At 46.0% G+C, this 106,149-nt stretch overlaps 2 protein-coding genes across 3 annotated transcripts; one reads left to right on the forward strand and one right to left on the reverse strand.

The window, feature by feature from the left end:
* Positions 1 to 4,875: 4,875 nt before the first annotated feature.
* ZBTB33 (zinc finger and BTB domain containing 33) lies at positions 4,876 to 12,455 on the forward strand. Its single transcript, XM_027054238.2, has 2 exons — positions 4,876 to 5,015; positions 7,480 to 12,455. Exon 2 carries the CDS (start codon positions 7,482 to 7,484, stop codon positions 9,498 to 9,500), a length of 2,019 nt encoding a protein of 672 aa, XP_026910039.1. The 5' UTR covers positions 4,876 to 5,015; positions 7,480 to 7,481; the 3' UTR covers positions 9,501 to 12,455.
* An 853-nt stretch (positions 12,456 to 13,308) lies between these two features.
* On the reverse strand, positions 13,309 to 69,408 carry TMEM255A (transmembrane protein 255A). Of its 2 annotated transcripts, XM_027054240.2 has the most exons (10): positions 69,194 to 69,408; positions 62,415 to 62,557; positions 52,430 to 52,492; positions 49,988 to 50,077; positions 44,088 to 44,156; positions 42,729 to 42,800; positions 42,224 to 42,312; positions 32,558 to 32,720; positions 25,157 to 25,300; positions 13,309 to 15,697 (listed from the first exon to the last, which is right to left on the reverse strand). In XM_027054240.2, exons 1-10 carry the CDS (start codon positions 69,249 to 69,251, stop codon positions 15,539 to 15,541), a joined length of 1,050 nt encoding a protein of 349 aa, XP_026910041.1. In that variant the 5' UTR covers positions 69,252 to 69,408; the 3' UTR covers positions 13,309 to 15,538. The 2 variants fall into 2 exon arrangements, with proteins under 2 accessions (XP_026910041.1, XP_026910042.1); XM_027054241.2 differs by lacking the exon at positions 42,729 to 42,800.
* Positions 69,409 to 106,149: the final 36,741 nt, after the last annotated feature.

Raw genomic sequence — 106,149 nt, forward strand, 5'->3', positions numbered from 1 at the left:
TGATGAAGTGAGACAAAACAAAGCCAATTGATAATTTTGTCTAATCATAGCTAGAAAAGGTCACTGTGTCACTCAGAAAACACCAAACACCCCCCTCTCTTAGCCAAAATGGGTGACTGGTACTTTATCAATTACAGCTTTATTCCTGTTCTCTTCTGCCCTCCCTAGAGTTAAGATGTACTGAAGTGCCCAGTGGTACAATTGCCCCTGCATCCTGACAGCAACTGATCTAGAGTGAACTCCCTCTTCCTTAGAGCATCCCCCTAAGTCGCCCAAATAATACAATGGGTTCTTTCTAATGTCCTCTTACTGAAACACCCCACACTTGCCTATGGTGTGCCTTCTCCCTCCCTGCAAAGAATAATGAACTCAACTTGTCAGCTATGGGCATGTGCCCAGTGATCTTTGATTGAAGGGCATTGATGCGTTCCACTGCCTAGAATGTTCTTCCTCGGATATTTTCATAGCTCTTTCCCCTTAGTTCATTCTGTTGTTTGCTCATACATCATCTTTTCAGAGAAGTCTTCCCCGACCACACTATTTACAATAGCGCCCTCAAAGTTCTCCATCCCTTTATGCTGTTTATTTTTCCTCACATGTCACATTGCTATCTGATATTATACATTTAGATGATACAGACACAAACATCTATGGTATGTCTTTCCCATTAGAATCTAAGTTTCATGAAGACTGGGACTTCATCTTGAAGACTATATCCACACTGCCTACCACATTGCCTGGCACAGAGTGGGTATTAAATGATATGTATTGAACGAACATATGAACGAATGGATTTTTATTGTGTCAGGGTTTAGAACGGTTTCATTTTGTCACCTATTCATCATCAACCTTGTCGTTTGGTCTTAGTCCTCCGTTTACATTGGCTTGCTGCAAAATGTCTGTTCTTAATTTTTTTTATTTTGACACATGTCTTACTTGATTTGATTTCACGTTGCTGAGTAATTTTTCACAAAGAACTCATGGAGAGTATATTCCCTCAATTTTTTTTTTTTGTATTTGAAATATGCTACCTGGTGGTGGTGATGGTTGTTTTGTTTTGGTAGATTGTATTATTGTCAGCAATTGTCCACTTCCTCTTTCTGAGTAGGAGGGTTATCTATCCCTATCCAATTGACTTTAAGAGGTTTTAAGAAGAATGAGAGAACCAGCAGTATCAAACATGTCACTTAAAGAGAAAATTGTTAGGATTAAGCAGAAAAGGGGATACAGATGAACAAGCAAATGTATATTTAGCACTTACTGGGTACCTGACACTCCTTCATTCAACATTAAGTAGCCATATCTATCTACCATTTATTAGATCCAGGCCGGCTCCACAAGAAAGTTACTGCTTGAGTTGCATCTTTCTGGAAGACCAGGCACTTGCCAAATAACAGGAGAGGCAAAGTGTGTGGCTATGAAAGGGATGGTTACTCCAAGTGCAGGGTTCTAGGCACAGACATGGAAGCGGAGCGGTAAACAGCATGTCATATTTTGGAAACTGAAACTCAAAACAATTCTGTGGGAAGATATTATTATCTCTGTTTTACAGATGAATAATCAGGCTCAAGGTCACACAGCTATTGAGTGGCTGTATCAGAATCCTAACCCATTCACATCTGCTCCTCTAGCCTTCGTTTTCCTGCTCTACCTTACTGTGGTTTCTTCTACTTGTGCAGTGAGCTTTCTAACTCTGTGAAGCTAAGCAAACTCCAAGGAAAGGCTCTAGGACTTGATGAATGCCATTTTAAAAATCTTTTAGCATCATCAACAGAATATATATTAAGCACCCACAAGATTCTCAGCATTTTGACACAGGAGAGGACAGTTGCTGTCCTCATGGAATTCCTAATCAAGTTCAAACAAGGCAAACACTGACAATGTGGGTATACACCCTAACTGAGTCCATAATCAGCCAATCAAAAACCTTTCTGGAATGTGAAGCAGTTGATAACCTCCAAATCTGTTCTTTAAAATCTCCTGGGTCATTTCAAGCAGGATTAAGCCTGCAGATATAAAGGAAGTGAAAGGTGAAATAACTTGTCAAGAAACAGAAAATTAACTAAACTTTCCAATTACCTTGTCTGAAACGCAATTATTAAGGGCACTCAAATTTCTTGGTCTGCTCTGCTTTCCTACAAGGAACTTCCTTTCCTGATCATTGAAACCCCTTTAGTTATAGGTAGATTTTGTTTCGCTTTATTTTATTTTATTTTATTTTATTTTATTTTATTTTAAGAGAGAGTGCAGGAGGGGCAGAGAGAGAAGGAGAGAGACAGAATCCCAAGCAGGCTCTGCACTGTCAGCATAGAGCCCAATAAGGGGCTTGGGCTCACAAACCATGAGATCATGACCTGAGCTAACATCGGGCACCTAGCCGAGGTAGCCACCAAGTCACCCCAGTAGCTTTAAAATTTTAGTTTAGCTTTTTTTTCTGGGCTGGTGAGGGGTGTGTGGTGAGGGACACGGCCAGAAGAGAAGAGGTTTCCTATGTGGGCTCCACATTTTTAAAGCCCTTTCAGGAAAGGGGGAAAGGCAAGGCAGTTCTTCTGGTGGCCTTGGTGCTATAAATGCTGTTGCAAAAGAAACTATGTTGCATCTTCCAGTTTACTGAGAGGTAACCAACCACACTTGGTATGAAGACCGCAGCTACTGCCACAGTGATCCGTATTTCAAATATATGTCTCATTTTAGTTTTTTGTCAACTAAGCTACTGAAAGGTAAATAGGTCCTAAATTTTCAAGAAGTACTTTGTCCTAGTTCCTAAAAACATTTTTTTTTTTTTGCTACTGAATTTTGGGAGAGGATGACTCAGGAAAATGGTCATTAATCTGCTAACTAGTTTGTTAAATCTGCTAACTCATTTTGTTAAGTACTCAATTCCAGGAAAATACTACCTTCTGCTTTAGTTTCCTTTATAACAGTGGACTCCTATTTCCTGTGAAATGTCTTTATATTAAACAATGGAACTCATAATTTTAAGTCCTAATTAAAATAAAAAACCAATAATGCAGTAATTCTCACATTAGTTTCTCACATTTCAAAATCTGGAAGAGCGTAAGGAATTTCATGTGAATTTCTTGTTTCCATGCGAAAATACAACTCTAATACACCACTTAGGGTTTTTTTTTTTTTAACGTTTATTTATTTTTGAGACAGAGAGAGACAGAGCATGAACGGGGGAGGGGCAGAGAGAGAGGGAGACACAGAATCAGAAGCAGGCTCCAGGCTCTGAGCCGTCAGCCCAGAGCCCGACGCGGGGCTCGAACTCACGGACCGCAAGATCGTGACCCGGGCTGAAGTCGGACGCTTAACCGACTGAGCCACCCAGGGGCCCCTTAGGGGTTTTTTTTGATACACCACTTTTATATTTTACTATGTGGCTTTACTTTATTGAGGAGAATGTAGAATAGATTAGGGATGGATCGATGGTGACATTCTTGTCCAATTTCATGTTAAAGAAAATTAGATACAGTTAGATTTGTTTTCATCCTGGAATATGCTGACATTTTCAGCAAGACAATTTGTAGCAAGGAAGCACAGGGATTCTGACTGAAAGGTAAATAGGTGCAAATTCAAGTTTTGAGGAATGGTTACAATATTACCATATACATATATATATCCCTCAAAAATAAACATATATGGCTCCGCACCATCAGAGAGATCACCAACAGTGAGATCACGACCTGAGTCGAAGTTGGACTAACCGACTGAGCCACCCAGGCCCCCCTCTATAGCTATACATATTTTTTAAAAAAGAAAATGAAGGTAGTGAATGGCCTTAATTGTTGAAGCAAAAAGCCACTATTTTGGCTCCTTAGTTGGATACGATCAATAATCAGCCTAAAGGGAAATATTTTGCTCTACAAACACCCATTCTGTTTCTTCATTCATCATGGTACTCAGAAATGTATTACCGGAGAGTTTTAAAAAATTACAACTCATTCATCCATTTATTCATTAAACAATTATTGAACACCCGACTATGTGTCAGACACTAAAACCCTCTGAGGAGGAAATGCTATGGAAATAAAAATAATAAATTAACAATGCAAGTATTAATTTATTCGTCTTTCAAGATATACAGCTCAAACAGGAATATTTAGTTGCTGTTTCCTTCTCTGTGTTCTGTACGTTGCACAAATACTTCTGCCAATGTTTGTGTACCCATCTACTGAGCTCTTTGGAAAGGGAGACCTTGGCCTACTCATTTTTGTATTCCACGCAACCTGAGGTTTGGTATAGCTCAGACAGGTGGTCAGTAAACGATAGCTGAAACGAAGGAATTTAAGATAGTACTGCTTCATTTAGTAGTAAATTACGAAGACAGCCTGGGGTCCAAACACTAGATTTATTTCTTAAAAATAGTACTGTGATGTCGTTATCAACTTGTTATCCTAGAAACCTGAATCATCCATTTGATTTTATCATATTTATTCAGATTGTATTTCAAGGTGGCTTAGCATCCAAGAAACGGGCTGATCGAGCAGCTTCCAACTCGCAAACTCGTACCGTCTCTAAAAGTTTTTACGCCCTAGAGGCTGGCGCCGAATTTAGGTGAAAGCGACTCGCTTCCCTCCCATCCCACGCGGGTGCCGGCATGACCCCATCTTTCCCTTCCTTTTTTCCCACCCTTTCGCCCTCCGGAAAGGGCCGAACGCTCCCAGAGCTTCCCAGTCTCACTCCGCCCCCTGCGGAAGGAGCCGAAGGCAGAGCGGGACGCCGACGCGCGGCCGCCGAAGCGCGGCCGCCGGGAGCTCGGGCCCTTCCGGAAAGGCCCGAGCCGCGTTCGGAGGAGGAGGGCGCCGAAGTGGAAGGCGCCCCCGCGCTGTGCCCTCTGTCGGCGGCGTGGGGCAGCTGTAGCAGCGGTGGCGGCAGCCGCGTCGACGTCGACCAAGACTGGAGCGACGTTTGAAGAAGCAGCCGAATCGCCACGGAGTCCGGCTTCTGGTTGTTGGAGGGTTCCCACCCGTCCGCGCGGCCCGACGAGGAGAAGCGGCGGCGCCGGGAAGCAGGTGAGGACCCGGCCGGGCGCCGGGAGAGGAGAGGGAGCGCGCCCGCTGCCTCCGTCGCCGGGCCGCGCCTGCGTTTGCATTCTCCTCACTTGAACCAGGAAGCGGCGGAGTCGGAGGCTCCGCTCCTCCGGCCCTTTCTTTGTGTGGGCCCGGGAGTGAAGGAGGGGACGAGCCCGGAGGGCCGCGGCGCGGTCCCCTCCGCCGTCAGGGGCCGGGGGGCTGCCGGTTCCCCGGGTAGGCCCGGCGCGTGGGGAGCCCGCCGCGGGGACCCACTTGGCTTTTCCCTCGCCCTCCGCCTGGCTTTTTGTGCCTGCTTTTTCTCCTCCTAGCCCCTACTTTGATTTAGAGCTTTTCTGCCCGGCCCATCCTCCCCTTCCGTCCCCTTCCCGGGGCATAACAATGCCGCCCGCTTGGCCTCATCCCCTCCCAACACCCCACCCTCGCGTTCGCCACCTTCCACTTTCCCCGGCTCGCCGGAGGACCCCTGCCCTCGCCGTGCCGGTCGTAGCTCCTCCTGGATTTCCGGGACGCTGCCTTTTCGCGTGAATTGGGGTGAAAAACGTCGGTTGCAGCCGGCCGGGCGCAAATGGGGAAGAGGGGGTGGAGTAAGGAAGATGGGGTGCAGCTGCCGCAGGGAGCCGCGTGTCGGCTTGACTCCCTCGCGGATGGCGTTTCTCGCTTTTCCACCTTCACCTGCCCTCGGTCCGGGGTTTGCCTCACAGTGACGCGGAATGGCTTTTCCTTGGGCAGCTCGCAGCTCGTGGGGAGGGTTCAGAGCGATTTGTGCGGTTCCCGGGCCCACCCTGATGGGGAGAAGCGGGAGGAAAGCCACACAAAATGAAACCAGTCCCCAGTGTCACCTGGACACGTACGTTCGATGCATTACCCCGTTCCGGGAACCCGTTTGCAAACGACAAAAATCGGATTCCGAAAAACCTGTCTACCCACTTAGCAGCGACTTCTGTCGAAATCCCCATATTTCGGAAGCCCTGGTTGCTGGCTCGCTGTCCAAAGGTCACCCTCTCTGATGAATGCCTTTATGGTCACCTGGAAATCCTTGGTACTGTTAAACGAGCAACGCCTTATAACGGATGGTGTTTGAAATCCTCATTTCTAGGCTTTTTGCCTACTTTTTGTTTATGAGCTGTAATTTTGAAAATTTTGAAGAGGCTTGAGATGCCCTGCCCTCCACGTGTATATAACTTAAGCACTGTGATGACAGTGGTAGTGTTTTGGTAACTTTAAAGGGAAAGAATATTAGCAATAAAAGTGTGTGTGTGTGTGTGTGTGTGTGTGTGTGTACCTAAAGTACTTACCAGCTAATTGTACATACATAAAATATATGAAAGATAAATACATAAAAGCTACATAATATATTTAATACATGTATGCATTTTAAACAACTCCACATCCTTATTACCAGGAGTACGTTCTGGAACATGCAAAAAAAGAATGTTTGGGGGGTGGTACACAGCATTGCTCTTTACTGACATCCCGCTCCCTTTTTCTAGAGTAACCGTCCGCTCTGTTCCAGTAAGTTTATGTTTTCATTGTCACTAACACATCAGGTAGAAAAAAGTTCTCCTACCGCTGCCCATAATTCTTTACCAACAAATTGAAATGTTTTGTGTTTTCATGCAAATAAGCATTAAGAAATGGTGACTTGTCCTTAGTCTTATTTTTTCACAGAGGCATCTGTTGACTTCACTTGAAACTCTTTACAAGTCACCTCTGGAGATTGTAAGAGTAGAGAGGTGAGGGGAAGGGGCAAGGAGGATGAGGAGAGGGGAGAAGGTAAAAAAAAATAGTGTTTCATAGTTTATCTAGATGTGGCACTCCAATTTAAATAAGAACAGAAAAATAATGGGCAGTCTAGAGGTAATGATTGTCAGGGTTGATAAACACTAATTCGGTTTCTGGCTGCAGGGAGTAGCTTTTGAATATGTTCTTAAAGATGAGTTAAAATTTAGAAAGTATAGAATGGATATTGTACACACCAAGCTCCTCTGACACTGAAGTCATTCATTTACAGGTGAAATAACTTCTGTGTGTTCACGACGAAGACTTCATAAAGTTTTAAGACCGTTAAAAATGAACTCTTAACTCTTTCTTCTTGAGGACAAAACCCAAAAACTGGAACCAAGAAAATTCATTCTAATCTTAAGAAATTCTCAGTGGTGATGCATGTATCTGAGATTCAGAGGGAGAGATATTACTATTCAGATCTGTAGATCAGTTAAAAACTTGCTTGTCTCTTCTCGGGGGGAAGTCATGAGATTTGTTGCGTGGTCCAGAAACCAGCCTGCGTGAACAATTTATATACAAGCCAAAAAGTCAGGCCAACCTTCAGTTAAAACCTGATGCCCAGTGACGCCGTGCTGTAGCTTACATTCGGAATGATAAAGTACTTTTGTTTTTCTTTTCTAATCTTCTCCCACCCCCTCCTCCTCCCTTTCTCTTATAGGCATGGAGAGTAGAAAACTGATTTCGGCTACAGACATTCAATACTCTGGCAGTCTGCTGAACTCCTTGAATGAGCAGCGTGGCCGTGGACTCTTCTGTGATGTTACCGTCATCGTGGAAGACCGAAAATTCCGGGCCCACAGGAATATTCTCTCAGCTTCTAGTACTTACTTCCATCAGCTCTTCTCGGTTGCTGGGCAAGTTGTTGAACTGAGCTTTATAAGAGCAGAGATCTTTGCAGAAATTCTCAATTATATCTATAGTTCTAAAATCGTTCGTGTTAGATCAGATTTACTTGATGAGCTGATTAAATCAGGACAGTTGTTAGGGGTTAAATTTATAGCAGAGCTTGGTGTCCCATTGTCACAGGTTAAAAGCATCTCAGGTACAGCTCAGGATGGTAATGCAGAGACCTTACCACCTGGTTCTGGTGACAAGAACCTTGAAATGCCAAAATCAAAAGATGAAGCCCAAGATAACGGGGCCACTATAATGCCTATTATAACAGAGTCTTTTTCCTTATCTGCTGAAGATTATGAGACAAAAAAGATTATTGTTACCGATTCAGACGATGATGACGATGATGTCATTTTCTGCTCTGAGATTCTGCCCGCAAAGGAGACTTTGCCGAGTACCAATGCAGTGACACAGGTCCAGCCTAACCCAGGTTCCGTTGCTATTTCAGATGTTGCTCCCGGTGCTAGTAATAACTCTCCCCCTTTACCAAATGTCACACCTACTCAGAAACTTCCTACTGCTGTGAATCAGGCAACTCTGAGCCAGACACAAGGAAGTGAAAAATTGCTGGTGTCTTCAGCCCCGACACATCTGACTCCCAACATTATTCTGTTAAATCAGACACCACTTACTACACCACCAAATGTCAGTTCTTCACTTCCAAATCACATGTCTCCTTCGATCAATTTACTTGTGCAGAATCCACAGACACCAAACAGTGCTATTTTAACAGGAAGCAAGGCCAATGAAGAGGAGGAGGAGGAAATTATAGATGATGATGATGACACTATTAGCTCCAGTCCAGATTCGGCCGTCAGTAATACATCTTTGGTCCCACAGGCTGAAATCCCCCCGAATGCCACTTTTGATGGACCATTGATACAGAAGATGCAGGTTCCTACACTTCTGCAAGAGCCACTTTCTAATTCTTTAAAGATTTCAGATATAATTACCAGAAACACTAACGATGCAGGTTTAGGATCAAAGCATCTAATGGAGGGTCAGAAGATCATTACTTTAGATACAGCCACTGAGATTGAAGGCTTGTCAACGGGTTGCAAGGTTTATGCAAATATCGGTGAAGATACTTATGACATAGTGATCCCAGTCAAAGATGACCCTGATGAAGGGGAGGCCAGACTTGAGAATGAGATACCAAAAACATCTAGCGGTGAGACGGCAAACAAGCGTATGAAAGTAAAACACGATGATCACTATGAGTTAATAGTAGATGGGAGGGTCTATTATATCTGTATTGTGTGCAAGAGGTCCTATGTCTGTCTGACAAGCTTGCGGAGACATTTTAACATTCATTCTTGGGAGAAGAAGTATCCTTGCCGTTACTGTGAGAAGGTATTTCCTCTGGCAGAATATCGCACAAAACATGAAATCCATCACACGGGGGAGCGAAGGTATCAGTGTTTGGCCTGTGGCAAATCTTTCATCAACTATCAGTTTATGTCTTCACACATAAAGTCAGTTCATAGTCAGGACCCTTCCGGGGACGCAAAGCTTTATCGTTTACATCCGTGCAGGTCCTTACAGATCAGACAATATGCGTATCTTTCTGATAGGTCAGGCTCTATGCCTGTAATGAAGGATGATGGTATTGGGTATAAGGTTGATGATGGGAAAGAACCTGCCGTAGGGGCCGCATCTACTCCTCAGAACAAGCCAATGACCTGGGAAGATATTTTTATTCAGCAGGAAAATGATTCCATTTTTAAACAGAATGTAACAGATGGCAGTACTGAGTTTGAATTTATAATACCTGAATCTTACTGAATTTGGAAGTATCAGAAACTCTGGTTTGCATTAAGGGGCAAGGGTTTCAGAAAACCTGTAACACAAATTAAGGTGAAAACGAGTTAATTTGATCTGCCACGCCATCTGAAGGCAGTCTACTTGGATTATTTGTTGATAATTTTTAGAAGCAAATCGTTCCGAAAGTTTGAGTAGAGATTGAGAAGTTTCCCCCCCTCCCAAGTATCTGTTTATATAGTTCTCTTTCAGCTCATTTTTAAGAGGCAAACAACAAAAGCTTGGAGAGATAGTTTCCTGAATAGAATTTTGAAGCAGTCTGAATGTTCTTTAAAGATAACTGGAGTTATTAGCTTACCCTAGTATATCTTCCAACTTTCCCCTTCCATGTTAGCACTTTACTGCTGAATTCTCAATTTTGTTAATATTGAGACTATAAATGTGTGTTTTGGATATGGCATAAAAAGTAAACAAGAACTTCTAAAGTTGTTCTGGAAAATTTCAGAATAAGTCTCTGCTTGGTTGTGTATTCTGCTAGTCCAAATGGATAGCAACCTCCTGCCTCCCTCCCGCCATGAAGATGGCCATGCAGACAAGTGTCTCATCTGAAGAAAGAGTTTTTAGTTCATTAGAGTTAAGTTGTAAGTTTCACTTTTCTTGCCATTGTCTGGAAAGGACTTTGGTGGCTGGACTACTGTATATATATACCTTTGCAGTGTGGTCTCCGTGGGCGAAAGTGTTCACGGAAAACAAATCTCTGTATTGCAGACTGGAGGAGAGGAAGAGTTCTGTTGGTTTGTTTTGAATTCTGTTTTCTTACGTGATAGAGAGCGGAGGTGAATGGTGATTTCCTTTTTGTTCCTATGGTTAAAAATATTCCCTTGGGAAATTTCAAAGTTTGAATTTGAAAGCCACCAAATAAATCTTTCATTATGTATAAATCTTTATAAATGATAGATTCCATAAATGAGACTCCTACATATTTTAGGCGGGAGGCTACTGGTATATATTTTTAAATGTTCATATTACTTAGAATTTCTAATAGGAAGTTTTTGTTTCAAATAGTTGAATCCATGATCTAGTATTTTCCTTTCGGCAAGACCTTTTAGGTTGTTACCCCTTCTGAAGTTAAGTTCCATTCCATCTGCAAAGTGCTGCAATATTATAGCAATCAGAAACTGTATATGGAATGTTCTAGAGGCTTGTTGATTCCCATTTCTCTTGAGAACAATAAGTATACCTTTCTTCCTTTTAAAATGACGCCTATTTAAACACTTAGAAAATAAAGTCAAAACTCACTGAAGTGCTAGTACTAAAAGGAAGCAGGTTGGAACAAATGTATAGCCTAGCCTTTGTAACAGGATTAACTTGTTGAACTTCTGTAAATTACTTTTTGCAAAGGAAAAAAATTAATAGATACTAAAAAAGATTGTTGTGCATAGTTGTTAGTCATTTGTAACCTTGCTTAAATATTTCTTAATTCAACATAGATATTTTCTTCTCTTTAACCACGTATTTTTAAAAATAGTCTATTTCTTGACTCGGAACTTAAAGCTTTAATCATAATTTCTCATGTATGCATCATTCTTCTGATGGCGAGCTAGATTTGAAGATAATGGTTTCAGTGTTTCAGTTGGCAGTGGAGGGTCTCAGGCCTCCGTATTTGCAATAATACAAGAAGAAAGAAAAATATTATAATGGTTTGCTTACAGAGGGCTAGAGTGATGTGCATCTGACTGTTTCCTGTTCTGTGAGTCTAGACCTTCAAACGATTTTGTACGCTAATCCTTGGAAGATTTTTAAGTTACCTTACAATTTAAGACTGTGATCTCCGGAATCACAATATCTGTTTAATTTCTGTGTGGATATTGACAACATTACTCTTTGACTATACGGTGCACTCGGAAATATTTTCAGTGGAAATTTGTTTGAGTTTCATTAATGTTGTTTTACCAGTTAGACATAATTACTTCAGCAAGTGTGAATGATACCGATGCCAGCAGAACTTCCAGAACTTTCAAACTCAACTGCTAAGAAAACGAGTTGATCGTAACAAAACTTGAGAGTTTCTACAAGGCTATTGTGACAAACCAGTTCTGTAATGGAAAACTCTCCATTTTGAGTAATACGGATCTAACTATTTGCTGCTGCTGTGCTCTATGTAAATTCTGAATATAAAACTTAAACTCTGTGCCTAATGAAGGTATCTTCTAGAGTTTCTTGGGAGAAGGAAAACTGGAAAATTAACTTGTATTTTTGCCAGAAGACTCTTCCCTGCGATGTATGTCAGGGTCTTCAAGAAGTTTCTATATCCAAAGTTCAGAATTTGTGTGGCATACTCGTTCGGGGCTGAAACCATTCACCCCAAGGATTCATTGGGTTGGAAATCTGTAGCAAGATTCTGTTTAAAACTTAACATGGTGTTTTCCTATTTAATATTTAGTTTTCTGGCTATTAGATCCCTTCTTTTTTTCTTTTAAGTTGGCTTCAAGTTTGCTCCTGTGCTAAATTACCTGTAAATGTTCTGGATAGAAACTGTTTGAAATAGCATTTTGTTAAAAGAGATGATAGAAAATGAAATGCTCAAAGTAAGCAAAGATTTTAAAATGCCATAAGAATCTTGCAAGATTTACTTTAAAATGTATTTGAAATGATCATTATCATTTCGGTGGTAATGATCCCCCCATACAACTACTACAAGGAATTGATGTTGTATTTTTTCCATTGTACCAAAAAGATAAATGGTTAAAAATGGTCAAGGTATTTTGTATTGTCAAGGCATGCATATTCTAAAGGATTAAATGTTAATTCAACAGCACTGGCTTCCTCACCTGTCCATCATCTGACTCTACCCAATACTGTAATGTTCATACTTGTACAATCTTCCCTGTCATATGACTTTAAGTTCTTTTCATTAACCATTACCTGGTATTAGTTCATAGAGCTTCTTATGGCAAAAATAAAATGTTATAATTCTGATTTTTTTGAGCGTATTTTTTACGAGATTATCTTTCAGAAATTACGTGGACTTGGGGCGCCTGGCTGGCTTCAGTCGGTAGAGCATGCCGGGGGTCTTCAAGCCCCACATTGGCCATAGAGCTTACTTAAGAAAAGGAAATTGTATAGACTTTACTCTTCTGTTGTTTTTCAGTTTTTGTAGTAGGAGACTGGGGGTATTTCTGACGGCAGCATAACAAAACTACTAGGTTTGTAGGAGTGCTGACAATACCGACTCCATCTTTGGCTCTCCATCTTAGTCATGTCTGTGCGATGACCTCCCTTGGGGCTACATGGGCCAGGCCCCTTGGAGGTTAACGTATGTCTTGACCAGAATGCAGGAAGGCTTGTTTTGATCTTTCCTAAACTTGTTTAAACACCTAGCAGAGCTGACCATTTCTTCCCCTCCCCTCTGGCACACAGATGGCACCACTTTAGATAAAACTACACTTTGACCTCACCACCACGCTCTGTAAAATCTGTGGATTAAGGCCCGCACTTTGTGGAGAATAGCTTCTCGGCACCTGGGTTGTCGTCCGCTCCATCCCCCACCCCTGCCCCAGCCAGTAAGTTGCCCAGAGGGAAACTCTGGAAGCCAAGCCGAATGGAGTGGCTTGCTGCTTCCTGGTTTGGTCTCAAGATGCCTTCTCAGTCTGGATGACACTTTACTGCCACCCGCACCCCCCCCCCCCCCTTCTAACAGGTTTCGCTTGTGGGTTAATTGCATCCTTGTGGTATCTTGAGCCACATTAGTCCGAAGCGAGTAGGCTGTTGTCTGTCACTGGCTTTGGGGTGTCTGTGATACTTTTGTACGTTCCATGAAGACGCACGTAAGTGAATAAGGAGGAGGACGGTTTTATTAATCTGAAACATCACAAAAGCAGTCTGGGTTCCCAACATGGCAGTGATACAGATTTTAAGCAACATCCAGTTTATACAGGTTCTGGATTAATATTTTAATGTTTCATGCCCAGTTCAATACTTTAAAGCAGAATTAGGAATAAAGCAGTAAATATTACAAAATGCAGTCAAGGTCCATATTGGAAATAGAAATTCCTTCATTACAGCAAATGTATTGCAAAAGAGTAAAGCAGCAAATATTAATTTTTCTAAGGTAACATGCACTGTATAGAATTCAATGTAATAAAAAAAGAAGCTGCTCAAATTAAGTGTTACAAAATCTATTCTGTTTCAAGTTATTTTGTAAAGTAAGAAAAATACATAGAAATGAGTCAGAGTCTTAACACTTTAAGAAATGTGATAAATGTAGGATATACTGTGTACTGGTGCCTTTTAAAAAATCAAATACTCATACACGTTCAGTAAAGCAAAAGGTAAAGTGTAAATGGCAAAAAAATGTCATTGAGTATTACAAGTTGGTATTTGTATAGTAAGTCAATTGGCTACTAGTCCCTTTTTGAAATCCAATAGAATTTAATATGCTCAGAAGTGTAGAAAATAACAGTAATTCTACGTAACACAAAAGGATCATTTTCGTTTTCCCGATTTGAACTCTGGATGAGACATCATTCATGGTGCTGGAAGTTAAACCGAATGCTTTGCAAACATTGATTTGCGAACAACGGGTGCACTTGTCGTGCCTTGCTAATTCTCGATGGCTGGGTGTCTACAAGGTAGATGGGAGCACCAGCATTTGCCTGCTACCTCGAATCCATCAAGTCGGGAGGTAGCGAAATTGGCTGGAAAATTTTCCAGTATGTGTTCTGTGTTTGCAGAACTGTCTAATTAGGTACCCTCCTGTAGCCCCTGTATTTTTACATTATACAAGTGTAGGATTAGCAGCCTGCCTTTAAATCAGTCAATCCTCAGGTTCGCGTAAGATCGCAGTGAAAGTGTTCATTCTGAAGTTGAAGGCATGGGTGCCAGAGTGTTAAATTCGTCAGGTTGATGGTTTAAAGCTATGTGTAATTAAAAGAACTGTACAAACACCTACCACAATGTGCCAGATGGATTTTTAAATCTACGGTAACACTTAAGAATTTGTCAGGTTGGCGACTTTTGAGGTTTTGCAGACTTAAAGCGGCATTGTGACGCTTTCATAATCTTGAACACTGTCGTGATTGGTCTCCACACAAAAAAGGATGATTCTTTCGGGGTGGGGTGCAGGATACGTGCGGTCTGCTGGGATCGAAGCACAGTATTTGGAGATTAAATAGTCACAAAGATTAGTAACAATTCCTATCACCACCCAAGAACCTAATCTGGCATTTTTAACCGTCAGATTTCTATCTCCCGTAGCAAATGTCTTTTGTAGTACCGCGTCCTGCAGTGGAACCGCGGTCTCCTAAGTTACCGGATGTAGAACTGAGATCTACTCACAGCACTTTACATGTCGCTCTTTGTATTTCAGTGCTTCCTAAACAATCAACCCTGTTCCCACTAGTCGAGGGAATATTGCACTTTTCCCTTTGGGAGGTACTGATAACAAAAGCTTGAGCTGAATGATCACAACAGCCATTTTTACAATACTCACGGAGAAGAAAAGGAGTACAAGATACGGGCAGCGTTTTTCAACATCCAGACAAAAGCAAACAAAATCTTAGCCGGAACGCTCTGTGTTGGAACCACTGCGTAGCTCCATCATCTGGGAAATTTTCCTTAGGGACCGACGTTGGCGGTAGGGAAAGATAGGGCCCGTAAGCCAGGTGCTTCAACCAAGGTGCTAGGGTGGCAACCTACAAGCGTCCGAGGAGGCCCCTGCATTTACACAGAGTGAAACGGGCGGTGACCGCGCTTCTGCAGAGCGCAGACGCCAAGCCTGTGGGAAATGCAGGTCCGCGCGGGACACGCCTCTTGCTGGGACGGCTCCGCAGCCTTGCTTAAAGAGTGTGTTGCTGCCCTTCTTGGAAGCACTGGGTTCAGCCTAGCCACCCCTGCTCTGCACTGATGACGCAGAAGCTTCATCCCTATCTTTCCCTGGCTTGGCAAGCCTCTGTAAAACCGTATGCGTAAGAATCACACCTTAAACGTTGTACCCTACACACTTCCACTAAAGCAGAAATACAAAAGCCACAATAATCTCGATAGCCAACAGGCATTCCTCTTTAGGGGCTGTAAGGTGGTGGTTTTTCAAAAGGCGGGTAATAGGGTGGAGAGTAGCGGGGTGGTGCGCTCGAGGACCACATGTAGCTGGGCGAAGGCGAGGCGGACTGGGGCTCATCAGAAAGTCCGGAGGGAGGGGAGGACGGAAAGACACCCGAATGCTGTGTGATAAAAACAGAACATCAGGTTAGGCAGCCAGGTGGCAAGTCCTCCGAAGTGCATGTTATTTAAAAACGCATTTGGACCGCGTTTGCTTCTGTTTGGAAGCACAGAGCGCTCCCACACCTCGCAAACATCACGAGGGGCAGGGGCTGGTCCCACTCTCTCCCAGTCACGCTACAAAGCTCCCGCACAGACAGCACGGCATCCTCCTTCCCGGCCCCTTGAGCCCTGCATCCAGTTCCCGATTCTTGTCGCTCCTGCTTCTGTGTCGTCCCTCCAACCTGCCACTCCCTTTTCCACGTTCACAACCCAAGCCTTCGCTACCCCTCCCTCAAGCTATGGCAACAGCATCCCAGCTAAGTCTCCGAAACAAAGGTGCTCCGGGCCTTAAGCACATCTGAGGTGGGACGCCTGGGCGGCTCAGCCGGTTAAGCGTCCGACTCTTGATTTCGGCTCAGGTCACGATCTCAGTTCAAGCCCCGCATGGGGCTCTGCGATGACAGTGCAGAGCCTGCTTGGGATTCACTCTCTCTCCCTCTGCCCCTCCCATGCTCTCTCACTCTCTCAGAGATAATTTTAAAAATAAAGAAAACTTAAAAGAACATCTGAGGTTAAGCCAGTAATACCTGGGAAAGTCTTTGCTACCAGAATATATCACAGAGCCCATCTCGCAGACCAAAACCCAAAACAGAGACTAAGGTCAGAGAGGTTACATGGTGTCTTGGACCTGGGCTCTTTTAAGTCCAGCAATTTCTGTTTCATCTTACTCGTGGCCCACCACCTCCAAGTTCAGGGGAGGGCAGAGGAACACGGGCATGGAGGTGAGACTACCAATGGCAAGCACAAGGAGCGATCTGTCAGGTTGCAGAGACGCAGGATTCAATGTGACTTTGTGTTGTCTTTGGGAAGAGAGAGGATATAGATTTAAAAAAACAAACAAACACAGTGGGGCGCCTGGGTGGCTCAGCCGGTTGAGCGTCTGACTTCGGCTCAGGTCATGAGCTCGCAGTCTGTGAGTTCGAGCCCCACGTCGGGCTCTGGGCTGACTGCTCAGAGCCTGGAGCCTGCCTCGGATTCTGTGTCTCCCTCGCTCTCTGCCCCTCCCCTGCTCATGCTCTGTCTCTCTCATTCTCAAAAATGAATAAATGTTAAAAAACAAACAAACAGTGAATTAACTCATGAGGACTCATTTGCTACTTCTCTTTCCCTGGCCCATGTATATATAGACCCCTGACCCGAACGGTTTTCCTGCTCAAGGAGAGTTGGCCTGTTTTGTTCATTGCTGTATCCCCCAGAGCTGACAACAGTGCTTGGCAAGTAGCAGGTGCTCAATAAATGTTGAATGAGTGACTGTAACCTCAGGACTACAGAAGATGAACTTGGCATGTGTTTTAAAAATAAAATCCATTTTCAAGGAATACAGTCACATCTTGTAGGTATCGCCGCCTTGCTCCAGCGGCGGGACGTGGCTGAGGCGTGAAGGCCGGAGGGGGGTACGGGGATGGCGGGAGGCCAGAGGCCAGCTCTAGGCTCCCAGGAAGAGTGCACATGATAAACCGATGGACAGGGTGGAGAAGTGAAGTTTTCGGGCGCGGCTTAGCTCTAAGAAGCCCCACTTACACCAAAATTTCTCAAGAGTTCAAGTGCAGTTTGGGATGGTCGTTCCTTTACTTTGTTCACCTGGCCAGAGTCTGAGTGGATCATGTCATTTTTCCAGGCCTGGGGCAATCTAGAGTCAGCCTCCACATGAGATTTCTTTTTATTTATTTCTTTTTTAAAATTTTGTTGATGTTTATTCATTTTTGAGAGACAGACACAGAGCGTGAGTGGGGGAGGGGCAGAGAGCGAGGGAGACCCAGAATCCGAAGCCGGCTCCAGGCTCTGAGCGGTCAGCACAGGGCCCGACGCGGGGCTCAAACTCATGAACCACGAGATCACAACCTGAGCTGAAGTTGGATGCTCATCCGACCGAGCCACCCAGGCACCCCTCTTTTTCTTTTTTAAAGTTTATTTATTTATTTTGACAGCGAGCACAAGCAGGTGAGGGGCAGAGACATGGAGAGACAGAATCCCAAGCAGTCTCCGCACTCTCAGCGCAGAGCCTGATTCGGGGCTCGAACTGACGAACCGTGAGATCATGACCTGAGAGGAGATCAAGAGTCAGACGCTTAACCGACTGGGCCCCTGAGGCGCCCCGCTGACATGAGATATCTGGAGCCTGAGACCATCTGGGTGAGTCTCCTTATCCCCAGTCCTCACCCCTGCACTCCTTAGAAAGGGATGTCCAGGTTTCTAGGTGTTGCTTGAGACACCGAAATACCTGTCCACATAACGCTGGGACCGACAAGAGATGTAGGTGTCATTACTCCCTCCACCTCCCCCACCCCATCTATTATTTCACCCTGAGTGAAGGAACGTCAAAGGTCATAGAAACTGCAGAGCCTTTAAAGACAAAACAACTTGGGGCACCTGGGTGGCTCAGCTGGCTAAGCATCTATTTTTTTAAATTTTTTCTTCTTTTAATGTTTATTCATTTTTCGAGAGAGAGAGAGAGAGAGAGAGAGAGAGAGAGAGAGAGAGACAGCGCAAGCAGGGGGCAGAGAGAGAGGGGGACACAGAATCCGAAGCAGGCTCCAGGCTCTGAGCTGTCAGCACAGAGTCGGACACAGGGTTCGAACTCACAAACCGCGAGATCATGACCTGAGCCGAAGTCGGACGCTTAACGGACTGAGCCACCCAGGTGCCCCAAGGGCCTGACTCTTGATTTCAGCTCAGGTCATGATCTCACAGTTCGTGGGTTCGGAGCCCTGCGTCGGGCTCTGTGCTGAGCGTGGAGGCTGCCTGGGATGCTCTCTCTCTCCCTCTGTCTCTGCCCCTCTCCCACCCGTGTGCCCTGTCCCTCTTTCCAAACAAATAAACTTAAAAAAAAACCAAGACATTCGTATGGTGACTGCCTCGTCTTCCATTCTGCGCTACAAAACTCTCTCCTTTTCCCCCTCCCTCATCTTCAACCAAGAGCACTGTCCTCTCAGCCGGAGAGGAGGGCAAAACCCAGCAGGGACAAGAGTCCCCATGCGCGGGGACGCGGTCCTCTGCCCTTCTGGATGCCGCTACAGGCCGGTTTTAGGCGCTGCCAGTCCCAGGCGGGAGGCGCAAGCTCCCCACCGCGCGGCTAGGAGGCGGCTGTGTCCTGGGAGGTAGGCACAGGCCACCGCGGGCGGCAGTTGCACGCGGTGGTAGTAGAAGGGGGCGGCACGACAGCCTTTGGTTTTCACTTCTCACTTTCGCGGCTGGGAAGTATTCAAGCGGATGGGGGTGGGATGATTCTCGCTTGGCTTTGGCGGCGGCGCCGGGAGTCTTCTTAAGGATAACATGGGAGGACTGGGGAGCTAACTGGCTGCAGTCCACACACCCTTGGGGCTGGGGGTGGGGCCCACAGTACCAGCGCGTCGTTTCCTAGCAACAGGCAGGCACCTTGGGAAGGATTTGGCTCTGTTGCAGCTGGGGAGCTGGCCTGGTGCATTTGGGCTCCTGCCTAAGAGTCGACTCCACTAATGGGACGGGCAGCTCAGAAGAACAGAGCTCTGAGCCCTTGTAGCCACAAAGCATGAAAAGCATCTAAATAGCCTACTGCGGGGCCTACGTCGGTGCATTCAAGCTTCCCGAAGCAGGGGAGGTGAGGCACGGGCTGGTGGTGCTTCCAGAGGAGGGCCACCCTGTCAGGACACACACACGGCTCTCCTCTCCCACCCTAGCCTGCCCCCTGTCTGCCGGGCGGCGGACCCACACTCCCCAGGACGAGCGTGCCCTTCTGTCGCGCGTGCTTCTCTCTCTTCGGGAGCACTGGGAGGCAGTGACTCTGAAGAGAGCCCTGTACCCGGGCCAGGTGACCAAGGTCACAGCGGAAGATGCTGTGTCCCCAGGGTAAAATCCAGGCTTTCTTGATTCTTTACATGCCCCCTAGGTTTCTGTTGCTGCCCCAGAAAGCGAGGCCAGGAGAGATGGAGAGAAGAGTGGATAAAAGCAAGAGGAAGAAAAAAGGGGATGGGTCAGAAACAGAGAGAGAGAGAGAGAGAGAGAGAGAGAGGGGGGACAAAGTTGGTAGGAGAGGGGAAATAAAGAGAACACCTTCTGAGTGGCAGCCGCTACCACCTTCTGAGGCTCTCGGCCACCTGGGCCGTACACTGTCCCCCCTCCCCCCGGACCAAGCAATCCTTTCAGCAAATGGGCCTAGTTTTGGGGTGCCTGGGTGGCTCAGTCAGTTGAGTGTCTGACTCTTGATTTCAGCTCAGGTAGTGATGCTGGGGTTGTGGGATCGAGCCCCACATCGGGCTCCTCTCTGAGTGTGGAACCTGCTTAAGATTCTGTCTCTCTCTCTCTCTGTCTCTCTCTCTGTCTCTCTGTGTCTCTCCCCCCCCCCCCACACACACACTTGCACACTCTCTCTCTCTCTAAAAATAAAAAACTAAACGGGCCCAATTTCTAGTGGGTCAGTTTGGTGGCTGAGATGAAATCTCATGGACCCCCATGTGATTTCATAAAGAGCAGAAACAGAGGCATTTGCATTTTGCACAGGCTGAGACTTTTGTTTTGGGCTAAACTTGGCAACACACAAGTGGACGGGAGAGGAACCAGTCCACGGTTAGAGTGAAGCAGGGGGGCTGGCCCAGTAGGCCAGACTGGGAAGTATGGCTGGAATCCTTAAGGGTTTACATAAAGCTACGCTGGGTTGAATTTCCCAGCAGGAGTAGAAACTGATGCTTTACACCCTATGGAATGTGGACTACTTGGCTGAAACTGAGGTTACGCGTAGTAGGGAAATGAACTGGGGCGGGGGGTGGGGGCAGACAACAGAAGTGAGTATTGGGAAGATTAGCTAAGAGGCAAAGGTAGTCTCAACTTCTATCCTTCCTGCCTTGGGGGATGGGGAGTTCATTAGAAGCCAGGACAACTTAGGGGCGCCTGGGTGGCTCAGTCGGTTGAGTGTCCGACTTTGGCTCAGGTCATGATCTCAGGGTTCGTGAGTTTAAGCCCCTCATCAGACTCGCAACTGTCAGCACAGAGCCCGCTTTTGATCCTCTCTCTCCTTCTCTCTCCCTGCCCCTACCCTGCTCATGCTTTCTCTCTCTCTCTCTCTCTCTCTCTCTCTCTCTCTCTCAAAAAGAAGACGGAGGAGGAGGAGGAGGAGGAGGAGGAGGAGGAGGAGGAGGGGGAGAAGGAGGAAAGAAGCAGCAGCAAGGACACCTTGGAGGCCAATGTTTGCAAGAGTCCTGCTTCTGCAAGCTCAGCACTCACAGCATCCTCGGGGCCATCCGACCAGAGCGAAGTCATCTGACCACAAGGAATGTTTCCCAAGCTTTCTAACTGGACAGCCACCTCATAAGGGTATGACTTTGAGGGGTTAAAACAAAACCCTATGCGTCTCTTTCCTCTCCCTTCCATCAGCCTTGGGGTGAAAAGGAACAAACGCAAAGTCACATATAGTCCTATTTGGAAACGACCAGAATAGGGAAGTCATTCAGAAGAAATATCTAGAAAGTTCACTTTTCCTGCTGTACTCTGGGCCCTTTTCCAATCTGAGAAGATCAGAAGGGAGCTCTGGTTTTCTGGCGTGTGGTGGGGGGAGGGGCGGGTCCGTGCTGCTGATGGTTTTATCGTCAGAGACGGTGTGCGTTTTGCTGGCTGCTTTCTATTTATCTGGGAGCCCAAGCAGATGTTCCCCCATCCTCTTGGCCTTCCTGGGTAGAGACTGGTATTTCCTCCTATGAAACTATAAGGGAATTAAACTTGGTGAACAAAAGAAAACTCAATCCCAACACACCATTTAAGTTCTAGAGGGAGGGGCACCTGGGTGGCCCAGTAGGTTAAGCACCTGACTCCACCTCCGCTCAGGTCATGATCTCACGGTCATGAGATTGAGCCCGAAGTCGGGATATACGCTGACAGTGTGGAGCCTGCTTGGGATTCTCTCTCTCTGCCCCTCCCCTGCTCGCTCTCTTTCTTTCTTAAAATAAATAAATAAACATTTTAAAAATGTCTCCTTTTTTTTTGAGAGAGAGAGAGTGAGTAGAGGAGGGACAGAGAGAGAGGGAGACACAGAATCAGAAGCAGGCTCCAGGCTCTGAGCTGTCAGCACAGAACCCTATGCGGGACTTGAACCCATGAGCAGTGAGATCATGACCTGAGCCACAGTTGGACGCTTAATCAACTGAGCCACCCACGTGCCCCATCATTTTTTTAAAAAGTTCTAGAGGGAAACAAATCGCTTAAAAACACATCACTCAGAACCCACACCACACAACTCTACGGTCTCCAAAAAGGAAACACGAAGACAGCTTGAAACTAGAAAAAGAACCGAGAGAGGTGTAAGAGGTATTCCAGCAGCCCCTGGAGGGAGGAGCAATTTCATAATTAATCAGAGAGAGTTTACTCTTTAGAGACCCTTTCTGAGTCATGATTAGGAAGCCCATAATTTAAGTCAGTAAAAAATATAAATATCCTAAAATTAACCAGGGAAAAGATCTATGCTGTGCTCAGATATATAGCTTCTCCAAAGAATTCTTGAAGCCAATTGTAGAGTCAGACAGACTCCAAGGACAAGACACTGGTAATGACAAAAGTCTTTCCCTCAAAGGATTAAATAAGATGACCCTTGTAAAGCACTCAACACAATGCTTGGTGCATAACCAGTGCTCAATGAATAGGAGCTGCTACTAAAAAGCAGAGGCTTCGTGGGGCGCCCGGGTGGCTCAGTCGGTTAAGCATCCGACTCTTGGTTTCAGCTCAGGTCATGAGCTCACAGTGTGTGTGTTCGAGCCCCACATCAGGCTCCGTGCTGACAGTGTGGCGCCTGCTTGAAATTCCCTCTCTTCCTCTCTCTCTCTGCCCCTGCCCTGCTTGCTCTCTCTGTCTGTCAAAAATAAATAAATCAACTTTAAAAAATTAAAAATAAAAAAGCAGAGGCTTCCACAAATCCCTGACGTCTGTGCTATAAGCCCACGTGTAGGTTTGGCTTAGGTGGCTAGATTTGGATCCCTTCGCTGGGTTAGGGACCCTGTTTCTGGGTTTCCGTCGCACTCTGGGTAACAGTCTGTTTACATTTTTTGTCTCCACTGCTGTCCCCTGACCCCCCCATCAAGTCCCTAGACTGATCTCTTTTTTTTAAGATTAAAAAAAATGTTTATTTTATTTTTGAGAGCAAGGGAACATGAGCAGGGGAGGGGCAGAGAGAGAGGGAGACACAGAATGTGAAGCAGGCTCCAGCCTCCTCGATAGCAGCAAAGAGCCCGACACAGGGCTCGAACTCACGAACCCTGAGATCATGACCTGAGCTGAAGTCGAACGCCTAACAGACTGAGCCACCCAGGCGCCCCCCCCAAAAAAACTGATCTCTTAATGCAATCAATCTTTATATCCACAGCTCCTAGCACAGTGCCTGGCACATGGGAACACAGAGTAAACCCTGATTGAAATGAAGCCAACAGCCTGAGTCACCACTGGCATTGTCGATCTTGTTTTCATCCCTGGGGTAGTATTTGAATAAGGAAGGAGGGACAGAGAAATGTCTCCATACCCTAAAGAGAGTCTTCCCATCTCTCTCTCTCTCTCTCTCTCTCTCTCTCTCTCTCTCTCTCTCTCTTTGTTTTTTTGCAGCAACCATAACCAGGGAGATTAATGTTCCTACTTCAGGGGTACGTTATAAAGTGAAAATTCTTAAAGTCAATGTAATGAACATAATTTACCTCAATATAAAATAAATGGAGGCAGCCTCTTGGGCTGAACTTATGTGTCTGTGGCCCCTCTATGCCAGGATGACTTTTTTTTTTTAAAGTATGCTCTACGCCCAACGTGAGGCTTGAACTCACAACCTTGGGATCAAGACTTGCGCACTGTACCGACTGAGCAGCTGGGCACCCCCTGGGATGACTTTTTATTACTTTTTCTTCCTGCGTTAATGTCCACATCCCTGTATTCTCTTAAAAGACTCTTTTTGCCTCCATCACTACTGAAATGATCTATACCCTTAACATTTTTTTTAAGTTTATTTATTTTTGAGAGAGAGAGTGCAAGTGCACGCAAGCGGGGGAGGGGCAGAGAGAGAGGGAGACTGAAGGTCTGAAGCGGGCTCCGTGCTGACAGCAGAGAGCCCCATGCAGGGCTCAAACTCATGAACCTGGAGATCATGACCCGAGCGCAAGTTGGACGCTTAACTGACTTAGCCACCCAGGGGCCCCACTGCCCTTTCTGAACATATTTGTGTTTCCCAGTCTGTGTCCTATCTGGGTAACAAGTGCCCTCAGTTGTCTAACCTGTAAATACTGTAGGCTTTAGAACAAGTTCTAACATAATTTTTTTCGCAAGCTTTAAGGGACACCACCTTGTTCTGGTACCGTGTTTTGTAACAGCGAACACATCGAGGCTCACATTATCTATTACTATTGCAATAGAGTCCTAGACCCCCACGACAGTATCTAAACCAAACAAAAGTACACTTTATTCAACAAAATGGGGTTTTCTAGTTTCAATTATTTTGTTAATCGAAAGCTGAAATTAGGTTGCCCGAGGGCTTTGTATTTGCAAACTGGCTGCTTAATTGGAAGCACCCCCAAACATTCATGCTTTTATGTCCCCTTGGAGCATTCAGGGACCCTTAGTCAGTGGAAGCAAATTCATTACGAGCTTCTCTCCTTTCAAAGGTATTTCCTTTGGTCCTCAAATTTTTAATTAACCAGATTTCAATGTAATCCCCTTCTTCTATGGTCAAGGGTTTACAATCAATGTAAATGTTTAAAAGACCATTTTGCTTGTTTTCCTGAAGTGCCTAGTCCAGTGCTCAGCACATAATGAATTCCTTTTAATTAAGTGCCTTTCTTGGTTCTGTTTTTCTGTGCTTAGCCTCAGCTCAAATGGGAAAGGGGAAGGCGCAAATTTGGTAACTCTATTTCTGACCCATGTAATAACAAGGCAAAAAAGAGGCGAGGAGTGTTACTAAAACAACAACAACAACAACAACAAACCCCAAAACAAAACCTTTCTCTGTATAGTCCTAGTTAGGAAGTCTGGAGAAAAACAAGGAACTTCTTCCTCATTACAGATTTCATTCAATCCCTTGTGTGGCCAGAGTCCCTTGTGCTAAAGAACAGACTAGGTCTCTCTATCTGGCAGAGGAATGAGAAGAGCTATGTGCGGCTGGACCAGGGTCCATATGGACACATTAATGAGTATCATCTTCTCCTGGGTGCCGGTCAAGACAATCTGAGACACCTTGATCCCAGCTCCTCCTCTCCCCGTCTTCCCCATCTCACCTTGCCGCTGGTACCCCACAGGCTGCTGAAGGCCATCAGGGTCAGAGCCCGGCTACCTCGTACATATTAGGGAGCTTCCATAATTAGGGAGACCACAAGAAAGCATGAACGGTAGCAAGAATAATGGAGAGTTCTTTTTCTCTCCAAGCATACCTGAAAGTCATACGCAGAGTATGGTGGCAGGTGAGGAGGGCTATGGTAGTAGGTATTATATGATGCTACTTGAGGACGAGCATAGTAAGAAACAGTTGGATGGGCATTTTCAACAGAACAGTTCAGTGCTGGCAGAGTTGGGTTCTGTAGAAAAACACAAATTAGAAACAACATAAACGTTCGTTAGCAGGAGAGTGATTAAATAAACTGGCACATCTAGCCCGTGGAATAACATGCAGCTATTGATAAACAGACAATGATGTGGACCTATGTTTAGTGACAGAGAAAGTTGTCCAGGGTATATTGTTAAATTAAAAAAAAAAAAAAAAAAAAAACACTGGCGGGGCGGCTGAGTGGCTCAGTCGGTTAAGCTCGGGTCATGATCTCAAGGTTCATGGGTTCAAGCCCCGAGTCGGGCTCTGTGCTGACAGCTCAGAGCCTGAAGCCTGCTTCGGATTCTGTGTCTCCCTCTCTCCATGCCCCTCCCCCACTAGCGCGCGCGCGCGCGCGCGCGCGCGCGCGCGCTCTCTCTCTCTCTCAAAAATAAAAAATAAACATTAAAAAAAAAGTCACTGGCAGGGGCGCCTGGGTGGCTCAGTTGGTTAAGCCTCTGACTTTTGCTCAGGTCATGATCTCACAGTTAGTGAGTTCAAGCCCCACGTAGGGCTCTGTGCTGACAGCTCGGAGCCTGGAGCCTGCTTCGGATGCTGTGTCTCCCTCTCTCTCTGCCCCTCCCCCACTCGCACTCTGTCCTCTCAAAAATGAACAAACATCAAAAAAATTTTTTAAAAACTCACTGGCAAAACTAAGGTCACAGTAGGAAGATCAGTGGTTGCCAGGGGTTGTGGTTGGGGGGATGAATAGGCAGAGCACAGAGGATTTTTAGGGCAGTGAAGCCAGTCTATGATATTACAATTATGGATACATGTCATTATACGTATGTCCAAACCCATAGCATTACCACGCCAAGAGTGAACCCTAAGGGAAACTATGGGCTTTGGGTGATAATGACTTGTCAATGTAGGGAAGTTCGTCCTTGATAACAAATGTACCACTCTGCTGGGGATGTAGTTAATGGGGGAGGCTATGCGGGGGGTGGGGGCAGGGAGGACCTTCCTCTTAATTTTGTTGTGAACCTAAAACTGCTCAGAAAAAAACAAGTCTTCAAAAAGCCACTATTATATTAATATAGCATGATACCCAATTTATGTAAAAACAAAGACCCAAACAACTATGTACCTATGTGCATTTGTAAATGAAAAGAAATTCATCTGGAAAGATTCAAAATAGACTGTCAACTGTGGTTATCTCTGGGGAGGGGAGTAGTATCAGGAGGTATATGGGGACACTTCACTCTATTTGTTTTTGAGATTTTTAAAAATTTATTTATTTTGGGAGATAGTGCACCCCCTTGAGATCATGAGCAGGGGAGGGGCAGAGAGAGGGAGAGAGAATCCCAAGCAGGTTTTGGGAGCCAAGCAGGCTCACGAACCGTGAGATCATGACCTGAGCCGAAATCCAGAGTCGGGCACTTAACCGACTGGACCACCCAGGCACCCTTCTATTTTTTTTTTTTTTATAGTATATTACTTGTGTCATTCCCCCCCAATTTATTATTTTGAAACTTTCAAACCTATAGAAAAGTTGAAATCACTTATTTATGTGGTTTTCAAAAACCAAAAAGACAAAGACAAGAATAAGGCCCAAAATGCAACATGTCACATCGACAAGGCTGAGCAGGCTACTGCGCTTGCTGTGACGGAAATGTGACGAATCACAAAGGGTTTGTAAAAGTCGTGAGGATTCCTGCAGGTTGCAAGCTTGCTAAGGAGCTCTCATGCACACGTGAAGGGTACGTGTTTCTGTGTTTCTCACCGGCCCTGCCGGCAGAAGGCAACACCCTAGCAGTACAAAAACCCATGAAGGACCAAGCAGAGTATATCGATCCCCTTTTGTTTTTGGCACACAAAACGGCACTGAAAGAATTTAATGCCATTTTGATAACATGATGGTGCGTGTAGCCCTTCAAGGGTTAAAGCTGATCTTGTCCAGGATGGGGAGTTCCTGCTCTCAACAGGGCCGAAACACTGCTAAAGGAAGTCACAGCTCATTAGTGCCCAAGTAGGGTTGTCCCAAGCAGGACCTGACGTGCCGCATGGGTCAAGGCGCGGGGTAAATGTTTTGCCCGTGTTCCATGGCATTGACACGGCTTCCATTCGTGTGGATAGCCAAGGGCTGTCTGCAAAATCAGTGTCTTCGTTCTGGTACGTATCTACTCCACGTGAACGGAGAGCAGACGCTTCCTCTCAAGCAATGAAAATGTGTGGGCAGGCTTTGGCAGTGGCCACGGGCAGCCACGTTGGGGTGTTGGCAGAGGACTCTTCCCTTATAGCAAGTTTCAACACAGTTCTACTGCTCTCTTCCTTGGAGTGGGTTACTGTTTACATCTCTGGGAGCTTTGAAGAGCTACAAACCTCAGGCATCACAATGCAGCTCACGGACAAGCAGAGAGAAATGTCTGTCAGCCCCTCCCATGGGTGGGGGGGGGGCTGAGGTCCTTGACCAACTCCAAGGCCTGGCTCGCTTTCTAGAGAAAGAGTGCTCAGAAACGCCTTGACTTCGCCACCAGAATTCTAAGAAGAAATCTCATCCCTGAGGAGGTCCCAGAAGTCATGTTCCCTTGGCCTTCTGTTAGTTAAAAACACGCCCTCCAGCTCTCGCAAGATGAAATCAGTTCATCTATGCAAATAAACTAAGCCTAGCTATAGAGAAACAATCACGCAATGTAAACGTTATCTATAAAAATTGTTGTGTGCTCAGCGAGGCTGGGGGCCCAGGCTAATCTCTGAAAGGAAGTTCACTATTACAGAGAAAGCAACACAAGAGGAAGATTGAATAAGCCCAGGAAAGCCACAGAAGACAGGAGAGTCAAGGGTAGAGGGTGTAGAGAGAATGGTGTGTGTTTCCGTTAAAATTCTGGGGCTCCTGGTGCACCTGGGGGGCTCAGTCGGTTAAGCGACCCACTTCGCCTCAGGTCATGATCTCGCGGTTCGTGAGTTCCAGCCCTGCCTTGGGCTCCTCGCCGACCACGTGGAGTCTGCCTGGGATTCTCTCTCTCCCTCTCTCTCTCTGACCCTCCCCTACCTGTGTGTGCTCTCTCTCTCTCCCTCCCCTTTCTTTCTCAAAAATAAATAAACTTTAAAAAATAAATAAATAAAATTCTGGGGCTCGGAAGTTATGACACCCCCATTACTGATCAGTAACATTCTGAGCTCCAGGGAAACAAAAGGTTACTAGGAAGCACAGGAAATGGTGAAAGCAATCTTGCCTGGACAAAACTGACTTTATTCTGAGGCAATGATTGTGGACTTTTTAAAGAGGGCCACTTTCATTCCTCCCCACTTTACTCCAAACCATAGACACCAATTAGGAGAAAATGGCAAGATATAGTCACTTTTGAAAGACTCATCTCAAATTCTTATATCTTTGGTCAACAAACACTTCACCAAACATTTCTCAAAGCTCCTTTGCCCCAGGGCACCTGGGTGGCTCAGTCGGTTAAGCGTCCGACTTCTGCTCAGGTCATGATCTCGAGGCTCCTGGGTCCGAGCCCCATGTCGGGCTCTGTGCTGACAGCTCAGAGCCTGGAGCCTGCTTTGGATTCTGTGTGTGTGTCTCTCCCTCTGCCCCCCACCCCCACTTGTTCTCTCTCTCTCAAAAATAAATTAAAAACATTAAAAAAAAAAAAAAAAAAAGCTCCTTTGCCCCAAGCCTCCTCTGGTCAGGGAATGAAGACATCCTTGTTCCTCTCAAGGCACCACATTCTGCAAATGGCGGCTCCTGGCTAATCCCGTTGACAGCTGCCAGCTAGCCCTTGGCTCCTGTCCTCACTCCCTGGGAATGGCTTTCACCAGCCAGCACCCCTGGGCCTCCCTGCGGATCCCAGGGCATTCCACTCACGGGGGTGGGGGGGGGGGCACACCACAAGTCACCAACTGCGTTTGGACCCAGGTCGAGGATTTTATTGAGGTTCACCTGTTGATGTTCGAGGTTTGTCTACACCACGTCTCAGAGTGACTGAAGTGGGGCACCTGGGTGGCTCAGTCAGTTAAGCGGTTAAGCGTCCGACTCTTAATTTCAGCTTAGGTCATGATCTCCCTGAGCCCCGCATCAGGCTCTGCGATGACAGTGTGGAGCCTGCTTGAGCTTCTCTGTCTCCCCCTCTCTCTCTGCCCCTCCCCTGTTCTCTCTCAAAATAAAGAAATAAACTTAAAAAAAATAAAGCGATCGAAGTAATGGCTCCTTCTTGGCACCCCATCTGAACATTCCCACTTACTCTCCCATCTCATGAATCGGATGCCCTGCCCCTGATCTTTGCTTTCATCTTTCGTTTTCCCCATTGGTCCTCCATTTGAGTTCCCAGGCCCGGCATTTGTATTTCCCTTGCCCTCCTCCTCGTTTCCTCTTAAAGAAGCTCCGGACAGTTGGAAACAACTCGCTTTTAATTGTTCTAAATTAAAGCAACTAAACAAAGGAGGTAATGTGCGGTAAAACACTTGGAGAACCGGAAAGGGCTATCCAAATGTCGGTCCGGGCAGCTGGGACGCAGCAGAAAGAGCAAAGCTCTGGCATCTGACAAACCTGGGCTCCAGTCCCAGCTCTGCTATTTAGTTCTGGGCAAGTCACTTGACCTTTGTTGGCCTATTTCCTCATCTGTTAAATGGGGGCAGTAATACTTACCTCATAAGGTAGTAATAGCGGGGAGGAGCGAAGGAAGTTAATTGCGCAAAAGCCCTCTGTGGAAAGTAGAGGCTCGTGATTCTACCTGTCAGGACAGACCCTCAACAAACCCCCCTTTCCCCTAAAGATCAAAGGTCACAGTGAAGTGAAGAGTCCAAAAATAAACCTGTACATCAATGATCCACTGATTCCTTGCAGGAACCCACAGAGCCTACTGAGTAGTCGCCCACCACCCACTGCATTTGCGCATCAGGGTAGCTCGGCCCCCTGGGTCTGAAAGCACTAGGAACGATCCAGATAACACTTAACATCCATCCTGATGTGCGATCTCCTGAACCCCCGACCTCCGGAGCTTCCCTTCCAGCAAGAGCGGCTCCCATTCTACTCAGCGCCTCCACTTTCACCGGCCCCCTGGGGAAGGTCTCCAAGAACACAGAGCATCCTTTGTTCAACCCACAAACAGCTTTTCTGAAGCCCTCCCGCCCCAAAGTTCCCTCAGGCCCAAACCTACAGGGCCTCCTCCCTCTGAGGGTCGCACCTCTGCTGGTGTGCCCCCCACTCCTTAGTGCTTGGGCATTCCCCAGTGGGGGGCGGGGTGTGGGAATGAGAAATGCGTGTATGAGAGAGGGAGAGAAAAAAAGAGACAGACAGACAGACAGACTGGACGTGAGTAGGGATGGAATTCTCTTGACTTCCAGTCACCAGCGGGAACACTCAATAACTTCCTGTCAACCTGCTTCTGCTGCAGTGTTTTCTCCCCCCCCCCCCCCCCCCCCCCCCCCCCCCGTCTTACCCTACCTTTCCCTTTCCATTGTTTAGCCTTTTGACAGGCCAAGGTCAAATTACAAACTATCTTTCAGGTTCCCGTTCCTCAGGGACCCCAGAATGGGACAGAAACACCCAGGGGCTTAGGGGCTATCTGACTCATTTCTGGGGTCAAAGGAGAACCCTTTTAAGCACAAAATAATTCCCTAAACATATGTGGGACGCTTCTTTAAAGCGGAGGCACTCAATCCTGGCTGCAGAGCAGAACCACCTGTGGAATTTTTAAAAAATACTGAGGCCTGGGGCGCCTGGGCGGCTCAGTTAAGCCTCTGACTCTTGGTTTCAGCTCAGGGCATTACTTCATGGTTCATAAGTTCAAGCCCCACATCGGGCTCTGTGTGCTGATAGAGAGGAAACTGCTTGGGACCCCTCTCTCCCTCTTTTTCTACCCCTCTCTGGCTCACACTCTCTCTGTGTCTCAAAAATAAATACACATTAAAAAAATATATTGATGCTTGGGGCGCCTGGGTGGCTCAGTAAGTTGAGTGTCCGACTTCAGCTCAGGTCATGATCTCACGGTTTGTGGGTTCAAGCCCCGCATTGGACTCTGGGCTGACAGCTCAGAGCCCGGAGCCTGCTTCAGATTCTGTGTCTCCCTCTCTCTCTGCCCTTCCCCTGCCTGTGCGCTTTCTCTCAAAAATAAATAAACATTAACAAATTTTTAAAATATTGATGGCTGGGCTTCAATTTAGACCAATTAATTTAGAATCTTTGGTGGAGAGGTCCAGGCATCTAAGCTATTTTTTAAAGTTTTTTTTTTTTTTTAATTCTGAGAGAGATTGAGAGACAGAGAACAAGCAGGGGAAGGGCAGAGAGGAGAGACAGAATCTCAAGCAGGCTCCGTACCATCAACGCAGAGCCCGATGTGGGGCTTGAACCAACAAACTGTGAGATCATGACCTGAGCCGAGATCAAGAGTTTGACGTTTAACAAACTGAGCCACCCGGATGCACACAGGCACCCCCAGGCATCTGGGCTTCTTGAGCCCCTCAGGTGATTCTACTCTAAAAGGAAGCCAGGTTGACAACCATAGCTCTAAAACTATTCTCTCCATAATTAGAGATCAAAGTTTGTTAAAGAAGCAAATAAATGCTTAGTAATGCTTTAAAAGCAAAGAAGGGAGGAAGCCCACTCTTACAGGGAACTTACTGAGTGTTGAGTCCCCTGTGACTTGGCGCGTGCGTGCACGTGCACACACACGCACGCACACACACACAAACATGGAAAGGAGTTGAGAGGGAGGATAAGGAAGTTGGGGAGGCTGAGGTTGAGGACAAGACCTGGCAAGCAGCTTAGCCCAGGGGTGGCCCTTCAGATGGAGAGAGAAGAGCCCAGATGCTCTTTCTGGAGAAACTCCAGGATGAAATTCCTGGGGACGGGGAGACCAGCATTACTCTTACCTGAGCTAAAAACCTCTTTGCTTCTATTTCTCCCAAAGTCAGTTAGGGGAAAAACTGCCCAGAAAGGTTTCTACTAAAAGTGTGTGTTTGTGTGTGGGGCGGGGGGGGGGGGGGGGGGGGGGGGGCGGGGCGTGAGCATGAAAGGCTGTGTTTATATAACCAGCATGAACGGAAGAATTGAGGACACTGGCTCTTCATCCCCGCCCCCAGGATGTACCTCAAGAACACAGGCAACTCATGTTAACAAGAAATTTTTGCCCACTAATGACATCGCCTGTCTCCTTCAGTTTGAGATGTTTGAAGGCAACTATATCCTTGAAGCAATTGCTTTGGAGTCCTCCCTTTGAAACGTGGGTCCCCCTTGCCTCCAACCTCCTAGCCTCCACCCTGGCCCCTGACAGGGGCCTCTGGGATAAGAAGCCGCTTCCTTCCTTACCATGTCCTTAAAGCCTCCAAGAACAGCAGCAGTGATGATGCCCAGGAACAGGCCGACGATGTTGAGGATGGTGGCGGACCAGAGCAGGTGGTAGAGGTGGATGATGTCCTGGCAGCTGCTGACGTCGATGTATTCGTAGTACCCACCGGTGATCTCCACCCGGCTGGACAGGGAGAAGCACACACCCGTCAGTCTCCCGGGAGCAGGCTGTCCCCTAGGGCTTTGGCTACTATGCAGCTCAGCGAAAAGACAGGTGAATAGGTGGGGAGCTATGGTAAGGGACGTCATAGCCATGAACGCACTGGGGAGCAAGGCACCGTAATAAATCGAAGTGCGAGTGCTGCTTAGGCAAAAAATAAATTGAAAAACTCACCTCCTACCTACCAGACAAACACTTGTTGCCGTCACCGACACGAATCCTAGACAGCGCGCATTCACGTTTACTACGTGCCAGGCACAGCGCTAAGCATTTTACATACGTGAATTCATTAAATCTGTGCTGTCTAAGACGGTAGCTACTAGTCACTGTTGAAATGCAAATGAGTTAAAATTAAGTAAAACAAAAAATTCAGGGGCGCCCGGGGGCCTCAGTTGGTAAAGCGTCTGACTTCCGCTCAGGTCATGAGCTTACAGTTCGTGAGTCCAAGCCCCGCATGGGGCTCTGTGTTGATAGCTCAGAGCCCGGAGCCTGCTTCGGATTCTGTGTCTCCCTCTCTCTCTGCCCCTCCCCCGCTCAAGCTCTGTCTCTTTCTCTCTCAAAGATAAATAAACATGAAAAAAAAATTTAAAAATTCAGTTCTTCAGGCTCACCAGCCACATTTCAAGTGCTCAATAGCCACACTTCTTACAACGTTTTTTTAACGTTCATTTATTTAGTTCTGAGATGGAGGGAGGGGCAAAGAGACGGGGAGACAGGGAATCCCAAGTTGGCTCCTCGCTGTAGCGCAGAGCCCAATGCAGAGCTCGATCGCACAAACTTTGAGACCATGACCTGAGCCGAAATCAAGAGTCAGAGGCTTAACCGACTGAGCCGCCCAGGGGCCCCCTAGCTACACTTCTAAGAGCCACACTAGTGGCTGGCTACTGCTCTGGACAGAGCGGATTACATTTCTGTCACTGCAGAAGGTTCTATTAGACAGCACTGCAAACCCTTATGATATTCTATGAGGTAGGTACTATCACCATTCCCATTTTCCTGACGAACAAACTAAAGCAGAGAGAAGTCAGGAACTCGCCCGAGTCATAAGTGAAAAAGCTGGGATCTGAATTCAAGCTTCAAAGATTTCACCGTTTCTCCTCTTTCAAAACAAAACATCAACAAACACAAAACAATGTCCCAGTAAAGAACTAAAGCCAAGTTGCTGCACAAAACCTGAATCTCACCTCCTTGTGGAGGCCTTCCCTGACCACTCTGTCGAAAGACACCCCCGCTCAGCTCAGTCACTGTCTATCACATTAGTTGCTACAGACTGAAATGTATCCCCCTCCAAAATTCCTAAGTGGAACACCTAACTCCCAAAATGATTGTATTTGGACACAGGGCTTTTCGGAAGTAATTAAGGTTAAATGAAGTCAGAAGGGCAGAGCCTTAATCCGATAGGACTGATGGCTTTATAAAAAGGACGAGAGAGAGAGAGAGAGCAAGTTCTCTCCATCTGTAGGCGCTGAGGAAAGGCTGCGTGAGGACACAGTGAGAAGGTGGCCATCTGCAAGCCAGGAAGAGAGCCCCCACCAGAACCCGGCCATGCTGGCTCCCTGATCTCAGACCCCGAGCTTCCAGGTCTATGCGAGAGTGAATGTCTGTTGTTTAAGCCACCTAGTCTATGGTATTTTATGATGGCAGGCAGAGCTGACACGTTAGCCTTCTTGAGCTGCTCTCTAGCACTCACTCATTACTGTCTGTCTCTTCAACTTGAATGTGAGCTCCGTGATGGCAGGGACTCAGTTCCTTTTGTTTGCTGCTCTCCCTGACACCTAGTGGGTGCTACATAAATCTGTGTTGAATTGATTAAGTGAAAGTTCCTGTCTTCTGGGATGTTGCAGACTAGTTTACAACTTGGCCGCTGGGATCGCTAATGAATCTCCAACATTGTGGTTCTTAAAATCACAACTAAGTGCCCTGGCATCAGGATGGTTATTACGTGTGACTCCCCTGTTGTAAGAACACTGGATGTGAAAAAGGACAAAAATGAAAGGTTAACCTCCAAAGGCAATCAGGGAGGGATTATTCACACAAGAAAAGACTTTTAAACTTTACAGGTGATTTTATTTTATCTCAGGATCCTTTAAAATCAGTGTTTTTCTGAGGAACTGAAATCAGTGTGGTTACGGGACAGACTGCATTGGAACCATTGGTGTGTTTGTGTGTACATGTGCCTGCCTGTGTATCAGCGTGCTGTTTGCGTGTCTGTGTGCACATGTGTCTTTGAGAAACAGATGCTTAAACACACAGGTTGCTAGGCCCAGCCCCAGTCCCACAGAATCCGGCAGAAAATCTTAGGGTGAGCCTTGGGAATCTGTGTTCATGAGCTCGCTGATGTTTGAAAGCCACTGTTTTATTTATTTTTTATGTGTTAGGTAAACTCTGCCCCCAACGTGGGGCTCCAAGTCACAACCCTGAGACCAAGAGTCACATGCTCCACCCGACTGAGCCAGCCAGGCGCCGTGAAACCCACGGTTTTAAATAGTAAGCTTCCATACTGAAATTTTAAAGGTGTCTTAATTCGTCCGAATTTGAACCAGATTTCAGTATTTTCAAGACTATAACTGGAGACCACCCACAAGCAAGGCGGACACACAGAAAGCTTAATCCCACTACCAGTGGCTCTCTGCATACATCAGGGAACACAGTAACTCCCAAGTAATTATTACTCTTGGCAGGTAGAATATTTTCTTTCTGATATTAAGTAAGAATATGTATAGCTATCTACCATCATAGATGTAGGTCAAATCTGTGATTTTGAAAAACCAATGCAATTATAATAACAAAAAGTTCTATAGAGTACTTACTATTACCTGGTACTATTCTTTGTTTTTGAATTTATTTATTTATTTTGAGAGAGAAAGAGTGTGTGCATGCAAGCGGCAGAAGGCAGAGAGAGAGGGAGAGAGAATCTCAAGCAGGCTCCACACTGTCAGCACAGAGCCTGACCGGGGCTCGATCCCACCATGAGATCGTGACTTGAGCTGAAATCAAGAGACGGACGCTTAACCGATTGAGCCACCCAGACACCCCCACCTGGTACTATTCGAAGCAGTGTGCAAACACGAACTCACTTAATCTTTAGAATAACCCTATGTGGTAGGGGCTATTTTTATCCCTGTTACCTACAGATGAGAAAATCAAAGCAGAGAAAAAAATTAATTAAGTAGTGGAGGTGAGCTTTGAACCCAGACATGCTGGCCTTGAGTTTATACTTTACCATGACAATTTCCTGCCTCTCAAAATCAAAACGGAGCCCCACTAACATAAATCATTGTTGAATTCTGTTACTCTATCATTATGAATTATAATCGAAAAATCAGATTTATATTTCATGCTACATTTTTTCAGATTACTTGCACATATCTTTTATTCTTCACTGAACCTAGAAGAAAACCATGAACCATAACATTGGCACCCAGGATATTAGACACTGGATGAAGAAATGATCCATTAAAGAGGGATCAAGAAAGAAGACATATTTCATTATCCTTTAAAAAACATTCTCGCTTCGGATATAAAATATTAACATATCCCATGTTTATTGGGATTTTAAAGCATTACTCTCATCAGTATCATATATTAATAAAGAGATTTATGCAGTGAGAAGAAAGTTGCTTACTGCCACGAAAAGGCATAGCCGTACAAGAGCTGTAAAAAGGCAGGCCTGTGAGTAAGGGTGAGTGTGGGGTTGGAGGGCTTGACAGTGAGCTTCTGACTTTCCTGAATGATCTTTGTCTACCTCCCAACACAGGGAGGGCAGGCTGGGCTGGGAGTGCGCACAGACAGGCAGCCCTCTGGAGTCGAACTGCATCTGGGTCCCAGCTCTGTCCCTTATTTGCGGAGCGACTTTCTTAACCTGGGGGATTTCAGGAGACAATGCAAGAAAGCAGCACTCCAGCACATAACAAGAGCCCCCCACAAAACATGTAGCTTTGTTGTTGTTTTTCCCTTCTAAGAGCCAGCCTCTGGCAAGGAATCTTTGAATCTTGTTCTTTTTTTAAAAAAAGTCTTAAATGTTTTTCTCATTTTTGAGAGAGAGAGACACACACACACAGAGTGCAAGTGGGGGAGGGGCAGAGAGAGAGGGAGACCTGAAACCCAAAGCAAGCTCCAGGCTCTGAGCTGTCAGCACAGAGCCCGATGTGGGGCTCAAACTCACGGACCATGAGATCATGAGCGGAGCTGAAGTTGGACGCTTAACCGACTGAGCCACCCAGGCGCCCCTGAATCTTGTTCTTAAAAGCATTGACACCTTGGGGCGCCTGGATGGCTCAGTGGGTTAAGCGTCCGACTTCGGCTCAGGTCATGATCTCGCAGTTCATGGGTTCTGGGTTCAAGCCCCACGACAGGCTCTGTGCTGACAGTTCAGAGCCTGGAGCCTGCTTCGGATTCTGTGTCTCCCTCTCGCTCTTTGCCCCTCCCCCATACGCGCGTGCTCTCTCTCTGTCTCTCTGTCTCTCTCTCAAAAATAAGCTGTTTTTGAAAATGAAAAAAATAAAAGCATTGACACTTTAAAGGCACAGACCACACCATGGTGCGCAGGGTACCAGTCTGTTTAAAAATACTCAATTATTTTAGATACTATATGTTTGGTTCCAGTTTGAGCAGGTTCGGCAGCTATTGAATTTTTTTTTTTTTTTTTTTTTTTTACTTAACCATGAAGCAAAAGAACATTAATATTTAGGTCTGGTTCAGGGTTTAACAAATTCATGCGGTTTGTTGCTGTTGGAGATTCATGATTCCACTTGGTTCAGCGTCCATGCCTGCGAGGCCCGCCTACCAGACCCTACCACTGCTTCATTAAGCTTCCTCAAACATTCTTAAAACTAAATCATTCATTTAATCAAAATCCTCCCATGGCTCCCCATTACCTTCAGGAAGAAGGATCCAAATGCCTCAGTTGGCCACAATCCGGCTCCAAAATGGAGTCCAGTCTCCAGCTAGGCCAGAGCCCTGAGAAACCCCAAACTGGCCATACTGGGTACTTCTTCCGAACCTGTGCTCAGATCTGTCTCCCTGCACGGAAGGTACTGCCTTCTGTTCTCTGCCTGTCCTAGCCTTTCCCACTGCTCAAAGCTTCCACAGCCATGTCTCTAGTGTCTTCTTCAAGGACTCCGGTGCCCATTCATTCGCTTTTCCCCTGGACTCCCATAGCCTCAGACAGTCTGTTCCTCTTAGTTTGGCACTTTGCGTATGTCAATAATTCAGTTAGTCACTTCGTCTAATGTTTATTGACAGCCTACTCAGCGCCGAGTACGGTGCTGGGTGCTGAAGCTACAACCAAGGTAGACGTAGCGCCTCCGTCTCAATTGTAACCTCTTGAGGGCGAGGGGCATCTCTTATACTTCTTTTGCGTCTCCCTCGCTGTCTAGCACAGTGGCAGAAACACCGCAAGTCATCAATAAATGTCTGTGAATGAGTAACTGAGTTCAAAGCCTGATTGTGGCATTGATCATGAGGTTGATTGCCCAATATGGGCTTTCACCCTCTTGCTCTCAACTTGCTGGGTGTGCCTGGAGAAAAAGAGAACCTCTCTGTTTCCATCCCCATTTAACAAAGCAGGAGGCAACAGATCTTGGCTAAAGCAGAAGGGCCTCCTTCTGCTCTTCCATAGGCGCCTGGAACCATCCACCAACTCTCGGTGGACAGGCAATGCCAATGGACAAGCTTGTGCATCTCTCACTGCATGTATTCTGTGTATGGGTCTAAGCTGCCCTCCCCCCAGCCCCTCTGGTAAGCCGAGTTCCTGAAGGGTAAGATTATGCTTTCCCCATACCTATTCTTCTCGAACAGTCCCTGGCACATAGTAGGGGCTCAATACAACTTTGTTGAAGCGGGGGAATGAATGAAAGTAAGCTGTCTTCTTCCATGTTATTGCCAGCTGAAGCAGTTCACCAAACCACCCCCATTTCCTTCCATTTCCTTTAGGTTACACACTGAGAACCAGTGATATTGACTTGACCTCTCCAAAGCTGAGCGAAGTGCTCTGAAAGGCAGCTGCTGAAGAGCTGTGTCCTAGAGAAAACCACCTTCCTGCATAAGGCTAAATGGAATCATCTATGTTTGGTATTAAAACCTGACTGCCTTGACGTCAAAGAAGGTCTGTGGGTTTGAGGGGACAGTAGAAACTCTGTTTCCATAGCACTGTACAAATGACTGCCTGATGTTTTTGTTCCCACTTTTTTTTTTCTTGGCCTCCTTTCCAGGAAATGGACTGGAGGAGCTGGCAATTGATTAAAAATAGGTTTTGTGTGAGGAAAACAAATACAGGCTCTGCAAAATTAAAGTCCCCACATCTCTCCGAATGCTTGCTGCTAGCTATGTTTAGGCCTGGAGTTCAGGTCTCTTTGGCGCTGGCTGGAAAAAGCCTCAGGTCAAGGAAAACCTTTTCCCTCTATTGTAGGATCATTACCTCTTAAGTCTCGTGGCCCTGGTTTATGACCCTAGTGGGACTGTTTCCTGATGGAAAGTTCAGTAAAGTCTTTTCCTGGTGGCTTTGCCCTTGGAAATTTAGCACCACAGACAGGGCCTTGACTGATGCCCAGGGCTGGGGTCCGGGCCCCAGGTAGGCGAAAACCATTTCCAGGCTTAAGGACCACGTCCCCATGACCCCTTTTCGTTGCCTAGTTCAATATTTTATCTTCCTGGTGAAAAGGGCGTTCTTCTTTTTGGTACTTTCCAACAAATGTCACTCCTGTTTCATTAGGCCTTTACTCATGCCCGGTCCTGTGCCAGGGACCGGGGATAGAGATAAGATGAAGTCATGGTCCCTGCCTCCAGAGAACCCAGAGTTTAGCACCACTCCTCATAAAGTTCCTTGAGAGCCTTGAAGACAATACTGCATAACTTGCTTTAAGAAAGTAAGAAAGTCAGGGGCGCCTGGGTGGCTCAGTCCGTTAAGCATCTGACTTTGGCTCAGGTCACAATCTACTTACTCAGTTTGTGAGTTTGAGCCCCACGTCGGGCTCGCTGCTGTCAGCCCAGAGCCCGCTTCAGATCCTCTGTCCCCCCCACCTCTGCCCCTTCCCTGCTCAAGCTCTCTCTCTCTCTCTCTAACATAAAAGAAACATTTTCTTAAAAAAGTAAGAAAGTCAGTTAATATGAAGTTCAGATTGACAGGAAGATAAACTGGGCTTAGTCTCCACTTTTGAAAAAAAAAATGCACCTAAGGACTCAACTGAATGGAATTTAAAGTAGGATTTAGTTTATTCAAACCTTTTCCAGAAACACACCTAAATTCAGAGAGAAAGGCGCGCCTGCAAGGAATCACTTCGCAGCCTCCCAGGGGGCCTCGGCTCCTCTCCATCCTGGGCCCGCAGGTGTGAGCCTGCTCCCAGCACCCCCCACCAGGAGGCCAGGAAGTGAGAAAGGAGGGGGAGCAGGCCAGAGGAGGGAGGAGAGCAGCGAGCTGGGCGAGGGAGGGGGGAAAGGAGAAGGAAGGACAGCGGCAGGGAGGGGGGCATCAGGGGAGGCCAAAGGAAAGATAGCAAAATAACCCCAATTCCCCTAGGACCTATTTTACATTCCTTTGATCATTTTTGGAAGGATGAGCTCAGGAAGTATAATTATAGCCATCACTGCTGCTGAGGAGGGAAGTCCTTTACAAGTGTTAGTTATTATTACAACATGAATAATTGAACCTCCCAGATAATCCCCAAACCTCATTTGAGTCTTTAAGTTTCTCTTCCTCCGCCGCCAAACCTTTGAACGAAATGAGGCTGGTGCAAGGAAAGAAGGTAAAAGGCTGGTGCCAGTCTCCCCACCTCTCCGCCCTACCTCCAGTCAGTCAGGTCTTAATCCTCAAACCGCAGGAATGGGCCCCCCAATACCAAGAGTAGGGGGTGGGGGTCTGGAGGATGCTGCATCCATCTGACTCCTCTGGATCCAGCTCCCTCCGGGCCCCCTCTGCCAACTCCTCCCTTCCCCCTCTGTCTCCAGGCCCTCAGCACTCCATCTTTCATGCAATACCATTCAGTGGCTTATGGGGTCAAGTCCAAATTGCTTACAGGGTCAAGTCCAAAGTCACTCCTGTGGCCAGTGAGCCCTCCATGATCTGGCTTCTGACTACAGCTCCGCCCTTACCTCCTACCCCCTGTAGAACTCTCCCCACCCCCACAACTGCTGGGAATACCTTCCCTACCTCTACCCCCTTCTGGTTTCTTTCCCAACTCCTTCCCTCCCCTTTACATTTCAGCTCCCATGTCACCTCCTCCTTCACACTCCCCCAGAAGCTCTGACTTTCAGTCATTTGGGTCATCAGGGTCCCCAGTATATCCACTGGTCCCCACTGTACCTATCACACTCTGTTGTATGTAATCAATTGTTCTCATGTCTGTCTTCCCTATGAGTCTGTGAGTTCCTCAGAGGTATAGACTCTGTATTCCCACCACCTAAATATGTTTTTTTTACTTATTTTAATGTTTATTTATTTTTGAGAAAGAGAGAGAGAGAACGCAAGAGGGGGAGGGCAGAGAGAGAGGGAGACATAGAATCTGAAGCAGGCTCCAGGCCCTGAGCTGTTAGCACAGAGCCTGATGCAGGGCTAGAACTCGATGAACTGTGAGATCATGACCTGAGCTGATGTCAGATGCTCAACTGACCGAGCCACCCAGGCACCCCTAAATATGTTTTGAAAAAAAGAATAAGCGACGTTTTTGCAATTAGAGGGCAGAGAGCCGAGTGACAAAACAAGACTAGCACTGAGCCTGCTCCTGCCTCAGGGCCTTTGCACTTGCTGTTCTTGCTGCTTGAAAACACTCTTTCCCCAGGTATCTACTTGGGTTGCTCTCTCGCTTTGTTCCGGTCTCTGCACAAATGTCACCTCCTCAAAAAGACCTTCCCTGGCTCCTCTGTCTCACACAGCACCCTCACCCTCACCTACCTATCTACCTCTCCTGCTTCGTTTTTTTCTCAGAGCTCTGATCACCACCTGGCATATTTTATATCCATGTATTATTGACTGTCTTCCCTATTAAAATACAAGCTTCATAAGGGCAAGGACTTTTATTTTGTTTGCTGCTGAGTCAGCAGTGTCTAGAACAGGCCCAAGCCCAGAGAAAGTACTCAGTAACTATTTGTTGAATGTTGTTGAACTTGGACTTAAGACAGAACTGGGTTTGAACTCTACCTCTACTGTTTTCAAGTTCTGGGTGACCTTGGGCCAGGTGTCTGCCTCCTCTGAGCCTCACTCTCACCATCTGTAAAATGGAGAGAATAATCCTACATACATCACAGGTAAGAACAAAATGAGATCAAGTATTCCAAAGCACTTAGCGTGATGCCTGGCACGGATAAGGGAGGCAATGCTTACTAGCTGAAATCTGTTGACAGACCAACATCTTCCATTTCTCTGATCCCTACAGTGTGCCCTTGCGCTCCCCCCACCCCCCGCCCCGCCTCAGCCCTCCTAGTGCCCACTGTGGTCAAACCATCATTCCTGTGCCAGGGCACTCAGCACTTACTTGCCACAGTTGTAGAGATCACAGCAGAAGCAGGTGTTGCCCCGGATGCGAGGCGTGCAGAATCCACGGCTGAGGTGAGGGCAGTTCACCTGAGGGCACACAACAGTGAAGAGATGGGCTGGCACTGGATGGGAGGCAGGACCCTCTGGGACTGGAAATATGAGTTAGTGACTGATGGAGACGGTAAGGATGGCTGTGAAATGAACACACCAACGCAGGAGAGGGATGGGGCTGGGCACGGGGCTGGCTGACCTGTGCCTGACACAGCCACCGTGTAGCTGGGGTCCGTCCAGCCTCAGCCACAGCCCTCAGTGCCTCATCCCTGAAGGGCGGAGATGCAGAGGAGGAAGGACGGATGGAAGGACAGGCGGAAGAACAAATGACAGCAGGAAATGAAAGTAGGTGGGGAAGGGGAATGGCGGGGGGCGGGGGGGACAAGGGGCGGGGGATCAGATGGGGAGGAAGACAGAAAGGCTGTCACATGCACTTTGAAGTACAATAGTACCTCTCTAGCTGCCTGGGTAAGGTTCCTCAGAACCCTCGCGGAAGGAGAATTTTTGGTTGAGGAACTTATGACCTTATATAGGAAAAATAGGGTTAGGGGGACCAGGGTTACAAGTGAACCTATGGAAGTCATTAATATTTTTACAGTCACCAAGTTAACACAAGAAAGCGATCGCCACGAAATCAGAACAGCAATGACATTTCACATATCTCGAGTTTGCAAAACTTGTAAAAGATCCATTTCCATTTACCGTCTTCTGTTGGAAAGAAATATTCCAGACTCTCATCCTTTATGGATGCAAGGAAGTGCTTGCGAATGTGTTTCACTGTGTTATAGAGAATATTTGTAGTAAACAGGCACTTTTTCTATATCGGGTCCTCCATCCAAATGCTCACTGCCTTTCTGATAAGCTGTTGGCACGTGAACGTTTCTACTCCTCCCTTTGAACCCATGGGTAGTTAGAAAAACAGTAAATTTGGGATTGGGTGCAAAGTAGGGGGAGAAGTGAAAGGCAGAGCCACAATAGAAATATCTGCCCTGATGCGTTGGGAGGAGGGCCATCGCCCCGCCTAACTCCAAGGGCACCATTCACATTGTATTTTATGACGAATGGTAGTTTCATATCAAAGGAATCTCTGGGCTGGGGGGCAATTATTGTGCACACACACAAGCAGGCAGTGGGGTTGTGTTAATTTCTGAAAGTGGCCCGGAGTCGTGCTTCACCTCACTGCCCGCTGCCTCTAGTTCCGCGCAAGGCGGCATGGAACACGAGGAGAGCTGCGTAGGGCAAGCGAGAGAAGTCGTCGTGCATTAGCAGACTGGCCTCTTGGGGTGTCATGAGAGGGGCCAGGCCCACAGTCCAGGCCTTCTCAGAGCCTTAGAGTGGACCGGGCTTCTCGATTACCCTCGTTTGGCTTCCTGACCCCTCCTGCGTGTGAGACCCAGGCTCTGCCTCCCTGGTCCAGGCCCAGTGCTCTGGTGAGGCTCCTGCTTTCCCTCCAGCTGGGCACCGAGTCCGGGCGACCAAACCGCCATCCACAGAGCTGGGGGAGTGGCCTGCCCTGTGGCCTCTGTACTCATCTGTCCCTCTTGGGATCAAAGCCACACATGGAGAGGCTGCCTGCTGGGGTCAGAGGGGCAGCCTGTGGCCACAGAGCAAAGTAAATCTGATTAGGCCTCTTGAGGCTCCAACCTATGACCGTGGCCTCATTAGCACTGTGCTCTGACCCACTGAACAAATCAGCTACAGACACCTAACAGCAAGCCTTAGGCCCGTGAAAAGGAGTACAAGGAAGGGGGTTTCAGGCAGAACGGAAGACTTTCCCCAAAAGTAAGACATGCAGCCTCATTCTGGCTCACCTCCTCAGCCTCCTTCTGGGATGTCTTGGGGACATAGTGGCACCGGTTAGCATAGAGTGGTTTCAGATCCTGGAAAGGGAAACACCAAACCAAAGAAGTGTTGGTTTTGGAAAATAAAGCAGCAAGTGCTCTGATGGGTAGTAAAAGATTTGAACACACACACGCACACACACGCACACACACAGACACACACACACACACACACACACACAAACACACACGAGTAGGCAGTGGGTTGGGTTAATTTCTGAAAGCGGCCCCTCTATGGACCCTGAGAATCTGAGGATTAGATTAAGATGTTCTAATAACCGCTTTCTGTTGGGCCACTTGGTTAATGAGAAATTCGGAAACTGACTAAGAAATGGGTTTCTTGAAATTTCCTGTCTGGTTTTCTTTTATTTCCAGTCTTTGTCTTCTTCCAAAGAGTCCCCAGGGAACAAGATTCAAAATTCTTACAACACCATACTCTCAAAAGGAGGGAGCCCAACTCCATCAATGAGTTCTCATCATCACCTGAGGACAGGACACGGGCTGGCTGACATGTGCTCCCTGCTGTCATTGCCACAGCTTTTCCAGAAGGAAGAGCTCAGGAAGCAAGCCCCAGGGGGCTGAGCAGCTACTGAGACTACTGTAGATTTCTTTAAAAAAATTTTTTTTTAATGTTTATTTATTTTTGAGAGAGACAGAGGCAGAATGCGAGTGGGTTAGGGGCAGAGAGAGAGGGAGACACAGAATCCGAATCAGGCTCCAGGCTCTGGGCTCTCAGCACAGAGCCCGACACGGGGCTCAAACTCGCAGACCGTGAGATCGTGACCTGAGCCGAAGTCAGACACGCAACCGACTGAGCCACCCAGGTGGCCCTCTTTAAAAAATTCTTTAAGTTTATTTATTTATTTTGAGAGAGACAGAGAGAACATGAGTGGGGGAGGAGCAGAGAGAGAGGGAGACAGAGAATCCCATGCAGGGCCCTGCACTGTCAACACAGAGCCTGATGCAGGGCTTGAACTCACAAAACCATGAGATCATGACCTGAGCTGAAACCGAGAGCTGGACACTTAGCCGACTGAGCCACCCGGCTGTCCTGAGACTGCTGTAGAGTTTAACTCAACTACACTATGAGCCGTTTTCACTCAACTACACAGATACTAGGGATACTAGGTAAAGACAGTGAACTCCAAACACACAGCTAAAGCCCAGAAAACTAACATGGGGCTCAAGGGCAGCTGGTTTACCCTCCTGGCTTGGCCAGCTTCCTGCTGAGGGAACTCCCAGGCACGGGGGTTGGGGTAGAGCAGACAGGCACCATCCAGGGCTGCCTGGAAACTTGCAGGCAGGGGATGTTGTTCACTTCTGGGGTGATGCTAAACATCTCCTGAGTGGTGGTGGAGCTCTGGCCAAAAGCAGGTTAGGATGGGACAAGAAGTTCATGCAAACTGACCTGGGGGCGTGGCCAAGCACCTTCCCTCCTGCCCCCACTCGCCATTTTCAAATCCCAGTGGCTGCTTTTCCCACGGATGATTTAACATCTCCTGATCCTGACACCCCAGTGCCTCCTGCCTCCCAGCCCCATCGAACACCTAAGACTTCCCATCAGCTGCTTCTACAGGGACCTCTTGTTTGTTCACTGTTCTGAAAGTACATTGCCCTGTTGGCTGAGGCTGAAGTTAGGGGGGAAAGGAGCGAGGGTTCTCATGTTCACACGCAGCAGGGTTTATTTTCCGTGTTTGCACAATAGCAGAGACCACTATTATCTTGTGGAAAGGGAGGCTTGATACGCTGGTCACAGCCCTCCCGACCTCCTGGTTCTGCAAAAAGCATTCAGCCGCCAACTGCCCCAGATGAAGACAGACGTGTGTGACGGTTGCCCCTTTGCTGCCTCTGGCTGCTATTGTGCATTGAGACCCCGGAGAAGGAATAAGCCCTGGCAACTGGGAGGTAGGAAAAAGTCACTTCGTGAGGGCTCGGTGACCTTTCAAATCCGAAGGGCTTCCGACTCTGGAGCAAAGAGATGGAAATGGACATTGCTTTATGTTGAGTGCCTACTCTGTGCCAGGCCCAGTTTGCACCCATTACTTCATATCACACTCAGGTTGAGCCTGAGAGGTAGGTTACTCTTACATCCATTTGGAAGAGGGGGAAACTGTTACAAGAAGGCAAAATGACCTTCCCAGATGGTTAAAGGCCATGTTGGGGGCGGGGAAGGAAAGAACTAGGAGACGAGAGAGAAGGAAGAAGACATATTTAGAGGGGCGTGTAAGAAGGTAGGTCTTGAGAGGTAGCTCACACATTCCCAAGCCAAAGGACAGGGCAAGATAGTGCTGAGAGATTTCAACAACAAGAAAGGCTGGCTTTAGGGGCACCCGGCTGGCTCAGAGGAGCACGTGACTCTTAATCTCGAGGTTGTGACTTCGAGCCCCACGTTGGGTGTAGAGATGACTTAAATATAAAATCTTTTAAAAATTCATTGTTTATAAAAAGAAAGCCTAGCTTTAGCCCACCCAAGCAGTGCTAGGATCCAAAAGGGCCTTTCGTTAAACTAGCCAACGGATATTGCCATACATTAACAAAGCCTCCTTTCTCAAAACTCTCTGGGTGTCAGTGAGGGCTGGCAGATGTCTTAGGACAGGTGCAGTGTAAGCAGAAAGGTTTTCTAAAAGATTCATCCAGCCTTAACCCAAATCCATGACTCAAACACTTTGCTGCAGGCCACTAACTGTAGGAAGTACAGAGGGCCTGGAGTCAGAGACACGTAGGTGGTCGTTAGAGGAAACTTCCAGTAAGTATAACTTGGATTTTTCTCCATTGCCTTTGACAGAGGCCAGTGCTCAAAAACATTTAGGAGTGTCAAGGAAACGCAAATCAAAACCACACTGAGATACCACTTGATTCCCACTAGGATGGTTAGTGGGATACTAGAATCAAAAAGTCAGATCATAAGAGTCGGCAAGGATGCAGAGAAATTGGAACTCTCCTACATACACTTCTGGTGGGAATGGAAAATGGTGCGGCTCTTTTTGGAAACTGTCCAGTAGGTCCTCAAAAGGGTAAACGTGGTTACCATATAGCCAGGCAATTCCACTCCTAAGTATATACCCAAGGAAAACAAAAACACGGCCACATGGTACATGCATGTTTAGAGCAGCATTATTAATAAAAGCCACAAGCTGGAAACAACCCAAATGCCCATCGGCCACTGAATGGACAAACAACATGTGGTATATCCATACGGTGGAATATTATTAGGCCATGAAAAGCTATGAAGCCCTGAAGCTATGAAGCATGCTACGACATGGGTGAGCCCTGAGGATAGCACACTAAGTGAAAGAAGTCAGGTCTCAAAAGACCATGATATTCTATGATTCCATTAATATGAACGGTTAATTAGCATAGGGAAATCTATCAAGAAAAAAACAAGTAGACTAGTAGCTGCCTAGGGCTGAGGCGACTAGGGGTAAAGGGAGGTGAGAGTCAAGAGCATGGGCTTCTTTTGGGGGATGATGAAAATCTTCTAAAATTGATGTGGTGGTGGTTTCCACGTAACAGTGAGGATACTGAAAACCACTGAACTGTACACTTTAAGTGGGTGAATTATATGGGATGTGAACTACATCTCAATAAAGCTGTTAAAAACACACACACTAGGAGTGGGGGGAGGAGGGAAAAAGAGGAAGCCATTTTAGCTCATGATGCCATCAAAATCTACTGCAGGCTTCTTGGCCACTAGGCCTCTGTTACCATGGAGACTGCCTCAGAGTGAATACTGCTTGTCAAATGGGGATAATAATGCTTGCCCTACATATCTCACAGGATTGCTGTGGGTCTCCAATGAGACAATAGATGTGAAGGCACATTTAAAAGCTAAATACGCTACACAAAAACAAGGCATTATTGTTATTAAGATGGCTCCTGTTGAATACCAATAGCATGCATGCCATGATTGGCTGCAACCAGGCTACACACAGCCACACAACTGGGTGCTTACTCAGAGGGTCATATGCAAAAATGATAAGGATTGCTAAGTTAGGGTGGTGGGCTTGTGGATGTTACTAGTTCCCCCATGTATCACTGGCCTTTTTAAGAAGAAAAAGATGAAGAAGATGGTTGTTCTCATCTAAAATCAGAAGGGATGGGTCTGATAGAGGGGCCTACATTTAAATTCTCAGCCAGGAAAGAAAATCGGGTAAAGACCCTCTCTCTCTCACCCCTTACTCTGCCCTCTGCCCAGAAATCCTCTCCTGAGACACCAATTCGGAGACTGCTTGTGGGGAAGCACCAACCACATGAGTCCCTCCAATCTTGGCAAATGAAGGACTGACTCTTACTCCTGAGAGGAGGGTCCAAGAGCAAGTTGGAATTGAAATAATAATGTCACAGATCATCCTTCCCCAGATCCAACCATACCCATGAGGCTCCCTCAACATGACCTGCACTATTAGCCAGTGATTGAAATGGAATAAAGTGCCATTGATCCACAGAAGATTCTGGTAATACAATTTTGCTCCAATTCAGTTGTTTTGGAAAGCGAAACAGTTCCAACTAGTTCACGAGGTGTTTTCATTCTCCCTGCTGATTCAGTAGGAATGAAAGGAGTACTTGTGTTGGTTGTGGGGGCCCAGTAAGTTGCTGTGGCTCGCTTTTGATTTGGGTTTGTGGGCTGGATCAGGGCTATGTTACAGCCTCCCTGGGACCTAGGCACTTTTGCTTTTGTGGGTCCGTCTCCTCGTTAAAAAATATTGAAAATTATATTTTCTTTATTTTTTTTAAAGGTTTATTTTGAGAGAGAGAGCGCTAGTGGGGGAAGGGCAGAGAAAGAGGGAGAGAGAGAATCCCAAGCAGGCCCTGCACTGTCAGCATGGAGCCCGACACGGGGGTCAAGCTCACGAACTGTGAGATCATGACCTGAGCTGAATCAAGAGTCAAATGCTTAACTGACTGAGCCACCCAGGCGCCCCTTCTTTATTTTAATTATATCTAATGACTGCATTGGTATAAAGACAAATATATTTATATTATATGGGAAAACTTTTTCTTGACCTAAAAGCTTATCATGTTTCTACAGATTTGAAAAGAAATGCTAATATTTTACTGATACCCTGAAAGTCCTATGGGCCACAGGCGTTGTGCCTATTGTGCCTGATGGAGAAGTCAGCCCTAGCAGAATAGTCTGGAACACTATGGAATGGAAAGTACTGAAAGAGGGGTGAGGGCTCCTGTAGACAGCCACACAGGAATGCCCTGAATCCCAGGCTTCCTCAACCAAGAGCACAGGTTCGGGTTTCAGGAGTAAAATGGCCTTTCTCAAGGTGCAGCTTCTCCAGAGGAGGAAGGATTTGGCACCCGCACTCCAGGACTGGGCTCTGAGTGGAGGCTTCTAGCTCTGGGGCCTTCTCTGGAGCCCAATCCTATCACTAAACGCCAACCATGGTTGTAGGGACAGCAAAGTTCAGGTATCTGAGAAAAGGTGACTCTGTCCTCATGGTCTGTTCTTGTGGCTGCTGAAGCCTCCAAGGCTCTCAAGTCATCGGCCTCCCTGCTCTTCCCTGCCTCCTCGCTCCCAACGTCACCTCCGAGTCATTCCCCCGGCCCCAAAGCCCTTCCCTCTGCCTTTCCAAATCTCAGTTACGTGTCAAAGGCTTAGCTCCCACCACCACGGGGAAGCCTGTCCTGGCCACTGGAGTCCAGGATAAACCGCTCTGGTACTTAGAGTTTATACCCCCGGCTCAGCCCCTGTTCTCTAGATGACCGTGTGTCCCGTGGTGTCCTCGACTGTCGGCAACCTGAGACACGGATCTTGTTTTCTCCCTCTTCTGTACCCCTCACAGCACTCGGCACACATCTCAGCACACACTCAACTTTGCTGTATCGTACAATGGCTTGAACCCAGGACTGAAAGTACTCACAATGTGTCTCGCAGCAAAGACCCCGTCGACGATGGCACAACAGAAGGCCGCAATCACCCCAAAGCTGATAAAGACGATGGAGGCCACCAGCTGCGAGGGTGAGGGGGTAACAAAAGTGTCTGTTAGCCTTCCACTCTTGCTGCTTCTGGAGACTAGATGGTCCCCAAGAGAATGCCAGCCAATGCAGAACTCTGGCCGGCCACCCCATGAGGGTGCTTTCTTCAATCATCCAGGATGAGTGGGAGCCGAGGGAGGCAGGGAAGGGGCCACTGAAGCACGTTCCCCATGTTCAGGGCAAGCTAAGAAACTCATTCAGTGAGTCTGTCAGCACCAAATGAACATCCAGCCTATTGTCCAAGGAGGAACGCGTGTGGCTCTTCCAGGCTCAGACTCAGGAAGATGTCGGACCTTTGACATCATGTGGTCCAACCCCCTATTTTATTTACTGGTGGATTGGAGGCTCAAGGAGGGGAAGTGGTGTGCCCGGGGTCACCATCCGGTCTGGTGCCCACCAACTCCTAGTCCAGTGTTCTTCTCAACCCCTCGCAGGGGGCACTGATGAAGACAGGGATGGTTCTGAGGCCCCACACAACCCTACATGGCCTTCTGCATTGTTGAAGAAAGAACAGTCAACTTAGTAAGATGTAAATACCAAAGACAAATACCAAAGTAAATACCAAAGACATTTGACAAGGGTTGAAGTCTCTGGAACTGATCAACTAACTCTGTGTAATATATACAAAAAGTTTTCTTTTTTCTTTTTAGTATTTATTTTTTTTCTTAAAAATTTTTCAAATGCTTATTTCTTTTTGAGAGAGGGAGAGACAGAGTGCGAGAGGGGGAGGGGCAGGGAGAGAGAGGGAGACACAGAATCCGAAGTGGGCTCCAGGCTCTGGGCCGTCAGCACACAGCCCGACCCAGGGCTTGAATTCACAAATCTGGAGAGCATGACCTGAGCCAAAGTCGGACGCTGAACCGACTGAGCCACCCAGGCACCCCCCAAAATTTTTAAGTAAGAAAATGTTTGCTTGAACCAGACCGCCCTATACTCAACATGTTATATGACGAGCATATATGCATATGTATATGTGTATATATGTATATGAGTGTATATATAAATGTTATATCATGTTATATGATCATGTTAAATGACAAGTTTTCCTAATAATTCGTCTTCCACTACAAGGGTGATACTACAACTCAATGCGGGGGAAGGTGCTTACAGGGGCAGGGGCAGGCGCTGCCTAAGCCTACCGTCTGCCTGTGTTGACCCTCAGAACTAGATGGAATCAGTGTTTTGCTTTCTTCAGGTGTTTGGGGGCAAAAAGGGGGGAAATAGCATGGCATTAAACTGCTCTCCCGGGCAAAATCAAATCAAAGTCAAGGCCACCCTAAGGTTCTCCCTCCTCTACAGGCCAGGAGGAAATACTCATCTCCTTCAGGAGTTGTTCAGAAGCCTCTCCCCATAAATCTCACTTCACAGAGCTACAGAGAATTGGTAAATAATGGATGAACGATGTCATGAAATTGGCATTATCAGCTATGCTATGATCAGCTCTACAATTAAAACTCTCCCATTATTTTGAATAATGTAAGCCCCAAGTGCAAACACAACTGGCAGGGGAGGCGGGGAGTCCAGGTGAAATGGAAGAAGAGAACTATGAGCTCTCCCTTGAGGGCGATTCATATGAGAACATATGGTTAGAGTTCTCTGTCCCTGGAGCTATGACGTTATCTGATTAAACTTGCTGTTAAATAGACCCCATTATCAAAGTCTAGATGCCACAGAGGCTTGTACTAGGGGAGCCTAATCAGTCCACCATCTGACCACTCACCAGGCGTCTTGATTTACAAGCCAATAAAACTACAATATGCTTGCAATTCGGTCCATACCAGGAAACCCAACAGCTTGCCCTTGTGGCCCCTGTTAGGACATAGAACTTTCTAAGTTTTACCTCCTGTTACATGTTCCTTCTTCCTTTGAACATTACAACACACTTAGCTTTGAAGTATGAGTCGTGGGAATACTTTAGGTTGGCTTCATAATTTTGTCTTTTGTGTGCCCCAAGGGTGACTTGTCCTCTTGATCTAAGTCTCCTAGATTTTAATACCCTAAAAGGCAGGAGCCCTCTGCAAAAACCTTCCCCAAAGGTTATGCATCTGAGAGGGAGGAGGAGAGCAAAGGGCAAGATCCAGAATATTCTATCTCTTTCACTTAAGGAGACCAACTAGGGCACTGAGGGAGCATCGGGCAAGATGAGAACAAGTCCCATACCACAGGGTCACTTTCGAACAAGTTCCCTGGAGGCTGAGGAGAAAAGGCAAAGGAGCAGTTACTTTTGTGGCCCAATGTGGGCAACCTTAAGAAGTGTGTTATTTAATTCATAAATATATTCAGCTTTTTCAGACAAAGAGTGTAATTCTATAGCGATGCAGACTTACCATCTGCCGTTTGTTCTCGACAAGGTTTGATCCGATGATTCCAAGGAACGATCCAAAGCCGAGCTGAAAAGCAAGATGGCAAACATAGCATGTGGGAAGGTGGCCAGCCTGGCCACACAATCGTTGCAGCTCCTGGATATGATTCAGGACAACGGAAAAGAACTGGGATATAGATGCTAAAGCCACATGCAATTGTTACGCAGATACAAGGTGTTCAATAAAAGTGCTTCCCCCACTATTTGCAAATTTTTTCCTCATAGAAATAAATCATACCTAAAAGCTACGAGTAAAGGTCAACCAGAGCGTTTCAGAGCCTGCCTATCTCAATGTCAATATCCATTACCTAGCGCGTGACTGGTGAGTCAGTAAGAGACATGTAACGGTGAAAAGCACACATTATATTCTGATCTGAATCTTTTTTTTTTTTTTGAAAAGAGGCCTTCTACTCTGATGCATGGATTACAAAATGAAGATTTGAAATAGCAGTTTTCAATGCATCCGGCACACTAATCAAACCCAGGAAGTACTTTAGAAATCAGCAAGCACCTTAACCTAGACTTAAAAAAAAAAAAAAACCAACCCTATTTTTTGAAAGCTTGTATTTGTGGCTGACCCACTGCAATTTATGTTAGCACTTATTCACCTCTTCTTCCATCTCTGCTTCATTTATGGACAGAAAGCATTCATTAGAGGGTGAACAGAAATGGCAGCATAAAACCCTGCGAAACAATTTCCCTGTCTAAGTGGATAGGATGATGGCTCAGTGTAGCGGGTCCCACTTTCCTCTCACTTCTGCCATTAGCGGACTGAGGTGGCCCGTCTCAGCTGAACACGATCACTAATGAAGGCTGCCGATAGGGGTAAAAACGGAAGAAGTAAAGAGTGGTGAGCATGGGCCAATAAATCTTAACACAAGCTCAGCAATGTAGTTGCGAGTCTCTTAACCTCACTAATGGTCCCGGTTTCCATCTGCAGCCTTACCATGGCTAACAGGGGCATCTATTTCAGTCTGAGGCCCCCCCAAGCCTTACACCTGTGGTTGGAAATCTAATGGCCTGGAGGGCGAGGCAGGAATGTGGTGGGCTGCCTGGGGGGCTGGGTCGCTGTCTCAGAAACCCAAGGATGAAAGGGAATGAAGGGAAGGAATGAATACAAGTTTCCAAGGACTCATTCTTCAGGGCCACTCAGCCAGCAACCCCTCTTGGGAAATAGAAGCCTAAGTGTATGAAGAGTATATCATGTGCCATCCAAGACTCTACTGAGAACATCCTCACTCAACAGGTAAACTATGCCCATCTCCCACCTGTTCTTGTTTGTTTGTTTGTTTGTTTGTTTAGAGAGGGAGAGAGTGGGGGAGAGGCAGAGAGAGAAACTCTCAAGCAGGCTCCTCATGGTCAGCACAGAGCCCGATGCGGGGCTGGATCTCACAAACCACCGTGAGATCATGACCTGAGCCGAAATCAAAAGTTGGACGCTTAACTGACTGAGCCACCCAGGCGCCCCAACACCTGCTCTTAGTTTAAATGTAATTGAAATGTGTTGTTTTATACAGTATACTGATTAAAACCTGGTTCTCACACCAGCCTGGCTTCCTGCCCCAGCTCTTCCACCTTTGTTTGTGGGATCTTGAACAAACTGATTGGCTTCTCTAAACCTCAGTCTCCGAATCCGGAAAGTGGGGACTAGAGTGGTGGCTATCTCGTAGGGCTTTTGCAAGCACAAACCAGGATGATACATTGAAAGAACTTAGCACAGTGCTTGGCACACAGTAAGTACTCAGGAAATATTAATTATTGTTCTAGTGATTATTACCATTAAAAACTTTTTTTAATGTTTATTTATTTTTGAGAAAGAGAGAGAGACAGAGCACGAGCCAGGGAGGGAGAGAGAGGGAGACCTGGAATCCCAAGCAGGCTCCAGGCTCTGAGCTATCAGCACAGAGCCCAACACAGGGCTCCATCTCACGAGCTGTGAGATCATGACCTGAGTCGAAGTTGGACGCTTAACTGACTGAGCCACCCAGGCGCCCCTGATTAGTATCATTTTTGAAGACATTTAGTTTCTGAGCAACTCTAACCCAATTTGAGCTGGAAAATCTTATCATTGCTTGCTGTATTTCATCACAGCTTCATGTTTTCTCTTATCCACACCTCCAATATATTCCACAGCTTTTATTTTTTAGGAAGAATTCCATGAATAGTTTGTGTTCATGGCACTCTGGACCACTTGTGGAGACTGTGAGAAAATCAGAGGCAGTCTCTTACATGGAAAATAAGTCCTTTGAGCAGCTTATCAGTTTCCACAGATATTCACTTAATGGTCTCCTGGACCCCAACAGCAGTCTTGACCTTCAGACAGGAAGCAAAAAACCTCGTCATTCCTGGCACTCTCAAATAACTCTGATGGTAGTGGCCAGGAAGAGGTGGGCTGAAGCCTTATGGAATTGACTGGAAAGACAAGGCACCTGGGACCGAAGTCCCAGGTTAGACAGTTACTTTATCCAGTTCCCTCCTTTTCTTTCCATTCCATTCTAATCCACTCCGATTCATTCAACTTTCCAATATTCACTAGGCACTTGTGCCAGATAAACAGGATGTGGTCCCTGCCCTCCAGGGGCTCCTAGTCCAGTGAAGGAGAGACAAACTGTGGGTTAAGGACCGCAGGCAACATATAAACATAGTGCTACAGGAGAAGAGAATCATTCATTTTGTATTATATCCTTGGCTCTGCTATTTGTAAACTGTGTAACCTTGGGCTAGTCCCTTAACCACTCTGTGCTTCAGGTACCTCACTTATAAAATGCAAACCATGATGGTAACTACCACACAGGGCTGCTGTGAGAATTAAATGAGGTAAAGTATGTAGTGTGACTTCTAGTAGGTATATACCCAAAGAAAACAAAAACACTAATTCAAAAAGATACATGCACCCCTCCATTTATTGCAGCATTATTTACAATAGCCAAGATATGGAGGCAATCTAAGTGTCCCCTGATAGACGAAGAGATAAGGGAAGATGTGGTATGTATACGCAGCCATAAAAGGGTGAGATCTTGCCATTTGTGACAACCTGGACGGACCTGGAGGGTGTTATGCTAAGTGAAGTAAGTCAGAGAAAGACAGATACCATATGATTTCATCATATGCAAAATCTGAAAAACAGAACACATGAATAAACACACAAAAAGCAGGGTCAGACCTATAGATACAGAAAACAAACTGATGGTTCCCAGAGGGAAGGCGGGGGGGGGGGTGTGTGTGTGTGTGGAGGATGAGCAAAATAGGTGCAGGGGAGTGAGAGACACAGGCTTCCAGTTATGGAATGAATAAATCATGGGAACAAAATGCACAGCATAGGGAATACAGTCAATAATATTATAATAACGTTGTACGGTGACAGATGGTAGCTATCCTCGTGGTGAGCACAGCACAATGGTTGAATCACTATGTCATACACCTGAAACTAGCACGGCATTGTGTCAACTATACTCAAATAAAAGAAAACCTTTTTTAACAAAGTACGTGGTGTGACTTGCATGAGGTAGGATGCTAAATAAATGTTAAGTCTAAGATTTCACAGAGGAGGAGACATTTTAACATGGGGTCAAAGATAGGTAGAGATCACCAGGCAGGGAACTACTGTCTTTTGAGTCATGCTGGAAGAATTCACTCACCTGGATGACAGGCTGATGAACTCACCAGTGTTGCAAAAACTACCGTACATTTGAAAAGCACGTGAACTTAAAGCAACATGTGCCCTCCATTTTGGTCACAGTAACGCTATGGAGTTGGGTGGAGCTGATACGATTCCCATTTGATAGATAAGAAAATGGTGGCCTAGAGAATTGTATGGACTCATCCCCTCTTATAGCAAGTTACTGACAGGGCCAGGAGTCCACAGGTGCCCTGACCAACAGCTGGTGCTCTTTCAGCCACACTGTGTTGCATTTGTGGTGTGTCAGTAGAATAGTGACTTTCGTCACTTCCCCTCCCTCTCCAGGAAAGACGTTCCCTGCAAGGATGGAGTGAAAAATCCTATCTGAGGAAGAGCTGAGGGGTTGAAAATAAAAAGGGGAAAATCAACAGAATTTCCTGAAAGTGGGCAGCTACTTCTAATCGACTGTTTACTCTCCTGAGACCCCAGAAAGGTAAGCTCTTTGGCTATCCCTCGAGAACTGCAGGGAATCATGGCAAGTGTAGGCCTTTGGACCTACATCTTGATTCCCCATTACCTGAATAAATAACCAATTTGCTTTGATTTGGCTGCCCTCCACTCGTTGAAGGAAAACACAAATCGTTAGACATCAAAGTCAGATTTAACGGCTCTTTTTGGACTGGGCCGATTCCCATTCACTGCACCCAGGCTCAGAAGGATTAGTCATTCAATACATGTTAATTGGACATTACTCTGTGGCAGGCACCGTGCTATATCTGTGATTTGGAGGCCAGAAGTAGGGGCGGGGGATATGATACTACAACCAATGAGACTCACCCTCAAGGAGCTATAATTAGGTAAACTGGTCCACAATTCCTTCCCGTAATCCTGAAATCCACAAAGCTCTTAAAAACGAAAGGTTGTTTTTTTTTGTAACTAACTTGGTGGCAAAACCTTGAACTGATGTGAGATTATTTTACAATCTTTATCCACTTAGTATAAAAACTCAGTTTATTAGAGGAATATGAAAGTGCTTGATTATGGGGTTTTTCTCAACCCCCCTGGGATGTTAGATAATATAATATATGCACTGTATTATCCTTCTAAAATAAAAAAGAAATCTAGGGGCACCTGGATGGCTCAGTCCATTGAGCATCTGACTTCGGCTCAGGTCATGATCTCACGGTTCATGGGTTCGAGCCCCACATCGGACTCGCTGCTGTCAGCCTGTCAGTGCAAGGCCCGCTTCGGATCCTCTGTCCCCCTCTCTCTGCCCCTCCCTCACTTGTGCTCTCCATCGCCAAAAAATAAATATTAAAAAAAGAGGGGCGCCTGGGTGGCTCAGTCGGCTGAGCATCCGACTTCAGCTCAGGTCATGATCTCTCAGTCTGTGAGTTCGAGCCCCGCGTAGGGCTCTGTGCTGACGGCTCAGAGCCTGGAGCCTGCTTCAGATTCTGTCTCCCCCCCCCACCCCTCCCCTGCTCACGCTCTGTGTCTCTCTGTCTCTCAATAATAAATAAACGTTAAAATTTTTTTAAAAAATATTTAAAAAAAAGAAAGAAATCTAAATTCTCCAACACATCTGGCCCAAGGATTCAGATAAGGGATCGGGGACCTGTAAAAGCAAAACTAAATGAGAATATGGCCCTACAGATGCCATAAAGCAGGATGTATTTTCCAGGAACCATGAGTAGGAGAAATCTATGGTAGGGAGTTCAAAGATGGCAGACGCCACTGTGGACCCCCGCGGTTGAAAAATGTCCTGCCTTGTCTTTAAGTTGGGATAGAACAGAGCATTTGGATAAACAGAAAGGAAACGCAGGGAGGACATTCCAGACCGGGGGAACAATGAAAATGACAGCAGCAAGGCAGAAAAATCCAAGTTGCGTTCAGGGCCATGAACTGACAGTTTTGGCAAAAGAGGGGGGAATGGGAGACCAGACCAAAGGCATCTTTGGAGTGCTGTGAATGACAAAACTAAGGAGGGAACAGGGAGCCAATGAAGGTTAGAACTTTACGGCATTACAAGTCTTATTTAGCAAATCCAGATTCAAGACCCATCTTTGAAATGTACCTTAGGGGTAGGAACTTTATTTTAGAATGATTTTATATTTTAGAGACATTTTCAACAAGAGGTGGACAAATTTCTCCCTAATTCACAATAAACTACAAACTTCCACCATCCAGAGCTCAGTATGTTTCCTTAGCATGCTTTAGTCTAAACTTTGTTGGATTTATCAAGAGTCTTTACATATGAAGATGAAGCCACATCTGCCTAAAGAAAGTTTCTGGGCCATTATTTTGAATGATCCCTGCTGTCTCAGTTTCCTACTATCCCACGGTAACTCTGATATAATTTTTCCATTAACTCACACACACACACCCCCACCTTGTGAACGGGGCTGAAACTCCTATTTTTTTTCTCCTAAAGAAAACCCAGGCTGGCATGGGTCTTAGCAGTACAACAACTGGGGAGAGGGTACAAGAATGAAAGATTTCCATGCTGATCAGGTGGCCAACCCCATCTTGTGGGTTGCTTGGGAAACACATTTAAAGGCTTCATTCTCCCGGATCGAAGGTTAAAGTGTTACAGACAAGGAGCGCGCTCTCTCCCCTGCCCTTTTCAGCTTTATACAACAAGTGAGCCTCTTGCCTTTTTTAGGCCTCTGGTGTAGAAAGCTCACTGAACTCTTCTGGAATGGAATGTCTGGAACATTCGTGGATAGTAAAAATCCTAAACCAGTTTGTCTTTCTTCATCGGTTTTAAGTTTTTAAAAAAACTGCGCAGTTCCTCTTGGACAGATTAGCACCTTTAAAGATGCATGCATGCATGTGTGTCTTAGGATGCTGGCACCACATTCTAGCTCAGATCAAGTAGCTCATGACCTATTATAATGCACCTTGCTGTACAAGGGCACCTCGCTTGGCAAAATGAATATGCCCCAGAAAAGTTTCATGTGAGTTTGAGCTGTACAAATGTAATTATATTTTAAAATGCCCAAGTCTCTATATTTAAGTGAGTTGTATGTATAATAAGCCTTCTTTTAATGTAATAACTGCTCCCTAATTTGTCTGTTTTGAAATTTTGAATTCTCATTTATTGTTAAAGCATTTAACCAGCAGAGCTAACCCCAAAACATCAGAGTTCCAAGTAGCCTGAAATTTTTCACATTGCTATACACTGATCATTTATATTCAGAGTGACCAATTTGCCAGTATGGAATCTTAAAATGCCTGGGTTTAATGCTGAGCATATTTTATTTATTGGGTTTTAGTCCTCCAAGTGGTTGCCGGTTCATTTGAATTAGGCTCCCCTGGGGTATTTAGTAAAATGCAGATTCAATTTGTATTACTTTTCCAATCAAAATTAGCTCATCAAAAGGAAATTCAGGTTCCTGGGCCATACCGAACCTACCAAACCAGAATGTCTGGGGGTAGGGACCTCAGGTCTGCATTTCCCACAGCTTCATCTGGTCATTCTTCTGCACACCAAAGTAGGGAAACCACTGGCTTAGAGTTTATACAGTACCTACCTCTCTAATAACCAAACGGGTCAATGAGCGAAAGCATCCCACTCCCGGATAAATCTGGATTGTCAGGCACACGCTGTTTCAGAGGCCTGAGTCGTCACTGTATTTGTTACAACATGATTTGACCTCTAAACCCAAATGGATTTTTCTGCCTTTCAATCTGCAATCTTCCCCATTCACTTTCTATAATTAAAACCCATTTTAAAGAAACAAATCTACAGGAACTCTAAGAGCACATTTTTAAACGGTAAACCATGGGGCACACTGTCTGTTAGGGATGGTTCTCCTCTTAACATTTCCATATTAGCTTTTAGTGAAACACACACACACACGCACACACACACACACACACACACACACACACACACACAGAGGCACGCACCCCTTCAACTTCCCGAGCTTGCTGAACATCAAGTACTCGAATACCAACAATCATGCGCCCTCCTTCCTTTGTTAATGCATTCCAACCTAGCCACCCACAGGCAGCTATTCTACAGAGCAGGTTCATAGCCACTGTTCTAGAATAGGAGTTCCTACTCTTAAATGACAGGGAAAATACCTTTTCCTCACCCATGGGGAGTCTGACTCTTGGCTTTGAGCATCTGTTCATCCATCAGAAATATTTTCCAAAACGCAGCTACCTGAAGCACACAAAGTCACACAGACCCTATAAATTGCTTTTCCAAGCCACCAAAATGCAATCTTACCTCCCCCTTCCTCCTCGTCCCCCTCGCTTGTGCTTAAAAATAAAACCCAATTCTGCTGACAACTGGTTTTCTTGCCTCACCACAGGAAGTGGACCGGGCGAGTTTTCACATCACACATTTAACAGAGGGCACCAAACGGGTGTCTGTGGGACACCTGCCCTTGGCTGGAGGGAGCCCTGCCTGCCCAAGAGCGGCGAAGGAGCTTCCCAGGCAGCCTGTGGGAGGTGGGAGGCACGTCTGGCGCCAGCCAGCTAGGGCTATTGAGGAGGCTGACTGTGGAATCCGTGGCCTAGGCAACCCTCGTCAGGCTTGGTCACTCGCAGCAGCTTGGGCTTGTCAAAGACATCCATGTTTAATCCTTTCCTCTCCCTGACTTCTCTCTCCAAGCCCACGTCTTCAAAAAAAGAAAAAAGAGAAACAACCACCACACAAACACATCTGACCTCTTTGCTGTACTAACTGTACATAAAAGAACCATCCTAAACTTCCAAACTTCCTCCCTGTTCTCTACAATCACTTACAATTGACAAGTTACATAATTGATGGTGAAAATATGACCCTACCTCTAGGGTTAGGCTTTTGGGATCAGCAGCCGCGTGTGTGTCGATCCAAATGAGGCTCATGCTTGTTTTTGTTTCTCTTTCCTCTTCTTTTCCCCAGATTTATTGAAGTATAAATGACAAAAGAAATTGTATCTATGTCACGTATACGACACGATGATTTGCTATAAAATGAGGCTTTGTATGTCAAGAGTTCAGTGGTTTCCAGAGCGGATCCCACGCACCCTGGTGATGGATGCAACAATCCACTGATGTACACTAAGAAACTATTCGAACTCTTATTTCCTATTTATTGTTTATCTAAACTAGTAAGAGAAATTAAGCGGTACAAATATTCAATAAACAGACTGTCACTGGCGCCCTCCCCCGGTGTGAATGTCAGATAACAAGGTCAGCCCGTCTTGCAGGGAGGAAAAGACACGATCCCAGCAGCAACCAGTTGATGGCGGGGCTTTTGACGTGTGCCCGGATTGCGTTATCTAGCTTTAACTAAACTGGTCCCTATCAAATGGACAGGTGGTTTGGAAAGGCTCCTGTTGAGAAACCGCAAATTGAAGATGACCCTAATAATGTAAGTAAGCAGAAGCGAGCCACAAGAAAATGGCACAGTTGACACTTGTCTCGGGATGAGCTTTTTGTCAGCTACACAGTGGGATCGACATTAAAAAAACAATGACGCCACGCTGTATGGTGACAGACGGCAGCTACGCTTGCGGTGAGCACAGCATAACATGGAGAGATGTGGACTCACCATGTCGTACACCAGAAAGCAGTGTGATATTGTGTGTCGACTCTACCCCAATTTGAAAATTTCCAAAAATGATGCCCACGGTACCCTAATTGTACCTGATAAGTCAGCCAAAACTGTTCAAAATGATCTAGCGGGCTACTGGAAATAAGGGTTCATAGCCACTACCTTTAATGACCGACTTCATGCGAAGTGTATGTCATTCTTTGAAGTTAGCATGAGGATAATAAAAGTTATTTCTTTTGAATCTAATTCTTGAATTTCCATGTCTGTATGTTTTAGGAACATGTATAAAACCTGTAAATGGATAAATATACCTATCTTAGAAGTAAACGTTCCACATGTGTTTCCTGATACGAATGCAGGCTCACTTTGGAGGTCAGCGCTGACGGTCAGAGTGTCAAGCCGTCGTCAGGTTTCAGGTAGGGTCAGGTGACGCCTGTTATACGTGGGAAAGCAGGTGCCCAGAGAGAAAGGGACCTTAGCCTAAAGCTAACCCTGCTGGTTGGTGACACCTCGTAGACCAGAAAACCACGGGCCTAAAGGGCGAGGTGACTTGCTCAGCAGCACACTGCTAATTAGGGACACAGCTGGGATTCCTCTGACTCTCAGTCCAGTGCTCTTCTTAATGGGCCCAGAGTTTCCTCTCTGTACACATACAGAGAAATATACAGGAGGAAACCTGAGCAAACACTGGAAACTCAGACAGTCAAAAACCCTCCGAGTAGAACCCGAAAGACCGCAGCCAGCAAGCCCCTGAGACCTACCTAGGCCTTTTATACTTACAATAACTCCCGGGTAATAACCTCCGACGGTCACATTCTGGGTCCTGGTGGTTGCGGCAAGGCCCACCGTGAGAATCAACACCGACACAATAAGCAGAGTCACGGTGACATAGATGGAGTTTCGTTTCCTTCGATTGAAGGCTCCTGAAAGCACACAGAGAAACTGAAGTGGTTCATTTTGGCCGGAGAAGGGCACGGACTTAAAGGGAAAAATCACTGGGAAGGTCTTCCTTTCCTACCCCAACTGGTAGCTGGGGTTATCTCTGGGGAGGGGAATTATGGGGAAGGGATGGAGCTTCCGGTATTTTGCAATCATCAGGTGCCACGTTTACAAGAAAAAAAATATATATATATGTATACATATATATATATATATATATATATATATATATCCAGTTTGAAAATGAACAGACGGCATCTTAGCAGTTACATTAAAAAAAAACCCCACAACAAATTTTGTGCTTTTGCCATTCCATGAAAGATGTGTCGTACCCACTTAGTAGAGTGTTTTTTAAGGCCAAGTTACAAGGCCTATGATAAATGGGAAGTGTACGCATGGAGGCATTAAATGAAAATATTTTAAAGCCAAAATGCAACTAAGAAGGGTTATTTTTTATAAGCCGGAGATATGAAATTTCATTTTCAGTGTAAATATCACAACCAAGCCAGGTACTGGGATTCTTTTTTTCACTTATTTCTGACATTTGCCACCTCGCGTATAAACTTTAAAATGGTGTGTTGGCAAGATTTGTCACATAACAAATGTGTGTAATAAAGTAAGTGTTTGGAGGCCATTAGTCCACAAAGATATGTATCGGGGGAGGTAGATGGGGAAGATTATAACTTACACACATTTAGGCCTATGTGAGGGTGACATAAATATTATAAATGACAAGAAACCCGTTCTCCTACTCAGTGCTTATCAGACACGATAGCGCAAACCAATATTTTTTTTTTCCGAAAACAGGCTTATTAAGTCAGATAGAAAAATGGTATCGAGACTCGCTTTTGAATATAATTTTTTTGGAAAAGAGCACTGCTCTGCGCGCCGCCGTTGTTTCCCCAGCAAGGGGAAGGGACTCCCCACGGGGACCACCCGGGATGAGTTCTCACCTCTGCGTTCCAGGAAACCAAGCAAGTGGGGGGAATGGTAGGGGCGTCCAGTTCTCTAGTGAGACGGATGAAGCGGCGGGGAGCCTTACGATGGGAGTCACCCACCCATGTGGCTTGGCTGGCGTTTAGGGGCCCAAAGAGGCCCCCAGAAGCCGCTCCCAGGACCCCACCGTCCCGGGAGGCCTCACTTCGGCCTCAGGGCAGCAGCTGCCCCTGAAGCCACCCAGACCGCACCACTGGGAGGGAGAGGAGCGGGGACGAAGGACGGGGGAGGGAGGCGAGACAAGCAGCGAGACCCCGAGGCCAGGAGGGCAGAGGGCAGGGCTGTGGCCGGGCCCGCGCAGCCCCCAGCAGATCCGCGCTCCCGGGTGCACGGAGCGCGCCACCCCGGGTTCGCTCCACCGTCCATCTTGTCTTCCCCGGGGCCGTCCCCGCCGAGGGCTCCAAGGGAGGTGGGAGGGGCCGGCGGTCTCCCCTGACGTCAGCCTGGAAAGTGAGCGACGTGACGCATCAGGGTCATTTCTAATGCGATCCCGCTCTAAGACACATTGCAATGTAGAAGGGGCTGGAGCGCTTGTAGGCACCCCGATCTCGCCCTGGGAGGCGAGGCAGGGAGACTTGGGAGATGAAGGCTCCTCTCCAGTGGGGCCCGAGTCCAGCCTCCACGGGGAAGAGCATAAAGGACCACTGGGGACACCTGTGACATCAGGGCCCTTCGTGAGAGAGGGCTATTTGGGATGCAAATGGCGGGCTGACTGGTGGAAACACCGAGAGCAGAGCTGCGGACCGCGGGGGAGGGGGGGGGGGCAGGATTTATTTTCTGTTCGCCCGGAGGTTAGTTAGCCTCCGTCTGGATCTCGAGGGGTTCCTTTAAATGAGTGTCTAAACCAGGGTCCTTGAGTCTGTTTGTTGATAGATGCTTCCCGGTGAACAGAGGGGCTCTAACATAAACCTACCTACCTCGCCTTCCATTCTGTCTGCCTTCTTGTCGCTCACCCCATCTGAGCCCTCCCCTGCCTCAAATTAGCAAAACGCAGTGAGGAAACATCCGGAGCCGCCAGGGGTATCTTTGTGACGCACAAAAAGTGTCTCAACACCTCACACAGAAAACATATAACTTTAGAGACTAAATTGAGGGAGTGTGTGTATGGTCTTTCTAATTTTTTTGGTATCACTCGCCTGCCCACTCCTTCCCTGCCAAGTGGCTTTAAATCCTATTCACAGCTCTTGGGTCTCCTTTGCAAATATCACTCTAGCTCTTAAAAGCACAGGAGCCAGGTCAGAAAAGTGACTCAGCAAACCACATGGTGTCATTTGAAAATCTTTTTTTTTTTCTCCTGCTTGAGAACCTGAATTGAAAATCCAGTCGGTTGAGAAACCCAGGCAAAGATCCTACAGATTTCCAGGGGCCTTGCCTCCAAATAGGATTTGTTTTGAAAAGTCCCATGAAAACTCTCTCATCACTAGGTTGAATATCTATTCTCTGTCCCCCCCCCACACCCTCCCCCAAGTCACTCCCTACTTTACACTATAAGGACTATAATTGTGGAAGATGAAATTATTTCTAGTTGTACTTGGGGAGTTGACCATCATAAGGAACTGCGGGGTGAATGCTTTTGAAAAGTGAAGAGTCACCTCTCCATTTATCTTTAGTGTCAATTTGACTTAAAAGTCACATCTGCTTAGAGCAGATGAACGTTCTCTGAACGTGTGGTCCAGGCTACTAAAGGTAAACTGTTTCCGTTTAGGACATATTCCTGGTGGTTGTTTCATTTTAGAAGGAAGCCCTATTCTTATTAGGGTACAGTTTTGGGGCCTGCCCTAGATGTTCCCGCGAACACAGGAACATCTGATTCCGACTTTGTTTAGTTAATCAACATATCAAAAAACTTTGGATACCAGGAGGTGCTTAAATAAAGCAGGAGGTACCAGAAAACAGTGCCTATCGTAGTGGTTGATACTTAGAGAGCAGTCAATACTTGTTGAATAAACCAGAGGCAACATATCAGAATGTCTTCCCTTCTAATCAAAAAGGCATGCGGGGAATTGTGTGAATAAATATAAGCTGTGTTCATAGAATTGATTTTTTAAATTAAGGTATACCTGACGGGTCCCCAGAACTAAAAGCCTCTGGTCAACTAATGTCACAAAACCCCAATGTCTCTCACTAGCCCGACGACTTGGCGCCCAGTAGATTTCTGTTTGAACAACGACAACCACCCCTGCAACCAAGAGCAGTGGGAGAGTCTGAAATCCCGTCATGGGCATTGCCTGCCCGCCTTCCGCCCCCAGCAGCTTCCCTGCAGAGCTACTGCGGCCCTCCCTCTCTGCAGTGCCCCACCTCCACCCCAGATTCGTGAGGACCAGGATACTCAGCTCTAGAAGCGCCCAATTATTTGCTGCCTCCACCCTTCCAGATACAGCCTGGTTTCCCCCCTGGTCAGATCCCCCACCTGCACTGCGGTCTTTGAATCTGAGTCCCTCCCTTCCCCTAAAACCTGCTCAAAACTAACCTCCTCCAAAAGTTTTCTTACCAAGCTCACTCTATTCTAATCGCTCATTATTTCATGTCCCTGAATTCCTGTATACCTTACTCAATACATATATCAATGGTAAATTGATGACCCTTGTAAATTGGGGGTCTGGCACACAAGTCATATGATAAATCCAGGTCCAAGATGGTGTATATGACAGGAACGAAGATGTGGGTTGCCAGAAGGTGGGATGATTGTCTCTGCTTACTCCTGTTTTACCTGTACCAGCTCTTGATGACCCCCTTGATTACAGGGTGTGTAATCGCTATCGGCGTGCAGCAAGGACAGGGGCCCAGTAGCCTGTCCTATACACCATGTTGTTGACGACTGGCTAATTTGGAGGGCTCATCTTTTGAACCAGTTAGGATTTGCTTACCTGAGTCAGCTTTGCCACACAGGGAGGGTCCCAGGAAGTCCCAGCCTTGCACATCGGTGGAAACAGGTGCCTGCCCACGCAAGAGCCTCAAGGCCGTCAATTTCCCAAACATTTTCTTAAGGGTGCTGATATCCTGCGTCCCCCCCCCCCCCGCCCCCGCCCCCACCCCGCCTCTGGCAGTTCTTTGATCAGAGATGTCCCAGGTCACTGGTGAATTACAAATGTGTTATTTGGGAGAGGAGTGCCCGCTGTAGTAGAGGTGCCTTAGCGCCTGGGGGCGGTGTTGCCAAAAGGGAGAAGGGGGTTTGCTGGAAGGGGATGCAGGGGCGCCGGAGTCAAATTACCATCTTCATATTGCCAAGCGCCTGCTCTGCTCCAAGACTTGTACTAACCGTTCATCCCCAGGCAGCCAGCAAACGTAGATGCAGGCACCTTGGTGCAGTGTGTGTCTTAAATTTTACTGTTTGGGCTGCAGTTGTGTCTTGCCTGCAGAGGGAATCCCCTCAGAAATGCTGCCCCTTGGGGGCTGAAACACAACCCCCCCACTTCCACCCCCCCACCCCCCATGCAAGGAAGGTGGCGTTGCCAGAGCTGAGTTAAGTGGGAGTAGCTCCTAAATAGCCTAGACGCTGATTCAGGCCTGGGTTGTGCGGGACCCGAGCCAGGGAACTCCGGGGAGACTCCCCTGTCCAAACTGGAAATCCAGGGTTACCACTCGACTCAGGAATTTGCTAGTGCCCTGGGTCTGCAGACTTTACAAAGCGGGATGCGTGGAGCAGGCTCGCGCGTCTATGAGGGATCTAGGATTCTTTTCCCCGCAGTGTAGAGTCTGGGCTGGGAGAAGCCCACTCAGCTTCTTGTTGCGCAGACCTTTCGGGAAACGCCAAGATTGGCTGAGGGCCCCCGGGAGCCCAAGAAAGAACTCTCTTCATCTTGTTTCCCAGCCCACAGAGTCATGTGCCAAGTAGCAACGTTTTAAGCCCCGGGCCCCTAACCTGCCCACTCCCCCACTGGCAGACGGCCAGACGCGGAGGCGGGCTTTGCAGGTGGTTGTGGCCCACTGCGGGAATGGGCGCTGCGGGCCCTCGCACTCTTCCACCCGGCCCTCCCTGGCGCAACAGTCTGGCGTCGGGGAGCCAGGGGCTGCGCTGGCGCCACAGCTGGCCAAGGTGAGGAGTGCATTCTGTGTGCCTGTGTGCGCGTGCGTGTGTGTATGTGTGTGTGTGTGTGTGTGTGCGCGCGCGCGTGTGTGCGTGTGCGTGTGTGTGTGTCGTGTTAGAAAGACAGCTGGGGGGAGTCTGGTACTGCTGGGTTCTGGATTCGGACCCAAGTCCTTGGCCTCATTTGGACCACGTTGCAAATGACTACACCCTTACAAATAAAAAAGAGCAAATTCTCATACTGCATATGCAAAACCATTGAAAATACGAATCTTCTCACCATCTAGGAGATGACACTTTCTGGGGTCCCTCCGGTGAACGAATTCTGTGGAGACCGGGCCTTCTGCAGGCAGTAAGGAGCTCACACAGGGGGTTCAACCCTCTCCCCGCCCCCTCCTTTTGAGATGTTCCCGCAAATTCATCGGAGAAGACCTGAGCAGATTGGATGGCAGGAATTCGGGACGGAGGAAATTTGCAGAATGTAAAGTATGTTGGCAAGAGATAATTCGATTATGTTAAAGTGTACCCGAGGCGAATTTTAAGATTAGGTGGGATCATGGTTTGACAATCTCCTCCCGTTCTCCTGGGCTCCAAATTAATTTCTCCGCCCAGTGAAATCATAGGGCTTGGGAAGGTGCCTAACAGCTGAGGGGGACTGGGTTTGTGTTTTGTTTGTAACTACCAAAAAGCAGCTTTGAGGGGCAGCCAAGTTGGTGCCTGATTTGATGAGCTGTCCCCCAGGTTTGATGAGGAAAAGTGTTGAACCAAATCAGGCTAGTGGGTCTCCCCCCCCCCTCCACTCCACCCCGAGAGGGAAAGCGCTACTTCAGAAGATGCGCGGGCTCGCGCTCGCTCTTTCTTTCTCGCGCTCTCACTCGTCTCTCCCCCCCCCCCAACCTCTTTTTTCACACTCACGCACATTCCGTGCATTTGGAGCAGAACAGGAATCAAATTCAAGGAATGTTGATCCTGCCGCTGCAGACTGCAGGGCTGGGCTGTCTTGAGTGATTCCTTAGGAATTCCCCTCCCGCGAACCCCCCTCCTCCCCCCCCGCCCATCCCCCAGGGTTGCGCAAACCCCCCCACCAGCGAGGTGCAAGTCTGCCCCCACCACCACCACTGCAGCTCTGAATTTCTGGGCAGCTTCGACAGAGTTGGGAGGGGGCGAGGACTCTGCTTCTCCTAATTGTCGTTAGTCGTGAGCTCTTAGAAGTGACGGGGACTTTGCAAAGAGGGAGCGTCGAATGGAAAGCGAGGGCGCAGGTTGCAGGGAAGTGTTTGGATCTCCAGACAGCTGGAATTTACCACCAGCTGCAAGTCTGTCGGCGCCCGCACACTAACACGCACACACCCGCACTCCGGGGCAGGGATACTCCGACGCAAGCTTGGCGCTCCAGTCTCCGCGCGTCGCCCCCGCCCCCGCTGGGCCGCTCCCCTGGGGCTCTGGTCGGCGACCCAGACGCAGGGGAGCTCGGACCCCCTACCTGGCCCCGCTTCCCGCTCCCCGGCTCTCGGGGGCGGCCGGGGCGCTTGTGGTCCAGAGGGCAGCGCACTCACCCCAAGCTGCCGCCGCCCCTAGGAAGGGCGGCTGGACTTACCCATGGAATCGGGCAGGGACATGTCGCTGGACCGCTGCTGAGTCAGGGACTGATGCATGGTGAAAGCTGCCCTGTGGCCCCGGCCCCCGAAGCTGCTTCACGCGCCCCCGGCTCAGGGCGCCCCGCAGAGCATCCTACTCCGCGGCTGCCGCTCCCCGTCCCTCCAGAGAGCAGAGAGAGACTGCCTCTGGTTGCGAGCTGCAGCCCAAGTGCCGCCTCCCCCTCCCTTCCCCTCTTCTCCCTCCCTCCTCTTCTGCCTCCCTCTGCTCCGGGAGGCAGCAGCATTGGCGGTCCGAGCGGCGGCGTGCGCTTGCGCAAGACCCCCCCACCCCTCCCCCTCGGCCCCCCCATCCTAGTTATCCACCTCCCAGCCTCCCAAGCCAGACAGGGAGCCGTTTTAGCCCCTTGGGGCCAGGGCTGCGCAGAGAAAGAGGGGGAGGCTACAGCCTGGGGCCAACCGGCCTTCTCTGTAGTTTGGAGAGAGGGTCTTGGGCAAGCATCCTGTTCTAGGATTTATAACTGGGGAGGGGGCAGAGTCAGAGGTTCAGGGCTGATGAATACACACACACACACACACACAAACACACACACACACATTCACGCGCGCGCGCACACACACACACACACACACATTTGTGCAGGTTTGGTCTTAGTGCTTCCAGAATGACATAATGGAGCTGGAGATGATCCAGAGAAGAGCCACTCTACAATCAAGGGGATGGGGGAGGGTAGAGGGGGCTGCCATATGAAGATAGATTAAACAAACGCAGACTCTTTAGTCTAGAAAGATGAAGGCTGGGAAGGGATGTGACCAGCGTGTATAAAATTATGCAGAGATGGAGAGAGGGAACACAGCCTTATTCACCAGATCTGAGAATTCTAGAACCAACAGCCCCCTAAGAGCTAGAAGGAGTTTCAGCTAAAGCAAATATGACTCGGCATCAGCACCACCTCGGTTTGTGCTTCTGGTCAAGATGCTTTTATGTCGATGATCTCATTTTCTTATCACAAGAGCCATGCAAGGCAGGAAGAGGAAGTATCAATACTCCCATTCTACAGATGAAGAAACTGCATCTCCGAGAAGGGATGAACACTTCCTGCAGCCACTAGGCCAGTAAGTGGCAGAGGTGGGATTTGAACATAGATCTGTTGGACTCCCAGGTTAGTGCTCTTCCTATGGTGGCAGCTGAAAAGAAATATTACTCTATATAGCATATTGGAAACCTAAGTAACTCATTAACCCTAAGAAGGGCAACAGGATGAAAACACAAGGAACTTTGGAAAGAATGAACAAGCCATGCCTGCCAGAATCCACTGGGGGGGTTGCTAAGGGAAACTGAGGGTGAAGTGTGAATGGCCCTGATCTTGGAGGACAGCAAAATCCTTCCCAACCAGTCCTTCCAGACCCCACTAGACCCCAGTCACTATGTTGTCAGCCCAGAGGGAGGTTTTGAGGTCTCAAAACAGCAGCAGAACAGAATGAGGCCAGAAAGTGAAGAAGACGATAACAGTGGCAAGTAGGCCCCCGGGGGTCTGGCCTCTTATGGAATTTATCTGTTTTCCCGTTTGAAGGCATCCATTCTGTCCCCGTGAGAGCTCCCAGGTTCTGATCGCCAGGCCTCCTTCCAACCACCTCCCCTGATGATTGTGACAACACTCTTTCCAGGTCCTCCCGCCAAAAGAAACAAACAAACAAACAAGTAAAAAACTCTTCCTGAGAGATGGGATGAAGAAGAGAACTTGGTTCTTTCCAGCTCTGGCTTGCTAATCCACTGCGAGGCCTTCTTTCCTTATCCACCAAATGGAACCAAGGGCCCTTGCCCTTTCCCGTCTTCCAAAGGAAGAAAAGACACTTCCTGAAGGTTAAAAAGGAAGCCCTTTGTAAAGAACTTGGGCACCCCAGGGGCCAGGCTGAATGCCGTGTCAGGTATTATTAGCAGCCTTAGGCTATAGATGTGGTTTAGAAATGTGTGAGATATGTCCCAGATAGAGACAAGATGCCCACTGGTGTAGAGGTGTGTGTCTTAGGCATGCTTGGCTTGTGTCAATCTCCATATGCTCCACAAAGGCAGAGAGAGGAGAAGCCCTGTGTTTATACTCTTGCCATGTTTGTCCTCAGTTGTGTTTACTTACCTCTCCCCACCCCCTTCACTCTAAATATCTCATACATTACATGTGAAGGTCTCCTGCAACCAGCATTGGTTTCTCAGGAGTACTTCATAACTAACTGATTTTGTTTCTGTGAAAGTAGCCTTGAAGAAAAGAGGGTTTATACGGGCTGGAAAAGACGGCTTTGCACATTCTCTAGAGATTTTGGCTCCCCTATGGCAACCACACAGCTGGAGATCCCTAAAGAAGCCAAGTAGAAACTTGTCACCTTGCTGGTTTCGATGGACAGACTGAGGCCTTTTCACTTTAGTGCACTGCCCATCAACTGACCTTTATAATCAAAGCCAGAAATGAGTGAGGTACCCTTAAGGCGGGGGAGCTTGCTTTATCCACATCTGTATTCCTGAAGCCTGCGTGAAAATTAAAAGCTATTTTAAAAAGTACTAGAGGAGGTAGCTACTTAAAAGAACTTGCACACTGTGTATTTCCTTCATACGGTCTCTTGGGGAACCTTATGGGACTTGGAACACAGCAGGCTCTCAGTCAAGTTAAAGATGACTTTGAGACCAGTAGCAGTGACAATGGCAGCCGCCACAGCTCAGAGAGCAGTAGCGGTCTTGTCCCTGGAGATGGTGTGCTTATTTGGACAGAGGATCTGGGATAAGGGGAGGGACTAGAATGGGAGCTTGGAAAAGAAAAAAAGCAACCCACATTTCAACCAAGCCTGGCACAAAGACCCCCTTTCCGCCAAAAAAGAAAAAGTTTATTTTACTCAGAATGAGCTGGACAATTAAAAAGCAAGAGGCAATTTTGCATGGGCTCCATCCTGATTTTTCTCATGTCAAAACACGTGTAGATTTTATACAGTAATAGGCTCACAGTAAAATTAACCAATAGGAAAGCCACCTAGATGAAGGAACGGGTCTCTCATGGTAGCGAAGGCTACCATAAAACTGCTTGGTTAGCTTCTGATAAACAAGAGATCATTAAAATGGTTTAAAATAAATCCTTTTCATTGCAAGCTTAATCAAGCGTACAGTTGCCCTAGGTTGCAAACTGTTTCATAGCATGAGGAAACGTTTGCCGATGGGGCTGCAGCCTGCTTGTTTCCATCTTCTTCAAACCAATGGTGAGAGTGTTCCCCAGGAGCCTTTGGACCACTAGAAAAATACCAGATGGTTCTGTGTCTCTAACACATTTACCCTGGGAATAGCCGTATTACTCTATCACCTCCTTATTTTGATGATCAGTTTCACTAAATTACTGTAGGGCCTTCCTGATTCCATATTTGGGAAACGTGAACTAGAGGAGTCACGTGCACACAGCTACATACACATAAATGCATTCACACATACTTGGAATGGTGGCCACACAAGTATTCACAAATGCACACAGACATAGATACATCCCAGCCATTCTCTCTCCACCCTGATTATCACCACCCACCACTCAGCTCCCAGACTTGAGTTGACTAAGGGCAGAGAGAAGCTTCGGAATAATGGAGAACCTCAGAGAGTCCAAACGTCCTTAACTGAGGTTGGAGTTGGACCCACCAGACTACCTTAGGTCAATGCCTAAGGTATTGGCGTTCAGCTGTTTGAATCTTCACTGAGGAGAACCATGGTTGATGTTGTGATTTCGCCCCCGAAGCTTGACTGGTTCCCATCGTCAGCTGGTTATTTTCTTTGGGTACCAAGACAATCACCACAGCACCAGGGAACAACGCTGGTACCTGTATTTACTTTGCCATTGATTGTTCCTATCCTAGTGACCAAACACAATAGTTACCACACACTAAAAGTGTTTTTCAATACTAGTAAGAACGTTTTGATAACATGATTTTAAATGAATGGAATAACACTTATTCACCACTCCCTGCTATCAGATACTTCAGAGGTTTCCAGTTTTTTAACATTTATAAGGAACACAATGAACTAAACATTTGCATTTTTGTTACTGTAGGATATAATGTTATAGCAGAATCATTGGTTCGAAAGTTTCACATATATATTTTATTTTTTAAAACTTATGTTATTTTTAATTGTTTTATGTTTATTTTTTAAAGTTTATTTATTTATTTTGAGAGAGACAATGAGCAATCAGGGGAGAGGCAGAGAGAGAGGGAGACAGATTGTCCGAAGCAGGCTCCGTGTTGACAGCAGAGGGCCCGACACCGGGCTTGAACTCACAAACCTCGAGATCATGACCTGAACCGAAGTCAGATGCTTACCCAGCTGAGCCACCCAGATGCTCCTAATGTTTACTTATTTATTTTGGGAGAGAGAGAGAGACAGAGCAAGTGCGTGCGAGTGAGTGGGAGTAGGGGAGGGGGGAGGGGCAGAGAGAAAGAGAGAGGAGAGAGAATCCCAAGCAGGCTCTGCACTGTCGGTGCAGAGCTCTACATGGGGCTCAATCCCACCACCCTGGGATCACAACCTGAACCTAAATCAAGAGTCAGATGCTCAACCGACTGAGCCACCCAGGCGCTCCTTTTAATTTTTTTTCACATATATATTTCCTAACAAAACATTTTTAGCACCATGCATACAGTAAGATACACAGGTATTAAGTACACATAGCAATAAATTTTCACATACATACTCTTGTAGCCCCCACCCAGATCAAGATGATGAACCTTTCCAACATCCTGGATGGCTCCCTTGAACCCGCTCTTGGCCAATAACCCTCCTAGAAGCAACCACTATCCTGATTTTTATCATCAACTCTGAATATTCTTCAGGCTTTTAATACATATGGCCAAATTGTCCTCCAAAGTATTTGTAGCAAAGTCCCTTCCCAATATCAGCACATGCCTGGATCCTCACACTCTCTCGGCTTTACCTTGCAAAGGAGATGCTTTAGCACTTGAGACACACCCGGTTACAGCCCGTGAGGGGAAGGGCCAGTCAGGAAGCGGGATCGGAGGTCAGCTGGGCACTAGGCATCTGGTGAGAACCACAGATCTAGGAGCCAGAGGCTGAGAGCAGTCCCAGTAGGCAGGCAACACTGCATCACAGTCCACAAGAACCCGAGAAACCTCCAACTGCTTAGTTGTTTTCATTGTTGTAGTCATTATTGTTCTCTGTTGCACATGCCCTGAAGTCTTCTTTTTTTGTAGCTTTCAAAATTTCTATAATGGTCACTTAGTTATGCTTCGCACGTAGTAGGGGCTTAAACACCTGTTGATAGATGGCCCTTTTCATATGTTGCTTTTTTCCTGCTTACTGGAATAAAACCTGACACTGTAAAAATTCTCCAAACTGCCGAGGCACACGATGCAGCAAATTACCCTCTCCCCCGCAACTCTACTCCCCAGAGATGACAATTTACGGGTTGAAATGCGTTTTTTTCCTGATTTTTTTCTCCATGCATACTTCTACTTTTGTTTGTTTTGAATATGAAATACTCCTTTTTGAAAGTGAACTTTTGCAATACAAAATAAAATGTGTTTTGTTAAGCTTTGTAAGTTGCATTTAGTAGCTTTCAAATACACTGTATCAAAGTCCGTCTTCAATCAATCAAACCCAACAGTAGCTCATTCTTGCACAATAAAACTCCCCTCAACTTATATTACGACACCTACTTAGCCCTTATGGGCAAGGAATGGAAATTACAACTCATTTCTGATCACTAATGTGTGATGAAGAGCGTCCGGAGAATTCTGTGAAAATGAATACAGAGAAATGGTTCTGGTTTCAAAGCACATTGTTTGGAAACATTAACAAAAACGTCCAAATGCTACAGGTATATATACATGCTTCTAATAAATTCTTGATAGGAAAGCTCAGAAAAACATCTGTTTCTTACTACAGAAAGGAGGGTTTCTTTCTAAGATCAAAGTCTGTTTTTCCACAGATTTTCACACGTTCCTAATTTGAAGGCATAAAACAGCAACAGAGAACAATAATGCGCACATCAGTGAATACACTAGGGAAATCCTGATACTCAAAAAGGCTAAATAATGCTTGCTTGAATTTTAGAATAAATTTAACAGAGGTTAATATTCACCAAATGTTAAGGTTAGAGCAAAACCTGTCGATGAGTAAATATAATTACCATATTTTATACAGTAAACTATTTATTGAAGGAAAATCCATACAGAAAAATTCACCACATTTATTTCTTTTTAATCAGGGCGGGGAAAGGGCAGGAGATGAGAGTGAGTGGCCTTAAGCCCACAGGAATGGGTCAGGGGATCATTCTGTGGGTCTCACGGTTTGGATGTTCTGGTTTACCTGCCAGAGATGGCGGTTGGTGGGGATAGCGGAATAGCATTCAGTTAAGCAGTAACTGCCCCGTTTCCTTCCTCTAATTAATTACAGAGCTGAGTACATCCTTTCCCTGTATCCCCATCAAAAAACATCCATTAAACACCTAATTAGATGTGGCATCGTCACGGGCGGGGGTGTGTGTGTTCAACTGTTTGGTTCAGGTTTGCACTGGAGAGGATTTCTGTGTTCAGTAGTTTCTGGGAATCAATAGATTTGCTCCCAGTTCAAACTGCTCCACAGAGCCTTTCAAAATGTTTATGCTCTGTGACCCAGTAATTCCACTTCTGGGAATCTGTACTAAGGAAAGAGAAATCTGGACTAAGATTTATGTGCAAGGATGTCCATGGCAATGTCATTTATAATAAGGAAAAAATTGGAAAAACCCTGAAATGTCCCAAATTAAGGGTATGATGAGCTAGATGGTACCACAGCCAAAAGGTGCATATGTTGTATAGCTATTAAAATTGTGTTTTCAAATATTAGGGACATAGAAATATCCATAATGATGAGTGAAAAAGTAGGCTGTATAGTTTGATCCCAATTTTGTTTGAAATTGCATATATATGTAGAGAAAAATAACCAGAAGGAAAAACTGTGAAGATATTTACTGTAGTCAATGCTGGGTAGTAGAATTACAAGTGACTACCTTCTTTCGTGTATTTTTCTGTACCTTCCAAATATATTCAGTTAGCATGTATTATTATTTTTTTAGTGTTTATTTTATTTTTGAGAGAGAGAGACAGAGCATGAGCAGGGGAGAGGCTGAGAAACAGAGGGAGACACAGAATCCGAAGCAGGCTCCAGGCTCTGAGCTGTCAGCACAGAGCCCGACACGGGGCTCGAACTCACAAACCGTGAGATCATGACCTGAGCTGAAGTCAGACGCTTACCCGACTGAGCCACCCAGGCGCCCCAGTGAGCATGTATTATTAAAAATAGCCCCCCAAACCCTCCAAATTCTACCTTTTAAAAATGTTTATTTATTTTTGAGAGAGAGAGAGAGAGAGAGAAAGAGCACGAGTGGGGGAGAGGCAGAGAGAGACAGAGACAGAATCCCAAACAGGCTTAGCACTGTCAGCACAGAGCCAGACGCCGGGCTCGAACTCACCAACCTCAAGATCGTGACCTGAGCCAACATCAAGAGTCAGATGCTCAGTTGACTGAGCCACCCAGGCGTCCCTCCAAATTGTATTTTATAAACAAATTAAACATGTGAATGCTTCGTAAATTGCACTCTGTCCTCCCTGCAACATGTGCTTCGGCCGCTCAGGACCCACTTGCTTTGGTTTCCTCTGTCTCTCTATCTCTGTCTCTGTCTCTGTCTCTGTCTCTCTCTCTCTCACACACACACACACACACACACACAGCTCTGCTTTCAGTCTTCCTTGTCTGAGTGCAAGTTTCAGGCAATGTGTCACCTCTTTCAAGGGAATTTGTACTTCTCTTTCTTTGTGTGATTAAAGCTTGTTGGTGCTGGCAGGTGGGCAAGTACTCTTTCTGGTCCAGCTCTTTCTATGCCCCTGAAATTACACCGGTAGGGGGCTGTCTACTCTGTGGATTGCCTGAAAGGAACAGCTTTTCTGAGACACTGACCTGTCTGGGAAGATAAAAGGAACTCAGCCCTGGGTGGGGTGGGTGGGTGGAATCTGAGGGAAAGACAGAGTAAAGAGAGAGAGAAAATGAGCGTCTTTGTTTATTAGGTTGGATTCCTTTGGTAAGGTTGCATTTTAGTGTCTTCGTGTTTAGAAGAAACACAGCTTTGCGGTTCAGCTGGAGCCGTAAGTTCTGTCGAAGATGAAACGCACCTAACTCTAGACCTGCCTCTCAGCCCTGCCAGGAGCGCAGAATCCTGCTATAATGAGGAAGCGTTGTCCAAGAAAGCCTGCCTTCCTTTAGCAAACAGCCAACAATTGCAGAAATGAAACACGTGCCTCGATTTCAATCACGGAAGTGTGTAAACTAAAAAGTGAAAGTATTTTCCCTTTTCCCAATTTCACTCTTAAGAGGTAACCTGCTGGGGCGCCTGGGTGGCTCAGTCGGCTGAGTGTCCAACCTCGGCTCAGGTCATGATCTCGCGGTTTGTGAGTTCGAGCCCCACGTCGGGCTCTGTGCTGACAGCTCAGAGCCTGGAGCCTGTTTCGGATTCTGTGTCTCCCTCTCTCTCTGCCCCTCCCCTGCTCACTCTCTCTCTCCCTCTCTCTCAAAAATAAATAAACATAAAAAAAATTTTTAAAAGAGGTAACCTGTTAAAAATCTGGTGTATATTTTCCCAGACTTCTCCATTTTTCCTTAGCATATACAAGTACCCACAAGTACACACATACACATTTACACACATAGGTAGTGAGCAAAAATGGAACCAAACTATAACTCTTATTCTGCAACTTACTTTAAAAGAAAAAAAAAAAACAATTCTATTTCATGGGCATGTTTCCATGTCAGTATACATAGATTTACCTCATTTTTTTCCCCGAAGCTGCCTAACATTCCATCGTGTGAATGTCTCAGGCTTATTTAACCAACCCCTGCCCCCCATGGTTGAACATTTAATTTAGTTCTGGTTTTTCATGGTTACAAGCAATACTGCAGTAAACATCCCCGTACATATACCATGGAATCAATTTCAGGGGAAATCTTATTTCCATCAGCTGTGCATTACCTAACCATTTGCAATTAGTTTCCTGGGCTCTGGAGAACAGGTTTTAATGGCTATGCCAAATGTTCTGTAGCGTCCCGAATGGTCCAAGGCATCCTTTCCAATTAAGTTGCAGTCTGCCACACTCTGCATTTTCAACGACATTATGCATTAAGGACAGGGCACTGTCTTACATTACTGATACAGTGTTATAATGCTCCGTCTTAATGCTAATGTCCTGGACTTGAATGAGCCCTGCCTGAAGAGAGTGGGCGGCCGCAGACTGCCGGTACACATCACCATGACCAAGGGCAGCCCAACCCAGGGAACGAAACATATGACTTACCGTCCTCCACTTGCTTCCAGCCTCGCTCCACTTCTGGCAGGAGGGGCCAACTAGAGATAAGGCACTTTATTTGCCACCTACGGGCTTGAGGGAAAGAAACGAGGGGGCGCAAATACTAACATCCAAACTGAAGGAGACCGGGCTGATTTCTGCACCTCTCACCCCCTGCCCCCCAATCTGCCTCCTCTTATCCAAGGGCTCATTGTCCCCACCATGACTTCTGGCTCCTTCTTTTTTCTTTCTTTTTTCAGAGAGAGAAAGAGGGAGAGAATCTCCAGCACGCTCCACGCCCAGTGTGGAGCCCCACGCGGGACTCAATCTGACGACCCTAAGATCATGACCTGAGCTGAAATCAAGAGTCAGACGCTTAACCGACTGAGCCACCCGGGTGCCCCTGAAGGCTTTTCCTTTGACGACCTATTGGTGGTGACCTCAACCATTGCCCCCCCACCCCCACTCCCCGTCAAAACACATCTCTTTTTAGAATTCTCAGTTGCCAAGAGTCATTTGTGTCAGGGTGAGAGAGAGCGCTTAAGGCCCGGCATCAGAAGACCATTTTCTAGCCCCGGGCCTTCGACCAAATCAATTAATGTCTCGGAGCCTCCATCTTGACGGCTGCAAAATGGGGATAATAAGAGTATCTTCCTTACAGGGCTGATATACGATGAAATGAGATAGCATATGGCCAAATACATGGAAAGCAAGGAAAAGTGCTCCGTGATTATAAAAGGTGCCATTATTGTTTATGGATTCTTTCTTCCGGATAAACCAGTTTTATTTTGTTTTTGTTTGAACAGAGGATTTCTGGAGATGACGGTGTTTTAACTGGAAGGGATGCTTTCTTACAGTGAAAATGTCAGGCCGTGCAGTAGGCCAGTGGGGAAGCTATTCTGAGGTGGGAAAGCCCTTCTAGACTTCAAATCCACAGACGTAGGGGGTTGCTGGCACCACCAAGGCTGAAGACTGACCAGAGTCCCCCAGGCAAACATGTCAGAAATGTCCCAGGTACCCCTTTCTGTCTCCAGGAGAGAAGAAGATGGGTTGGAAGGGGGCGAGGACAGCGTGTATTTCTGAGGGCCGGCCTGAGGACCTGTCCTCCCTAGGGAGATGTGTTCTAGCAACTGTTTGGTGTGTTTTTAAAGGTCAGAGAGGCTTTGGCTCTATAGGATGGAGTGGCTGTGACACCTGATTAATGTCTGTGCAGTACTTTCCAGAATGAAATTTAATCAGCAGAATGATTGCAGCAAGCAGCTGCCTGAAGGAAAATGATCCTGTTCTAATGGTGGCTTGTTTGATGTGTTGGCATCGTAGTGGGGCACGTACATTATTAGTCTGGCCCAGGGGGCCCCAAGTGGGACACTGCATGAGCTAGTCATGGAGTGCAGCAAACACCAGCAGCCCGTCTACGGCTCCTGTGTGGGGTCATCACTGTCAGATCCTCAGTTCCTCCCCACCCCAAGGACCTTTACTGTCAGCCTCCCTCTCACCCCCAGGGTCTTTCCGGTCTGCTCCTTTAACCCCCCCTCCTATCACGAGTACCCATTCCCGGAGTCCCTCAGACCCATCATTCTTAGCTGCCCCTCCCCGGCTTCAAGGCCTTCACTGACAGCCTCCTCCAACACACTCACACCCACGCACAAGCACCTCTCCCCCCCAGCTTCCGCTCCCCCTCCCTCCCAGAGGTGTTCTCAAGGCTTCAATGGAATGAAAAATGGCCTCTCCTCACAGAATGACTGGAGTCCCCTGGTCTAATTAACCCTTCTTGGCCTACTTTTCCATCAGAAGCACAGGGGTTATTATACCGACCTGCAAAAATTCCCTAGTCAGTATTACGTTCTCTAACAGGTAAGGAAATCAGAGCCCGAGGTGGCCGCCACAGTCACGCCACGGTCACCACGGCTGCCACAAATGACCCAATGCGCTTCACACCCAAGCTGATGGGCACCTGGCCTCCCTCAACAGGATGTGTGATGTGAGGTGTTTTCCCAGTGGTAGGGATAGGCTGGGTGAGCCAGGCACAATTTCTTGTGGATCTTTGTTCCCGAGCTTCAAAATCGTCCACGAAACCCCTGCGAAGTGTATTGTAGCATCGCCACGGGGATCCGACCCAGGGCAGTGCTTGGAAACATGGAAGTCCCAGCTTACATTGGAAAGGGTGACCCTTCAGGACCAAAAGGATCCAAAGGACAGTACCCCAGCCACCCTCTCTAAGCTCAGAGAAAGGGCTGAGCCATCTCTTCTCGGTGGGCAGCTGAAAGGAGTACTTCATGACTCCCAGGCCCTGATAGAAGAGCGAGAAATGGGAAACGGAAGAGGTCAAGGGAGAAGCAGTGGGAAAAATACAGCCACTGTCAGCGCCACCTCCCTGCCACCACATTTGGAGTAAAAAGCTGCCCTCATTGGGGCGCCTGGGTGGCTCAGTAGGTTGAGCGTCTGACTCTTGATTTCGGCTCAGGTCTTGTTCCCACGGTTTGTGAGTTTGAGCTGAGCATCGGGCTCTGTGCTGGCACCATGAAGCCTGCTTGGGATTCTCTCTCTCTCCTCTCTCTGTCCCTCCCGCCTCCCCCACTCGTTCTCTCTCTCTCCCTCTCTCTCTGTCTGTCTCTCTCTCCCACAAATAAATGAACATTAAAAATTGTTTTTTTAAAAGCTGCCCTCGTGGTAGGTCAGTGCACCTGTCATCCTGTCTCCTCTGTCTCTTGGCCCTGGGGAAAGATTTCCCCAGTGGGACAATGTGCAGGGTGGGGAGTGGACACTCCCGTGTATGCAGGCGATTAAATGAGAGAGGGACAGAGAGACGGGCATCTCGAATAAAAAAGGGGGAAGCCAAAAAAATAGAACAAGGATTTCTGCTCTTAAAAAAAAAAAAAAGACTCCTAAACTTTGCCTGAGGCGCCACCCGGGGGCCCCACATATGAAATGAATCTGGGATCCAGGAAAAACAAAACACTGCCTAGTGTTCCTGGACACATTAAGTTGGTATGTGTTTGGCGATGTCTGGAGGTGGAGATGGTATCCAAAGTTAGAAGACGCTTTGAATAGCGCAGAACAAACCATCGTTGAATACTTGCTATGCGCCAGATGCTAGAAATAATTAAAATTCAGATCCTGCTCTCAAGAAGGTCACAACTAAGTGGGGGGGAGAGATTTGGAAAGGAAGAGAGAGAAAGAAAGAAAGAAAGAAAGAAAGAAAGAAAGAAAGAAAGAAAGAAAAGAAAGAAGAAAGAGAAAAAGAAAGAAAGAAAGAAAGAAAGAAAGAAAGAAAGAAAGAAAGAAAGAAAGAAAAGATAATTTCAGCACAGAAAACTAAATGCAGTGGTAAAAGTGTATGCTGGATTCTGAGAAAGGACTGGGAAGGGTTTCCTAACCCAGGCAGGAGAGATAGGGGAAGTGGTGCCTGATTTAAGCTTTACAAGATTGACTCCTTCATCCATTCTCTACGATGTAAGGCCCGTGAAGTCAGGGACTTATTTTGTTCACTGCTGTAGGTCCAATGCCTAGAACAGTACCTGGAACATGGTAGCTCAGTATTCATTGAATAGATGAATACATGCCTACTGTGTGCCAAGCATTGTGCTAAGCACTTGGGAGACTTGGAGGAGGGGTGACGAAAAGGGAAGAATCAAGGAAGGTTTCTAGGTTTCTGGCTTGAGAAGAGGAGGATTGTGTTAATTCTTCTTTAAACTTTTGGTTGAATTCACCAGCGAAGCTTTCTGGTCCTGGGCTTTGTTTTGGTGGGAATTTTGACCACTGATTCTATGTTTTTGCTTGTACCTGTCTTTTCAGACTTTCTATTTCCCCTTCAGTCAGCGTTGGCAGCTTGTGTCTTCCTACAAATTTCTCCATTTCATCTGGTTTGTCCAATTTTGTTGGCATGCAATTGTTTATAGCACTTCTTTAAAAAAAAATCTCTATAATGTTGGCGGTAACGTCCCCAACTATTGTTGTTGAATTGTCTATTTCTCCTTGCAATTCTGACAGAGTTTGCTTCACATATATGGGGCTGGGCTGTTTTTAGGTGTGTATATATTTATAATTGCTGTATCCCCCTGAATTGCTGACCTCACTGTTATTATCAAATCTTCTTCCTTGCCTCTACTAACAACTTCTGTCTTAAAGTCTCATTTGTCTGGTATTAGTTAATCCATTCCAACTTTCTTCTGGTTACCGTTTTCATGATACATCTTTTCCATCCTTTTACTTTCAACTTAATTGTATCTTTGAATCCAAAGCACGTCTCCTGTAGACAGCATATAATTGGATCATGCTTTTTTATCCATTCTTCCGATCTCTGCCCTTTGATAGTAGTGTTTAATCTATTTGAATTTAACTTAATTACCAAAAAGGTAAATTTTATGTCTGCTCTTTTGCTATTTGTTTTTTCTATTTCATGTCTTTTGTGTTCATCAAATCCTCCACTACTGCCTTACTTTGTATTAAATGCATTATTTTCTGGTCTACCATTTTGATTACCTTATCATTTCTTTTACCATATTTTCAGTTATTTTCTTAGTGGTCTCCCTGAGGACTGCAATTAATACATTCACCTATAAAAATCAAGTTGAAATTAATACCAATATTATGTAAGAACTGTGCTCCAAGATAGCTCCATTCCCTCCTCCATCCTTTGTGCTGTTATTATCATACAAGTTACATCTTTATGCTGTATGTCCATGTACACAGATTTATCATGATTGTTTTATGCAGTTGTCTTTTGAGTCAGAAAGGGAAAAAAGGAACGTGGCACACAGTCTAAAATTAATATTACATGTTGCTTTGACATCTGGTAAAGTTGGGAAGGCCTCCAGTGGCCTAACTGCAAATTCTCCTCCCCCACTCTGCTTCCATGGATAAGGTCCCCTCGCCGAACAACCCTCCTTATCACGGACACCAGGCACAGTTCCTGCTTATCCCTGAGTAGTGGGTTTCTGTTCCCTGCCAGCCCATAGAATTACTTCAACAAGCCAATCACATCCTCTTATGGGAACCAGGGATCACCCCATCTTCTTGATACTACAAAGCCTGCCCTTCACAACGCTTGGTTGTACATCCCGATCCCAAGTGCAAACCGCCTGTGGCTCTATGTGACATGCAGTGTCCTCCTCCTCCCTCAGGCTGTCAGTATATGCGGCTAATAAACTGCTGCCAAGCTCACGTGTCCAGTGTTGGGTGTTGGGTGTTCAGTCATCCCCATAATTCTAGGGAGGAATCCCTCCCTCATCAGTAGGGTGAAGAAGAGGTGATCAAAACAATTGGCATCATGAAGAGGATAGACCAACCATGACCAAGGACACCTGGCTAGTTTTAATTCACTGCTTATGGCTAATTAACAGATTCCATGATATGGCGGATGCTGTCTGGGACCGAGTTGTCAATTGCTAATGGACTTGCTCTTTGGCTTACAGGGCACTGTGTGGTCTTTGCCATGTATCGGTAGCTCTTACTCTAAATGTTCTAATCCTGGGGCACCTGGGTGGCTCAGTGGGTTAAGCGTCTGACTCTTGATCTCGGCTCAGGTCATGATCTCACAGTTCATGGGTTGGAGCCCTGCGTCGGGCTCTACTGATGGTGTGGAGCCTGCTTGGGATTCTGTGTCTCCTTCTCTCTGCCCCTTCCCCGTTTGTGCACACTCTCATGCTCTCTCACTCTCTCAAAATAAATAAACATTAAAAAAGTTTAAATGCTCTAATCCTCACAACAAGAATTGTTGCTAATTGACGTGTCATTGGGTTTGGTCTGGGTTTGGCAGGTGGGTGCTGGGCTTCCTGCCCGTGAAGACAGCACACACAGTATCCTAATCACTTGGCACTTGACTACCAAGAGTGGAGCTATCGCTCTCTGGTTACTGTGTCTAGCCTGGTTATTGTCACCGGCTGCTTGGGCAGCCGTGCAAACCTGTTTATGATTGTGCGCTGCCAGGATGGGCCTGGGGACACCTCTCTGTGAGGTTTGTGGAAAGGAAGGAGACTGCCGTCCTGGGGAGAACTAAGCATGGCACCCCGGTTGCCTAGTAGTCATTGTTGTTTAGGCAAGGGTAGTATCTTTGCTTCCCTCTCCTGTGCTGCTACCTCCCTTGCTACTGTAGCATATGATCTCCTGACCCCCCCAAAGATACCGAGGTGCACATCCATGGTGACCCACGGCCCAGGTACTGATGACTTTTACAAATGGGAAGGAGTATTTTGTACTTAATTGCTTTCACCATGCACAATCCCTAGCCAGTGTGCCTGAGCTTTGCCTAGCCCTGCCGCCCACCAGGAGGCCCAAGGGCTAATCTTGCAGTCATGGGACTTGATGGATCCCATTCAGGTCACAGACAGAATGATTTTATTGGTTGTGGACCTCAACCCCGGAAAGATTGACTGGCATCCCCTGGAGGAAGAGACAGCTGCCCATGAGGCAGGCCCCAGGGCCCCTGAACCTTTCCCCCTAACCACCAAGAAGGTCCCTATCATGGGTGATTGGACAGAAACAGAAACTAAAATTGGAGGCTTTGCTTGGCTGGAAATCTAAATTACTGTGAGAGAATTTTTACAGAGAGAAAAATAGGGGGGAAAAGGAAAGCCCTTGTGGGGAAAAAAGTCGGGCCATACCAGAATTGTGGACCCAGTGCTCTCCTGCTATGCCATTCTGCTATGCCTCCTTTGCAACAAAGAACTCACCCCTCAGGGTTGCAAGGAAAAAACTTAAATCAAGACAAAGGCATGCACTTTGATACTACTGGAAATCCAAAATTTCCTAGAAGAATTTATACAGCAAAAAGATTAAAGGGCACTGATTGACTTTTGCGCCTCTACAACACAGGTTCTGAATTAACGTCCACATTTGCTTAAATGCACCAATTGGCAAACCTACATGGACTTGATCAATAGTGGGACTCAAATTACAGTTATACCTGGGGACCCATTAAACTTAAACAAGGTACTCTCTATAATCTTAAGGGAGTTACTGAATATAAAATAAAGGACAGATAGGTATGCCTCACCTCAACGATCAGAATTAGTATTTTGCCAAAATTTCCCATGGTCATTGCACCCATGACCCTAAACTATCCTCCAGGGGGCACAAACATTCTGACCCAATTGAGTAATAAATTAAAATTATATAAAGTCTTCAGCCCTTATAAATTGGCTTGACTAAATGAGATGCCATGGATTCCCCAGTTTAAAAAGTTAATGGGCCAGTGTAACTCAAAACAGGGCCCTGAAGGATTCAAAGTTATGATATGAGATCTAATTAGTGAGGGGGTGAGTATCCCCACTGCTTCTTCATTTAACATCCCAGTTTGGCCTGGTCTTAAACCTGAGAAGAATGATCGGTGCCTCACAGTGAATCACCGTACGTCAGTGCTGTGGTCCCAGCCATTAAGACCCCCATATCCAACACTGACTATTGGAATTAGTGACTCCATCCACTCAGCAACTGGCAGATATTTTGCTATTATAGATTTGAATAATATATCCTGCTCGGTGTCTGTTTCAACAGTCTCTCAACTGCTGTTTGCTTTCCTATCTGAAAGGAAACAATACATCTTTTACCAGGCTACCCATGGGATACCTCAGCAGCCTTGCCATTATGCACCATCTTTGCCGGCAAGATCCGGGATCCTAACAGCATCCACCTCTGTCTAGAAACACAGATATGACATGACATGCATGACACCCTCCTCCAAGGAGATTCATATGACACATTTATTAACGACATGCAAATACTGATAAAGGAACTTACAAAAAGGGGACAGACCATTGCCACACATGTAGTCAAGGCTCCACCACCTCTGTTACATTCCTGAAAACTCTTTGGTATACTGAGGGCTACTCCATCTCCGGCAGTTAAGAAAACAGCTGCTGACACTTTCAGCACCCACAATGTTAATACAAGTCCAACATCCTCTAGTATTTTGTTGTTGTTTTGGAAATACCATAGTCTTCTTTTTTTTTTTTTTGAAGTTTATTTATTTATTTATTTTGAGAGAGAGAGAGAGAATGGGAGAAAGGCAGAGAGAGAGGGAGACAGAGAGAATCCTAAGCAGGCCCCGCCCTGTTAGCACAGAGCCAATGCAGGACTCGAACTCACGAAACCGTGAGATCATGACCTGAGCCAAAACCAAGAGTTGGATGTTTAACCAACTGAACCACCCAAGTGCCCTGACCATAGCCTTCATTCACAGATTTTACTTAATCTCACTGATGCTGTTACATGCAAATCATTTTGCCTTGAATCGGTCTCCAACACAAAGCTCCAGAATCTGTCCAAATTGAAATCAACAAGCACTCTAAGAGTGTCCTCAGAGACTCCGTCACTGTAGCTTTAGCAACATCCTTCCATGCCTCCTGGAATCTCTGGGCCACCTATGATGACCATAAGTGGTCTATAGGCTTCTAATATAAGAAATTGCCCTTCATAGCCCTGCACTATGTACTATTAGGGCAACAACTGCTGGCCACATAGTGAGCCTGAAAATCAAGGCTCTCACAGTCCCTAAGCCTGTGGCCTTCTATACCCAGCTTCCCATTATGCTTTGGGTCATGGAAGCAGCACTCCATAAGCACATTACAGCCACTGAGACCTCCTTGTTACAGGATAGAGCTAAACCTGGGCCCTCTAGTAGATCCCACATACAGAAGGATGACCTTCTCTATCCTCTGTCACTTGCCAGATGACATGATGCTCGAGGAGGTCAACCCTCTCCCAGACCCCTGGCTACCTAGAGACCCCTTTAGGATCAACTGAGTGACCAACAGTGGGAGTTCATACACTTTATAGATGGCGTTGCACCGTCATACATGATGGAGTTCAGTAGAATGTTGCTGGGTTTCCTCCCTTAACCAGAATGTCCCTGAAAATCATGGCACTGAAGAGTCAGCACAATTGGACATACTTTAGGTAGTCATTTTAACACTGGATAACTGGCCAACGAATAGTATCATTTGCACATTTTTAAGAAACCCTTGGGCCATTGCCCAAGAGTCGCCCCCTTTTGGAGTGAAGAACTCTGGGAATCTCTTGCCTCACAGATATCCAAAATATGAATGAAGGTTACATGTCTCTACATATACTAAGGCCACACACAATACAAGGCCCTACCAGGATATTCCTGATCACCTTTGTAGTCACATTATTGCCAGTGACAAGGACACTCATTTCACTTCTCAGAATACACAATGAAGGCTCTTAAAGAAGGCTTTCAGAGGCATCTGGGTGGCTTAGTTGGTTAAGCATCCAACTTCAGCTCAGGTCATGATCTGCTTCAGGTTCTGTGTCTCCCTCTCTCTCTGCCCCTCTCCTGCTCATTCTCTCTCTCTCTCTCTCTCTCTCTCTCTCTCTCTCTCCTTCTCTCAAAAGTAAATAAACATTTAAAAAAAGAAGACTTTCAGTGGAATTTTCCCTCTAGGATCCAGGAAGTTGGTTTAATTGAAAGGCATAATGAATGGGCTCCTCAGATAACTCTTATTTAAGTTAGAGTGGCAAATGGGCCCCCCCACTGGGTGTCACTATTGCTACAGGCATTGATTAGTCTAAATTCATGGCCCCTGGAGACATGCACTCCCTGCATTAGTGCCACACAGGTCCCTCAAATGCCTTTTTTGGCCATAAAGGGGGGCATCTCTAAAGTTCAAGTTTTTGAAAACTATCATTTCACCATGTGGCCCTTTTCCTCCTGGTCAAGTACTTACTTCACTTCCTAGGGAGGCATCTACTCTCTAAAAATCTCAGTCATAACCAAGACTGAAACCGATAAGACATTCAAGGGGTCATGTGTGATGCCAGTCCTAAAATTAATATTAAGTGCTGCCTTGACAGCTGGTAAAATCAGGAGAGTCTCAAATAGACTAACCACAAGTTCACCTCTCCACTCTGCTTCCATGGATAAGTTCCCCTAGCCAAAACAACAAAACAAAACAAAACAAAACAACTTCTGATCATGGGGACCTGGCACAGTTAGTTCTTGCTCATCCCTGACCAGCAGGCCTCAGTTTCCTGCCAGCCTATAGAATTATTCAAAAAAGCCAATCACACCCTTCTGTGGGAACCAAGATTCACCTCACCCTTTTGACACTAGAAAGTCTGCCTCCCACAGACCCTGTTTGTTCACTCTGTGCTCAAGTGCAAACACCTTGTTTCCCTGCACGGCATGTGGTGCCCTCCTCCCCTGGCCTGTGAGCGTATGTGACTAGTAGACCACTGGCTTTCTCATCTACGCAGTGTCAGATGTCATGTGTTTGGCCATCCCCATCATTCTACATTGGGGAATCTATTCTTCACCAAAACGTTGAAGAGGAGGTGATTAAAGCAAGGAGTTACAAAGAAAAAAACCACACTTACACTGTCTTTTATATTTACCTATGCAATTAAGTTTATCAGGTTTTTTTCTTTTAATGTGGATTCAAGTTAGTGTCCTTTCACTTAAGCCTGAGAAGTTCCCTGTAGCATTTCTTATAGGTCAGGGCTGCCAGCAATGAATTCTCTTAGTTTTTGTTTATCTGGGAATGTCTTGGTTTCTCCTTTATTTTTCAAGAAAACTTTTGCTGGATATAGAATTCTTAGTTGACAGTCTTTTTCTTTCATCACTTTTAATGAGTCATCTAACTGCCTTCTGGCACCCTGGTTTCTGATGAGAAATTAGCTGTTAATCTTCTTTGCATGACGCTTTTATCTAATGAGTCACTTCTCTCTTGCTGCTTTCAAGATGATCTCTCTGTCTTTGTCTTTTGACAGTTTGATTATGATGTGTCTTAGGTGTGGATCTTTTTTGAGTTTTTCCTACTTGGAAAATCTCCTTTGTTTGGCTTCTGGGTGCGTAGATTCACGTTTTCTTCTTTTACGAAATGTAGGAAGTTTCTGACATTATTTCTTCATCTGTACCTCTTGCCCCATTCACTCTCTCCTCTCCTTCTGGGTGTCTCATTGTGTTTATGCTTGGTTGTGTCCAACGGGTCCCAGAGGCTCTGATCACTTTGCTTTCGGCCCCTCAGATTAAAAAATCTCAACTACCTTATTCTCAAATTCATGGATTCTTTCTTCTGCCTGCTCTATTCTGTTGTCAAGCCCCTTTGTTGAATTTGTCATTTTCTTATTGTCCTTTTTAACTTTGTACTTTCTATTCCATTTGTTTTATAATTTATTAAGTTTATTTATTTGTTTTGAGATAGAGAGAGAGAAAGAGAGAGAGCATGAGTGGGGAGGGGCATAGAGAAAGGAAGAGAGAGAATCCCAAGCAGGCTCTGTGCTTATTTCAGGCAAGAATCATCAATGGATGAGAATATAATCAGAAAAAGAATATCTATATAGTATTGAAGTATCTTTCCATAAGATCTGTATTAATTACAGAGAGTAAAATGTAACTCTACATTAAAGAAGCCTGTGAGGGACCACCTTCACCAAATGGTTGAAGTTAATTAACATTATGAGCAAAAGCACAAAGCAATATCATGTATCTCTGAGGTGATGCACTATAAAAGACACAGCATCACTCTTTGGTATTCCTGCCAAAAATGAATAACCTAAATCTAATAATGAGAAATCATCAGAAAAATCTAAATTAAGGGACATTTTATAAGATAAATGGCCTGTACTCTCTAAAAAGTCAAGGTCCAGGGACACCTGGGTGGCTCAGTCCATTAAGTCTCTGACTTCAGCTCAGATCATGATCTCACAGTTCGTGAGTTCAAGCCCTGCATCCGGCTGTCTGTTGTCAGTGCAAAGCCTGCTTCAGATCCTCTGTCCCCTCTCTCTTTGCCCCTCCCCCACTGGTTCTCTCTCTCTCTCTCTCTCTCTCTCTCTCTCTCCCTTTTTCTCTTCCTTCCTCTCCCTCCCTCCCTCTCAAAATAAATACATAAATTCAAAAAACAAGTCAAGGTCCAGAAAAAGAATGAGGAACTATGCAAGGTTAAAAGGAGACTAAAAAGACAATTAAATGCAATGTGTGATCCTAGGTTGCATCCTGGACCAGATTTTTTTCTTTTTGCCCTAAAAATAACTAGTGTGACAATTGGTGAATTTAAATTTAAGATGAGTACATTTGATAATAGTCTGTTATTAATGTTAATTTCTGATTTTGATAATTGTTCTGTAGTTATATATGAGAAGTTCTGTTTATAAGAAATGCCTATTTTGAGGTAAAGGAACATCAAGCCCGCAACTTAATTTTAAATGTTTCAGCAACATATATAGGGGAACAGAAAGCAAATGTTATAAATCGTTAACAGTTGGGCAATCTGTGTCTGTGAAGGGTACAGAGTGTACCCATGCAATTTTTTTGTAAGACTGATATTATTTCAAAATAAAACATTTTAAAAATTCCTAGGAAAAAAATCTAATAAAATGTGTGCAAGACCTCTATATGGAAAACTATAATACTTTCCTGAGAGACATCGTAGATATATAGAAGGGATACACATTATTCATAAATTAGAAAACTTATATTGTAAAGATGTTAATTCCCTCAAATACAGACTCAATGAAATTGCGGTCACGACCCCCCCGATGTTGTGTGTGTATGTGTTTGAGAGAGAGAGAGAGAGAGAGAGAGAGAGAGAGAGAGACAAGAGAGACAGAGAGAGAGAGACTTAAAAGCTAAATTTTATTTATTTATGTATTTATTTACTTATAATGTTTATTTAAAATATTTATTTTTGTTTTTTATTTTTTAATGTTTATTTTTGAAAGAGAGACAGAGCACGAGCCAGGGAGGGGCAAAGAGAGAGACACACACACACACACACACAGACTCTGAAGCAGGCTCTAGGCTCCGAGCTGCCAGCACAGAGGCCAACATGGGGCTCGAACCCACAAACAGTGAGATCATGACCTGAGACAAAGTTGGAGTTTAACCGACTAAGCCACCCAGGCGCCCCTAAAATGTTTATTTATTTTTGAGAGAGCACAAGCAGGGGAGGGCAGAGAGGGAGACAGAGGATCCGAAGCAGGCTCTGTGCTGACAGCAGTGACTCTCAACCGACTGAGCCACCCAGGCACGCCTTAAATTTTAAATGCGTAGAAAAATACAAGAGGTATCGTAGACACTTTTAAAGAAGCAGAGGCAGAAGTGAGAGGACTTACTTAACCAAATATCAGACATATTATAAAGCTATAGTAAACAGGATGGTATAATATCGGCACAGAGAGACAAAAGAGAACCCTAGAACAATCCATATATATGGAGACTTGTTGTATGACAGAGATGGTGCGGGGAAATGGAGAGAGGATGGTGTGTCGTTTTAAGACCTCTGATAAACAGAAGTTGAAATGGGGCTAGAAATGCAGGAGGTTTATTGGGAGTGGGGTGGGTATCACCTGTGAAAGATAAAAGAGAAGGAAGCAGGATTGCTAGTAGGAGCCTCAGACTTGCTACATTTTTGGCCAGTGCAACAGGGAGCTCTAGAGCAAAGATTACCGGGTAGAGAAGTCCCACATCGGGCAGAATTGCCAGGATGTAGCACTCACTCCGCGTTGAATGGCGAGTTCTTTCTCACGGGGAGGTCCTCCGTGGCTGCCACAATCCATCTCTTGTGCTGAGCACATCAGTTTCTCTGTGCATATTTGGGGACAAGTTTTTGTCGTTTTCCCATAGGCCTCTCTTCTCGAGTGACAATTAGAAGAGGGAGAGGCTAGTGGGAAAAAAAAACAAAAACTGCAGCTCCCACTGCCGCAGGTGGTCTCAGAACTACAACCGGAATCCCTTATCTCCTCCCTAATTGTCTCCATCCTAAATTCCTCCTGCCCCCCGCTATCACCTCTGCTGGTCCCGGCAGCTTACATGGTGAAGTGGGTAAAACCCTCATTACTGAGAAACCTGAGCCCCAGTAACCAACCATACATATCTCAGTTTGGGGCTGCTGCACTCACCTATTCACAATTAAAATGGAGCAAGGCAAAAGAGTACCAAGAAGGGTCCAAATGGATTACGTAAGCTCCCTCCCTATCTCGCCCTGTCCGTATTCTGTAACAGCAGTCCGTGTTTTGTACCCGAGACTTGCCAGGAACTCTCCAGTGTGTGTGTTCTCACGCCTTACTCTGCCCACTCCACGGGGTCTGCTGGATCGTGCGAGTTAAGCATCAGGGCTGCTTTTACCGCCCTGTGACTTACTCAAAAGTGGTAGACTTCCATGCCCCTGACTGCGCGGAGTGAGTGGATCTGTATTCCCAGGTATGGAGTGGTTTGCTCTAAAATCTAAATGGTCCGTCCTAGTGCTGTGCTTTGTTTTACAAGACACCACAATTTGTTGTCTACTTTGGCAGGGATTTCCCTGTGTGCTCCTGACCACTGGATACTTAAAAACTTCATTAAATGTTTATAGGCTTTATCTCCTACAACCTGGAGCACATGTGTCTTACCAAGGCCTCCAGAGTGCTAGCCATCTCTCGCTCATCCCGCTCGATCAGCACAGTGAGGTCACCGATGCAATGGATCAGAGTGATGTTCTGCGGATGTCCAGAGAGGCCAGATCTCTTTTGAACTGTGTTATGACAGAAGGCAGGAGAAATAACATGTTCCAAAACAAAACTGTAAATGCATATTGTTATACATTCTGCGTGAATGCGAGGTCTCTCTGATTCTCTCTCTTGATTGAGATAGCAAAGAACACATTTGCCACATCAATGGCCATCTATCGTGTACCTGAAGCCAAATTCATTTGCTCTAGTAAAGGTACCATGACTGTCATAGAAGCTGTGATTGGCTTCTACCTGCTTGAACTTGTAGTCATCTCCAGTTATCGTTCAAGTCCTAGTCAGTTTCTTCAGGGTCTATACTGGTGTATCAAATGGGGAACACCATCGCTTCATCACTGAGATCCTTAAGGGTGGCACCAATCTATGGCTACACCCCATTCCGGGGCAGGGGATGGAGTATTCATTTTGGTTTACTATCTCAGCTGTGGGCTGCAGCTTCAGAGTCGTGGACTTGGCCTTTCTACTATCGTAGCTCTTATGCCACAGGACAAAGACCTAATGTGGAGGTTACTCCAGCTGCTAAGTATGTCAATCCTAATGAAGACTCAGTGACCAGAGAAATGACCACCTGGTAGGTCTACAGGTCTAGTGGAGCTGAGTATTAGTGTCCAATAGTCCTCGAAATGGCTCCCCTTTCCCCAGTGTACAGTCACCCACATAAATGGCCCTAGATCCCTTTGGAGAAGAGCTGAGACCATGGTGTATAATGTCCATAGTGATTTAGGGTCCTTCCTTCTGGGGAACTTCCCACCTCTGCAGACAAGGGGTTCTAGGTCTGAAAACTGACTCAGGTCCAGGGACTCAGGTCCGGGATGCAAAGGATCATAGTTTGCTCAGACTCCTATGTACATATAAATATATAATATTTTTATCTCTTTTTGGCTGTCCATCTATTTGGCCCTAGGGAACATACTGCATTTCTTTTAATTTTTTTACTTTTGAGAGAGAGCGAGCACATGCACAGGGGAATGGCAAAAAGAGAGAGAGAATCTTAAGCAGCCTCCCTACCCAGCACAAAGCCCAACACAGGGCTCTGTCTCACGACTGTGAGGTCATGACCTGAGCAGGAATCAAGAGTCAGATGCTTAACTGGCCAAGCCACCCAGGTGCCCTAGGGACCATACTGTATTGATCCTCTTGACTCCCCGAGTCAGGGAAGGGGTGGGGCACTTGTGCAGGTTCTAAGGGTGCAGAGAGGTCCAGGGTTGGGGTATAGATAATCAGTGGGATGCCCAGTTAAATTAGAATTTCGGATAAATTGTTAGTGGAAGTATATCCCATGAAACCTTTTTTCATTTTTATTTTAGAGACAGAGAGAACATGAGTTGGGGAGAGGGGCAGAAGGAGACAGAGAGAGAGAGAGAGAGAGAGAGAGAGAGATGGAGAAAATCTTAAGCAGGCTCCATGCTCAACATGGAGCCCAACTCAGGGCTTGATCCCATGAGCCTGGGATCATGACCTGAGCCGAAATCAAGAGTCAGATGCTCAACCAACTGAGCCACGCGGGTACCCCGCCCCAAAACATTTTTTTTTATTTGTCATCCTTATTTGCTAAATCTGGCAATGCTTGTCTGGGGAGCTGCTATGATCTGAACGTTTATAACCCCCACCGCAATTCATATGTTGAAATACTCATGCCCAATGTGATGATATTAGAAGGTGGGGTCTTTAGGGTGATTAGGTCATGAGAATGGAACCGTCATGATGGGTTGGTGCTCTTATAAAAGAGACCCCACAGAGCTCCCGAGCCCCTCCTATCAGGTGAGAACACAGCTAGATGTCTGAAACCCAGAAGAGGACCCTCACCCAGACCATACTGGCACCCTGAGCTCAAAATTCTGGCCTCCAGGGGCGCCCGGGTGGCTCAGTCGGTTAAGCATCCAACTTGGGCTCAGGTCATGATCTCCCAGTTCATGGGTTCGAGCCCCGCATTGGGCTCTGTGTCTCCCTCCCTCCCTCCGTCTCTCTCTCTCTCTCTCTCTCTTTCTCTGCCCCTCCCTCACTCATGCTCTCTCTCTCTCTCTCTCTCAAAAATAAATGAACATTTAAAAAAATTTTTTGAAAAAGGAAGAGAAAGGAGGACGGGGCACAGAGAACCTCGAATTGTGAACGTGTTGGCATCTGGAAGAACCCATTAGAGAAATTGCTCACTGGGCGAAAGGGATCGGGTCTTAGTACGCCTCCCCACGCAGTCACTGGCCAGGGGCTGCCTGGGAGGAGCCTGGCTTCTGCTTAAATGCTTTAGCAGATCTCCAACGGGCTGCGGCTTGAGGCTGACCGCTAACTGCTCTCTTGGCAGCTGGATGGCAAGTTCTTCTTCAAAGAATAGCCAAGAGGCACAGATGGTTATTTTCAAAAATGGCGGGGAGATGATTGGGTACCCGCATGGAAACACTGAAATAAATTGGGCCCTTCAATTAATACGCTCAAATTAGTTACAAGTAGATTATACACCTAAATTTAAAGGGCATAATTATGCTTTTAAAATGTACATGATGGGGCACCTGGGTGGCTCAGGTGTTAAGCATCTGACTCCAGCTCAGGTCATGATCTCAAGGCTCGTGAGATCGAGTCCCCAATCGGGTGAGCTCGAGCCCTGCTTCGGGTGAACACTGCTTCTCTTTCTCTCTCTCTCTCTACCTCTCTCTCTCTCTCTGCCCCTCCTGAGATTCCCTCTCTGCCCCTCACTCACTTGCGCCCTCTCTCTCTCTCTCAAAAAAATAAAATAAAATGTACGTGATTATGTTGACAACTTTGGGATAGTGAAGAACTTCTTACACAGTACATACAACTGCTAGCCATAGAGGGAAAAGATTGATAACCTTGATCACGATAAAATTAAACAGTTCATCAAAAGACACCATTAAGAGAATTAAAAACTGAACCGCAGGGTAGCAGAAGGTATTTGCAATATATATGTAGCAAATAAAGTTCAAGGACCTAGAACGTTTACAGAATTGCTGGAAAACAATAAGAAAATGAGAAAAATGGGCCAAAAGTCACAGACAGTTATTCTGCAGAAGTGGAAATCCAAATGACCAATAAACATATAAAAATGTCCTCAACTTTTTCAGGGAAATACATATTAAAACGATTATGTGATATTACCACACATTCACTAGAATGGCTACATTTTAAATATGTTTTTTTAAGTTTATTTATTTACTTTTTGAGCGAGACAGAGAGAGAGCACACAAGCAGGGGAGGGCAAGAAAGAAAGAGGGAGAGAGAGAATCCCAAGCAGTTCAGAGGCTGACATGGGGCTCAAACACAACAAACCGTGAGTTCATGAACTGAGCTGAAACCAAGATTCAGTCACTTAGCCGACTGAGCCATATAATTTGATTGAAACACTTTGAAGAAGCTTGCCACTATCTTGGAGATTTGAAGCGAATACATTTTGTGACCCAGCAATTTCACTTCTAGTTATACACCCAACAGAAATGTGTACATGTGTTCATCAAAAGGCACATACGAGAGTTTTTTGGCAGCATTAACAGACCTTACACTTGAGTCACCCAAAATGTTGGTCAGCGGGCAGTAGAAAAGATGAAAAATTGTAATATATCCATACAATGGAATACTATTCAGCAATGAAAATTAACGAACTACAGTTCCGTTCAGCAACATGAATGAACCTTACAAACATAAGAATGATATAAACAAGACAAGAACAAATACAGTCGACCCCTGAACAACATGAGTTTCAGCTGCACGGGTCCACTTCTATGCAGATTTTTTCAATAAATACAGTACAGGACTGTGAGTGTATTTTCTCTTCCTTATGACTTTCTTAATAACATTTTCTTTTCTCTACCTTAATTATGAGAAGACAGTATATCATTCACATGACATACAAAATATGTGTTCATCGACTGTTCTGGTTATTGATAAGGCTTCCAACCAACAGTAGGCTATTAGTAGTTAAGTTTTGGAGGAGTCAAAAGTTACAGGTGGATTTTTTGACTGCACAGGGAGTCAGCATCCCAACCCCTGTGTTGTTGAAGGGTCAATTATATTACATACCGTATGACCCCATGTATATATAGTTGAAAAACAAGTAAAGTTGAAAAACATTGTTTAAGGAATCATATATAGGTGGTAGAACTATAAAGCAAAGTAAGGGCATGATTAATCCAAAAGCTAGGATGTTGGTTATTTCTTGGAAGAGGAAAGGTGGGAGCAATGAGGAAGGCACACATGGGAGGACTTTTTCTACTTTTTCCAATTTTTTATTATGGATATTTTCACAGACATAGGAAAAATTGAAAAAAAATAACACAATTAATACGCACCCTCCAGTTAGATGTAATAATTGGTAACATTTTGGTATTTGTTTTATATCCTTCTGTGTATACATACATGCATATATATTTTTTTCATTTTTAAATTTTGTTAACGTTTATTCATTTTTTGAGACACAGAGAGAGACAGAGTGTGAGTGGGGGAGGGGCAGAGAGAGAGGGCGACACAGAATCTGAAGCAGGCTCCAGGCTCTAAACTGAGCACAGAGCCCAACGCGGGGCTCAAACTCACGGACCGTGAGATCATGACCTGAGCTGAAGTTGGAAGCTTAACCGACTAAGCCACCCAGGCACCCCTATTTTTTTTTTTAATTTTTAAAGAGAGAGAGGGAGAGAGATCATGAGTGGGTAGAGGGGCAGAGGGCAAAAGAGAAAGAGAGAGAGAGAGAGAGAGAGAGAGAGAGAGAGAGAGAGAATCTCAAGCAGGCTCCACGCTCAGCACAGAGCCCAATGTGGGGCTCAAACCCACAACCCTGGAATCACGACCCAAGCTGAAATCAGGAGTCGGACACTCAACCGACCGAGCCACCCAGGCACCCCTACATATATATATATATTTTAACAACTTTATTGACACACAATTAACAGCCCATACAGTTTACCCATTTTTAGTCTACAACCGATGGTTTTTAGTATCGTCACAGATACATGCAGCCATCACCGTACTCAATTTTCAAACATTTTCATCACCTCAGAAATAAATTCCATACTTTCAGCTATTAACTCCCCATCCCTCCATCCTCCCAGCCCTAAGCAAGCACGAATACACTTTCTGTCTCTGTAGATTTGCCTATTCTGGACATTTCATATACATGGAATCATATACGTGGTTGTTTTTGCAATTAGCTTCTTTCACTTAGAATAATGTTTTCAAGTTTCATATATGTTGTAGCATGTGTCAGACCTTGCATTAGTCTGTTTGGGCTGCCATAACAAAATGCCACGCACTGGGTGGCTCAAACAGTTCTGGAAACTGGAGGTCCAAGATCAAGGTGCCAGCAGCTTTGGTTTCTGGTGAGGCCTCTCTCCTCAGCTTGCAGATGGCTGCATTTTTGCTGGGTCCTCACATGGCCTTTGCTCTGCGTGCCTGCAGAGAGAGAGAGAGGTTTCTCTGGTATCTCTTCCTCTTCTTATAAGGCTGCCAGTCCTATCAGACTAAGGCACCACCATTCTGACCTTATTTAATCTTTATTATCTCCTTAAAGGCTCTGTGTCCAAATACAGTCCCATTGGAGGTCAGGGTTTTCAACATACACATTTTTGGGGGGACACAATTCAGTCTGTAACAGTACAGCGTTCCTATTTGTGACTGAATGATATTCCATTATATAGATATATCACATTTTGTGTATCTATTCATCAGTTGATAGACATTTGGGTTTTTTCCACCTTTTATCTATTATGAATACTGCTACCATAAACAGTGGTGTACAAGTTTATGTGTCGACATGTGTGTTCATTTCTCCCGGGTTGTATCCCTAGGAGTTGAATGGCTGGTTCATGTGGTAACTCTATGTTTAGCCATTTGAGGAACTGACAAACTGTTTTCTCTTCTTTTTTTAAAAAATTATTTTTTAATTTACATCCCAGTTAGTTAGCATATAATGCAACAATGATTTCAGGAGTAGATTCCTTAGTGCCCCTGACCCATTTACCCCATCCCCCCTCCCACAACCCCCCCCCCCCAGTAACCCTCTGTTTGTTCTCCATATTTAAAAGTTCTCTTATGTTTTGTCCCCCTCCCTGTTTTTATATTATTTTTGCTTCCCTTCCCTTATGTTCATCTGTTTTGTCTCTTAAAGTCCTCATATGAGTGAAGTCATGATATTTGTCTTTCTCTGACTAATTTCCCTTAGCATAATACCCTCTAGTTCCATCCGTGTAGTTGCAAATGGCAAGATTTCATTCTTTTTTGATTGCTGAGTAATACTCTATCGTGTATATATACCACATCTTCTTTATCCATTCATTCGTTGATGGACATTTGGGCTCTTTCCATACTTTGGCTATTGTTGGTAGTGCCGCTGGAAACATTGGGGTGCATGCGCCCCTTTGAAACAGCTGCCTGTATCCCGTGGATAAATACCTAGTAGTGCAATTGCTGAGTCATAGGGTAGTTCTATTTTTAGCTTTTTGAGGAACCTCCATACTGTTTTCCAGAGTGGCTGTACCAGTTTGCATTCCCACCAACACTGCAAAAGAGATCCTCTCTCTCTGCATCCTCGCCAACATCTGCTGTTGCCTGAATTGTGAATGTTACCCATTCTGACAGGTGTGAGATGGTATCTCATCGTGGTTTTGATCTGTGCTTCCCTGATGATGAGTGATGTTGCATATTTTTTCATGTGTCGGTTGGCCATCTGGATATCTTCTTTGGAGAAGTGTCTATTCACGTCTTTTGTCCATTTCTTCACTGGATTATTTGGGGTTTTTTTTGAATGTTGAGTTTGATAAGTTCTTTATAGATTTTGGATACTGACCCTTTATCTGGAAGTGTCTATTCATGTCTTTTGCCCATTTCTTCACTGGATTATTTGTTTTTTTGGGTGTTGAGTTTGACAGGTTCTTTATAGATTTTGGATACTAACCCTTTATCTGATATGTTATTTGAAAATATCTTCTTTCATTCCATTGGTTACATTTTAGTTTTGCTGATTGTTTCCTTCGCTGTGCAGAAGCTTTTTATTTTGAGGAGGTCCCAATAGTTCATTTTTGCTTTTGTTTCTCTTGCCTCTGGAGACGTGTTGAGTAAGAAGTTGCTGCAGTCAAGGTCAAAGAGGTTTTTGCCTGCTTTCTCCTTGAGGATTTTGATGGCTTCCTGTCTTGCATTTAGGTCTTTCATCCATTTTGAGTTTATTTTTGTGTATTGTGTAAGAGAGTGGTCCAGGTTCATTCTTCTGCATGTTGCTGTCCAGTTTTCCCAGCACCACTTGCTGAAGAGATTGTCTTTATTTCGTTGGATATTCTTTTCTGCTTTGTCAAGGATTAGTTGGCCATACATTTGTGGGTCCATTTCTGGGTTCTCTATTCTGTTCCATTGATCTGAGTGTCTGTTCTTGTGCCAGTACCATACTGTCTTGATGATTACAACTTTGTAATACAGCTCGAAGCCCAGGATTGTGATGCCTCCAGCTTTGGTTTTCTTTTTCACGATTGCTTTGGCTATTTGGGGTCTTTTCAAATTTTAGGATTGTTTGTTCTGGCTCTGTGAAGAATGCTGGTGTTATTTTGATAGGGATTGCATTGAATATGTAGACAGCTTTGTATAGTATTGACATTTTAACAATATTTGTTCTTCCTCTCCAGGAGCATGGAATCTTTTTCCATTTTTTTGTCAGACTGTTTTCTGAAGCGGCTGCACCCTCTTCCATTCCCACCAGCAATGTACATGTGTTCCAGTTTTACCAATTCTTTGACAATTGTTATTATCTGACTTTTTAACTTTTATTTAAAAATTTTTTAAATGTTTATTTATTTTTGAGAGAGAGACAGACAGAATGTGAGCAGGGGAGGGGCAGAGAGAGAGAGGAACACAGAATCAGAAGCAGGCTCCAGGCTCTGAGCTGTCAGCACAGAGCCCAGCTCGGGGCTCGAACTCACAAGCCAGGAGTTCACGACCTCACAGATGCTTAAATGACTGAACCACCCAGGCGCCCTTTTATTTTTTTATTTTTAATTTTTAAAAATGTTTTGCTTTATTTTATTTTTGAAAGAGAGAACGTGCAAGCAGGGGAGGGGCAGAGAGAGAAGGGGACAGAGGATCCGAAGCAGGCTCTGTGCTGACAGCAGCGAGCCCCTTGTGTTGCTCAAACTCACAAACTGCGAGATGGTGACCTGAGCTGAAGTTGGACACTCAACCGACAGGAGCCCCTCTGAGTTTTCCGTATAGTCATCCTCATTTTTATGAGTGACATCTCATTGTGGTTTCGATTTGTATTTCTTTGATCAATCATGATGTCAAGCATCCTTTTTAATGTGTTTATTGGCTATTCGTATTTGTTCTTTGGAGAAATATTTATTCAAACCCCTTGCCTAATTTTTAATTGGGTTATTTGTCTTTGTATTATTGACTTTTAAGAGTTCTTTATATGTTCCTTGTTTTGTATTTCTTTCATTTCCTGTTCTGGTCTCAACCTGAGCCATCTAGGCGCTCCAACAACCTCCACTATCTTTGAGAGCTCCTTCAAACTAGAACTTCTCTACACTGTTGAAAATGAAGTCAGTTCCTTTGGGAAGACATTCAGAGCCCTCTGTTTATGGCCTGCTTCTCTCCCCCGAGCAAAATCTCTGATCCACGGCTCTGGAGCTGGGGGTGGAGATAATGGTGCACTTTTCTCTGAGTGGCACCTCCATTCTAGAAGCTTAGTGTTCGGTGGAACGGGGAGCGATAGCCTCAAGTTTTCTAGGCTTGCTTTTCCCAGCATAGAAGCACCACCTCACAAGCCAGCGCAGGGGTGAGTGGGATCTCCATATTTCTCAATGGTACCATGCCCAAGATAGAGGCCTCCACCCCACACGTGGGGGGTAGGTGGAAGAAGGAAGCCTGTACCTTTCCACACTCATTGGATCCTAGCCTCAGAAACAGGTAGCTAAGGGCCAGATGAGAAACACTCACCTCTTGCCCCTCCGGAGAAAACAGCCCTCCAACGGGGAACTAGGAGAAGGGGGAGCCCTATGTCCTCAGCTGCACCAATCTGGGGTGGAGTTCTGTCCTCACGGAGCTAACAAAGGGAGATGAAAGTTCGCCTGGGTGGCTCAGTCAGTTAAGGCTCTAACTCTTGGTTTGGGCTCAGGTCATGATCTCACCCTTTTGTGAGTTCGAGCCCCACGTCGGACTCTGCGCCGACAGCGCTGAGCCTGCTTGGGATTTTCTCTCTCCCTCTCTCTCTGCCCCTCCCCCACCGTGTGCTCTGTCTCTCTCAAAATAAATAAATAAACTTAAAAAAAAAGAAAGGGAGATGGAGGGAATGGGTCATGGCTCAAATACTATAGATACTCCATGTTCTCACCAAATTTTAGTAGACTTTCTTGAATAGATGCTTCTTAATTTGTTGTATGTCCTTGGGATCATTTCTAGAGAGATTTAATGACTGCATGTATATTTTCCATAATTTTCCGCAGTTTCATCAGAGAGCCAGTCCACAGAGCTCCTCACATTGTCATGCTGGAAGTGGAACGCCTATATATATTTTTTGCTGCGCCATCTCAAAATAAGTTGCAGACATCAGGAAGCTTTATCCCTAAATACTTCAGCATGCGTCTCCCCAAACTGAGGACATTCTCCTACATAATGACAATACTATTATCATTCTTGAATAAATTAACATAATTCTATAGTATCGCCTAATAAACATGCCATATTCAAATTTCTCTAAGAATGTCTTTTATTAATCTTTTTTGGGGGGTGAGTAGAGACAATAACAAAACAAGGTTCACATGTTGCATTTTGTTGCTTTGTCCCTTTAGACTTCTTGAATTTACTATTATTTTTAAATTTTTTAATGTTTATTTTTGAGAGACAGAGACCAAGTGTGAGCGGAGGAGGGGCAGAGAGAGAAAAGGAGATACAGAATCCGAAGCAGGCTCCAGGCTCTGAGCTGTCAGCACAGAGCCCCATAAGGGCTACGAAACCACGGACTGCAAGATCACGACCTGAGCTGAAGTTGAACACTTAACCACTGAGCCACCCAGGCGCCCCAGAGTTCTTTGATTTAAAACAAACCTTTCGGGGCACCGAAACTTACAGTTTGTGAGTTCAAGCCCCGTGTCGGACTCTGGGCTGAGAGCTCAGAGTCTGGAGCCTGTTTTGGATTCTGTGTCTCCCTCTCTCTCTCTGCCCCTCCCCTGCTCTCTCTGTCTCTCAAAAATAAATAAACATTAAAAAATTTTCAAACAAACCTTTCAACTTTATTTATTTATTTAAAGAGAGACAGAGACAGTGCAAGTGGGAGAGGGGCAAAGAGAGAGAGAATCCCAAGCAGGCTCCATGCTACCAGCGCTGAGCCCGACTCGGGGCTCGAACTCACAAAACCATGAGATCATGACCTGAGCCGAAACCAAGAGTCGGACGCCTAACCAACTGAGCTACCCAGGCGCCTCCCAACTTTTCTTTTCTTGTTATTGATATTTTGAAGATTCCAGCTAGTGTCTTTTAGAAGTTCGCATGGGGAGAAGGTTATTTCTTGAGTGCTGTCAATCTTCTATTTCTTGACCTCCACAGTGGTGTAGCAGGGTTCTTGCACAGAGAGTAGTGACCCTGAGGCTTTTCTTTCCAGGAAGCAACTATATTCATGCCGGCACCACTCAGTTGGATTTGTACCCGAAGAACTGAGCCCCGAACGCCACTTGGCGTAGTTTTTTTAAATATATGTTTTACTTCCTTGTCTCCCATTTATGGTAACATACAAACATGCAGTCTGATTAAGTGGTCTCATGTTACAAGGTCATGAGGGATGTTGTCACGTACGCATAAAACCAGGTTGCCTTGAGGTTTTTTTTTTTTTCCTTTCCGTATAGGGAGGGGACCCTACCACAGTGGTTTCCCTATGGTGTTAGCTTTTTAACATTTTTCATTAGGCTACACAATAATATTCTATGCATCAAATTTGTTTGTCATCGGTACTAAAAAGAAATGAGCTCTCATGCCACGAGAGGACCCTTAAATGAATGAATGTGCTTAGAGATGCCAATCTGAAAAGGTTATATACTGTATGATTCCAACTATGTAACATTCTGGAAAATGTGAAACTATGGCTACAGTGAAAAGGTCAGTGGTTGCCAAGTGTTGGGGATGGGGTGGGGATAAATAGAGGGAGACAGAGGATTTTTAGGGCAGCGAAATTATTTCGCATGATACCCTAATGGTGGATACACAGCATTATACACTTGTCAAAATGCATAGAATGTCCAGCACCAAAAGTGAACCCTAGTGTAAACTGAACCATGGACTTTGGGTGATAATGATATGTCAGTGTAGGTCCACCGATTGTGACAAACATACCGCTGTGGTGTGGGATGTTGATAGTGGGGGAGTGGGCAGGGGATATATGGGAACTTTCTGTATTTTCCATCCAATTTTGCTGTGAGCCTAAAAAATAATCTATTTAAAAATCTGTAAGAATATTTCACAACTTTTAGAAATGGAGAAGTATCTAGAAAGGAGTGACTGTAGTTCTAGTGCTCTAAGTTTCTCACTGTTTTTAGGAGTCATGTCAATATATTCATTTTACACTTAGTTAAGTACACTGTACTGTCAGTGTCCAAATTCTTTTTTAAATTTTATTTATTTACTTATTTATGTTTATTTATTTTTGAGAGAGAGAGAACACAAGTGGTGGAGGGGCAGAGAGGGAGACACAGCATCTGAAGCAGGCTCCAGGCTCTGAGTTGTCAGTGCAGAGCCTGCTGTGGGGCTCGAACCCACAAACTGTGAAGTCATGACCTGAACCGAAGTCAGACACTTAACCGACTGAGCCACCCCGGTGCCCCCAAGGTCCAAATTCTATGCTTTTCCATTACATCATCCTTCCCCTCTAGAATCAAGTTAGGAATTGTTGACTTCCCAAGGCCTCCTGGATCCAGTCCTGAGAAGTGAACAGCCAGATACGGTGCCTGGGCTCATGTTTGCAGTCGTCATAGCTTCTTCCTCTTCCCTTCTTGTGAGAGTCTCCCTGCTGCCATGTTTGAAAGTTCCTTCCAAATCTCACTCTCTCCAAAGGGTTATTCTGTTCCCTTGACCTGTTGCAATAGCTGACAGGTAATGACCTCTTCCCTCGTGCCTTCCCCTGAAGCTGATCGCCATTTGCCCCCTGCCCCAGGGAGGGACATTGACAGAAGACTTGACATACCATTGGAAAGGTCTCGGACTCGTGATCAAGGGGATTAGACTAAGAAAGAGGCCGAGCTAATGATTAAAAGGAGAGTTAGGGATGAAGTTCCCTCGCTTCTATTCCTAGCAGTACGGTACCAGCAGGGGATTGGTTTGGATAAACGCCTGACTTTCTGATCTGTGAAACTAGGGAGGCCAATCTGTTTGGGCTCACAAAATACTTGGGGAAAAATATTTTTGTTGATGCCGTAAGAGTGACTGACCAGAGAAGTCTGAGAATTTTTATAAATAAAACAACCATGAATCTGCTTTGTAAACACACCATTCCACAGTGTCATTTCTTCTTCTTCTTCTTCTTTTTCTTTTTTTAGCTATGTATTTATTCATGTATTTCTTTTTGAGAACAGATTGTTTGTGTCCCTGAGTAGATGCAGGCTTTGCTGGGAGGGGAAGGAGTGGCGGTGAGTTATAAGTAAGGTGCGGGCTCTGCCTTCAAGGCTCTTACATCCTTATTGGAGAGAAAAAACATTCAGCTAGGATGAGAACGGGCGGTGGCAGACCCGTGAAATACCTCACTGGTTTGGAGACCGTGATCATTTCTTTACACGCCAGAGGTGAGGCTGACCTTTGAAGAAAGGGAGGAAGGTTTTGTAGCTAATCATGAAAAATGAGGGCACTCCGTAGGTTCCTTAAGAGTGAAGGCTAACGGATTAGCTTACAAACGCTCTTTTGGCAGCTGTGTTTTGTCTTAAAGAATGGCTCTGCTGATGTCAACTGGGATCTGTTCTTTCAAGTTCTCAGCAGATTCTAGAAGCCTTATTTCCCTGACCTTCCTTTCTATCACCAGTGTCTCGGCCTGTCTTGGAATGTAATAGGACTCCGCTCTTTGGACGGCGTTCTACATCCTAGCCGGTTCACAAGTTTAGGTCGACCTTTCACCTAGTTAGGGCCCAGGAGTGAAGTGTGATTCCATCAAGGAAAAGTGGTAAGAGATACGATCCTATGCGGA

The sequence above is a fragment of the Acinonyx jubatus genome, chromosome X (genome assembly GCF_027475565.1).
Source record: "Acinonyx jubatus isolate Ajub_Pintada_27869175 chromosome X, VMU_Ajub_asm_v1.0, whole genome shotgun sequence".
Taxonomy (NCBI): Eukaryota; Metazoa; Chordata; class Mammalia; order Carnivora; family Felidae; genus Acinonyx; species Acinonyx jubatus.

What these genes read in the sequence shown, in the direction of transcription:
- ZBTB33 (XM_027054238.2), top strand. Translation starts at nt 7,482, where the DNA reads ATGGAGAGTAGAAAACTGATTTCGGCTACAGACATTCAATACTCTGGC.
- TMEM255A (XM_027054240.2), bottom strand. Translation starts at nt 69,251, where the DNA reads ATGCATCAGTCCCTGACTCAGCAGCGGTCCAGCGACATGTCCCTGCCC. An exon ending in GTCCCTGCCCGATTCCATGG is followed by an intron (nt 62,558 to 69,193) that starts GTAAGTCCAGCC and finishes GTGTGCTTTCAG; the next exon opens with GAGCCTTCAATCGAAGGAAA. An exon ending in ACTCTGCGTATGACTTTCAG is followed by an intron (nt 15,698 to 25,156) that starts GTATGCTTGGAG and finishes TTTATCACACAG; the next exon opens with CATTCGGGTGTCTTTCCGTC.